The 140,584-nt window shown below is 46.6% G+C and overlaps 4 protein-coding genes and 2 long non-coding RNA genes across 14 annotated transcripts; 4 read left to right on the top strand and 2 right to left on the bottom strand.

The window, feature by feature from the left end:
- Positions 1–12,883: 12,883 nt before the first annotated feature.
- Positions 12,884–36,592, top strand: DLK2 (delta like non-canonical Notch ligand 2). The gene is made up of 7 exons (XM_045009884.1): positions 12,884–12,972; positions 14,514–14,655; positions 22,609–22,710; positions 24,961–25,024; positions 30,831–30,961; positions 32,146–32,290; positions 32,922–36,592. Exons 2-7 carry the CDS (start codon positions 14,574–14,576, stop codon positions 33,697–33,699), a joined length of 1,302 nt encoding a protein of 433 aa, XP_044865819.1. The 5' UTR covers positions 12,884–12,972; positions 14,514–14,573; the 3' UTR covers positions 33,700–36,592.
- Positions 36,593–36,596: 4 nt separating this feature from the next.
- On the bottom strand, positions 36,597–60,594 carry ABCC10 (ATP binding cassette subfamily C member 10). Of its 3 annotated transcripts, none has more exons than XM_045009880.1 (22): positions 60,355–60,594; positions 55,804–56,000; positions 51,796–53,176; positions 50,738–50,965; positions 50,203–50,359; positions 49,156–49,295; positions 48,980–49,059; positions 48,644–48,815; positions 47,515–47,613; positions 47,068–47,257; positions 46,529–46,606; positions 45,597–45,788; positions 44,908–45,043; positions 44,246–44,441; positions 43,386–43,729; positions 43,038–43,207; positions 41,930–42,090; positions 41,232–41,485; positions 40,719–40,864; positions 40,110–40,207; positions 39,722–39,834; positions 36,597–37,113 (listed from the first exon to the last, which is right to left on the bottom strand). In XM_045009880.1, exons 2-22 carry the CDS (start codon positions 55,962–55,964, stop codon positions 36,978–36,980), a joined length of 4,632 nt encoding a protein of 1,543 aa, XP_044865815.1. In that variant the 5' UTR covers positions 55,965–56,000; positions 60,355–60,594; the 3' UTR covers positions 36,597–36,977. The 3 variants fall into 3 exon arrangements, with proteins under 3 accessions (XP_044865815.1, XP_044865814.1, XP_044865816.1); XM_045009879.1 differs by lacking the exon at positions 60,355–60,594 and adding an exon at positions 60,027–60,162 and having other exon boundaries at positions 36,598–37,113; XM_045009881.1 differs by lacking the exons at positions 51,796–53,176; positions 60,355–60,594 and having other exon boundaries at positions 36,603–37,113; positions 55,804–55,934.
- Positions 60,595–65,007: 4,413 nt separating this feature from the next.
- On the top strand, positions 65,008–101,048 carry ZNF318 (zinc finger protein 318). Of its 4 annotated transcripts, XM_045008970.1 has the most exons (12): positions 65,008–65,119; positions 65,203–65,263; positions 65,604–65,766; positions 74,181–74,332; positions 82,430–83,057; positions 84,959–86,371; positions 89,987–90,086; positions 91,288–91,574; positions 93,993–94,196; positions 94,662–94,761; positions 95,912–96,030; positions 96,491–101,048. In XM_045008970.1, the coding sequence occupies exons 3-12, from the start codon at positions 65,635–65,637 to the stop codon at positions 100,040–100,042; spliced, it is 6,687 nt and encodes a 2,228-aa protein (XP_044864905.1). In that variant the 5' UTR covers positions 65,008–65,119; positions 65,203–65,263; positions 65,604–65,634; the 3' UTR covers positions 100,043–101,048. The 4 variants fall into 4 exon arrangements, with proteins under 4 accessions (XP_044864905.1, XP_044864903.1, XP_044864904.1 ...); XM_045008968.1 differs by having other exon boundaries at positions 65,076–65,263; XM_045008969.1 differs by lacking the exon at positions 65,008–65,119 and having other exon boundaries at positions 65,149–65,766.
- On the bottom strand, positions 65,048–68,384 carry LOC123365932. The gene is made up of 3 exons (XR_006577833.1): positions 67,962–68,384; positions 66,781–66,883; positions 65,048–65,155 (listed from the first exon to the last, which is right to left on the bottom strand). It is a non-coding gene; the product is annotated as an uncharacterized LOC123365932 (long non-coding RNA).
- Positions 101,049–106,842: 5,794 nt separating the features above from the next.
- Positions 106,843–112,581, top strand: LOC123365931. Its single transcript, XR_006577832.1, has 2 exons — positions 106,843–111,852; positions 112,239–112,581. It is a non-coding gene; the product is annotated as an uncharacterized LOC123365931 (long non-coding RNA).
- Positions 112,582–118,979: 6,398 nt separating this feature from the next.
- Positions 118,980–139,328, top strand: FAM98A (family with sequence similarity 98 member A). Of its 4 annotated transcripts, none has more exons than XM_045011378.1 (9): positions 118,980–119,196; positions 119,538–119,643; positions 122,343–122,491; positions 124,825–124,959; positions 127,778–127,962; positions 130,952–131,032; positions 131,889–132,005; positions 136,000–136,167; positions 137,363–139,328. In XM_045011378.1, exons 2-9 carry the CDS (start codon positions 119,591–119,593, stop codon positions 138,125–138,127), a joined length of 1,653 nt encoding a protein of 550 aa, XP_044867313.1. In that variant the 5' UTR covers positions 118,980–119,196; positions 119,538–119,590; the 3' UTR covers positions 138,128–139,328. The 4 variants fall into 4 exon arrangements, with proteins under 4 accessions (XP_044867313.1, XP_044867312.1, XP_044867310.1 ...); XM_045011377.1 differs by having other exon boundaries at positions 118,980–119,234; XM_045011375.1 differs by lacking the exon at positions 118,980–119,196 and adding an exon at positions 119,276–119,325.
- Positions 139,329–140,584: the final 1,256 nt, after the last annotated feature.

Below are 140,584 nucleotides of genomic sequence, written 5' to 3'. Positions count from 1 at the left end.
CTACCCATTATTTTCTCCTTCTTGGCTCTCCTATCCCTGTGTTCTACAAGGTGGGCAGCAGGTTCACCCCTGCACTGGGAGCTGAGGTGTGAGATGCTGTGGGTGCATTATGTTATGTTACATTATATTCATTTATATAACACTGTTAGTACCAAAGCGCTGCTCCCTGCTGGAGCCAGTTGCTCACTAAAGCTCCTGAAGTTCAATTAACAAGCACCAGGTAATCTAACACTGGACTCCCAATAATCCCTTTATTTTAAGGGGCCTCTCTCTGGCTGATGCAAAAGTCCCCGGCAAATGACCCTGGAAATACATTTGAGATTCTCTTAAATACCAGCTGAATTTATGACCCTCAATGAAGAGCAGGAAAGAATCTCTTCAAAATACTTTCCAAGAGGCAGCACTTTATATAGACCACTGTAACAGTATAAAAGAGACCCCTGGAGGGGCAGGTGCCACCCTATGGAGAGATGAATCCCCCTATTTAGTAAAGCATTTACAACTTTGCCTGGTGATGGAGTGGATGTCAGGAGGCTGAGAAGTATTGTCTCCCCACCAGAGGGAGGCAGTGCAGGCTTAGGCCGCTCAGGTTCACAGTCACCCCATGTCAAGCTGGTGAGACAGCCTGGCATCTGACTGGCTGTGCCCCACCAGGGAAGCCTGAAATAAGAGACTGACTCACTGGCCTCCGGCTTTCCTCTGTATGAAGCAAGGGATGGAGCCTCCCTGTAGAGATGTTCTCTCCTCTCCTTCCCTGGGACATCACAGGCATGCAGACGGCACTCAGGAAACACTCTATCCCCCCTCCTGCACGCCTGCTCATTCTGGGGCAGCCTTGGCAGGCTCTGGAGGGGATTTCTGGCTAGTCCTCAGGTGAAAGGCTGGGGCCTCAGTGGGAGAGGAATTCTCATGGGAGGGTCCAAAACAGGAATTGTGAACAAAACCTTAGCAACATAGGAAATGCACTCTGGGGTAGGCAGGTGCAAAGGGATCCTGGGGCATCCAGGCACAACAGGATCCTTCCTTAAAGCGGGACACCCAGATACAATGGAGTCCCAGGAACAACAAGAACAGCCAAGCACTTCGACCCTGGAACAGCCTGAGCCAACTACATCCTGCCAAGGCACAATGGGACAGCCAACCACACCCCGCCAGCATGTGCACCTACTGGATCAATACAACTCACCAATAAAACTGCTGCTACCAACACTGAGCAGTATAATTCAACTCATTTTCCTATATGGGAGCAAAGTCTGCAGCCCAGCTTTAACAGCCAACCACATTCATGAAGATAAAACCCTCAAAGAACCCCTACATGTTGAGTTTTGCAAATACTCTTTGCACCTAGCAACTCCAGCAATAATGGCTCCAGCAAAAATGGGTTGATTCCCATTCCTAATTAGTACTTGTATTCTGGTAGGGCCCAAAGGCACCAGTCAGGATTAGATCCCAATTGTGCTGGGCATACAAGTAGGCCCAGTTCCTTATCTCAAAGAGCGTACAATTCAATTCAAGACAGGACTCCACAAGGGGGTGTAACACATGATCAGTGGGATTGGGGAAGGAAGGATGAGGATAACAATGATAAAAACATGTAGTTACGATAGATTGCCATTAGGACAGCTAGATAGACTCAAGTAATTTAAACATACATATATAAGTATATAGATATATTATAAAATATAAATACACAGAAATCGTTGCATCCAACGAAGTGGGTATTCACCCACGAAAGCTCATGCTCCAATATGTCTGTTAGTCTATAAGGTGCTACAGGACTCTTTGCTGCTTTTACAGAAATCAAATAGATCTCAATGGCCCCTCATCATCATTCACGTGACAAATCCCCAAAAAATATGGCCTCCTTGCAAATCAAGCACCACCCAGGTCAGCCACTGACAAGACATTTCTGGTGGTCTAAATGTATATTCAGCTTATGTCCATTACTGGCAATCTTATCATGCCACTGATGTTTTTGGTCCTCATGTGATCGTCGACCATATGTAGCCCTTGGTACACATGCTTTGGAATTCATTGGTTTTCCATTCTAATAATATGTCCACACCCAGAAATGGAACTAGTGCTTATGAAGGTGGCTGCAGGATTCAGCTTTGAACATCCTCATTTCTGATCTTGCCCTGCCAATTGATATGGAGCAGCTGATGAAGATGACAAGAACTGAAAATGTCAATCCGGTGTTCTTCAACCTTCCTTAGCAGTACATTTCAATTCCGTACAATATCACAATTCTCACTGATCCTGACTGGCCATCTAACTAGCCAGAAAGAAAAGAACATAGCGGACCTGATCATCTCTTGCCCTTCACCTTGTGCAGTTATCTACCCTGGTGCAGACTCTAGGAATATAGACTCATATTAGATTTGGGCGAACTATAGTTTTAAATTGAGTTGGGGTACTAGCACGAGCAATAGGCCCAAATCATGGAACCAAAAAGAATGAGATTATGAGAAAGAAGAGTTCTGTTAAACTTGTAGTGACCCTTCAAAATACCAGACCTTGTCTATACTATAGGTTACTTCGGTATAATTTATGTTGCTCAGGGATGTAAATAATCCACACCCTTGAGTGATGTAAATTATATTGATCTAAACCAGAGTTTCTCAAAGAGGGGTCGCCGCTTGTGTAGGGAAAGCCCCTGGCAGGCCGGGCAGGTGTGTTTACCTGCCCCGTCCGCAGGTCCAGCCGATCACGGCTCCCACTGGCCGCGGAGCACTGCTCTGGGCCAATGGGAGCTGCCGGAAGTGGCAGCCAGTAAGTCCCTCAGCTCGCGATGCTTCCAGCAGCTCCCATTGGCCCAGAGCAGCAATCCGCGGCCAGTGGGAGCCACGATCGTCCGGACCCACGGACGGATGGGGCAGGTAAACACACCAGGCCGGCCCGCCAGGGGCTTTCCCTACACAAGCGGCGACCCCTCTTTGAGAAACCCTGATCTAAGCACTGGTGAAGACAGCACTAAGTCAGCAGGAGAGCTCCCACTAACATAGCTACTGCCTCTCGCAGAGGCAGGAGTTATTAAGCTGATGGGAGAGCTTTCTTCTGTCGGCTTAGAGCAGGGGTGGCCAACCTGTGGCTCCAGAGCCACATGTGGCTCTTCAGAAGTTAATATGCGGCTCCTTGTAAAGGTACCAACTCTGGGGCTGGAGCTACAGGTGGCAACTTTCCAATGTGCTGGGAGGGGGGTGGAGCTCACTGCTCAACCCCTGGTTCTGCTACAGGCCCTGCCTCCACTCCACCTCTTCCTGCCCCCTCCCCTGAGCCTGCCATGCCCTTACTCCTCTCCCTCCCCCCCAGAGCCTCCTGCATGCCACAAAACAGCTGAGTGGGAGGTGCAGGGAGGAAGGGGGAAGGCGCTGATCGGCGTGGCTGCCGGTGGGTGGGAGACGCTGGGAGCGGGGTTGGGGAGCTGATGGGGGGCTGCTGACATATTACTGTGGCTCTTTGGCAATGTACATTGGTAAATTCTGGCTCCTTTTCAGGCTCAGGTTGGCCACCTCTGGCTTAGAGCATCTCCACCACAAGCACTACAGTGGCACAGCTGCATCGGTACAGCTGTAAGAGCCGTAGTGCAGATGTAGCCCCAGTGTTATTTTATTTAAGGTTTGGGCTAAAGTAATAGAACTAAAACACAGATAATTGGGTACACAATGCAGTAAATAATTGGCTATATAAGAAACTCCTTTAGCTGGCCTTAGCTAAGGTCCAATGATTAGCAATGACATCATTTGTTTGTTAAAGGGTATAAAAAACTAAACTCTTAAAGAGTTCATTGCTAATACCTGCCTGACAAGTTGGAGCTGACCAATGTGGGTCTGAGCACCCCTGGCATTAGCACATTTGTAAATATCTTGATCAAATACTTACAAGTGGTTTTATTACTGTCTGGATACAATAAACTACTTATTATTTAGGCTTTTTACACATGTTTAGAGCACTTGTATAAATACCATTTGACCTTTGGATTTAATAAAGGAATTTATGGTTTACTTAGTGTGGTGGTGATACTCTGTATCAATAATAATGATTCCAACATTATGGTGACCCAGGAGGGACAGACAGCACTAATTTCAGTTGTTCTAAGCCCCTAGGTTGAAGGGGTAGTGACCTATCTTCTGGGGCCAGTATAGAATTCTCTCCTAAAAAGAAATTCAGTACCATAAGGGGAATAGTGGGAAGTACTTTGGATACCTGTGTAAAAGACAGCTTGGCAGACCATGGCAGTGGGCCATTGAATGCTATAAATAAATTCCTGGCAAATCACGGCAGAGGTCCGTTGAGTGCCACTGAAATTTTAAAGAGTAAGACTCATGGACGATTGTAGTAATTGTAGCTAAACAGTAAATTCAAAAAAACACAAAGATAAGCTCAGTGCCGAGTCACTTCGGAAGATAAGTACATGATTTTTAAATTATTATTATTTAAGGAAAAGAGTGAGGAATTAAAGGGAGTGTTTATACAGACATCAAAAAGTTTGCAATGTGCTGGAGGGATTAAGCAAGTTGGTGTAGTAAAAGAACTGGAACCAACATTAGTAAAATGGGGAGAGTGCTTGGTTTGATAATGAAACCCAGATATTTTATGGCAGTATAACTCCCTGCAGTCATGCCTGGTGAAATTTAGTAAAATCAAACAAATTATGCAACGGTAGTAACAACCACCACCACTATGCTTCTCCCACCCCAAGCCTTTATAGCCATTCTGAAGGAAATGGACCCTTCCCACTGAATGCCTCTGTAAATAATCAATTATAAATGACTGCTACAGGCAGAGACACAAGCTGACTTGAATCATTTTACTAAAAGAGGGGTTTCCATTTGCGCTTGATTGCTTCTGAGTGTACAAGTAGGGAAGGATATCTGGGTACAATTGTGTAAAAAAGTAATAATTGGAGCAACGTAAGGGGTATTGAGCAAAAATGTTTACAAGAAATACACATACACTTGTGTAATTATGCAAAGTTTTAAAAACCTAAACGAACACTCCTTGCTTGTCAAACCCTGTTTTGTACACGTTAAATGAATGGGCTTTTAAAAGATTTCAGTACAAATCCCTTTGAATCTTTCATTCAAAGTTGCAAAACTGACACTTATCACCAAACACAGGTAGCTGGTGTTATTTGGCTTTGTTATTTAGCATTTAACCCTTTGGGTACCTCAGTGCTTTTATAAAGTTCAAGCTCTTTCTAAATAAGGACTAGAGGACATGGTCATGACTGTGGCACAGGTGGCCAGAACCAGAATAGCGGGGAGAGACCCTGATCCATTTTCAGTAATAAAACATCAGCTAAAATACCTGCAGGAAAAGAATGAAAAATCATAGGACACGGTGCACTTCGAGCAGTGGGGTGGGGGTAGCACAAGAGAAGCAATGTTAGGAACGCTGAGCCTTAAGGAGGCTCTGAGTAATCAGACAGTTACTTTGATAGAGGTAACTCTGTAAGAACACAACCCACAGTTCCACTTCATACGAAAAGTGATATGGCTAATGAGACTTTCAGGCAAATAAAGGATGGGGGTCAAAATATGGAAGGAATGTGCCTTCCCACAGAATATGCTGCATATACCAGAAAAGGTGTAAAAGAAATGTAAATACGACACGTTATTTAATTAAAATAATATAAAAGCTCCAAAGGGGAGCCAGAGTCTGTTGTGTTTTCTTTTTCAGAGGGCTGTATGCTTTGACAGCAGAAACCAACCCAGCATCAAGGAACATCAGTGAATATAAGAAATTGAGCTTAACCATTAAAAATCCTATCCTATCCATTTTTTTTTCATCTGTGATGTAAAGTAAATGTTATGAATGGAGTGAAAAACGTGTGGTGGTGTTTTGTGAATGGAAAAAGAATAATTGTATTAAAACAAAAAAATAATATTTTTGGTCAATTGTATTAGAAAATGTAAAAAGAGAAATGTCCTAGATTGGAAACAGGTCCAAATAATGTCTTAGGGTTAAATCTATTAAAGACATATCGTATAAAAATGTTCAGTTTATTAACGTAGCAGTGTTATTGAAGTTCACTAATTTGCATTCACTGGAGTTTGGTCAAAAATGGTTTAAAAACTATTAAAAGGACTTTTAAAATGCATAAACCTGCCAAGGTGGGCAGCAATGAAACCAGAGAGGACTTAATAGAAATGCATGGAAGCTGAACTGTTTGGGACTGGTCTGTTGCTCTGAACCCAAGCTGACATATAGAGGCACTGTGGGAACATGACCAAGCATTTTAACAGAAACTAACAGCAGAAGTACTGGATTTATTACATAAGCAAGTGTTTTAGCAAGAATTAGCATCTAGAGAATTGCATTGCATTTTTAAAAATCAACAAAGCAAAGCACTGATTGAGAAAGAGATTAAGTGTTTTATATGCATGATGTTGTAAATGATTTTTTTTAAATGTGTAAGATAAAATTAATTTGCTATCATGAAAGGTAAAAAGCAAAAGTACTGTAATGACACATCTAGTATATGGTACATATATGCTGTGAAATCATCCTTAAGTGTCAGAGAAAAGTTAAAAATTTGGTACAAGGGAATACTAATTGATACAGGGTAAGAAATTAACAAGCCTTGGTCAGAGTGTTACCAGTGAAGTACTGGAAAGTGCTGCAACCCATATGGTGTAGAAGGAATTTGTTTTCCTTTCTCACATACTGCTGCAGACAATGACAAGGTCTGGACAGCCCCAGACTTGTACTGCTGTTTGCACCTGGGGGGCACTTACACGTGCAGGTGTAATGTCTTACAAACAGAGTTGCCAGCATGTAGGTTCACTATCAGGGAACAGTCTCCAAATTCCACAGTATGGTTGAGACACTGGGAAGCTGATGAAGTAAGAACTGCCTATGCTGGGAATTAAAGAGACAAGGGGGTGAGGTAATATCTGGGACTATGCTTGGAGAATGGCAAATAATGTGTGATGACTGGAAACGACCACTTCCTGTATGGAACCAGAGAACGTTATTTTAATTGGCCTAAGTTCTGTTTCACACCTGAACTTCCCATGGCAATAAATGGAAATCAAATATTTTGTACTAGTTTTTCATAATGTAATTGAAATAAAAGCAAAGTTAAAATTGCTGAAAGGTGCTTTAAAGGCAGAGCAATCTTATAATGTGGGATTATATCCATGGTGAAGATTATCGTTAGAAGTTTTGGTAATGATCAATATTATTGTGGTGATTGGTTCTATATTGCAGAATTTAGCAGTTGTATTAACATTTTGCAAAATTGCAGAAGTCTGTTTGAAATTATTAATGTCATAAAACCCACATTAGTGCATAGGGTTTAAGGAATATAGGCCCCCATTAGGTTTGGGTGAACTATAGTTTTAAATTGAGTGGATATTAGCTTGCAAAATAGGCCCAAATCATGGAGCCAGAAAGAATGAAATCATGAGAAAGAAGAGTTGTTGTGTTAAACTTTTAGTAACCCTTCAGCATACCAGTATTTTCTTATTTAAGGTTTGGGCTAAACTAATAAAAATCAAACACAGTTAATTGAGTATAAGGTGCAGTAAATAATTGGCTATAAAAGAAATTACTTCATCTGGCCTTAGCTAAAATCCGATAATTGGCAATGGCATCACTTGTTTGTTAAAGGGTATAAAAAGGTAAACTCTTAACAAGTGCATTGCTAATACTGGCCTGACCAAGCTGGAGCTGACCAATCTAGGTCTGAACATCCCTGGCTTTAAACCATTTGTAAGTATCTTGATCAAATGTTTTGTTACTGTTTGGATGTAATAAATTGCTTATTATTTAGACTTTTTAGGCATGTTTAGAGCACTTATCTAAATAGCATTTAGCCTTTGGATTGAATAAAGGAATTTATGGATAACTGAGTGTGGTGGTGATACCCTGCATAAATAATCTCTGCAAGAGAGTGAGTGCAAAACCTTATCAGATCCAAAGAGTTGCCTTTTACACCTACTCTGCGCTGGTGTGCATCACTCCACAAGGTGTGGGGTAACAGAAAACAAGGCCTTTGGTAACCATGTGAGCTGGTTACCATCCCCCTCATCCTACCTCCCCCACTCCCTTTGCTTGCTGGTTACACTCACTTGTTCTATCTTGCCTTTAATGAGGCTGGGATCTTGCAATGAGTTCTGCATAGTTGGACCCCTCCACCTCCACAGATCCCTGTTGGAGACAATAGGACACAGTGGTCTACCCCCAGAAGTCCAGTTGCAGTACTTGTTAGTTCTTCAGCGAAGGGATTGTGTCTTACTATATGTTTGTACAGTCCCAGCACAACAGGGATCTGATTTCAGATGGGGTTCTGGGTGCTACTACAATACAAACAGTAAACATTAAAATAAGAACTATATGTGGCATCCTGCCACTGAATAAAGAACACAGGGCACTGACAAATGGTTCCAAGGTATTAAACTTCAACTACAGGGTGAAGCCCTGTCCTGGGCAGAGGCTGGAGGGATTGTGTCTGCCTCAGACAGAGCCTCCAGGGGTTCTGAATCTGTAACTTTTTGTGAAAACTTGTTTCGCTTGTCCTGCTAATAAAGTGTTTAAATGAGTTCAAAGTACACAGGGGTTCTCCTGGGGTTGCCAACCCATCAGGATTGTCCTGCAGTCTTCGGGAATTAAATATTAGTCTTTAATTAACAGTCATGTGATGAAACCTCCAGGAATACATCCAACCAAAATCGGCAACCCTAGTTCTCACCTGTGTGTACAGGGAGGTGGCTGAGGTCTAGGTATGATGATGGGACTTGCCTGTCTGCATACCCAAAGGGGGCTTCGCCTATAGATGGGGCAGAGCAGTCACTGTGGGTGTGCAAAGGTAGGGGAGGCTGTCTCCTGTGTATGTTTGTGTAGAAGGGGGATGTCTCACCTAACTGTGTGAATGGGGAACAGGGGCCAGCCTCACCTGTGTGTGCAGGAAGACTGGGTGCTTTCCCTGCATGTACAGGGAGAGGGAGGTCTTGTGTGTGGTGGGAGGAGTGCTGTTTACCTTTTGTAATTTTTATTCTGTAATGTGGGCCATCCATACCCTCAGCCCTGCACAGACTCAGGGGTTGCCCTGATCCTTGTCTGTTAGACAAGGGTATCTGGCTACCGAGGCTCTTGAGCAGGGGTTCTCAAACTGGGGGTTGGGGCCCCTCAAGGGGCTGTGAGGTTATTACATGGAGGGTTGTGAGCTGTCACCCTCCACCTCAAACGCTGCTTTGTCTCCAGCATTTATAATGGTGTTAAATACATAAAAAATATTTTTAATTTATAAGGGGGGTTGCACTCAAAGGCTTGCTATGTGAAAGGGGTCACCAGTATGAAAGTTTGAGAGCCACTGCTCTTGAGGAACCAGCGGTTGTGTGAATTTTTCTCCATGCCCAGCTCACTCGCTCCTCCAGCTTGGAAGAGATGTTTCTTATGAAATCTGTAATGCTGCTTTCCCTGTGGAGCCCTGGTTGTTTATAGGGACAGGTCCAGGCAGGCCAAGAAGGAATTACCTTTCCTTAGGACACACTTGGCGTGTGGCTGAGTGTGCTGCTTCCCTATTCCTCAAGAGTTCTTGAGGCTAAGGAGCCAGTCAGTCTGGAATCAGCTTCCTGCCTTACTATCCTGCCCCCAGAGGCCTGGGCACCCCTAGAGCTTTGGCTGGAAATGATGGGCTCCTCCTTATTGCTCACAGTGTCTGTTCTGAGCCCTTCTAAGGAGAGACTGCAGTTGGAGGAAGAGAGCTTGTCAACTAATAGGTATATCTCCATTTTATATTTATCTCATAGAAGTGGAAGGGATCCTGAAAGGTCATTTTGTCCAGCCCCCTGCCTTCACTAGCAGGATCAAGTACTGATTTTGTCCCAAATCCCTAAGTGGCCCCCTTAAAGCTTGAACTCACAACCCTGGGTTTAGCAGGTCAACGCTCAAACCACTGAGCTATCCCTCTCCCCTCCCCAAAAAAATTAAAAGGAAGCACACCAGTATCTTGTGCTCTTTAGAATATCAGGGGTGGAAGGTACCATCTAGTCCAACCCTCTGCTTAAAGCAGGATCAATCCCCAGACAGATTTTTGACCCAGATCCCTAAATGGCCCCCTCAAGGATTGAGCTCACAACCCAATGCTCAAACCACTGAGCTATCCTTCTCCCTGACACTACGGGGGGTGGGAGGGAGGTGCCTGTTTTTTTTACTGGAAAAATCTACTGACCAGACAACAAAATTCTGGTTCCTGTGGGCAGGGGAGGCAGGGAGGCACCAGGTCATCATCCATACCAGCCTCTACTTAGTCAGGGCTGCCGCCTACCTCTATCAGCTGCAGCTCCCAGCCCCTGCTCCACAGATGAGTCCCTCCTGAGCCAGGCAGTGGGGTGGGGACGAGCAGAGAGCAAGAGGGGGGAAGAGGAGCAAATGGGGGCAGGGCCTTGAGGGAAGGGGTGGGCCATCAGAGGAAAAAGGCAAGGTGGGGTGTGGGAGGTTCTGGCACTCCTACTGGAGTGTGTGGCTTTTTAAATATTACAAAGTTGGCAACCCTAGGTACACCAGCCCTTGTAGAAGATAGCTGGAAGCATAGTCTGTGTACCACAAGCTCAGACGCCATAAACACTAGACTTGGAGGAGGATTAATTGCTAGGGCCTCTGGCAGGAAGAAGAGTGTGCAAATACCCTGAGTACCAGCCTAGAAATTACAATAAAAGCTAAACACAGGAGCCCCTAGCCCAGCCACTGCCTGTGAGACTCCTCCTTCCTGGCATGACCTGAGTAGTCCATCCCTTGAGGGCAGCTAACCCCGCTCCCTAGTGGTGTCGGTAGGGCTTCTTACACACTGTTGCCCACCCACAGTGATTGCCTCCTGTCTCCTGCTGGCGGGCTGCTCCCTACTGCTACCAACTCTCCTGAGTAACACAATGTAGGGCCCTTGCTGGAGCCAATCTTACCAGGTGAAAGCCCCCTCCGGTCAGTCAGCTGTCTTCCCCACTTGACCCTCTCCTGGGGAAGAGCAGCAGGTCAGGGCTGCTGCAGGACGCAAGCAAAACTCTACCCCAGCAAGGAGGGAGCAGAAATAGCCCAGCAGCTCAGGGGGGCTCCGCTTCCTCCTCCTTCCCAGGCCTGGCATTGCTGAGGTGGAGAGGGGAGCATCAGATTGACCCATTATTCACAGGATGGAGAGTGAAGAGCCCACAGTGCTGTCCCCTACCCCAGGCATGAGAATGGGGAGTGGGGACCGGGACCCTGCTGCAGCTGCCTCCCAGGCCTGGGAGAGGCAGGGCTGCCCAGAGGATTCAGGGGGCCTGGGGCAGAGTGGGGAAGCTGCAGTGCTTGTACTCACCCGGCAGCAGTCCGGGTCTTGGGCAGCATTTTGGTGGCAGGGGGCCCTTCAGTGCTGCCGAAGAAGTGGAGCAACTGAAGGGCCCCCCGCTGCCAAAATGCTGCTGAAGACCCGGAGCGACTGAAGGGGCCCCCTGCCACCAAAATGCCACCACAGACCTGGACCACTGCCGGGCCAGGGTTCACGGGGCCCCTGTGGAGGCTGAGGCAAATTGCTCCACTTACCCCCCCACACTCTGGGCAGCCTTGGAGAAAGGGGAGGAAGAGCCCTGGAGCTACAGGAGGAGCCAAGGTGGGACTGGGGGGATAAACTTTGGGCTGGGGAATGGACAGAAGTGGGGTGAGGGAAATGTTGGGGTTTGGGGGGAAGCTGGAAGCCCTGCACCACCAGGCAGCCTGCAGCCTGGGCCCAAATCACCATAGTCTGTATCTTTGGGAGTGTGGCAACATGAACCATGTCTCTCACGCACACTGGGGGTGGCTCAGAAATCAAAACACAGAGTAAAAACCCACAGTATAATCTTTAAAACAATTTCATGATTTTTTGCAGTTGGATTTGTGATTTTTGAACATTTGGGGTGAGCAATACCACTTTACTTCCCAGTAAGCTCCCAGGCTGCTGCCTATAAACCTCTACCTTGCACCTGGAGCCTAACCCTTTGGGCCCACAAGATTCCCTTTTCTTTTTTTGTTCACTCTTCCCTCTCCTGGCTAGAGTGGATCTGGGGCCCTGTCCCTCCCCAAATGACCTATGACCCAATCCTTTCACTCCAGCTCATTCTAGCAAGGGTTGAGGCTACCCAGTATTGAGCATGCAAGTTTGTTCATAGGAACCGCCATCTGGGGCCCAGTTAGTTTTCATCCTAGAGCCCCTTGTGCCAGCCAAGCTACAGCATGGAGTCCAGAGAGCAGATGTAACCCCCCAGAAGGAATAACCCCAGCACAGGAGACCCCTATGTCTGGTGCAGGGCTGACAAGAGGCAGGGCACAGTTAGGTCAAAGGAGGGAGGATTGGCTACAGCTTGAACAGATCTTCACTTTTGGTGATTCTACACCCCTGCAAAGCCCTGTGGGGTACAACTTACTCACCATTGGCCCAAACAATTTCTGAATATAGGAATTGCATGTTGCCTCTCCTCCATTCAGATGCTGGCACCTATGCAACTGCATGGATAGATTTGCCCAAGTCCAGCATCCTGTCTCTGACTGTGACCAGTACCTCATGTTTCTGGGGAAGGTACAAGAATCCCTCATGAATGATTATGGAATAACTTGCTGTAACAGGGTTCACAACCCACCCCTCTGCCTGGGACCTGCTGGCTGCCCCCTATAAGGCTCAGAGGCACTTCAGGGTTGTGCAACACCCCTATATGTCATCATTAATCTCCCCAGGGCAGCTCCAGTCCCTTCCCTGATTGATTTCTCCCTAGCTGCCCCCAGTACCTTCTAGCTCCCTCCCGGCCTTTATAGCCCTTGGCTTGTCAGGCCAGCAGGTGTTGCCAATACTCAGGCCAGCATCAGGCCTTTTCCATCAGCCCCAGTCTGTTTCCCCTGAATGGGCAGGGGGTAATTAGGTCCTTTTTGCACCAGCACCCTGCTACTCCTGCCTATATAGACTGCTTCTTCCTAATGACTCTGAGCTAGAGAGTGGCCTATAAGCCCAGGAGCTGGAGGGTTTGTATCCCTCCTGGAACTATTTTTTTTAAATCTTTATCATTACTCCAGTTGTTCTCATTATCCATGTAAATGTCCAATCCTTTTCTGAGTTCCACTGAGCTTATTGTCCTGATATCTTGTGGCAGTGAGTTCCAGGGGTTATAGACTCATAAGCTTTAATGCCATAAGGGACCATCATGATCATCTAGTCTGACTTACAGCATGTTGCAGGCTACAGAACTTCACCCACTCACTCTTGTAATAGACCCCAATAGGTTATTTATGTTCTGTGTGAAAAAGGGTTAGCTAAGCTTTTATTAATGTTAAATGTACTGCCTTTCCATTTAATTGGAATGTCCCCGCCCTTGTTCTTGTATGGCACAAGAGAGTAAATAGAAGTGCCATCTGGCAGGGCCAAAAGTGATGTGAAGTCCCATGAACTAATGAGTCTGGTGCTGAGTCTAGGCAGTGGCAACAGGGACTTCAAGGTCAGAGAGAATCTGGCACTGGGTTTGAACAACATCCCCAAGGACTTTGGGATACAGAAAATGTAGCATTAGGTGGCCCGGGGGTGTTAGCACAGCAGAGAATGCAGAGCTAAGCCAAGGGGTGTCCCAGCCCAGTTCCTCTTATGCCAGTGTGCATCCCACAAACCCACCACTGCTAATGGCATTAGTTGCCTCTTTGCTTGTCCTCAGTGGCAGCCTCAGCAGAGAGACCAAAGGACTGACAGGGCTTTGGAGACTGAACTCCATTTGTACCGATGGAGGACAACCACCAGAGCAGGCTGAGGAAGTGTGGGCAGCATGAGGGAGTTTAGGCCTTTCCCATTCTTCCTCTTCCCAGGATCTGCTCCAGGTCCCAACCACATTTGTCTGGTGTGTGCATAGTTGTATTTCAACACAGCCACTCTCCACAGGGTGACAGATCATTGAAATGGTGAAAATTACCCAGGAAGAGCCAGAAGCTGTTTCACCTTTGCCCTTAACCCTCTCTCTGCCACCCCCACCTCCCCTATACACACACACACACACGCACACATCTCTGCTGCCCATGGAAGCTATTTCTAAGCAATCCCGGGCATCTGGGGAATGAGGCTCTGAACAAATATTGGAGCGTGCGCGTGCACGCACACACACACACACAGACACGTGCTGCTGCTGCTGCTGCAGAGTCAAATATAGACCTTGAGGAAGGGGGAACAATGGCAGGGGGTTGAGTTACATTGCCGCAGGGCCAGCAGGCTGCGGGTGTTTGTTGTGGGCCAGGGTGGAATGGGAAAAGCGAGGGGGAGGGAGAGAACATTTGTTTTAATATATAACCCCCCTCCCGGTGCTGTGCTATGCTGTGCAGCATGTGTGTGTGTGAGTGACCTGGAGTGAGAGCCAAGCTATGGGATGTTAAATTGAGTTGGCAGCTCAGTGGCTTTTACAGTCTCTCTCCAGCTGGTTTCCGCTGCTCCCCTGTCTCCTGGCCTGGAGGGATTAGAGGGGGCAGGAAGGGGTGATTTTCACTGGGCTTCTGCACAGAAAAGTGTTTCTCTCTTTGCTTTGGGGAAGGTTTCCCCAGTGGAGGGGAAGCCGCAGCATCACCTGTTCCCTCAGCCCAGCTTCCGCCTCATGCCCGTGATGTCCAGCTGCCTCCAAGGAACAGGCTCCAGACAGCAAAAGAAAGGGAAGCAGGTCCAGCTGGTTTTGACAGGTAATTTTTCTGGCTGAATGTGAGTGGTGACAGCACTTTGGAAGAGTGGCCTGGGAGGGGCTGTGTAGCTGGCACGCACCAAGGGAGTGAAGCACGAATGCAGCAGGGTGACAGGTCACCCCATTCCAACCCCAGGTTCCCACTTTGTGGGATTTCCTTGAACAGGGGAAAATCTCTGATCAGATTCTTATGGCTAGAAAAAAATCCTTCCTAATTCTGACCCAGCAGCTGTTCAACGCAAGAAGCTGCTGGGGATGGTGTAGCAGTGATCAGAGGAGAGCAGAACAGGATCTAAGCCTGCAGTAGGGGGCAGGAATCCCAATTTCCAATCTCAGGGGCTGCAGAAAGAGTTGTCTTTCCTGACGAGGTCTCAAAGAGCTGGACATTGTTATAGCAAGTCCTAGACCTAGAATTCATCAGGGGCAGGTTGAGAGCCCTCCACTCCTGGGGAAGGTTCATTCTGAGCCCCTAGTGCTAGACAAGAAGCTGCAGGTGTTTCCCCACTCCTTTTCCCCCTCTGTCTCCTTCCCCCACTTTCTTTACCTCCCTTCTCCCCATCTCTTACTCTCTGTAAGAATAACATAAGGACCATGGTTAAAAAGTGAAAGGAAAAGTCACATTTGTTTAAATTCACCCATTTTGTCCTCTCTCAGATATTGAAATGATCTGTTCCCTACCCTACTGCTCATGAGTTTATTTCTCCAGTGACCAAGTGTTACCTCATGTACCCAGATGGCACTCGCTCAGTGCCACAGCTCTCACCCTTGAGAGGAACAGAATGGAAAACCCTGGGTCCTGTACTACTTGCCTCAATCTAACCCCATCTCCCCCTCTTAAAACCCTGGTGAGTTGTATGCACATGCACACACTGATCTTAACATGGAGTGCTTCTCATTATAAGGGTACACACACATTCACTCTGTCACAGCAGACATACACAATAACACCACCACGGCTACACAAATACACAGCACATACACTCAATCCACCAGCACACACAATGGCACCGGCACTCAGTGGTCCTTATCACTCAAACTAAGAAAAATACAGTATAATTGTATGGGACCCTGTTCCCTTAGCGGCCTTGCAATGCCCAGCAGTTAGTTCAAGGGCAATATCACAATAAGAACGTGTGAGAGCAGGTGAGGACGGGGAACAGGGAGAGATGTGAAGGCTGAGTAATAGCAAGCACCTGCTACACCAGGGTAGAGTCCGAGGAAGCTGGTGCAGGCAATACTGTTTGAAGGATGAGGAGTGAGGGAGGTGAGCAGCCTAAGCCCCATAACAAAGGTGCTAACAGTGCAAGGTGCTGCCTGGCTTGGCAGAGCAGAGGGAGCAAGTGGGCATATTGGGCAATGGTCAAAGAAGACTGGACACCAGGGGAGTTCTTCCTGTTCTTTTAGCAGCACCAGCCAGGGAGGGGGAGCTCTCCTTCTGCTTTTAGCAGAGGAAGGGAAGATGTGCTCTCCTCCTCACTGCTCCCCTTTACTGTAACGCCTGGTATCAAGAGAGGTAGAGTCATAGTTGTAGACTGTGTTGGGACACGAAGGGCCTTGAAGAACAGTGCCTCCCATGACTAGGTCTCCTAGGCATTATGATAATACGACTACTACTACAAAGATGAGGCTAGTGACTTTGTAGAAGATGGAAAACCAGTGAAGGTCTCCCAGATGGAGCTGGAGCAGTTCTGTTCCATGCACATCTGAGCAGAAGGCTGAAGCATCCTAAAGAGACTGAGGTTTGGATCTGAGGGGCCTCTGGAGACCATGGAAATGGATGCTCATACACCTGACTTGTGAAGGGAGTGATTCAGCAAAGAAGGTCTAGAAGATAGACTGAGGTGCAAAGGTTTGCTCAGAGACTAGGGGAACTTAGGGCCAAGAGGAGAAAAGAGACCCGTGAGAAGGGAGGTGGTTGAATTGCGGCTACAGCTGAGAGTCCTTCTCCATCCAAGAGGGAGGGTGTCTGTCTTGTTGATATTTGAGTGGAGCAAGTTAAGAGCCAGGTGTCACTGTGTGTGACAAAACGGGAGGGAGGTGCAATAGTTGAGGTAAGTGAAATGATATGCTCAAATTGGAAGGGGTGGACAGACACATGAGGCACAGTTATAGAGACAGGCAAGATCCCAGGTAGGGAGGGAGCAGAGACACAAGCCTGAAGCCCAAGGGGGATGTGTAGCCCATGTCAAATGCTACACTGAGGTCTAGTGTGAGGGAGCTCTAGACGGCAGAGGGGAGGAGGAGAGTGCTTTCAGTGCTCTGGAGTTCAAATTTAAATGGACCAAGGATGCTGTGGGCAGTCAGGGTGTTGCAGAGATGATTTTTTACAGTATTTTGCTTTGAAGAGTACATTTGATCTGGGGCCACATTTGACAGCACTGGGGTCAAAAGTTAATTTCTTGAGGAGAGCTGCAGCTATGAGTGTTGTAGGGATAGAGCTGCCAAGAAATGAATGGATGATCTTAGTGGGCAGGTTGTGGAGCAGACTGGTTATACTGAAGAGTGAAACTTGCCAGGGCCTTTGGATGTTACCCAGTGATAGACAGGGAGGTCCCTTCCTGGGTGGGAGAGAGGCCTTGCAGAGGACTAGCTGTTCTGTCTAGGTCTGGTCAGGGCCGCCCAGAGGATTCAGGAGGCCTGGGGCAAAGCAGGGGAACTGCAGCGCTTGTACTCACCCAGCGGCGGTCCGGGTCTTTGGCGGCATTTCGGCGGCAGGGGCCCTTCAGTCGCTCTGCGTCTTTGGCAGAACTGAAGGGCCCCCCGCCGATGAAATGCCGCCGAAGATCCAGACCGCCACCGGGCCAGGGCTCATGGGGCCCCTGCGGGGCCTGGGGCAAATTGCCCCACTTGCTCCCCCCTGGGTGGCCCTGGGTCTGGTGAAGAAAGCTTTGGGGCACCATCACCGCTCCAGGTGACCTCTTAAGGGCTTAGAGCTTATCCATGTAATGGAAGGTTCTGGAGGAGCAAGGAAACAGAGTTTTTAGAGAGGCAAGTTGGTTTGGAGATGCAGACAGAACAATCAGATGCTCCCCAGGGGTCCTTGTCACACATAAAGATCCTTGTTATACACGCACACACAGACACAAGCAATCAGCTGACTGAAGATGGGGCTGACACACCAGTAAGCTTCCTGGAGATCCTTGCAGTCTTGAGTGGGCGGGGAAGAAGGTGGTTACTGGAGATCAATCAGTGGCTTGTGGATGGTATGAAGAGGAGGGCTGGGATTCACAGAGCATTCAGATTTCTTTTCTGATGGGAGGTGACTGTCAGAATTACTCCATCTCTACTTTAAGCATTGGGCTATCCCTTGGGGTGAAAACTGGCAGAGCTTGTAGGGCAACCTTTAAACTAGACAGGAAGGGGTTGAAGGAGGAGCTTTCACTTAACTCAGATAATTTAGTATGTACTTCCAATATAAACATCAAAATAAAGATGGAGACATTTTTCAAGAGATGATTAATAATGGGGGGAATAAGCACTGATGTATGAAAATGTAGGTAGAAAAAAGCAGCAAATGTGAGCAATAAGAATTGATCAAGGCAGGCCTAGATAATGCAGTGATTAAAATGTGGCATCTTTGTGTGATTGGTTCACACAAGGACTCCCAATGTTGCTCCCATTGCTGGAGCCACACTGGTGCTAGTGCCACTGGGAGAAGTTGGAGAGAAATGCTAGAGAAGCCAAGTCTCTGCTGTGTTATGGGAGTCTCTCACCCCATTCTCCATGTGGATCTGAAGCCGCTTGCAGTCCTTGGTTTTCATCCTCCATTCTCAGCAGGAAGTCTGGGTTGGTGTCTCTGCTGGTCAGAGTCTCCATGAAGCAGATTGAGGCTGGCTGCCAAGCAATATATGGGTAGTTAAAATCTCCATGACTACTGACCAGCATCCTGTAACATGGGGTAACCCAAGAGTTGGCCTAAGAGTTTCTCCTTGTTTCACATCTGTTTCTCCAGCCCTTGGGGCTGGTTCCTGGCACCCAGTGGTTTCTCCTTCCTTGGCTTTTCATTCCTTGTATCCTTCCCCACCAGATGTCATTCACCCGCTTGCTCTCCTCACTTCTTATGGGTCTGTAGCACCCCATCAGTGGGAAGGGGTTGTCTATTCAGCCCCCTACCCCCTTTCAGTGTTCCCTGGGCAGACCCTAGGGGGCTGCAGTGCCATTCCACATCACAGGGGGATCCTCTCCCCTGGATTGGGACAGAGCGAGGGGGCTCTGGCTCTGTAACAGGGCACTCTCCTTCCTCCTCCTCTCCCCTGCTCCTGCTTTGCAGGGGTGTGTAGCTGCCCCCCACCCCCTAGGTGAGCAAGCACAGGGACAAAAACCTTGGGGCAGATTCTGCGGGGGAGGCCGGAGGGGGAAGATCTCCTGGGAGGGGGCAGGGAGGCGTCAACCCAGCTCTCGGCTCAGGCAGAGGCGGCTTCCCCGCTGCCATCTGGGCTGGAGCAGGTGAGAGGTGAGTGGGGCAGGGCAGGGGGCTGCCTGCGGCTGGGGGCTCTGGGTTTCCTGGCTCCCGCTCGCCGTCGGGCTGCGGGAGGCGGCATGTCCCGGCCCGGGGAGGGCGCAGGGATGTGCAGCCACACGCAGCCCCTGGCAGCCGGCCTGAGCGCACGGCAGCGGCGGGAGGAGCAGCCGGAGCGGGGAGCCTCGCAGCAGCTCCGCAGCCCTGCGCCTCCCGAACCCCCCGCAGCCGGGCCGGGCATGGCAGCCCCCTTCCGCCGCTCTCCGCGTTAGACCCCGGGAGCCAAAGGAGCCGCTGCGATCGCCGAGGTGAGGAGGCGGGAGGCGGGCAGGACCGGCGGGGGGGAGCTCAGGGGGCGGCCTGCGGGCTGGGGAAGGAGTAGGGGGCGCTGGGCTGGGTGGGGGGCCGCGAGGGGAGGGAGGATCCGGCTGCCTGCGGGGGGCAGGAGCCGGCAGGAGCCGGCAGAGGTGCTGCCCCACCGCACAGCTGGAGTCCAGGCTCTCGGTGCCCAGCGGCCTTTGCTGGGGGCAGGCGCCCCCTGCAGGGCCGGGCGCCTGGGGAGGGGGATGTGGCTGAGGTGAGGCGGGGGCAGCACGTGTCTGCAGTAAGCGAGCCCCCTGCGGCTGGCCCGGGGGCAGGAATGGAGGCGTCTGCAGGGGTCCCGGAGACCTGGCCCCCCAGGTCCCTCTCTTCTCGGTCCCAACCCGCGGGGCAGGGCCGTTCTGGGCTGGGGGTCAGGCTGGATGCAGAGATCCCACGTGAGTGCACAGGAGTCAGGTCTGGCAGTGCCCCCCCCCGAACACTGAACCTCGAGGGGTGCACCCCAAGGGACAGCACCCCCTGCACACACCATCCTGACAGGTGGAGATCGGGCTCTGGCCTCAAGGAGCCAGAATGTGGAGCTAGAACAGGGGTTCTCAGACTTTTGAACTGGTGACCCCTTTCACATAGCAAGCCTCTTATACATTACAAATACTTTTTGTATATATTTAACACCATTATAAATGCTGGAGGCAAAGCGGGGTTTGGGCTGGAGGCTGACAGCTTGTGACCCCCTGAGGGATCATGACCCCCAGTTTGAGAACCCCTGAGCTAGAACAATATCAGGGTGTGCCAGAGAGAGATTCAGGGGCATCCCCTCCAACAGCATCTGGGGGCAGAGGATAATCCTCCCACTTTGCTCTGAGGTGGTTGCTTTTCTCAGCTGATCCACTTTGTGCTCTGTCTTCATTTACAGCTAGTTTAGTTTAACTCCCTCTCCCAAAAAAGAGAGAGATGTAGGGAGTCATCGCCTCCCCCCCGTGTGACACTCACTTTGAGGGCAAACTGGTGTGTCCGTGAAGTCAATGCTAAGGAAGCAGAGAGGTCAGGAGGGCAGCTCTAGGTGAGGAGCAGAACTTAGAGGTGTGAGCCATAGCACCTGGAAACCCTAGCCATGGAGCTGTGATCCAGTAACCCTCAGCCACCAATTCACCCAGCACCCACTGATCTGGTAGCCCACAGAATCCCTACTCAGCAAGCCTAATCCATACATGAGTATTGAAAGGAGAAAGTTCCCTCAGTTCATGAGAGTGACCCAGGGCTTGAAATAAAGACCTAGCCCCAGTAAAAATACTGCTCATAGCACCTATGCATTGTTAGAACGCTTTATGTTTATTTAGAGCCTTTAATCCCAAAGTGCCACAGGATTCTTTGCTGCTTTTAATCCCAAAGGATCCCACAGTCTTTCCTGCTGCTTCCCCACTAGTGCTGGAAGGTGCTGCCTGAGTTGCAGGTACAGTGTTGGGAATGATGTCCACGATTTGATGGCATTGTCTGAGATGATGCGTCAAACTGGGAGACTTCATGAGAAATCTAAGGGAAAATGACCTTTTCAATGACATTTGGTATGAAGCGCAGCTCCTAACGGCCCCAGAGGAGCATGCTGCCAACTGTTCAACCATAATCCCTAAATTATTTTGTAAGATTCACAGGAATCACTTCACCCTCGCCTGAAACGCAGCAGCTGTTCAACAGCTCACACCAACACTACACAGCACTTTAGGACAGGAAGTGAAGGAGAATCCTGTGCCCAAATGTAACTGCAGGGGGAATTCAGGGAGGTAGAATGTAATTATCTGTGGTGGAATTTGGTCAGGCTAATCAGAAGTGCCATGGGACTTGTAATGACCACAGGTGGTTAGAATCTTGGTTCTGCAACTCATTTGAATGATGCGTCTAGCAGCATCGTACCTCTAAGACAACAGGACAGGCCAGTCTCAGACCAATCCCCTTCTGAGGTACCAGTGTCACTTCCTGAAGAGTCTGTCTGCTGCCTGAATCCTAGGAAGTCTCCCATCCAAGTGTTAGCTAAGCCCAGCACTGCATTGCTTGCAAGCCACCCTTAAGGTAGAACAGCCCCTGTCCTTCCCAGCCACATGTTTGGGTAGAATCCCTCCATATGCTTATCATTCTCCTAGGAAAATTGCCTGACTCTTCTGATCTGGTTATATTTCTGTCCCTATTGTGTCCCTACATTTGCCTGCCCATAACAGTCCCAATTTGCCCCAGAAAGCTATGAAGGAATAAGGCCTTTTTGGGAAGTAGTAGTGCTGCTCCAGGAAGGCAAGCAGTGGATGGAAAATAAATGGACTCAGAAACATTGGTGCTACCAGTGGCTCTGCAGGAAGGCAGGAGAAACAGGAAAGAAAGAACTACGGTTAATTAAGAAGGGAATCTTTGCTTTTGCTTCTTTAAGATTTAACCCCAAATCTAGGAGCCTTTACCCCACTCCCATGTCCTGCAGATGTTGCTTCTGGCAGTACTGATCACCTGCCAGAGTTGGAGGGATTTATTTTCCTCCCTCCCCCTTTTGAGTCTGGCAGAGACAGAAGCAATTTCCCCGCTTAGCCATCAGCTTTATTAGGTTTGCTAGCTGCAGCTCAGAGCCTAGTGAGAGGACATAAAGTCACCAGCTCTACATCTGAGTGCAATTGGCTGCACTGATTACAGAGGCAGTGAGGACTGAGAAGCAACCTCTTCAGCACAGCCTGAGCTGCACCTCAGAGAGTGTCACCCATCCATTCAGACTGCAGTTAAGATGCATTGGTAGAGTCATGTGGGTGATCTCAGTATTGAATAAAAATGGAGATGGTTCCCCTATGCTGGGGAAGTGGGGTTGCTTGCGGGGAAGGCTGAGATATATGGATGGGCTCCAGTTTAATATCCTTAGTCATTATATACAGTACTCCAATATAATTCTGCTTTATACATTTAAAGGAGGCTGTTTGGACCATGGAGCTCTGGTTGTCCCCAGGAGAGGAGGGAGCCCAGAAGGACCTGGTGGAGAGATGTAGTGAGAATGTGACAAGTGGACAATCCTTCTAAAAATGCATGTGAACTCAGAACTCACAGAAATAGGATGATGGGGAGAAAGGGATGTGTGAAGCAAACCCAACAAGGCTGCAGGAGGGTGGGTGTAGGGTTTTTCTGACTGTGCTCTTTATGTCTCTGTAGGTGTTCATCTCGGTGGGGCCACATTGACCATGCTTAGAAGTTTCTGTCTTCAGCTCATGTCCTTGGTTTGGATCCTCTTGGCCCATCACCATCTTGCCCAAGGTGAGACTCAGTAGACATGTGTCTTTCTCCTGTGTCCATCCTTCCAAACCCACCTTGGTGCTGCTAAGTCTCCTCACATCACTGCTATCCAGCAAAAGGAAGCTGATCTGACAGATGAGGGCAGAGGTTCTGCTTAGCCAGTAGGCATACTGTGCATGACTGGCTGCAGCCAGAAAGGCTCATTGCTCTGCTTTCCAAGAGTGTCATATCAGTGCAATGCTAGGCAATACCCAAGGGGACAGAGGGTAGGACTCCCTTGGGCTGCATATGGAGCTCACTCACTTTCTGTAAAAATGGCTGGATTATAGTAATGGACACAACAGTTCCAAGAGGCAGGGAAAGGCAGGAGGAGTGCAGAAGGCCAGCTTGGATCCTGAATTTGCCCCAGTTAAGTGGTGAAGCCACAAAGCACCCACCATTGCAGAGTGCTTATAGACATGAAACGAGATAGTACTCAGCCACAGGCTGAACTGGCCCCGCATGCTGCTCCAGATTAGCCATGGCACGTTATGGGAGTTTCTAGTCCTGGTCTGGGCCAGAGGGAGTCAGCCTCCCACTTGCAGCGAAGGCCGTTAAGATGGAGTGAGGAGAACATGCCATCCCCTCTGACTTCCCGTGTTCCATGTGCTGTAGCTCAGAGAAAGTCTCTTTTGCTGGCAGCCTGATATAAGATCTGCTGATGGGACTCGAGATCCAGCACCAGCCAAGGGGAGATGGACTCAATCAGCTACCGGTCCTCAATCTCCAAGACAGGGCTGAAGGAGGCTCAGTCCCTGAGATAAAGAGGTCCAATTTCCTAACGTTTGCTTCTGCTCTCCCATTTCTACCCCATGCGGGTCTCTCTTCCTGCTCTTTGTCTGACTCCAGTCCATGTTTCAGGTGTGCAGTGACACCTGCTGGACAGGGGGCAGGATGAGAAGCTGTTTGCTTTGTTCGTGTCCCTGGCTCTCAAAGTCTAAGAGTAACCATGATGGGGAGTGGAGCTCCCCCAGCTTGTTCCAGCCCCAAAACGATGTGGGACTGAGAGCTCTGGACTCAGTCTAATGGCCACTCCTAAGCCCTGCAAAGCCACCATGTCTCAGTGATAATCAGTAAACAGGAAAGAGAGAGCAGGTGGCCGGAGGCAGAGAGCAAGTAACAGGAGGGAAGAAGGCTGGAGATGAGACACCTGACTGAAGAAAGGAGGCCAGTGGTGGGGAGGAGGAGCAGCAGGGCCAGGCCATAGCTCAGTTACAGCCTTTGGGGCCTTTAAATAAATAAACAGAACTTGACACCTGTCAGGTTATAATGCGGCCCCATGCTCGCCTTCCTCTCTGCAGCAGAGTGAGGGATTGTCACTCACAGCTTGGCCTTGGCAGAGCCTCGCAGCATAGCACTCTGAAAGCATCTGCAACCCTAGGGATAGAGGCCAACTTCTTGGGGAAACTTGGCTTTTCAGAAGGACCTGGTGGAGAGATGTAGTGAGAATGTGACAAGTGGACAATCCTTCTAAAAATGCACAAATGTTTAGAATCTTTAGAATATAAGGAATCCTTCTCAAGGCCCTTAAGCCCCTCAGATTTCTGCTCGGAAGCTAGTCCTATACTTTACTATCATTATTATTTATTTTATTATAGTATAGTAGCACCCAGAGGCCCCAATAGGATTGGGCCCTATTGGGCTGGGTGCTGTAAACCAACAAGTAATACACATTCTCTCCAGAATAGTCACAGTCTTAGGAAAGTGCCACAGACAGAGTGAAGGACAGGATCCCAATACATAATTTTCTAGCATATTGTTAGTTTTCTAAACAAAGATGCAGTGTTTCAGCCACCTACCCTCGGTGTCTTGTCACAGCCCTAGATTGTGAGCTCTCTGGGGCAGGGATTGTCTTGTTTATACAGCTCCTAATTCTTGACTGGGGTCCCAAAATGCTGTTGTCATACAAGTACTAACTGTTTCTGTGCACCTGCTCCTCACTGTCTGATCCTTCCCTGTGCAGATGGTCTCTTGTAAAGCCCTCACACCCAGTGGGGTAGCTATGACATAATGAGGGGCAGAGATAAATGGAGGAGGGGGAAGTGAGCATTTACAAGATAAAAGGGGTCTATGGCCCCAGGGCCCTCACTGTGGATAGATCTGACCTAATAGGGGCCCTTGGTATGAGCAGTTCTGGAACCCTGGGGCTTGCATGCACTGGTTTATGTTAGCAAGTGCTTGCTTTTCTGACCTCCTTGTGCACTAACTCCCACACTCTGTCCTGTCCTGCAGGTGATGACTGCAGTGAGCGCTGTAACTTGGCCCACGGCTCCTGTGACCAGGACGGCAAGTGCAGGTATGGTGGTTGGAATTCTGGTGTGGGTGCATTTAAACTTTAACCATTCCTGGGACAGCTGATCTCTTGCTCCACGCACTGTTTCCCTGGGACACCCAAACCCTTTCCTAAGTCAAGGAATGCCAAGGGGCTCATCCTACTCAACCAGGGCCAGCCCACAACATTTTGGCACCTGAGACGGGGAGCGCAAATGACGCCCCCATACCCCCTCGCTTGGGCCAAAACTTTGAAAGGTCTCAATTCTGCCTTCTTCCTCTTCTACTTCTCTCGTGGTACTGCTCTGCTACCTGCCCCAATAAAGGAGAACTAACACTTAAAATGTTTGAACAAGGCATTTTAAGTTAACACTTAACTTTCAAACGCTTGAACAGCAAATTTAACTTTTCTTGTCTGCATAGTAAACAGTGGCATTTTTATCTGTTTGAATAATCAAAGTGGTGCTTTCTGTGCCTTCTTGGTTGCAAAGATTTGAACTGCTTCCTGAAGGTCCACAGTCTGGACCAGCTCATGCTCTATTGAGATGGTTGCAAGGCTGACCAACTTCTCCTGTGTCACTCTGGAGCATAGATGTGTTTTTATTAACTTTAGCTTGGAGAAACTGTGTTCCCCATGGACAACTGTTACAGGAAATGTTAGAAGTATGCACAGAGCAACAAAAGCATTTGGAAAGAGGGTAGTAATCTTATTTGTGTACATATATTCCAGAACAGCCTTTGGAGTTGATCCTGCTGAAATGTATCTTGAAAGGGCTTTCAGTTCATCACCTAAATCACTCGCATCAATATTGCACATGTCATCATGTGTCAACACTGTCTCTAGTGCCCTGCATTGCTGGTGTAGGTCTTCTTCAGGTATAGTGAGGAGTTTTGAAATATCATACAACATCCCAAATAAACTGCTGTGTTCCTTGAGCCGCATGAAACGTTCTTCAACTGACTGTATTGCACAATCTAGCACCTGGTTAAATAATTCAACTTTGAATTGTTGTTTGGGGTCTCTTATGGGATTATCCCGTGCCTCATAATCAAAATGTCTTCTTCTTCAGTGACTCTTGTATTCTTGAATGGGTGGGAAAATAGCTTCAGTGTGAAGTGCCTCTGCCAACTTCTGTGCACGCTTCAGAACGTTTTGAAATCCCTCATCTGACCGGTAAGACTGTAGGTATGACTTTGCTTTGTCCAGTTGTTCCATTGCTCCAGGTATATCAAGGTCAACACCTTGGAGTCTCTTGCTTACAACATTTATTTCAAACAGTATGTCATGCCACAACACTAAGCCACACAGAAATGTGAAATTATGTATATTTCTGGTGATTCCATTTCCTTCTGCCACTGTTTTCCCACTAACAGCCCCTGTCATAGCATTATCCTCCATAATGGCAACCATGGCATCATCTATCTTCCCAATTCAGTGTTTGATAGGCTTTATCGCCTCCACTCGACTTTCCCATTGTGTGGCATTCAGTGGATTCAGTGTCAGAGAGGATGTTCCCAGATGTTGCTTCAAAATTTTCCATTGATGAGTTGATGCAGAGAAAAATACATAGATGCTTTGAATTACATTAAAAAATTCAGCAGCCTCACTAGAAGGTGATGCTGCATTACTGACCACCAAGTTCAATGAATGAGAACTGCATGGGACAAAAAAAGCTCGAGGGTTTAACTCTCAGATCCATGTCTGCACTCCTCTGTTCTTTCCTCTCATGTTGGCACCATTATCGTAGCCCTGACCTCTCATGTCAGCTATCGCAATTCCCGTATCTTCCAGCTTTTTAAGAAGCACATTTGTCATACCAACTCCTGTAGTATCATCAATGTCAATTCTAGAAAATGCTCTCTGACAGTCACCATTGCAGGGACATTTTCACTAGGTTCTGCTGTTGTTACAAAACACACCATTAAAGTCATTTGTTCCATATGGCTGATGTCAGGTGTGCAGTCCAGAATAACAGAGTAATATCTTGCTGACTTCAGATCTGCCACAATCTTTTGTTTGACTTTTGTTGCCAGTAACTGTATGATCTCATTTTGAATTGTTTTTCCAAGGTAGTGGTGTGTGTACATTTTTTGGGTGGTGACTCTTCTTAGATGCTCCTGAAGTACAGCATCAAACTCAGCCATCAGCTCCACAGTTTTAAGGAAGTTTCCATTGTTTGGCACATACAGCTGATCTGAAGTGCCACACAGTGCTAGATTTTGGGTAGCAAGCATTCTCTCAATGGCAATTTCAGAACATTTTGCCAGTAAAGAGGCTCTGATGCAATCTTCTCTTGATGCTGATCATCTATGGTGGCCTTTAACCTTAGTCTCATCTCAAGCTCTTTCCAGCTATGGAATGCTCTCTCGTGATTTGCTGCCTTCTCATGGCATGCCAGATTTCTAGCCAGATTTTTCCAGTCCTTTGTTCCTGTAGAACCCAATGTGGCTGGATCATTAAACTGGAAGAGTTTGCAACAAAAACAGTATGCAGCATTCTGGGTTTTTGAGTACATAAGCCATGGCCTCTCCACTTTGTCACCATTGGGGATTTCATGCCAGTAATGTGTTGGATGGAAATGTCTATTTTCATTGTCTTTGGGGAACATGAAGTTTTTTATTTGCTGTGGCCCATGCAGTACAGGCAAGTCTCTCAGGCTACTGCTCAACTCATCCAAATCTCAGTCCCCAGGCTCCAAGAGTCACATACTCCAGCCAGTTGGATGGACCACCCTCCTGGTGGGAAAGTGTGGTCCCTCTGTCCATTCTCTGTTGTGGGCTTTGCTTCAGTGCCTTTAGATCCCACCTGAAGCCAACAAACTTGCACAGTTCTGCAGAGGCAAAGTGGTCTCTACAATCTCAACAACAGTCTGATAGGCAGTACAACAATGTGTGAGACACTAGGGATCCTCAGGGCTTAGATATTATGATGATTGGTATCCTAGACAGAGAGAATAATAGCCATCCAGACAGCAGGAAAAGTTAATTGTAAGCTGCTTTAGACTCTGAGCTCTTTGGGGCAGGGACTGTCTTCCTGTGTATGTGCAATGTGGGTACTTGCAGAACACACAACTTACATGATAACAAAAGGCCACAGTAGCTTTGACACCCACAACAGAAAGAGCACCGTTGGCTAGAATCCTGGCATAGGGTTCAGTTATAACAGTGTCATCAGACCCATACTCTGTCTGTGCTACTTGTTGCAGGTGGGAATGGGGGAACCCACTATGGCCCAGTTCTGTAGTGATGGCTTCTAAGACAGTGATGTGGCTAGTTCGAGGTGCAAGGGGTGGCAAGGTCAAGTCAAGGATGCTGTGCTAGTCAGGATGGTGGTCTTGCTGCCTGTTATTGAGGTAGATACAGAGGTGTTGACTACTGCTTCCCTTTTCAGGTCACCACTTGTTCTCTGAACCTTCCTGCAGCTTGGCAGCCTCTTCTCCCCATCATCTGGTCTCAGGGAGACTGTCTGGCTAGCGTGTGCTTCTCTGTCTGGACTTTCATTGCCCAGATGCGGAGAATCTTAGAGCTCCTGCCATCTTGCTGGAGTCCATTGGGATTGTAGGCGCTGCATTGAGTTTGTGAGGTTTAATTCTGTGATACATTTTGAGTCCGATTTGTATATCTTCCCTGCTCTGTCACCTCAGCTCAGTTCTACTTTCATCCAGTGCTCTCTTTCTCAGACACGTAATCTCTTCTTTCCCCGCTGGGGAGTCGGGCACTGTCCAATCAGGGAACACTTACAATTAGTGCCCACTGTCCTCTTAGGTCTAGAATACTGCTGTGTACTGCAGTGACTGGTTTCTCCATCACACTCTTATGGTGAGCTTGTAGAATAAGGTGATACTATACATGGAGCCCATCTGGAATACTGTGCATGGCTTCACATCTGGATTATTGTGCAGTGCTTTGAGTCCCACAATTCAGGAAGCGTGATGGGGTGTTCATCCCACATGTGCTGGGCAAGGGTTAATATGGGCCTGAGAGACCAATTAACCTGCCTGCTCAGACCTGGAGGGTAGGCCAGGCCTAGTTAGCGATAAAGCCCAGCTTGAGGAAGAGCAGGGCTTGTTTCTATAAAGACCTGGGTGAACCAGTTAGGGAGGAGAGACCCCAAGGAGAGGAGGTAGAAAGTTTCCACTCTAGGAAACAGTTTGATAGGAGGCTGAGGAGCAGGGCAGGCAGGCAGTCTGGCTGGCTACTGCAGGAGGGAGCTGGAAGCCTGACTGGAGACAGGGACCCTGAGGAGTTATAGCCTTCTTGAACCCCTGAGGGAGGGAAGGAACATGCTGCCCACTGGACAGTGGGTTGTCCAAGGCACAGGAGCCTGACAAGGTATGGAGACAGTCTGTAGGTGATGAAGCACTCTTGTGAGGAAGAGGCAGTCAGCTGAGGGCTGAAGATTTGGTAATGTTGATCTTTCTTTTGTCCTTTGGGAAAGGACTCTCTGGCCCTGGGAAGGGCAGGAATTTGCAAATTGGTCTGGCCAGAGGGAAAGGACAATTTTATGGCTGGAGTAGGCCAAAGGACAGTAGGGGGAAACTGAGGCAAAGGTTGCTGCAGCACCAGAGCCAGAGAGGCGGGGGGGTGTTGAGCTGGCAGCTTTGTTGCAGGAAGGATATGGACAAATTAGATTAGTACAAAGAAGGCAACAAAATGTACAAAGCTACGAGGCCCTGGGGGGAATTCTGCGTCCCTGACGGTGCCTGCTACCTGCCCTTTAGCTTGGCTGAAAGGGTACAGGCATTTTCTTTCTGTCTAATTTGATACTTGGATACAGAGCAGATTACTGGGAGGAGGACAATGTGGACTAGCAATTGAAATTAAGGCTGTTAGCAAATGTCTGGGTTCTGTTACCCACTTTGCCACCCTATGTAGCCTTGTAGGGTAAATCCCTTTTCTTCTCTGCCTCAATTCCCACATCTGTAAAGTGCAGATAATATTTATCTCCATCCCTTGGGAGGAATAAGGCATTAAATGTTGGGAAAGGGCTTTGATGCTGAAGAATGTGAAAGCGTGTGCTGAATGCTGCTATTCCAGCTTTATGGGAGAAACTTTATGCAATAGCAGCATTTGACATGTACATACAAAATGCTACTGCAGCCATGTTACCAGACCAGGCATATGTTTATGCCACAGTCATGGGTGTGATTGCAGCTCAGTAGACATACTAGAACTAGCTTGAGTCCTGGAGGAGAGTCGCTGCGGCATCATGGGCTAGCTGCAGAGGAATTACCCATGGTTCCAGGAATACTTATACTGCCTGCACTGCCCCAGCTTCACTGCTTCTGGTACCCAAGCTGGCTACAATAAAGCTTGCTTGGGTACCTCTACACCAGCTGCAGTTACACCTCATGATAGAGTGTGGACATGCCCAGGTTCTGTCATCTTTGCCTCCTCCCTTGGCTTTGATGCAGGGCCGGCTCTGGGCCGATTCCCCCGAATCAGGCCCCGTGCCTCAGAGGGCCCTTCACTCGCTCCGGGTCTTTGGTGGCGGGTCCTTCAGTGCCACCGAAGACCCGGAGCGAGTGAAGGACCCGCCGCCGAAGACTCAAAATGCCGCCCGATTCGAAGATGTGGGGCTTGTACTAATCGGGCCCCGCACTTCCTAAAGCCAGCCCTGCCTTGATGGGCTCCCCAGAAGCAGCAATTTTCTGCCTCCTGGGGCGCTTTGAGAGAAGACTTTCCAAGCACCACACACACTTATAGCAAGCGCAGGACGGTGTGTGAAGATAAGTTTATGTAAGCCATTACATAATCCAGTTCTTGTCTATATTGTGCTGCCATTGGGGAGGCTGCTGTGCTTGGACTGACCTTCCTGTATCCTCTTGCAGGTGTGACCCAGGCTGGGAAGGAAAGTACTGCGAGCAGTGTGTGCTGATGCCGGGCTGTCTCCATGGTACATGCCATCAGCCTTGGCAATGCATCTGTCACAATGGCTGGGCTGGCAAGTTCTGTGACAAAGGTAGGTTTCACCAGCTGGACAGGAATCAGTTTGCTTCAGCAAAGGGTTCAGTGACAGGTAACTTGTTTACAATAAAGATCTCCGGGTGGGGAAAATGTGGTGTGGGGAGGGTCCAACTGCCCTGCAAAGAGAGGGAGGGGAATGTGGAGGGCACAGGGATTAGAGGCATCAGGTGTCAATCCAGCTGCCTGAGTGTGTATCCCCATGAGATTGAATTTTTCACTCTTTCATGATTAGGGCAGCAGCCCAGCACGCATCCCCTAAATTAAAGGATGATGCAGCTGTTTAGGTGACCAGCTGTTTCTCATTATGATGCTTGCATTGGGGGCTGGGGTTTTCTTTCTATCAGAGATTTGGCCCATCCCTTTTCCTTTCTACAGAAGGTGGTCAGGCTGCTGGGCTCTGATCCCTGTTTGCAGGGCCTGTGATGCTGTGATATCGATGGGCCTGAGGCAGTGGCATTAGTGATATTCACTGGCTTTCCCTCACTGTTGGGACTACTGACAATGCTTTCTATTTCCATCCGCACTTTTTGCCTTTGGCAACCAGCTGGGTGGGATCCACTCACTCTGTCAACTTCAAATGGAAGTGAGTGACGAAGCAGCTTCATGGCATAGCTAATCTGCCCTCCAGTGAGGGGTCTCGGGGGTCTGCTTTTCAGGCTGGAGGGTGTTCAGAATGCAGCATGTGGTTATTCTATGGCACTCAGAGCCACAGGGCAGCTAAGGGCCTTCCCTTCTCTGCAGCTTGCTTTCCCTGCCATATAGAACAATGTAAAAGTGCTTTGAGAGCTGCAGCTGAAGAGTTCTAGACTTTAAGGCCAGATGAGACCACCAGCTCATCTAAACTGACTGATCCCTCTATACCACAGGCCATTAAACCCTACTCAGCCACTCCCACTCCAAGCCCATCCATCAGAACTAGACCAAAGTTTTACAGCCCTCAGAAGGCTAAACTACTGTGTGCCACAGGCAGAGAAGAGGAGGGACCGAGGTGCTCCAAAGCCTGAGGCAATGGCAGGGAACTGATTGAGTTGTACCCCAGTGAGTTCTGTGTAAAAGCCATGCTGCTGGGGCTGAGGGAAGCTGCAGCTCATGATTCATCTTTTCCCTTTGGGGTGGGGTTGACAGTTCTTGCTGGCACCAGCTCAGCTCACCAAATGCCTCCTCTTTCTCTCTCTTCAGATGTACACATCTGTGAACATGAGCTCCCCTGCCAGAACGGGGCCGAGTGTGTCTACGACGGGGACGGGGAGTATTCCTGCCTGTGTCCTGAGGGCTTCCACGGGAAGGACTGTGAGCGGAAGACAGGGCCATGTGAGAAGGCAGGGTGAGAGTGAGCGGCAGGGCAGGCAGAGATTACATAAGGCATTAGCTCAACTCCTACTCTACCAATCAATAGCCCAGCTTGGATCATTAGCTGTGGATTTCCATGTTTATGGCATCAAGCCAAAACCTTCCTAGTCTTTAGGGGAACTTTGGTTTAGCTGACTGTAATGGTAGTTCCCTCGGCAGATGGAGTCTGAGCTGTAATCAGAGCAGATTCTAGTCACTCATGGTTAACGCTGATCCTGCCTCTGCTTTGCACTCAGGGAAACTTACTGGGAGTCAACCTTCCTCTTTGTAAGGTTTGGCTTTAGGCTTTTCCTGATGTGGGATTGGCCAGTGACTCAGCCACACTCTCTAGAAGGGTGGGAGGTAGTTGTGCTCCAGGTGTGTCTGTGCATGTCCATAGGGACAACTTTGGGGGCCTTTCTCCCCTCTGTGCAGCAGGGACCCAAACACCAGCTCTGTCCTCTCCCCCGTTTGTGGGTGGAATTCCCCCTTGTGCAGAGAGCAAGCACAGGGCCTATGCACCACTTAAGCCCATGAGTGCATTTCACCCTGAGAATCCAAGTCTATCTGTGCCCAGAGCCATGTCCTATCCAGGCCTGTGATCAGTCCCTGCTTTCTGCCTGCAGGTTTCCATGCAGGAATGGTGGCCAGTGCCAGGACGAGAACGGCTTTGCTAGGAACTTCACCTGCAGGTGCCTGGCTGGCTTTGTTGGTGCCCTCTGTGAGAATGATGTAGATGACTGCCTGATGCGTCCCTGTGCCAACGGTGCCACCTGCCATGATGGTATCAACCGCTTTTCCTGCCAGTGCCAGGTGGGCTTCGAAGGCCGTTTCTGCACCATCAACATTGACGACTGTGCCAGCCGCCCGTGCAAAAATGGGGCAAAGTGTTATGATCGCATCAATGATTTTGACTGCTTGTGTCCCGACGGTTTTACTGGCAAAATGTGTGAGGTCTCCACTCCGGAACCGACCTGGGTCACCATCTACCTTCCTGCTAACAGGGAGAACAACGGTGCTGTGAAAAGCACAACCAGCGAGAATCTCTGGGTTACGCAGCCCGAGCCAGTCAGGACTGTGGTTACTGGGAGGCGAGTTGCCAACCACAGTGAGAAAGCCAGTGGGGGAGGGCTATTGAAAATTTCTGTGAAAGAGGTGGTGACCCAGCGGGACGCTGGGCTCAGTGAGTCCCAGCTGGTGACCGTGCTGGTGTTTGGGATACTCACAGCTGCGCTGGTCCTGGTGACCATACTGTTAATGCTGCGGAACCGGCAGAGAGGGCGTCGGAGGTCAAACTGGTGCCAAAGCCCCTCACAGGCTGCAAGGAAGCTCCAGGAACAAGAATGTCAAGTGGGCATGTTAAATACAGTCATGGTAGAGCCCAGGAAGACAACAGAACTGTGAGGACTCTGGCACTCTCAGAGTGGGGCCCTGCCAGGCAGTCATGCCAATGAACCCTTCAAACTGTGCCCTGGGAGTCATTCTGGTTGGGTATCTCGAAAGTGCTAAAGGTCTTTGGTGCAACCTGGTCTGTGATTCAGTGGGGAGGGGGTTTCCACAGGGCAGCGAATTCGTATTTGAAAACAGAACTCTCAAACAGGGTGTGACCAGCCTGTCCTGGATCTAATCCATCTCCATCAACCAGGTGTACCTAGGAGTCCAAAGCAAGGGCTGAGTCAGAACAGCTCACTACTGGAAGTGGCAGCACACTGACTTTTTCAGCTAGCACCAGAAGACATTGGTACCATCTTGTACTAAGCCATGCTAGAAATGAGACTGATCGTGCCAGAGCAGAAGAGGGCACAACCCTCTGAGAAACTCAAACTTTGCCCGGCCCCTGGATGCTGGGTAATTCCTAGTGCTGCCACTAATACCATCTTTGGCCTGTTGTTCACACTGGGGCTAGGGCTGCTGGAGCTGTTGTGCTCTGCGTCTGCCCTTCTGTAGTGCTGTGGGGTTCCCAGCTCTCTCTGGTGGCTATGGTTTGTCTGTTTCAAACTGCACAGCCGCAAGGAGTGAGCAAACAGGCTCCCTCCATACCCTTGTGGTGCTGTGAGCGGTTGGGAGAGACTCCAGAGGTGGCTCAAGAGCCCATCTTGCCCTTTTCTACCTGATATCATGTCCCTTCTTGTGAGAATGTTTTGTACCTTGCTGCTGCTGATCCATGTGTCTTTTCCCCCTTTTACCAAACCATTTGAGCTGGTTTGGGTGTGTTCTAATAGTCATTCAAAAAGCTCCTTCCCCACCCTAGCACATGCTTCCACTTCCCCGCTCGCTGTGGGGGACAGCCAGAGCCAGATGTGTTATAAACACAAAGCCAGCTCCCCTCCAGTGTTGTGGAGGACTGGGCTGGCCCCTACCACAGCCCCTTGCAGGTGGAATTGAATATGGAGGAGGCTGGAAGTGAGCTCTGGTTGGTTTGGTAGTAGTCCAGGTCCCAGTTCCTGGCTGCCTCCCCCAGGCACAGAGCTGGGAGTAACCTAAAACCAGCCATTGTAGCACTTTTCAATACAAAATGGGGGCGAAGCTCTCTCTAGGTCTAGGGGATGCAGGGGCAGATTAAAGTTTCGGATAGCCCTGGGGAACAGAAAGGTGGCCCTACCTGCTCAGCAGCCATGGTGCACCTTTCAGTAGCAAACACACCCATCCTCATCCCTAAGACACAGTAGAGGGAATGGGACATTTAACCATGAATCTAGGTCATCTCCTGGCTGGTCCAGTCCAATCACTGTTGACAGAGCATTCACCCCCTCCCGGCCAGGGACAGCACAGGGCTAGACACCATGCCACTAACAAGGGTGAGAAAGTTTCCCTCTTTCTCACCACTGCCCCACAGCCTTGCTATGTTGTATTCAGGCAGGGTCCGCAGAGGCCATGCCACAGCCAAGGTAAAGGAGCTAGAGCCCCAGGTGCAAGGGAGGGCTCTTGCCTGGGAATGAGGCAGAACAGGCAAAGGGGCTGGAGGGAGAGGAGATTAGGGCTTTACCAGGAAGATTATTTTTTTTAATACACTGATGGATGATGTAACTTTATCAAATAAAATACCAGAACCAGCATGGAGCCTAACAAGCCCACGAGCAGAGCCCTTTGCCGGTGGTGGTCTTTCTTCTGCCCTGGTCCAAGTCCACCCTAAATCTTTGCCAGAGGAGCTGCCCCATAACCCCTCTAATACCTGATTCTCGTGCTGTACCCCAGAGAGACCTCTAACCCATGGGGCCTGCTAGGGGCTCCTCAATCCTATCACCCCAAAGACAAAAAGGCAGTGTTACAATTTGGGCTACAGCTCAGTGAGCAGAGAGCGACCAGGGCACCCTGCAGGGATGCAGCTGGGTCCTGCAGCATCAGCCTGCCTGTGTCTCAGGTCAGCCTGGAGGAGGGTTTGCTTCTGCTACAGGCATCCTCAGTGCTGGAGAGAGGGGCTGGGCTGTGTGGTAATGGCAGAGTCCCCAAACTGCACACTAGGAGGGAGCGAGATGGGTCATGAATGTGTCTAGCCTGACTGTGGGCAGTGGGCGGGGAAATGGGGAGAGATCCCAGGCCAAAGGATGGAGGAAAACCCCTACTCATGGGGAGGTAGGAAGGGGAGGTTCAGCTTAAATAGGCCAATGTGATGGTGTGGGAGACATGGATTCAAAACCCAGCTCTGCTGCTCCCTCATTCCCTGCCCATGCCCCAGATCCCCAGGCTGGCAGGCTCCACCCTGCAATGTGAGATACCCAGGCTTCAGGCTTCATTACAGGGGCCTCTCTCTATGGCCAAGCTGGAATCAGAGCAGTGCTGAGGAGCTCTGAGGAAAAGATTTCTCCAGCCTCCTGAACCAGAAGGTTGTGAAACTGAGGGAGGAGGGATGAGCTCTCCTTTGGAATAGTGCCACCTAGATTAACTTCGGAGGCCTTTAAACACCTGAAGGATGTATTGTCCCCCAGCAGCCATAACAAGTAGAACATGCAATACTGACACCATCTCTGGGCACTAGCGTATTTGTACATACAAGGGGCCAGATCCTGTCTCTAACCCAATGCCCACTATTCAGTCCAGTGAGGCTGTGCCATAAGGAAACCACAGCTCAGGGGAGGAGGTATCTGCAACCTGTGCTGGGCTCCCAGCATGCAGACGGGCTTATTCCAGCAGGAGATGTAGTGACAGAGAAACCATGACGTGTGTGTGTCAGAGAGAGAGAGAGAGAAAGTCTTCTGACTGGGAGAGGGACTGTGAGGAGGCCTGATTCTGGGGAAAGGGGAGCAGTGATGAGGGCCAGGGCCAGAGGAGAAACAGAGCTTAACAAGGACATTTGCTCTTTATTTTAAATTACAAGTCCTTGAATGGGAGTCACCTGACAGTAGAGAATAAACCCTCATTACACCAAAGGGGATGCTGCCCCAAGCCAGGAGCATGTTTCTTCATCCTAGGACTCTTGATCCAGACCTATAAGTTTTGGTCCAACCCCATCATGGCTCAGGGGACTGCACCTGAAACAAGGTCCAGGCTGAGCAGGACCCAAACCAAGAACCAGTGTCACCCTTTTGTCCTTTGTGCAGGCTAGTGCATCCCCTATGGCAGCTCCTGGCCCAGCAGGAAGTAGGTGCCTGCACCCTCGAGCTGTTGGGGTCCAGTGGAGATGGGGATTGCAGGTGTGCAGCCAGGAGGTGCTCGTCACTGGTCTCAGTCTCTTAGCAGGGAAGTCATTGCTGCCCACTGGTCAAGAGTCGCTGAAACAAGGAGTCTTCCCTCTTGCTGAGGACAGCAGGTGAATCCAGCTCTGCCACCTTCCCTGCATGCATCACTAGCACACGGTCTGAGTCCAGGATGGTGTTCAGCCTGGTGAGAGCAAACACAGCAACATGCATATGTGTGTGTGGGGGTGTGTCTTGGTCTGTGCAGGGAGAGAGACACCAAATATCGCTCCCCCATTCATTAGCATAGAAGCCTGAGACGCCCTCATAGGCACCAATTTCTACAGAGCCCTTCATCACAGTTGCTGGGGGAGCACTTATATACACAGGGATCACTCCTTCAGCACTAAAATGCAGCCATCTCTGGGGAGGAATCTGGGAGCTGTTTAACAGGAACGCTACACAACAACTTTCAAGACAGAGTGAGAACCCAGGAAGACAGCATTTCTAATAGGTGAGAGCAAGGAGGCTGGGAGTCAGAACACCTGGGTCACCTGACTGGCTTTTCCACCAACTGGCTTTGTGAACTTGGGTGAATTATTTTGCCAGTCTGAGCCTCAGTTTCCCTATTTGTAAAATGGGGATAATGATACCCATTGCCTCCCGGGGGGCTGGGAGCCTAAATTCATTCCTGTCTAAAGCACACAGAGATACAGTGGGAGGATGTAGTATTATTAATGGTATTATAAACTGCATGGGACTGTGTGATGTCACTGCACTGGAATTGGATCAGAACTGACATTAATAACCCAACTCTTACAGAAAGTACTAGTGGATCTTCATATGGACCCCAGGTGGTCAGGATCTCGGTTTCCCATCTCCCCCAAAAGACAGAACCAGAGCAGCCCATGGTGCCAGGCTGGGGCACAAGAGTCAGTCCTGATGGAGTGAAAAGTACCAACTACTGATTCTCTTGCAGAACCGGATTTCCCTAAAGGTCTCCCATCCAAGTAATGACTCAACCACATAAATAAGAACAAACATACTTGGTCAGAGCAATGGTCCATCTAGCCCAAAATCCTGCCCTCAAATAGTGACCAATGTCAGGTACTTCAGAGGGAATGTCCAGAACAGGGCAATTATCAAGTGATCCATCCCGTCGTCCACTCCCAGCTTCTGGCAGTCAGAGGTTTAGGAACACCCAGAGAATGGGGATGCATCTCTGACCATCTTGGCTAATAGCCACTGATGGACCTATCATCCATGAACTTCCCTAATTCTTTTTTGAACCCAGTTATAATTTTGGCCTTCACAATATCCCCTGGCAAGGAGTTCCACAAGCTTGACTGTGCCTTGTGTGAGGAAGTACTTCCTTTTATTTGTTTTAAACCTGCTGCCTATTAATTTCATTGGGTGACGCCTGACTCTTGTGCTACGTGAAGGGGTTAAATAACGCTTCCTTATTCACTTTCTCCACCCCATTCCTGATTTTATGGACTTCTGTCATAACCCCCCCCTTGTTGTCTCTTTTCCAAGTTGAACAGTCCCCGTCTTTTTTAATCTCTCCTCAGATGGAAGCTGCTTAATACCCTTAATTATTTTTGTTGCCCTTTTCAGTACCTGTTCCAATTCTAATGTATCTTTTCTGAGATGGGATAACCAGAACTGAACACAGTATTCAAGATGATATTAGTCTACAGCCTGAGGTGGCCTGGCTGGAGGATGCTCTTCCTATCCACCAGTCCCTTCTTTCCCTTGGAGCTTTTTAACCTAGTGGTACTGGCCCACATCAGGGGAGCGAGGGCATCCCTGGCCCAGAGGTGGCAGTGCAGTCTCTCATCCTCTGGCTGTCCTGCAGTGCCCTCTACTGGGCAAGACCAGCTGTATTTCATGTTCCGCACCCTCTCCACTTCTCCGTGATGGCAGGGAGCTTTCAGGCTCTCAGTTTTCTATATTCTCAACCCCTTTTCACCCTCTGAGGCTGCAATACCCCTGTTCCACTTGGCAGGAAAGTCAGGGGCTCCCTAAGTCCCTATCAGACAGCTTCCAGCAATACATAGAATATGCTGGGTTTTCACCTGGCACCTACCAAAGAGAAGACTTTGCTATTGGGCAGTATCTGGATGCTCCTGGAGACTGGCAGCAGTCAGGTGGACTAGGGCCCAGGGGCAGGGGCTGAAGGGGGATGCTAAATACCTGCTTCACTCCAGAGCAACAAAAGGAAACAGTCAAGTTTGCACTTGAAAAATCTTGTCATGCTGATTTCACGGCTCAACTCACATATGGGGCTGAATATCAAGGTGGGGGCAAACACGATGCTGAGACTGTGGGCGTGGCGAGTGGGTAATGACGGCACTGTGGGCGTGGCCAGTGAGTAATGCTGGGGCTGTATGTGTGGCTAGTGGGGGAAGACTGGCGCTGTGGTGAGGTGAGTTTAAGAGCAGAGGTCTGTCCCTTTCTCCATATGGCTTTTCGAAGGCTCACAGGGTATGTTTACACTGCCTCTGGCAGCCAGCCTCCCAGCCAAGGTCCAGAGACTTGTACTAGCAGGGCTCATGTTAGCGCTCTAAAAAATAGCTGTGCAGATGGTGCTTCAATGTTACGGTTTGGGCTGGAGCTCAGGGTCTCACACGACCCCACCTGCCTCCTCCCAGCTCTAAAACCTGAGCTCTAGACCAAGCTGCAACAGCTACACAGCTATTTTGAGAGCACTAGTGTGAGCCCCTCTAGCACAAATCTGTGGACAGGGCTGGAAGGCTCACTCCCCAATGCAGAGGAGACATGCACTTGGTGTGAGAGGAAGCCGGCTGTACCTGTGAGCAATCGTGAGCACAGTTTTGTCAGCAAAGCGCTGGCGGATGGTCTGCTGTAGCAGCTGATCGGTCTTCTGATCCACACTGGCTGTGGCCTCATCGATGCACAGCACCTGCCAGTGACACAGTGACAAAGTAAAGGGTATCCCAACACCATGGGAGGAGATCTCTGTTCCCAGCCCAGAGATACACCTAAGAGGGTAGCATAACTCAGCTCACAGCCCTGATTCCATACACATCAGACTGTCCATTTACTCACTAGGGCTTCCTGACACAGACTCCCTTCCTGCCCTTCCACCCCCACAATCAGGAACAGGCACCCCCTCTCCGAACAAGTAACTTCCCTGCTTTGAGCAGGGAGAATCCAGGTGGAGTTAGCAGCACTCACCTTGGCCTGGGTCAGGAGGGCTCTTGCCAGACACATGAGCTGCCTCTGTCCCACCGACAGACTCTTCCCTCTCTCCCCCAGCTCACAGTCCAGTCCACCTGCAAGGAGGCAAGAACAGCACTCACCCAGCAAGGCTTTGGTTAGAGCCCCTGCACAGCATGCCTGGGCCAGGAGCTTCCAGCTGGTACTCAAGACCTCATCTCTGCTCAGCCCCAGTCCAAAGCCTTGGGATTTTAGACTCGGACAGAAGCAAGATTTGTCACTAACAGTGTGTGTGTGTCCTCTGCTAGGATCACAGAGGCTGCTGTGTGAGACTTGGAAGCCCCTATCCCTCCCCCACACTGGATCCCATTGGGGCTTGGCCTCCCTTAGTCAGATCCTGCCAGAGCCTTGCCTACCACCCCCACCAGATACCTAAACTGCTCATGTCCTTCCACTGGACCTTACAGGATTCTGCTTGGGCATCACATGACAATCCCATTGGACCCGACTGGGGCCTTGCCTCCCCATACCAGACCTTGCTGCACCTAGGCCCTTGACTACCACCTCCAACCCACTGGCTCTGGCCACTGCCAGAGCCTCCTCATCTCCTGCAGGCATTGGACTCACCCATCTGAGTAATCACCGCCTGTAGGTGGCACTGCTCCAGCACCTGGTATAGGTCAGAGTCTGTATGTCGCCCCAGGGGGTCCAAGTTCTCCCGGATTGTCCCACTAAACAAAAATGGGTCCTGGGGGATTATGGCCAGTTTGGATCTGCAGGGAGAGGAGAGATGAAGGCTTAGCAGGTGGGAACCAGGCTGGCCCTGACTCTCCTTGGCCGGTCTCAGCCATGGGCACTGTAAACAGGGCATGTCTGAGACACATCAGGGACCAGGCAGGGCTCTTCTCAGCCTGAGAGTCTCGGCACACACAACCAGGGCAGGAGGGGCTCAGGAACATTTCAGCAACTGACAGGAACTGCCACAAGCAGCCAAAAGTGGCCAGAAAGGATCTCCACTAACCAGCCCCCTCAGTATCTCTTTGCTGACAGCCATTAGAACCAGAGTCTTGTCTCTGGTGTAAGGGCTCTTGGCTGGACCCTAAATGCCATTTGCTCCTCCTCCTGCTCTGCCCACCCTACCTCAGACTCTCCAAGCCCACCGATCGGCTGTCGACATTGTCCAGGAGGATCCGTCCCCCCCTCAGCTCCACCATGCGGAAGAGTGCCAAGAAGATGGTAGATTTGCCAGATCCAGTGCGCCCCACAATCCCCACTTTCTCTCCAGGGTAGATGATGAAGGTCACCCCATCCAGAGCATTGGGCAGTCCTGGCCGATATGTCAGAACCACCTGCTGGAACTCCACGTGGCCCCGGCTCGGCCAGTCAGAGGCAACCTCAAAGGAAGAAGATGATGAGACCAAAGTGTGACCAGGATCAACTACCAGCCCTGCCCCACTTGCCACCTGTCCCTTTACCTGGCTTCTCAGTTCCTGACCATCCCTGACTCTAAGCCTCTTCTGCATCTCTCAATCGCACACCAGCCCTGCTCCACCCACCCTGCCCTTCTCCCTCTGCACGAGAAGACCTTGGGGGTGGGGAAAATGGGGGGCTGGTATTAGGAAAGGGCAATTGCCCTGGGCAGTTCCTGTAGATCAGCCCAGCAGTCCTCAGCGCCCACTCATTAGATCGCTGTAATCATCTCCAGCCACTGGCACATCAGGGCCCTGTGGGACACCTGAGCAGATGGGAAGAACGCACAGACAGGAGAGACAGTGCAAAGCACAGATCCATGAGATGGGATGCAGGCCAGAACTGGAGGGCTAAGTGAGAAGTTTTACCTGGACCAGCTGCTCCTGGGGCTCTATGGGGATGTCTGTGGAGTACTCCTCTGCTCGCTCCACACTCACCATCATGGTCTCTGTCTGTGTGAAGCTGGAGATGAGGCCTGACAGCAGGTTTGTGACAGACAGGGCATACGAGAGGGCCAGGCCTACAAGACCTGAGATGATAAGAGAGCACAGCAGGCATGTGAAGGAGTAGCAAAAGCTGGGGACACAGCTCCAGCCAGGGTGGACTGAGGGGGACAAGGAAGGAGCCAAAGCTCCAGGGGAAGGTTATAAGATGGCAACCCAGCTCTGGGGTAGGGAGACTGAGGGGGAGGAGAAGAGGCTGAGGATCTACCTCCTGGGCAGGTGGATGGACCTGCAGCTCTGGGACAGGGAACAGGATGGCCTGAAACCAAGTGTTTTGGGCTCTGTATTGGATCCTGGCTAAGGACTGGCCAGATATGCTGGAAGAATGACTGTGGTGAGAAAACTACTTTGAACAAGAAACTCAAGTTTGTTAAGTTAGGTTTTAGTCTTAGAAGCATATTTTTACTTTTGTTTGTTTGTAACCATTTCTATCCCAATTCCTTCTACTTAGTATCATACTGGGGGCCATGAATCAGTGTTCGTGTCACACTCCCCATCAGTACCCGGCCCGGGCAAGCTAATGATCTGACCTGTGGACCAAATTCGGTGATGAATCCAGGTCACGTGCCACCTGAGGCACGTTGTGCATACACGAGGAAGGCTTAAATACCTGTTCTTTGTTAATAAACCTAATCTTGTTTTATTACACAACCCTTTCAGTGCAGTGTTTCCAACTGACGACTAAAATCCTCAGTCAACCAAACAGGCTGGTGCTGTCTCTTTAAAGAAGCAGAAAACTCAGTCAGGTTTTGTGAGTGCTACACTGAGAGGGGCTGAGCACTGCAGAGGAGATGGCTTTGGGGAGACTCGGGACTGCAAGGAGTAACCAGGCTGAGGTCACTGTGCTGCGAGCAGGCTGGTGGTATCAGGATTCTGAGCCAAAGCTGCACAGCACAGAAGCACCCAGGGTTACTGGGCAGGCAGTGACAACCCCTTACTGGTCTGGGTGACCCTCCAAAGTTCCAGAGCACACCTGGATTTCCCAGTTGCCTCTGGTGCTGGATGATGGCGATTCCTGCTATAGCTGTAACCACAGCAACTCCAATCATCTGTAGGCGGATGTCCAGCCACTGCATGGCGGTGTTACTGGCGAAGAGGCAGCGCTGGTTCTGCTCCAGTCGCAGCTGATTCTCTGCCTCAAATCTGGGCCGGGCACAATGCAGTAGTTAATATCAGGATCAGCCCCAGGGCCCACTGCCATTCATCTGTCACCCCAGCCAGCCCCAGGGCCAGATTCTCTAGGTAACTTCTCCCTTACAAGAGTGAAAGCCCCAAGTTCTCCAGGTGCTGGCACCCTCCCCATCCGAGGAGCAGCCCTCACCTGTCTGTGGCCCGGGTGGCTCGGATAATGCTCAGCCCTGTCAGGGTCTCTGAGAAGTGGGTGTAGATGGGGGACAGGGTGAGGCTGTAGAGGCGCTTGAGCTCACGGGAGGTGCGCCGGTAATAGCGCTGGATGGAGAAGTAGAGGGCAGCCAGCGGCAGCAAGATCAGGCCAATCCAGGGCAGCCCATAGGTTATCATCACCAGCATGCCCAGCAGCCCAAAGACATTGGCCAGGAAGATGTTGAGGATGAAGGGCAGGCTGTCGTCCACACAGTACAGGTCCGAAGAGAAGCGGTTCAGGATCCGGCCCATCGGCGTAATGTCAAAAAAGGTCACCGTGGCCTGGCAACATGGGAACCAGAGTGGTAAGAGCCACACTGGGCTGGGACAGCCTTGGAGAGGGAGCAGTGCCCCTGGAGCTATAGCTTGGCTGGCGGGTGGCCCAGCAAGCAGCCATCATTCAGAATGCCTGGAGAGAGGCAGGACTGAACATGGAGCAGGAAGGAATTTCCAGCCTGCAGTGGCCCGGCAGACCCAGACTCCAAACCCCTCTCCTCCCCAGTGTGGAGGTGCCCTGCTGGAATGGGCATCCCCAATCCCCAGCAGCAGCACACATCTCACAAGGCACAGCCAGTCACCTTCACAATGGGGTGGCTTCAAGGTACCTCTGGTTGTGGAGAGTTGAGAGGCAGGCATAATGATTGCAGCCAAGGGGTGGGCAATCTGTTCACCTCCCTGGCTGAGCAGGTCAGCACTCCAGTGAGACGGTTTGTGACTATCTCTGTTCCCCCTGCCCCCATTTCTCTCCTTGAGCTGAGCTCCTGGGATCTCTCCCTACCACACCCTTACGACTGTTACCTTCATCACTCTCTGGAGCAGCCGGCTGTGAATGACAGTGGCAGCGCGGATGGTGCCGTAGGCGAAGAGGAAGGCCCGCAGGATGGTGAAGACTGAGTTGGCCCCAGCAATGCCGCCATACACCATCAGGTAGAAGTTCACATCCAGTGTGCTATTGGGATGGACTGGAGCTGTGCCCAACACCTGGACGCGGGAGCTGGGAGAGAGAAGGAGACAGAATGTGTTTCAGCCACAGTGCGCACTATGCCAAGGCTGACACCTAGAGCCCCTGAGACAGCAAACACAAGGGCCAGGATGGGGGAGAAGCCAAGGGTCCTTATTCCCGAGATGGGCTACCAGCTTCTTCCTGCTTTTCACCAGCCATGGCAAGCTGTGGCAGACCGATCTCTACAATTCCAAATGCAGGCTCTCTCCACCCTCAAGAGCCTTGTGCCGCCAGGGGGTCTCCCATCTGCCTCAGACAGCAAATCCAGCAGCACCTCTTCACTACCCCTTTTTGTCCCTATCTAGCTCTCACAACCATACTGGTTCTGTGTAATGGGGGGCGTTTAGCCAGCTTCTATTCACAGCAAGAGGCCTTTGCAAAAGGGGCACTAAGGAGCAACTTTGGGGATCATTGCTCCCCCCACAGCCAGACCACGCCAGCTCCTGAGCCCACTTACACAAGCCCCGCAAAGGAGAAGAGCAGCAGCTGTGGGGAAGGGACAGAAGCTGACAGGGGCCTCATGGAGATGTTTGCCGTCTGGGGCAGGTTGGAGATCCAGTGTGACAGCCACCAAACTGAGACGTTCCCGGATGCTGCAGAGATACACAAGAGTCAGTGCAGGGTGGGGGTTAGACTCTGCTTTAGCCAACATGGGGGAGAAGAGCAGGAAGTGGAGCTGAGCTGGGGCTGCCCTGAGGAACTGTCCTTACCACCTCACTACCCATCCTAATCTATACCCTGCTGTCAATACATTCGCCACTGTGGTTACTTGAGCAGTAGAGATGACAGACAGCATCCATAGGAGCCAGGTATAGCAGGCCCCTGGGGAAAAACAATCTTCTATGGAGACACCAACCCACACCCCAGTGTCTCCCAGGGTAGCAGGGGCACAAATTAGGACACAATGTCTTGCCCTCACTTTGGCTAAGGGCTCTGGACAAACCCTTCAACTTGACGGACAGGAAAGTGCTGAAGGGGCCCCGGCTGGAAGGTTAGGAGTATTGGGCCTTCCCCCTGCAGGGGCTATGGAGAGAGAGTAAACCCAGTCTGCCACCCCCAGGGGACCCTCACATATCTGGGGAGCATAGCAAGGGAGCCAGAATGGAGAATGGCTCAAACAGAGAGTGGAGCGAGCTGCTGCCTTACCTTGCATCAGGAGCAGGGAGAAGAGGATGGACAATGCTAGGCAGCTGCCCACTGCCAGCCAATATGCCCTATACACCTGAAAAGCTACTGCCCCTTCTTTCTTTTCTTCCTCCCGCTGGAGGAGGCAGGTAGCTTGGCCCAGTTCCTCTGCCTCTATCTCCATGTCCTCCTTCTGGCCTTGCTCAGCAGGGACTGGGGGGAAAAGGCACAGGTCAGTGCAGCACCAGTAGGACCAGCTCCTCACTGTAAACAGGGCAGGCCTATGCCAAGGGGAAGGCTTTGCCATATTCTTAGGAGGCTTTCTAAGGTTTGTCCCCTCTTCCTTCCCTGTGCAACAGAGTTCATGCCAGCTGCACCCTGTTCTACAGGCATCTATCAGGAAGTTCTGCAGCAGGTGGGAGTGCAGATCAGCATACTGCTTCCTGGCCAGTATCCGATGGCCCCATTACCCCAAGCATAGAAAATAGCCCTGGCCCGCTGTGCGAGGTGTGGGAATGGGGGTTCTTTTCCAAGCCCTACAGCTATCAATTTAATTACCCCCATTTCAGCTCATAACTGCAGATGTGATTGCTGCTAAGGAGCCAGGAGGACTCAGAGAAACCTGTGGATTCAGACCTTTTCCACATATATTATATGCTCTATGTCTGCCACGAAAAGGAGGCAAGGCCTAGTCAGCAGATCAAGCACAGGGCTGTGAACCAGGAGTCTACTAATCCCAACTCAGTCTGTGATGTTAGGCAAGTCACTTCCTCTGTCTCCCTCAGTTTCCCTTGGCAGCTTTCCTGCTCGACCCTGTCCCATTAGTGCAGTTTTCTTGAACTCCTGCTTGGACATCAAATAGTGGCAGTAGGCAGTTCCGCATGGATGTTTATCCTGAGCCACAGTGACCCCACCCACCCTCACCAATGCCCCTCAAACTGCCCTATATTGACCTTTATTCTGCCTCCTCTTATTCTTCTCATTGACCTTGGGGGTGGCTTCCACCAGTGGCAGGATTTCAGATGGCGTACCTAGAAAGAGAGAGACCATGAGTGCTTTATACACTACAGAGATCCTAGAGACCATGTGCCAGCTGTGGAAGTTCAGCTAGCTATTTGGTACAAGATGGCCCAATTTACTTCTGCCTCTGCCCTCCTATTCCTTCATTCAGCACCCACAACCCTACAACCACTGCTCCACAGCTTCCTGTCCCTGCATTGTGTCTTACTCCAAGGCCCCTCTCTTCAGAGTCAGTCTGCTTTATCCATACTCCTATATATTCACCATGTCCCAGTTCTCCCAGCTTATCCAGTGTTCCTCTTCCCCAGGGCTCCCACTAATTTACCCCAGCCTCTTTGCAGCTGTCTGCTTTGATCCTCTATGGCCATTTTCCATCTGAACTCACAGCCCATCCGTCTGTCTGATAAGGCTGGGTCAGAGTTCTTAGCCCTCTGGTACACAGACTGAAACAAAAGCCGGTGTGCCACTGTACCTATCTTGACTATTCTGCCATTGTCCATGAGCAGCAAGGTGTCAGCCTTCTCTAAAAACTCCGTCCTGTGTGTGCAGAGAATCCTGGTCTTGTGTTTGAGAACTCCCAGAATACATTTCTGCATAAGGTGATTGGCTACATCAGCATCAACAGCTGCCAGTGGATCATCAAGAAGATAAATCTCCTTCTCCTGAGGAAGAAGAGACAGTGATACATTTCCCAGTTCCAGCTTTCCCCAGCAGGTGGTGTTGTAGAGAATGGTGCAAGGGCATTGGCTTGGGGCAGCTCCCAGCTCCTTTAGCCCCAGCCTGCATGAACAGGAAGAGCTGGAGGATGTGCAGCAGGAGCTCTGGCTGTTGGGTGCTTCCAGCTTCTCTAGCCCAGCCTTGGCTCTTGGACAACGCACCTGCAGCAACTGGCCCTCTGTAGTGTCACTCTCCTACTTACCTGATAAACGGCTCTAGCAAGAGCGATTCGAGCCTTCTGTCCCCCACTAAGGGTCACTCCATTCTCACCCACCTCCGTCTGGTCACCTGCTGGTAAGATCTAGAAGTGAAACACACAAGATAATCCATTAAAAAAGTTGCTTCACAGAGGCAGCATAACATAGGGGATGCAGAACCAGGACTCCTGAGTTCTATTCCTGGCTCTGACACTAACTCACTATGAGACTTTGGCCAAGACACAAGTGGCCTGATTTTCAGAAACTCTGAGCACCCACAACTCCCACTAAAATCAAAGGAAGCTGCCAGTGCTCAGCATCATGGAAAAAATCAGACCATACGCTTCCTTGAGTTTCTGCTTCCCTGTCTGTGCAATGGAAGGACAATAATCCCTCCCTCCCGGGTATAGTAGGAGGGTTCATCAGCTAATGTGTCTATTGTGCTTCCTGGATGGGATGTGGGGATTACTGACTGGAGAAGGGTGAGGGCTTGAATCAACCTAGATGAGCAATTCTTTCCTTACAGCTCTCTTTAGGGTTGAGGTGTGGAGCATCATCAGACCTGCTGAGAGATTTGTTACTGCCTCCTCTCCCAAAAGGAGTCTGCCCTGAAGTTCCTTGGGACATCTGGGGCTGCTGCCTTGATACTACCAGCAGTCCCACATGGAGGACACAAATTCAGGCCTCTTCTCATCCTGCATGGCCCCACCAGATCCTGGGGAAGGGCTTTCTGCGCCAACAAAGCATTGGCTTCTGATAGTTTCCCTGTAGCCAGAACCTGACTACTTATTAATGGGAGTACTCAGGCAGCCTCGAACAACCTCTCCCTTCCCTGGGATTCAGAGCCTTCTGCTCCTCAGGACAAGTCTTAGAGGAAACAGTACAAAGTGTTGCCAAACCAACCTCACACATGCGCCTCAGCCCAAGGGAAGGGAAGTGACTCAATGGCAGGTACCAGTAATGAAAATGAACAAACAGTTAGGTTGCGTGAGACACATGGCACATTTGGCTTAGGAAGGAGGGAGAGGCTGGGGAAATAGGTTCTGTGCCCTGATGGAGAAGTTAAGGTTCAGGCTGAGATTCAGGGCAGGGCACAGGGAAGCCGGTAGGATGTTTTCATCACAGGGCACTCACATTCAGATCATCGGAAAGTGCACAGGCCTCAAGCACCTCCTGGTAGAGCCTGGCATCGTAGTCCCTCCCAAAGAGGATATTCTCACGGACAGTGGTAAACTGGATCCAAGGCTCCTGGGTGGCCAGGCCGAATCCTCGCTCCAGATCCCAGACATACACTTGCCCACCAAGTCTGCAAACACCGCAGAGCCAGGTAGGGGAGAGAGGCAGAAAAGGAAAGGAGAAGAAATAACATGGGGAGAGTGTGCCTGGTAAATGGGTCTAGCCCATGGAAAATCCCTGGTAGCAGAGGTGCTGGGAGGTGGGACAAGGGGAGAGGTGTCTTTGGCTATTTACCTGTTGAGTTCTCCAGTGATTGCTGCAAGCAGAGAGCTCTTCCCACAGCCAACCTTCCCAACAACTCCCACCAGCGCCCCCTGCAGAGGGAAACAAGCAGCAGCAGATTCATTGCATTAACACTTGGCCCCTCTGGTGATGGCTCCCTCTTCCATATTCCCTGCACCCCCACTCACCTTGGCCACTGCCAGGTCCTGAATGAAGATCTGCAGAGTCCCTCCAGACAGGTGCTGCCTGGTGCTCTCCTCCCTGGGCGGTGACCAGGAGAAGGTGGAGTGATGCATTTCCAGTGCAGAGGATGGGTCTGTGGGGCCATCTGACAAAAGAAAAGCAGCACAGCCACTGCATTAATCCTCAAGGGTCAGAAAGTGCAGGGGAGACACTAAGCTGGGCTCAGCCACTCCTGCAGTAGGTTTCCGAGAGAAGACAGCCCAGACAATCTCAGATGCTGGTAGCACCATCAGCTCCACTCCCAAACAGAGTAGGCAAGGATAAGAAACAGTTCTGACACACTCCCCACAGCTGTACAAGGCCACTGTGTGACACTGAGACACTTCCCTGTCGTAACCTCACCTTAAAATCTTTCCTTCTTTCTCTCTTCCACCTGTCTCTGAATCCCTGTAGAAAGCAAGTGGAGACCCAGTGACTCCCATGGAGTCATTCCAAGAACAAACTGGACTCCCGATGTCTGAAGGTGGAAGGAACAGCAGGGAGCTGGCAACAGGGATGGGGGGAAGAAGGGAAATATGGAGAAGGGAGTGCAGAGGTTTCACCCAGTCTGCCAACCAAAGCCAACGGGGCTGATGGCTTCAGTGTCAAGGGAGATTTTGGAGAAATGAGCAAGCATCCTTTGCTTTGGGAATATACAAAGGCAGGAATCAGCAGGCATAGGCATGGTCTGTTTGGTGCTGGTGGAGAGTAATGCTATTGCCCTGTCCTCTGCTGGGGACATTTCCACAGGTCCATGGTGTGCACTCACCTCAGACTGACTGAAGGGAGTACAGCTCACTGCTCAGCATCCTAGGGAGTTCAGAGGAGGTGGAGCAGTTACCTAACTGCACTAGGGCCAGTGGGCCCATTTCCTATAGACTTGTTCCCTGTGCACCCCAAGCACCTTCTATGTTCAGACTTCTCCGTTCTTCTCTTCCCACCCACACATGGAAATTCCACCCAAAAGCCTACAGTACCCATTCCTGCTTGTGTCCCATCTCCTGTCTCCATACCAGTGGTGTAATAAGCATGCAGGTCCTGGTCAGAGAGCTCAAGGAAACGCTGGATGCGATCCAGGGACACTTTGGCATCCAAGATTCCATTCAACACCCAGGGGAAGTTATTGAGGGGAAGAATCAGCATCCCAACAAGCGCCAAGGCTGTAAATACCTGTGCCAGAGAGGGAGACAATAAAGAATTGGGGGATAGTGACCCTTTGGCACCCCCCCCTACACACACACAGAAGAGTTTCACAGATTAGAGACCATCATGGAAAGGGGGAAGACAGAATGGACAGATGTCCTTGCATCTGTGGGAAGGTCATGGCTCACAGAAGGGTACTGAGCTCTATTCTCAGGGTGGCTACAGCTGCACTCAGCATGGTGGGCTGAGCTCTGTCCCCAGGAGAGATTCCAGAGGAATGCAACCCTGTGCAGGAGAGGTGTCCCACTGTCATTCTGCTTAGGATGGTTCTGAAAACTCTCTTCCCACCTCACACATCAGTCTGAGCAGAGCAATGGGGTTGCACAGGTCTCCCCTGACATTCACCTTGGTGGCAGTGAGTTGGTGCCCCAGCAGGACATAGGTAATGAAGATGACAATGGAGACGACTACTGGCAGTGCTGCCCACAGGTACACGCACACAGCATCCAGGTACTTGATGGCTCGCAGCTTCTGCAGCTCCTTGGCTCGGCAGGCATTTATCCGGGCACCGAAGTGCTGCTCCCAGGTGTAAAACTTGATCACTCGCATGCCACACAGGAACTCTGTCATCAGCTGTGGGCAGAGAGGCAAGCAGAACAGAACAGTCCCACAGTCATATCACACTAGATGCTAGCCACACAGATCTGACAGAGAGGAGAAAAATGATGGAGAAACAAGGGGCCAGGACTAGGACATGTCTACATGTGGCAGGGGCAGCAGTCAGGAGCTCTGACCCCTCTTCCCTGATGCTACGCCTTCCCATTTGAGCTCTGTGGTGTTCAGTAAAAAACTAAACACTCAGTATTTAATGTCTGAACAAAACAATTGGCTCCCCACAGAAGAGTCATCCCGCAAAACAGTCCTGACTTATCTAGAGAAGACCACCGTGCATACTGGGGGAAATATACAATTAGATACAACTTCCTTCAGGAACATATTGTAAAAGCTCCTACGGATTTGCTGTGTGTCTGGGAGTGAGACTTAAGTTTCTATGCTTCCAAAATATGGGTTGAGAGTTGCCAAAAGGATTGGAGGGGCTGGAGAGAGCTCTGTCACCATTGTTGATGGTAAGTTAAAACATTACCATAAAATCCTATCACACTGGAGCCCAGGACACTTTGATAGTAATCCCCCGAGGGAAGAGACAGTGCTGGAGATGCTCACATGGCAGAAGCGAGAAAGTGGATGACACTGACTCTGAGCATGCCAAATCAGAAAGGCACAAAACCACCATACAAAGGTGGATGCATGCACTTTGAACCAGCAGTGGGCAGGGGTCTGAGGATTAAAAGGCATCAGCGGGAAGATGTGATGGGAGTGTCTCAAGGGAACAGACCATGGGTTTCACAGTTCTAAGAATGATCAGGAAGAAAATGCAGCAATGAACCCAAAGGCTGCCTCACCTTAACTCGTGTGTCTTTGTGCTTCAGCATCTCCTTGTTGTTCTCCATGATACGGTTTGCTATGACCTTGTTGACAGGCACAAGCAGCAGAGCCAGGGCTAGGCCTCCCAGGAAGGCCACCCCCACCTGCTGGTAGAGGAGGTAGAGGGTGATGGCAAACTGGAAAGGGAGACTCCACACCTCATGGAAGCTGACGCAGAAGTTGACCAGCCGATCGGTGTCTGTGCTCATGAAGTTGACAATCTCGCCCATGGTGAAGCCAGCCAGACTGCTGCCACTAACCCGCAGGGCCTTGCGATAGATGGCAGAGATGACTGCCGCACGCACCGTCAGCATCACCTTGTTCACCTCATAGCTGAACTGGTTCCGCAAGAGAGCACCCAGGAAGGAGCCAGCAAAGAGGCTGAGGGCATACAGCACCCCATGGCTCAGAGGCTCCTGGTGCGACTCCATGAAGCTAACCAGCAGGTTCAGGAGCAGGGGACCTGAGAAGCCCAACAGGCTGCCAGCCAGTCTGAGGAGCCCTAGGGAGTAGTAGCGGAGCCCAAAGGCTGCATGCAGCACTGCGAAGAGTTGCACAGCCTTCTGGGCATCACAGGGGCTTCCTGAAGATGAGGAGGCATCTCCACTCCCATCACTTTTGGTGACAATTGGGCTAGTGGAAGACATTGTATCTTCCTCCTCTTGGCTGAGAGCTGCCTTTTCCTGCCAGCAGGAGTAGAAATGATCACGGACCCTGGCAGCCTGGAGCCGTCGAGGTAGCAGATAGACGTCCTGTGGCCGATTCAGCATCCACTGATAGCCACGCTTCATAAGAGGGTTCATCCAAGCATAAGAGAAGCGTGAGAGCCAGCTTTCACCATCCTCTGCCACTCCCTGCCAGTTAGGCACTGGGATCCCTGGCTCCGTGACGAGAGGTTCACGCTGCCAGGAGTCATTGATGGAGCAAAAAACTTGCCTGCTGGCAACAGGAGTAATATACCCGATCACATAGATAAGTAGAGAGGCCAACTGCAGGCAGAGGATGGAGAATCTGAAGATGTGAGCAGAGTGGAGGTGGGGCCAGGTCACCCCATTCTGGCAGTACCATACCAGTGTGATGATAAGGGCAGGGACAGGGAAGAGGGCTAGGAGCACCATGGCTGCAGGGCCACGGGAGGAGCCATATGTGGACCTGTAAAGCATGAGGAGTGTCAGGCTATGAGTGAGCCATGCCAGCAGGGCAATGCCACTTGCCAGCACTACCAGATACAAAGTACCCAACTCCTGCTGAGTGATGGCTGCTGAGATTATATCAAGGATGGAGAGGCCAGTGAGTATGAAGGAGGCAGCAATTCTGCATTTCCAGCCAGGTCTGTGGGAAGCCCCTGGGACAGGAGATCTAGTGGAGAGAAAAGTGGTGAAAGCTTCAGAGTGGAGCCAGCTACCATTCCATCACCTGTGACTCACTCCTCCCCTTCCTCCCACTTTTCTTCCCACCACTACCCAGTCACCCCTAGTTCTCACTCATATAGAGGATGACAGGCTCTGTGTCCCATTCAGAGCTTTTTAGGAAGATAAAAATTACCACACCTGATCAGATCATGTGTCAATATACTCTGGTATCTTGTCTCTGACAGGGGCCAATAGCACATACCTCAAAGAAAGATGCAAGAAATCCCACAGTTGACAATTATGGAATAATCTTCCCATGAGGAAATTTCTTCGTAACCTGTGATACTTGGTGGTTGAATTAGGTCCTGAACCAGGACGGTTTAAATCCCTGCTAAAAATATATTTTTATCCTCTCTAATATAACTCTGGATGTTCATATTCTTCATATGAATGTCTGATTCTTTTTTGATTCCTCCTAAACTTTTGACCTCAGTGTCTTGTGGCAAAGAGTTCCACTGGCTAATTACCCAATGCATAACAATTTCCTCATCGGTAATATATTTATGGCCTGTCAATTTCATTGCCCATTCTCTTGTTTGTGAATTATGAGAAGGAATAAATAGGAAACCCTGATATAATTTCTGTACACCATTTATTACTTTGTAATAAATGCCACCTTGTATTTATATCCTCTCTCAATGCCACCTTGTATTTATATCCTCTCTAACCGAAATAATTTCAATCTTTTCAATCTCTTTTCATACAGAAGTTTTTTTAGGTCTCTAATCATTCTGATCAGTAGTCTCTGAACTCCCTTTCTACTAAATCTTTTTTGAGATATAGCGACCCCAGCTATATACAGTACTTCCAGGTGAGGAAACTGATTGGTGTAATGACATTATAATATTTTTCTCTACTCAGTCCCTTATATAGAACTAAGTATGTGTTTAACTATCTGTCACTGCAAATTGAGCAGATGTTTTCACTGAGCTGTCCACAATGATTAACAGGTCTTTCTCGAGAGGTTACAGTTAATTTAGAACCCAGCAGCATGTAGGACTTTTCTTGTTTTAAAAAATAATACCACCTAAGGGGCTGGAGGGAGGGAGATACAGAGAATATATGTTCTTGGCTAAGAAATGATTCAGGAGGGATATGATAATCACCTTCAATTATGAAAGGAGCATGAGGAATTGTTTAGGGTGGTACGTAAGGTATAACTACTAGGAGGAAGGAGAAAAGAAGTACAATAGGCTAGCTATGGTGTATAATGTAACAAAACACAACCACAGGATAAATATAACTTTTTCAAAAGGGAATATGTCAGCTGAATATCAGGAAATATTAGGGACGATTAGGCTTGGGCATCATCTCCCCAAGGGAAATGGTGGAGTCTCCATTGGTTGGAATATCTGAAACTGAGCTGGACAAAACCCTGGGGAATAAACTATAGGCTAGATTCTACACTGGACCTGGGGGATAGGGATGGACTAAACCAGGGATCTCAAACTCAAATCACCACAAGGGCCACATGAGGACTAGTACATTGGCCAGAGGCCTGCATCACTGAAATCTTTTCATACAACAATACAAAAGTATAGTCAAAAATGAAAAAAATGAAGAGTAAAATAGTATGCTATTAAATGTCAATGTATTCACTTTTTAAAAACTCTAATGCAAAGCGGGGTTTTAATAAAATATAAACACCTGTAACTATTCCTTATGTGGTCAGTAACACTGATGATGATCTACACCAGGGGTCTCAAACACGCAGCCCACGGGCCATTTCCTGCGGCCCGCCATAGGTGCCGACTCTCTCCTGCACTGTGTAACCCTTTCCATCCCCCCCCAGCCACTGTGCAAAGTCGAGAGGGAAACTGAGGCTCACCTAGGAATTATAAAAATGTTACAGAAAATTTCCACTTTGTCACAGACACTGTCCAGTATCCCAACGGAGAGACTCCTGGGCAATGGGGGACGACGACCTCTAGGTGCCCAGCACCCCTAACAGAGAGACCCCGGGCGATGAGGGATGGTGCCCAGTGCCCCTAACAAGTCTATCACAGGGGTTTCAAACATGTGGCCCCGCCCCTACCTTGCCTCTTCCTACCCCTTCTCGCCCCCATTCCAACCCCTTCCCCAAAGTCACCGGTCCAACTCCACCCCCCTGCCCCTATTCCAACCCCTTCCCCAAATCCCCTCCTCTGCCCCACCTCTTCTCTGCCTCCTCTCCTGAGCGTGCGGCTTCCTCACTCCCTTCTGGAAAGTCCTAAGCGCTGGGAGTCCTAAGGTGGGAAGCACTGGGAGGTAGGTGGAGGAGTGGGGACGCAGCGCGCTGGAGGTGGGGGGTAAAGGGGAGCTTGGCTGCCAGCGAAGTCAGCACCTATGGCAGGCCGCAGGACTAACTCAACCCGCAGGCCACGTGTTTGAGACCCCTGGACTAAACAGGACCTAATAGTGCTTTTCACTCTGCATATGCTCCAGCACGCCTCCCAAAAGGGAGTAAACACGAGACTGTGAATGTTTCCTGCAGGCAGCTGCTATGTGGCACAGAGAGAAATGATTTCCACCATTCAGGAGCCTTTTCCCACATTCTTCTTTACAGTGAAGAGGAGACACAGATGGCTACCGTACCTTGGAGTGCCGAGGTAGCAGGCGCTTACTAATGCAAGGATTGTGTGAGGGACAACATTCAAAATCAGCTGGTTGAAGCAGTGACCAACACTACCATGGACCCACACAGGAAGTGGGTCTTCCGGACTGGTACCACACAGATCAGCCAAGATCTCTTCCATCTTCTCTTAGAAGCCAAGAGTAACAGCCAGGAGTTCCTAGGGAAGAAAACAGGAAAGAGAATGAGTTAGGTGTACAACTAAATCAAACACAGCTTGAGATAGGAAAGGAAGATTCCTCCTTTATTAATAATAAACTCCTTGCCACACTGCAGGTCTCTTGTTATCAGGATCTCAAACAATTTTACAACATTTATGACACTTTTCTGCCTTCCCTTTATCCCCGTGAAGTAGGTAAGCCACACACAGGATTAACTCCAACCATGACTATAGCCAGATGAAATTTTTCATGTGAAACTTTTTTTTGCTGAAAATTGTGGATTCAGGTTGATGGAAATCTAGGGAGGTGGTGGAATCTCCATCCTTAGACGTTGTTAAGGCCCAGCTTGACAAAGCCCTGGCTGGGATGATTTAGTTGGGGTTGGTCCTACTTTGAGCAGGGGGTTGGACTAGATGATCTCCTGAGGTCTCTTCCAACTCTATCTTCTATGATTCTTTGAAATATCTAATGAATTTGTGTCAAATTGTTTTGGTTGAAATCCTCCCCCCGTCAAATCCACAAAAGATCAAAACATTGTTGACATTTTTTAAATAAAACATTTTGATGTTTCAATTCAAAACAACTTTTTGTTTCTAAATTCACTTCAATTTTATAAAAAATATTGAAAACAAAACATTTTGTTTGACCCGAAATGACATTTTTTCCCAACTTTTTGGTTCACTAAAAATTAGATGTTTTTGTTTTGGGTCAACCCACAACAATTCCCTCTCCTCTCGATTTTTTGGAACAGCCAATGAACTGAAAAGTCAGTTATTTGTACAACTCTCCCAATAACCGCTATGTGACTGTCTCTGGAGTGGAAAACAGCAGTTCTTTAACAGTGCACAGCAATATTATACAATACTTTAGAACAGGAAGCAGAAGAGAATCCTATTCCAATTGAAACTGCCAAGGGAATTTAAAGATTACCTACAAAGGAAAAAAAGATTGAACTTGTGCTCGTTTTTTGCCTCTTAATGATATGTACAGGGGCCTGGAAATGTTTCATTATGAAAAGGGTTCTTTTACATTAGCAATTCAGGTCCTGTCCATCATGATACAGTTTACAAGCCGAGAACTAGTGAAACATGACAACATGACATTACAACAGTTAAAACAGTGAAAGCTGCAGTAATTGAGAGGGAAAGGGCATTTTAGTCATTGTTTTAAACATTTTTTTTTGTTAGTGCCTATTTAAAAAGGTATGGATTGGATGAATGGACTGTAAGATGGATAGAAAGCTAGCTAGATTGTCAGTCTAAACGGGTAGTGATCAACGGCCCAATGTCTAGCTGGCAGTTAGTATCAAGTGGAGTGCCCCAGGGGTCGGTCCTGGGGCCAGTTTTTCTTTCAACATCTTTATTAATGATCTGGATCAGGAGTGGGCAAACTTTTTGGCCCGAGGGCCACATCAGGGTTTCGAAACTGTATGGAGGGCTGGGTAGGGAAGCCTGTGCCTCCCCAAACAGCCTGGCCCCTGCCCCCTATCTGCCCCCTCCCAATTCCCACCTCCTGACTGCCCCCTCAGAATCCCTGCCCCATCCAAACCCCCTGCTCCTTATCCCCAACTGCCCCATCCTGGGACACCCCGCCCCTAACTTCCCCCCCCGGGACCCCACCCCCATCTCCCAGTCCCCTGACTGCCCCAACCCTATCCACAACCCCGTCCCCTAACAGGCCCCCTGGGACTCCACGCCTATGCAAACCCCCCCGTTCCCTGTCCCCTGACTGCCGCCCCCAGAACCTCTGCCCCATCCAACCGCCCCCTGCTCCCTGACTGCTGCCCAGGACCCACTGCGCCTTATCCAACCACCCTGCTCCCCACCCCCTTACCAGGACTGGCGGACGTGCTGTCTGGCCGCAGCCAGCCACACCGCCGTGCTGCCTGGCAGGATCTCACAGCTCCGCCACCCGGAGCACTGGCGGTGCAGCAAGCTGAGGCTGCCCAGGAGTGGGGACAGCAGGGGAGGGCCTGGGGGCTAGCCTCCCCAGCTGGGAGCTCAGGGGCCAGACAGGATGGTCCCATAGGCCGTAGTTTGCTCACCTCTGATCTGGATGATGGGATGGATTGCACCCTCAGCAAGTTCGCAGATGACACTAAGCTGGGGGGGGAGAGGTAGATACGCTGGAGGGTAGGGATAGGGTCCATACTGACCTAGACAAATTGGGAGATTGGGCCAAAAGAAATCTGATGTGGTTCAACAAGGATAAGTGCAGAGTCCTGCACCTACGATGAAAAAATCCCATGCACCGCTACAGGCTGGGGACCAACTGCAGAAAATGACCTGAGGATTATAGTGGATGAGAAGCTGGATATGAGTCAGCAGTGTGCCCTTACTGTCAAGAAGGCTTATGGGCATATTGGGCTGCATTAGTAGGAACATTGCCAGCAGATCAAGGGAAGTGATTATTCCCCTTTATCTGGCACTGGTGAGGCCACACCTGGAGTACTGCATCCAGTTTTGGGCCCCCCCACTATGGAAAAGATGTAAGCAAATTGGAGAGAGTCCAGCGGAGGGCAATGAAAATGATCAGGGGGCTGGGGCACATGACTTATGAGGAGATGCTGAGGGAACTGGGCTTATTTAGTCTGCAGAAGAGAAGAGTGAGGGGGAATTTGATAGAAGCCTTCAGCTACCTGAAGGGGGGTTCCAAAGAGGATGGAGTTCGGCTGTTCTCAGTGATGGCAAATGACAGAACAAGGAACAATGGTCTCAATTTGCAGTGGGGGAGGTCTAAGTTGGATATTAGGTAACACGGTTTCACTAGAAGAGTGGTGAAAGCACTGGAATGGGTTACCTAGGGAGGTGGTGGAATCCCCATCCTTAGAGGTTTTTAAGGCCCGGCTTGACAAAACCCTGGCTGGGATAATTTAGTTGAGGATTGGTCCTGCTTTGAGCGGGAGGGTTAGACTAGATGACCTCCTGAGGTCTCTTCCAACCCTAATGGTCTATGATTCTATGATTTAACATCAATGACTAATTAAAATTTTGTAGACTTTGAGCTGTCCCCAGCAAACAAGTGAAAACTAGACTAAGGCTATGTCTACACGACAGCCTAAGTCGGCAAAACTTATGTCGCTCAGGGGTGTGAATATTCCATCCCCGAGTGACATAAGTTTTGCCGACATAGGCTGTATGTAGTGTGCACAGTGCTATGTCGTAGGGAGAGAAGCTCTCCTGACAACATAGTTTCTGCCACTTTTGGAGGTGGGGTTTTTATGCCACTAGGAGAGCTCTCTCTTGTTGGTATAGAGCAGGGGTCGGCAACTTTTCAGAAGTGGTGTGCCGAGTCTTCATTTATTCACTCTCATTTAAGGTTTTGCGTGCCAGTAATACATTTCAATGTTTTTAGAAGGTCTTTATCTATAATATATAACTAAACTATTGTTGTATGTAAAGTAAATAAGGTTTTTAAAATGTTTAAGAAGCTTCATTTAAAATTAAATTAAAATGCAGAGGCCCCTGGACCTGAGTGCCACTGAAAATTGGCACGCGTGCCATAGGTTGCCTACCCCTGGTATAGAGCATCTTCACTACATGTACTGCCAGCTGCGCCACTGCAGCGCTGTAAGTGTAGACATGCCCTTAATGTGCCTGAAGATATGTCTGCACTACAAGCGCTGCAGTGGCAAAATAAGTGCTGCAGTAGTGTAAACACTTGCGATAGCGACAGAAAGGGTTTTTCCATTGTTGTAGTAAATTTGTCCCCGAGAGGCAGCAACTAGGTCGACAGAAGATTTATTCCAGCAACCTAGTGGTGTCTACACCAGAACTTAGGCTGTCTTAACCACATCCCTCAGGGGTGTGAATTGTTCACACCTCTGAGGGACATACAACATCCGCATTGGGCCAAACCATTGGTCCATCTAGCCCAGCATCCTATCTTCCCACACTTGCCAGTGCCAGATGCTTCAGAGGGAATGAAAAGAACAGGGCAATTACTGAGTGATCCATCCCCTGTTGTCCAGTCCCACTTTCTGGCAGCCAGAGGTTTCGGGACAGCTGGAGCACAGCGTTACATACCTGACCACTGGCTAACAGTCACTGGTGGCGCTAATCTAGTTATACTTTTGGCCTTCACAACACCCCCTGGCTGTTTGGGGCGGATGTGGCCAAGGCAGCGGGCCCAGCCCGGCTCTGGGAGCGGCCAAAGGGGGCCCGCGGCCCCGGCTGAGGCTCACACGGCCGCCCGGCCCGATGCCCGGAGAGGGCAGGGTCTCCCGGCCCACCCGCCAGGGGCAGGCAGTGACGTCAAGGCCGGGGCCGCCCACGCCACCCGCCAGGGCCTCGGGTGATGTCATTGGCTGCCTCCCCCTGAGCGGGCGTCCTTTGACCCCTGCCCCCGCGGTACCTGAGCGCGTCCTCGTCTCCGCTCCTTCGCTGGGCTCGCGAGGACGAGCCCGCACCCATTTCCTCGTGGCCGCGCTCCCTGCCGCCGGGAGGCCGCACTGCTGCCGGGCCGGCCTGGCGACGGCGAGCCAAGAAGGACAAACCCGGGCCTGGGCTCAGCGTCAGCGTCAATCCCAAGCCGCTCCGGTGCCAGCCCTGCTTTACCCGGCCCGGAGCGCGCCTACCCGGGCTGGGCGGTGGCTCCGCCAGGAAACGGCCTGAAGGCTCCCAAGGGAGATGTTGTGACGGGGCCGGCCCGGGGGCCTCTGGGCTGAGCGAGCGGCAGCCCCGCGGCGGGGCGGGCAGGAGGGGAAAGCGCCCGTCCATGAGCCCTGCACAGGGGAATGTCAGACACCCCCCTTCCCTCCCCCGTCTCCGAGGGTGGGCAGGTGCCGATCACTGATCGTACCGCGGGGCTTGTCTCTGCTGGTTGCATGTGGGTGACCTTTTAAACCCCATGTTTTTTGTCAGCTCCTGTTTAAGTAAATGATAGAAGAGAAAAGGTCTAATTTGTTATGGGCAGGAGGGGAGAGGGTTAATGGTCATTTTCGAATTAGTCCTTTTTGAGACCAGGACGAACCTCGGCCCCGGCCCTGCAGTGAGATGGGGTCAAGCAGATCTCTATGCTGGTGCAGAGACCTCTGGAGTTCAGCTGGTCTTTGTGCAGGTGTAAGGTCCACCCACAGGGATCTGATTTCCCAATGGGTACCATAGCCAAGGGTGCCATTCAGAAGATAAACCTCCAGCATTGCAAAGTAATTGTGTACGTTATTCATCAGTTAAGTAAATCTATGCCTGCTACCATAAAGTTGATGGAGAGACACTACAGAGACAGTCAAATCAATAAGGCAAATAATGAACAATACAAAATAGAGAGTAATAGAATTTGGGACTCTTGACACACAAAACAATAACCCCAAGGAATATACAGTTTGCAGATGACAGTAGAATGGAAGGAGTTGCAAACACTAGGTTAGAGAAATATAATACAGCAGGGGGAACAGAGATAAAAGAGAGGTAGAAAATACTTAAATAAATTGAGTTTTAGAACATGTAGCTAGTACATCAGGGGAAGGGTAACACATGGGAAGGAGAAACCTGGAAAGTAGGAATGGCTGAAAGAGATGTATGGGTGACTAAACAACAAATTAGGCATGGCCTTGCAAAGTGACATAGCAACTAAGCAGTTTTGGGCTGCATGCAGAGTGTGGTATCCTGGAATAGAGAGTTCACAATCTTGCTCTAATTAGCTCCATTGCAACTGCTTCTGGAATATTGTGTGCCATTTTGGGTACCTCATTACCAGAAAAAAGACAAATTGGAGGGAGATCAGAGAAATGCAACAAAACACATTGTGGGCCAAGTTATGAGGAAAGAGTAAAATATGGGCAGCTTAATGAATCTGAATTCTTTAAATATGTGCCTAACTAGTACACTAAGTACATGTACAAATACTATGCAGCCTTCCTTCCCCTCCCACCCCCTAGAAAAAAACACCTAGAAATCAGACCAGTGTCCAGGAAGAACAATATTTTTTCCCAAATCCCATTAGTTCCCTCACAGGTTTCCCAGACATCCCTCCTGCTCCCCTCATCTTGGTTCTCAACATCTGGCTCTACAGGGTCATGTTCATACACAGTCACCTGTTGTCAGATTTGTAGATTTTAAGGCCAGAAGAGACCATGAGGATAATTTATATCAATCACCACTATATTGAGCCCAGGGCCTAAATTCTCAGAAATTATTTCCTGGAGCCCCCCATACCCCTCCCCCCATTCGGGGCTCTGGATTTTAGCTGTAGGGTGGGGTTCTTGGGGCTTTAGCCCTGCTTAGGGGGGTACTGGGGCTTGGGGCTTCTTCCCTGCGGGATGCACTGGGGCTTGGGGCTTCCACTGTGTGGGATGCATTGGGGCTCAAGGCTTCAGCCCTGCGGGAGGCGCCCCAGGGCTTGGGGCTTCTGCACCATGGGGAAAACCAGGACTCAGGCTTTCAGCCCTGCAGGAGGTGCTTGTATCACTTGTATTTGACTAAAGCATGTATAATGTGAGGCAACCAACATCATGAAATACAAGGTCACCCCCACAGTATGAGAACTCTGGCTGGTGGAGAAGAAGGGAACTGTGGTTTGCAGAACTGAAGTCATGAGCACACCCCTTTACCAAGGTCTCTCTGACCCCTGACTCTGCCAGAGTTAACTTCAGGGCCAGACAGGCTACCCCTTCCAATTCTGTACAAAGTGGTAATTCTATCATCAGATGCAAGCAGCTCCTTGTAGATAGCAAGTATCTTTTCAACTCCCAGCCAGTACAGACCCACACAGTGAAGAGTCCTCTGTGCTTGCGAGAATAAGTCTCAATGTTATCAGTGGGGTACTGGGGAAACAAAATGCCAGCAGCATTCCTGTCTGGGAAAACAAAACAATCAGGCTGAGGGAGTGTGAGATAGAAGAGGCAGAAGTAAAAGCTGTGAGGCCAAAGCACCTTATCTTAGACTCCTTGAAAGAGAGAGGGGGAGAGAAAGGAGAGTCGAAGCAGCTGGCACTCACCAAAGGTCTTTTGCAGGCTTTAGTGGGATGGGGAATGACTGAAGCCCCAGGATGGCTACTGAGTGCCCCCAGATAGGCTGTGCTCACTGCCAAGACTCCTACTTGAGCCCGTTTGGTATTTGGACTCCTTTCACTTTGCACTTTGTTCCTCTCTTATCTTGTTTTTGCCATGCTGTGCAAGATGAGAAGAAAATGTGTATAGGATCAAGGTTTCTCTATTAAGTTTCCATTAGGTACTCCTGCTGTCCCCTTCTCCAGAAGAGGTAGTACCTCTTACCCACCATTGGCGTCTTGTGCTATTCTCTTCATATCAGAACACTGGCTTCCAGCTGGAATTACTGGTAGATTGAGTGAACTGGGTCCTGCCCTTCCTCAGACAGAGGGACCCAAAGGGCATGAATACTGTACTGTAAATAGGGACAAAGGGAAAGAACTGGCTCTGTGTAGGCCATGACTGTGAGCCTCTATTGCACTCACTAGCCCTCTATCAATGTTAAGTATTATTACTAAGGGGCAAGAAAAAGGTTTATTTGCTATTCCATTCTGGTCCGCCTGATTGCATAAAGCAATTATTGGTATATCTATATGCTTGTCCCATTCTTCTGCCCATGTATCCTGGCTCCTCCCAGGCCTAAATGTAAAACTTACCTGCATGTAGGAGTCAGAAGGTACCTGTATCATGCATGTATTGCCAGCCATTGATTCTCTACACAGTGTGTGTGTGTTTGGTGGGTTCTTTCTTGCCTCTACCATACTGTTTACAGGGCTATGAAGAAAGATTATCTTAACTTTAATAAGTAAGCCAGCTTCCATGTAGAAGACATGATGGGATTTCTGCTGTTGATTTATGTGCTCTATCGTCAAGGTAGGTACAACTGAGGAAATGTTGTGATACAAAAGGTATCTCAAGCACACAAATATGAAACATCTGAGCTTGGATCTTCCCATGAATAAAACATTAGAGCTCTTCATTGTGCTGAAATCTTACTTAAGTTCAAATGCAGAAGCTTCTCATAGCTTTATAAGGCAACAAGAGAAGGTCTTAGATATCCAGAACAAAGCATGCCTTTATGTTCCTCAAACTACTCTCCCCAGATTTTTTCAAACAGACCTTATAGCATCTCTTGTCTCCTTCTACTGCCCCTGTAATGCCCTTCATTCTGCCTACTCTTCTCTCCTGATCTCTCCTTTTGGACCTACTTCCTCAGGAGTGAATAAGAAGCAGTTTTCAGGGACCACTGATCCTTCTTTATTCCAGCCAGTGTTGTCTACCCACTCACACGATTATATATATATATATAAAAAAAACTAACAAAGCAAACCAGGAAAAGAACCAAAAAAACACCAGAGTCCAACATAACTGATCTGAATGTATTGGTGTCCCAAGTCTGTACCCTCTGAAGTCAATGGCAAAACTCACATTGACTTAAATGGGAGCAGGGTCTCATTACTAAATAATGCTTTTTTTCCATCTGCTGGTAATATTATCATGGCTTGTTTTCATTTTCTGTTATGTTTCTGTCTGATTTAGGCTCTGAGCAACTTGGAGCAGGGGCTTATGCCATATTCACCTATAAAAAAAACATGCACACCATTTATAAATAACACACCCTACATTTATCATAGAATCCTAATACTAGAAATGGAGAAAAAATTAGGACTAGTTTCTCCCCCACAGGGCTTAGTGCAAGATTGTTCCCAACCGTCTATTCTCCAGGGCTTTGACCAATCAAGATTAAAATGTCCCAAATGATGACACTTCTCCTATTTTTGTTGAGAATTTATTTTTGGACTGATTACAGAGTGCCCACAGCAGGGCTTGTGCACTGGGAGGTGACAGGTAGGTATTGAATTCGAACAGGAGGAGGCAGACCCAGATAAGGCTCAAACCCAGAAATATCAGCATTTTCACCATCATCCACAAATACTCTTAAAATAACTATTTGGCTGCAGTTTTGTTCTCCCAGCTGAGGCTTTACTATCAGTTGAACTGTCCTAGAATTCTGTGATGTCACAATTGGGGGAGGTTTGAACATTCCCTCGCTGTCTCAGTCTGGAATATTTTCTTGACCTGTTTACTTCTGGATCTGAAGATACAGAATATACATTTCTCTCTGCTCTCCATGGAAAAAAATAATGCCAAATTCTGGAGACGGGATAACCTCCAACACATCTCATATGGGTGAATGCACACACAGCTGCAAACATTCAACTCTGCCTAGGAAGAAAGAAAAGAAATCACATTTGCTCTTATTAATATTCCAGGGATTAGAGATACTGGGGCCTGCTGTATGCTGGACTCTTGTCTTTTCTCAGACTTATGAAGGTAAAACAAATTTAAAAATAATGATTTTACATGTTTCCTAGTCTTTATGCTTGTCACTTAACAGCTTCTCAGCCAAACCCTATTCCTGATGCCTGTTCTTATTTACTTTTTAAATTCTCTCTAATTTCTGCTAGCTAATTCCCTTTCATGTTACTCTCTCCCCTCCTCTTTCCTAAAAGTGCTTTCTTCTGCCACTTTCTCCCTTCTGTTTCTTCATTCGAGGCTTCTTGTATCAGGCCCTGGGCATCTGGCTACGGTCTGGGAGAAATAAGAGTGAAAAGACCCCTTATTTCCAAACACTTCCATCTACATCTGATTGGTTAAAATCTCTTTCTTCAAGCATCAGCTAGTTGGAAGTTCCTCAGCCCAAAATGAGCCTCAGGGTTCCAAAGGACAGTTTCAAGTCCCAACTATTAGTACAGAAGACTGAGTGGCAGCCCTTTTGTCCTGTGAAAGCCTGGAGCATCAGTGATGGGACTTGTTCAAAAACCTCTGCAAAGCAGGTAAGGAACTTGGTTGAGTATTTCAGTCATATGACAAATTAGGGCCTTATCCTGTGAAGTGCTGAACATCCACATTTTGCTCTGCACCCAAAAGGACTGAACCCTGATGGCCTTATTTTTAGAACTGCTGAGCACCCACAAATCCCATTGAAGTTAAAGGATGTTCAGCTCCTTTGGAAAAAGGGTCAGTTGTGTGTGTTCTAGAGATGGAAATATAGTGCAGTACAGAATGAGTTTCTTAACTGAAAATGTAAAGAGCTGCCCAGTAGGATAATAGGACACTATAACATTAGATTGTAATGCTTCTTGAAGATGATTTTTTTTACTCTAGACTGTTTCAGACCCATGTAATCTCTAGAATCTGCATCCTTTTTATTTGCCTTTGAGCAGTTCTGTCATCTGAACAGAGAAAGAAGTTTTTATCTTTATTCTTATTTTTCATTTGTATTTTTTTAACATATTATTTATTATTTTTATTATTGTTATGTTGAGGAGCCCATGGATCAGGTCACTATTATGCAAGGCATTGTATACACACTAAACAAAAACATAATAGCAATGGCACCTGGATAGCTTCTGCTTCCAGGTGCCACTTACTACAAAATAGGAAATCACCAGGACCCGCTCTTCTGTCTAGAGGAACAGAGAGAGAAAACATTTTGGTGTTCTGGGTTTCTGTGCAGCATTTATATGCCACAGTAATGAATGTTATTTAAAAGCCTGAGAGAGAAGGCTTTCCTAGGTTTTTTATATTGGTTGCTTTAATGTGACTATCTTAAGGGTAAAATGACTACAGGAAAAAAGAAACAAATTTGTCTTTTTTAAACCAAAGATTCGGGGATGGTCTGAGGAAAGCAAGGGGATGGAACAAATATTCAGGCAGCTGGAAACCAAAAAAGGAAATTTCTCTCCATCACTGGAGTCTGTTTTTGAAGTTTGTGGCTCACATCTTTCCTTGATTTTCAGACATGAAAATGTTTTTCATTAAAATTAATAAATAAAGTATATTTGTACCTGTTACATTGTCCTGGTTGCATATATTAAGTGCTGTAGAGGTTTCATAGTATTGTCGCAGAGCAGTACTCAGTGCATTGCTGAGTTTGAAAGATTCTGAGCTCTACAGAAATAATTAGTTAGAAATGATTTACCTGCTCATTTTCCTTATTAATTAGTTCTATTGTGTTGTATACTTAATTTCAGTTAGGATCAGAGTCCTGTTATGTTGGGCACTGTACAAATACATGCAATTTAATCAAAGAAAAGTCACAACAAGTGAATGGTAATAAACTTTGAGAGAGAAGTGGGTAGGGTGGAGAAGGGTAACAGAAATAAATTCACATGATTATTCAGACTGCTGTGTGTTGGGCATGCTTTGATGGTTTACACATTTAAGCGTATTTGCTGAATTAGTATAGCAGTGCACTCATTCAGAAACAGTTTAAAGGTGTGGCAAGTTGGATGTAGTGTGCTATATTAAGACTCAGTTTACCCCCTCTGCACATGTGCCTTGTTAAGGTGCTAGGGGACCAATAAGCCTGAAAACCTTTCTACAGCTACTGTTGTCTGATTCAAGTGTGCTCTGGGGCATGCAATCCCAGAAGTGGGCAAAATTTGAGCTGAGCTTGTAAATACCTACAACCCTGCAAATCTGCAGATCATGTCTGCAGAGCAGATGTGAATACAAATTTTGTATCCACACAGGGCTCTACAAATACCATCCCTCAGAGCCCAACCTGTTAATAACCAAAGACTAAACCTATCTGAACTCCTAATCAACAAAGAAGGGCATGGATTTAGAAAGTGGGGATTTCCACTGCAACATTAACTTGTCTGCTTTGACACAGGAAAATATTATTTGTCACACTAGATCACGACAGCAGTCCCTCAGTCCAATGTCCTGTCTCTGAGAGTGACCAGTTTTTACCACATGCTTCCAAAGAAGCTGCAAAAAAGCCTGGACACGTATGGAATAATCTCCTCATAAAGGGAGTTTCTTCCTGACTCGGCTGTATAGTGATTGGCTTACACTTTGAGACAGGAGACTTGATATGCTTTCCAAAGATTTACAAAACTCTCTCTAAGGTAGCGGCCGGGAAGCATTCCCAAATCCCAATCCCCAACTAGCTTTGTTTGAATCCCGTTAATCTCTTGGCCTCAACGCTATCTTTGGGCCCGGCATTCCACGGGTTAATTACATGTCAATATATTTGCTTCCAGCACGTCTACATTTGCTGTCCTCCCCGGTTCGTGGCACGTGTGCCTCTGTTCCTGTAGCACGAGAGGGGGAGACGGAGCCAGCCGCCTCCTCTCGACTGGTCGTTGTTAGGGAAGCCAGCGGTCGCCTCCCTGCACGGGAGCTCCCCGGCCGGGCGCTGTTCGAGGAGGGGCAGCTCGGCTTCTGGGCAGCTCCCGGCCTCGCCCCGCTCTGTCCCGATTTCACTCCAACCGGCCCGCTGCCCCCGAGCCCCCTGTCCCGGCCGGCTGGCAGCCGCTGCCGCGCGCAGGCCTGCAGGGGGCGCTGCAGGGCAGGATGCCGCCAGTCCCGGGGGAGGCGGGGGGCAGAGGCGCTACCAGCTGGGGGCTCCCGCCTGCATGAGGTCATGTGACCGGGGCTCTGCCGGCGCCATTTTGTTCGGGCGTCTGAGCGCGCCCCCTCTCTCCGCGTGACGGCGGTGGTGTCGGGAACGCGCACGCAAGGGGCCCAGGCGGGCAGAGGAGGAGGACAGCGCCGGGAAACTGAACTGCGAGGCCGCCCGCCCGTCCGGCCGGCCCCCTGCACCGCCGCCGCCATGTACCGCTCGAGCAGCGGCCGCTCCGGCCCGCCGCCCTCCTCCCACCGCTCCAAGGAGAGCAGCTCGTCGGGGTCCCGCAGCTCCCGCTCGGGTACCTCGGGGTCCGGGCCGGGCCCAGGCCGCGGCCGCCCCCCCTCCTCAGCTTCGCCGCCTCCCCCGTCCCGCCGCCACCGCTCCCCGTCCGGCCACCGCGCAGCCTCTCGCCGCTCCCCGTCCCCGCACCGCAGCAAGAGGCTGCCCTCCCCGCCCGGGGGAGCGGGGCCCGGGAGGAGCCGGGGCCGACGCGGGGGCGAGCATGGAGACAGCAGCAGTAGCCGGGTAATTAGCCCCCAGGAAAACCCTCGGCCAGGCCCCGGGTAATTACCCGCTCCGCCCCCTCCCCAGGCTGGGCGATTGCCCTGCGGATCGGACAGTCTGTGCTGTCCTCGCTCTGCCTGCCTCACGCTATGTACTTGTCCCCGCTCCTTGGCCATCACACCACGGCACCCTTCCCTCCTACTGGCGCAAGGACACCCCGTCCTGTATGTTTCTTACCTGTCCCACCGTGCAGGGACAGCCGCAGCCAAGAAACTACTCCGGAATGCCCCGTGTCCCTCATCTGATTTCTCCCAAATGACCCCGTTTGATTTCCCCTCAGTAATACTGATTGTTCTGCTCCCCTGAAGTCTTTCTGATTCTTCCATGAAATAATCCGTTCAGAATCTGATACCTCTTTCCACAGAACAATATTTTTCCTGACTGATGGAGTGTAAGAAAATATACCATGGGGATCAATCCTGTGTTTTTAGAGAAGTGGACATGGTGGTCTAGTCAGTGAGTTGGGACACTGGAATGGGTGTAGAGAACTGGCTCTTGTTTCAGATTCTGCCACTGACCCATAGTGTTACCATTGACAAATCATGTAATTTCCTTGAGCCTCAGGTACTCCATCTGTATGTAGAGTAAGGATAATAATTCTTACCTACTTTTGAGAGCTACAAATGAAACGCAGTTTGTGTTATTTACTAGGGGTCTTTCATTTCTAATGTCTAATGATTTCTGCTTTCATCATTTATCCCTATCCCATGTAATGCCCCTTTGATTTAGTCCCTTCAGGCTTTTATTCCTCTTCAGAGTTATAGCAGGCCAGAAACCTTAGCCATTTCAGCTAAGAATCAAAGATCAACTGATCCTTTAGCTAAGCAAAGGCTCCTATGGGTAAAATAGAATATTTAACTAATGGGATTAGTTTGACCATTTAACAGAATCTTGTGCTTATAGATAATTTATATGTGCAGAATGCAGAGACCTTTCTAAATCAAATGTCTAATAAACATTAAGTTTAAATTCTTCATGTTGATATAGAGAGCCAGTTACAGGTTCATCAGATTCATTCTCTGACAGTTGTTTAATATGTTTTTAAAACTTCTCATCTCAGCCTAAGCAAAATATTCAGATTTGTGCATGTAAAACTCTGTTTTTAAAATTCTATTTCAGATGTGAATATCTTTACTGTTTGGTACTGTGACTCTATAAGGAGTATTCTATATAGTAAATACTAGATTATCTGTGAATATTCGTTGTAGTAAGAAAGAGGTTTTGCCTTGAACTGTCTGAGAGTTTCTCAACATGGAGAATTATTCTAGAATAGCTATTCCTGATTAACTCCATGTGTGGATGCCCTTATTTGGGAATAAGTGCCTTTTTCCATATTAACTTTATCCACTGGATTTGACAGCAGTCCAGTGGATTAAGATAATTTGGAAAAAAGCACTCTTATTCCAAAATAAGAGCATCCACACATGTAGTTAATCAAGAATACTTAATCCATTTTAAATTCATACCCTACCTTACTCCAGATTTTCTTGTGTAGATAAGCACTTAGTTAATAATATACTTGCAGAAGAGATTCCCAAATGATTGTAGCCTAGCACCAGCTCTGCTAGTAAAGTTAATAATTGCTTTTGTTGTTCTGAGTGCTTTAAAATCCACATGCTTACTCAGTTTGTCTTTACACTTGCTATGTGGCATGAGGGTGCTGGGTAGTGTTAATGCTCCAATTTGGGGGTCATTAAGGGGTTTATGAGGTATAGCCTTCTCCCCCCAACTGATCTTAGTTGCTCAGCATTTTGCTCATAGCACCCGCTGCCCCTTTGGAGAAACAATACTGAAAAAAGGTATTGACCTTAGATTTTTGGATCTAGAGATTGGCAAACTGTAAACCCAAAGGAATTGAAATGTGCATTTGCAGCTAGAGTAGGGTTCTATTGAAGTAAGAGGATTTCTGGGCAAGCTATTGCCACAGTAACTGAGTGGCTTAAGACAATATGCTGTGGTTACTGACCCAGAGCTACACCTGTGCACTGAGTTTGAGCCCTACGCTTGATAGTTTTCATAGAATTGTGCACATTCCTTGCTCTCTGACTGCATTCTGCAGAGGATCATTTTGGAAGTTTTGCGTGAGACCAAAGCTTCTGGTTTAAGAGTGATATTTTTTCAAAGTGCTCTAAAATTCACATGCATGCTCTCATTTAAATTTAGGAGTGTTCTCAAGAAAATTAGCATTGTTCAAACAGAAAAAAGATGAAAGACAGGATAATGTGATCATGCTTCCTGAACAATGGAACTTTGAGTGTGATCAGAGGAACGCAAGTCACTGGGTCATTTGGTCAAGGCTTTTTCCTAATACAGAGCCCCCCTAAAATGAGCTGTTCATAAAGTTTTCAGATCCTTATAACTTGTTGGTGCAGACCAAGGAAATAAGGGGGGATTATAGCATTGAGGGGGAATGTGGGGAGGTTGTTGGAGCAGTGTGGGAATGTAGAGATTGAGAGGGGGTGTTAGCAGGGAGATGTGAGGATGGGTGAGAGGGGCTTGTGGCTGCAATGAGGAGAGGCTGGGTTATGGGGAGGGGAATAAATGGCGAAGGGAGAGGGGTTGGGGAGGCTGAGAGGGGAGCATTGGGATGAGTGGCAAGTGGAATTGGGGGATTAGGATAGTGGAGCAGTTTGAGCCATTCTCCTCCCTTATCCCCCCCCATGTGTAAGCCAAGATCGGGGGCCCTTCCCCTTTGGGGGGTAAACCCCTCTTCCCGCCCTCATGTGAGCTGGGATCTGGGGGCCTTCCCCTTGGGGGGTGGATCTGAGCCCCTCTTCCCTCTGTGAGCCTAAAGGCTGAGGAAGACAGGGTGGGTAGTGATCGATCTATCGGGGATTGATTTATCATGTCTAGTGTAGATGCGATAAATCGGTCCCCGATTGCTCTGCCGTTGACTCCAGAACTCTGCCACTGCCAAGAGGCGGAAGCGGAGTCAATGGGGGAGCGGCTGCAGTCGACCCCATGCTGTAAGGATGCGAGGGAAGACCATCTAAGATACGTGGACTTCAGCTACGGAAGTTGCATATCTCGTCTCGATCTCCACCCCCCGCCCCCTCCCCCGCGTGTAGACCAGGGCTAAGTCTGTTCCATACACCGCCCCCTCCCCCTCCGCTTGCTAAATGTTGTCCCCCATCACCCTTGCCCTGAGGATTCCTCAGACATTGCCTTCACTTACCCCTCATTAAGCCCTGGAGACCACTATCATCTATGCTACCAGACCATTGAGAATCCCCATGCGTAGAAGATGCCCTTGTACATGTTTACTGACACCCTACAAAACTCATTGCTGAAATCAGGTGTGTTTCATCCTTCCAAGTATACAGCCACCTCTCATTGTATCATAATAACAGCTCTGCTACACTGCTCCAACAGATCTCTCCATCATTCAGTACAACTACACATAATGCAGTGAAGGCAGTTGGAGTGCATGCATAAATGCTGGAATTCAAATGTGTGCTACATAACAGAAACAGTGGCATATTCTCTTAGAACTTCCTCGTATCTGCTTATTATGGCATCTCCCTTACTGAACCATTCCCAGTGGGTGTTTCTAGCTCTCAGGGTCAGAGTTAAGGTAGTGTTGTGCGGGTGGCATATACCTTAACATTTTTATGTCCTGATTTTCTGATGTTTGTTTAGTCATCACTCTCCATCTTCTGGAATGCCTCACTGGGCAGCCGTAACTCTGTGTTAATTAAGTTATTGGGTATTTAGTATTCTAGGGGGAAGTCTACAAAGATAGCTCACTCAGACCGTGCCTACTTAAATACACTGAGATTTTGATTTTTTTTTTTAACTCTAGCACAACTGTCCTAGTGGTAACAATGTGGGGAATGCTAATGTACATGAGGCAGTTGTGGCCATTGGCACTTCTAACACTGTCATGTTTATACCTGCTCTAAGTAGGGTTAGACAACAAGGAAGGTGTTGAAAATGCCAGTAGATAAAGAAGCTTTGTTTTCACTAAGGTTCACATTGGTACTGCTCTGATAGAGCTGCACTAGCAACATGTGGAAATTTCTGCTGAGAAACCCTACTGCAGGGGCTGCTCAGCCATGGGGATAGGAAGGTGGTTGTGCCCTTCAATAGCAATCCTTCAGCCATTCAATTTGTTGATGGGCTTTGGAAGATCTTCCTGCCCGCTCTTCAGATAGAATAGTGATTGCAATCCAGGGCTTTGTTTGGAATGTGGTCTTCAAGGCTCCATCAAAATAATAGGGGGCTTGTTGTGGAGATGGAAATAGTATTGTTTCTTACAAAACGATACAGAACGGGTACAGTGTTTGTGTCTGATTTCAGCCCCGGGCAGCAGAGCTCGGGCTTCAGTTTGAGCTGTGGACAGTGGGGCTTGGGCTTCAGCATGTCTCTTAGCTTGCGGGGCCCCTGCTTGCTTCCCACTAATGCCGGCCCAGCACTTGTGACTCCGTAAACCCGTCCTGTGACATCCCACCCCCCCCCCCCCCCCCCCCCCCCCCCCCCCCCCCCCCCCCCCCCCGGGTTCTCACTCCTAGGTTGAGAAACACTGATATAGTATATAGAACAGTGTAAACAGGTCATTTTCTGTATGAAATTTTAAGTTTGTACTGACTTCACTAGTGCTTTTTAATGTAGTCTGCTGTAAAGCTAGGCAAATATCTAGATGAGCTGATGTACCTCCCGGGGAATGCGTACCCCTGGTTGAGAAATACTGATGTAGCGCATTCATTTACTACTGAGTCAAATAGCAGAGCCCCTTTTGGAACACTTTCTAGTTTTGGTAATGGGCTTTGTCACTGTCATTGACCCAGGCTCTCGTTATGCCAAGAGGACCTGCCCAGTAAGTATATTGGCTATAGGTGCACAAAAATTCCTTGGCACTGCTGGGTACACAATTCATGCAGTTGGTTGTCCCCAACAAAGAGGGGAGCACAACAGCAACTTTGGGATTTCTTGAACAACTTCTTTTTCCTCTTCTTCCTCTCTGTTGTTCTACCTCCAGAAGTGCAGTTCTTTAAAGGTATTTTCAAGTTTAAAAGTTCCTGTGGAGCTAGTGTAAATACAGAGTGCTTGTTAGTTGCATGTAGGGTGAGAAGGAACTACACTCAGTCCCTTTCTTTTTTTTAAGTTGCATAGCAATTTTATATAAATGGAGAAGAGGTATGATTAATTTATTTCTTTCGATCCCCGCCCCCAAGTCTAATATGAGGAGGTGGACAGACTTAGCTGCCTGCCTGGTGGTTACGGGGACAGTCCTGTGCTGGGCTTTCATTCTCTCTTCAATTGCAGAGACGTTCTCCAAGCCTCCGTTCCGAGTCTTCACTGGAGCAGAGTTTGCGGATCACTGTTGGTAATGACCGGTATTGCATTGACACACCAGAGCGAAGGAGGCTTCCTGATCGACTGGGCTCACCAGTTGATAACCTCAGTGACATGGACAGGTATGGTTCTCTGCAGACTGGGATCCCATAGAGTGAGACAGTGGCTTGGCTCTAGTTTAAACCAAGACTTCTAAGGCTTAGCTCCCCAGGTTCTTTAAGCAATTTTTGTTGAATGCTCTACTTGCTTGAGCCATAGAAAGGCCCATATAACAGCCCTAGAGTAAAGTGGGTGTTCTATCTGGGGAAAAGCTGTTGCAGTGACTGGAAGCTGTATGGCGTGGGCATCAAGATGTAAAAGCAGCCTTTAGGAATTGGGCAAGAGGCCATGCTTTGTTGCTAGGACATTGAGAAGGAGAGTGTCTCACACAGGACAAAAATTCAGTGAAGTGCTAGGATTCCAAAAGTCCCACTGATGGGACTTGGAGACAAGTACACTTAGTTAAGAGGTTTCCTGGGTGTGACAGATACTACTGTGAGGATCATGGTATAAATGTAGATAGACATCTATAGTTTAAAAGTGTCTATTACAGAAAAGCAAGTGAAACTGGTTAGTGGAAATAAAGAACTAATATTCAAAGCTTGAATCCTCTTTTCCCCACTGACATTGTTATCTGCTTTGACATAGTAACACACTAGTCAGAGTTGGGAAAAGACTTTATATAGAGTCTGTGTCCCTCATAATCATCATCACTGCAGCCAGTTGTGTCTTCAGGTGAGGGGTTAAGCAGCAGGTCCAGAGGAGGCACTGAAACATACTGTTTTCATGCAGATACCCCAACAGTAGTAGCCCAAAGGAGGGGAACTGAGCAGAATTCTTTCATTATGTTTCCTATCTCTAGAAGCATATCAGCTCTTTAAGGTTATTAACTTCCAGCAGCTGCAGTAAATCAAATTAGGGTTTAGTTGGTAATACTATCATTTTTAAGCCTTCTGCTCAATTTTCTTGTAATCAGTGTTTCATCTGTAAATCCCCTTTGCAGGGTACTAGTTTTCCAGCCCAAACTGGTGCACATACACAGGGGATAGCAGCATGTACTGGAGGTGGAGGAAAATGATACAAAAGAGAATTATGAGCATAGCCCACAACTTTAAGCTTGTCTTTATTTGTCTGTTGGGGATTCCCCACTGCTTCCTTTTCTCCAGTAGGTGTATATATATCATGTTTTGTGGTCATGCTGTAAGGTTAGAAGTGGCCTAGTTTATTTTAATGTAAAAGTGAAAATGCCCTGCTGGGAGGGACCGTTACCTCCCTCAGACAAATTAACAGCTTTCACTTTGACTCCCTGATAAAGCTTTGTTACTCATTTGAAATGGTAAAAGAAGTAATGAGGAACATGGGGCTAAAAAAGTATGAAAAGCAACAGCTAAACCAGACTCAGAAGAGTAGGAGAAAGGGAGATAATATAAACTTACATTCTTATTTGAATGCTTGCCCATATCTATCCACTGTTGGCGTACATGCACCGCATGTACTCCAGTTCAGATTCTTTTGGTCAGCAGTCTCTGGGCTGCATCTGTGCCCTGAGGGTCCTCATGCCTCCCACATCCCAGCTGAGGGCATAAAGGGCACAGTGACCCCAGCTGTATCATAGATATCCTCCCCCCAGCTACGAGTCAGAGTCAGAACTTGTAGTGTCCAAATTTCTTGGTTACTGTGTGGTCTACACATTGTATTGTAAATAGTTTGGTACTTAGCAGTTAGTTACTTGAATTAGCTTTAGGAGAAAGTAAAGTCAGTAAAAGATACCATTATTCAAGACCTATTCATTAAGTGGGGTCATCCATAGACCTCTTTGCTACTAACGGAAAACAAGAAGTGCCACAAGATCTGCTCCAGAGATGGGCAGAGTCAGAGTCTGATGCATTCCTGATCCCTTGGCCCTCGGGCTTAATTAATGTTTACTCTAATATTTCATTGATTCCAAGAACTCTCAGAGAAACTCAGGCAGGACTCGCATGTTGATCATGATAGCATCAGCATGGCTGAGGCAGCTCTGGCTCTCAGACATGATGAATCTCTCCGTTCAACCTCCAGTCCAGTTGAACCTGATGTGATATCCCAAAGATGAGGATAGATTCTTCATCCAAATCCACCTTCCTGGCACCTCACAGCCTGAATGCTGGCTGGTTAACATCAGTGGAAAGGACCTGTATCTCTTAAGTACAAAACATCCTTATCCATAGTAGAAAGGACTCCGACACTTACTTACACAGCCAAGTGGAAAAGATTCACTGTATGATCAGCAGCATCAGTTGACTCCGTTTAGCACCTGCCATACTGGAATACCTTCTGTGCTTAAAGAACTCTGGGCTATCTGAGTTCTCTGAGGGGCCGGGCCACCTGGCAGCCGTCTCAGCTTTCCACCATCCAATTCAGGGATAATTCTGTATTTTTACATCCCACAGTAGCAAGGTTCCTGAAAGACCTTGTGGAAGTACATCTTCTAGTCTGAAAGCTTTCCCCTTGTTGGGATTTCAACATTGTACAGATAGGTTTAAAGGGTCCACTTTCTGAACATTCTGCCTACATGTTCTGTGTTCAATTTATCCATCAAAACAGCCTTTTTCATATTAGTAACATCTGCCAGAAGTGTAGAGGAAATACAAGCTTTTATGGCAAAACCAAAATACATGGTTTTTTTTCATAAAGACAGTAATTTTGAGACCTCACCCAAAATTCTTGCCAAAGGTACTCTGTAAATTCCATGTCAACCACATAATACATCTGCCTATTTTCTTTTCAAAGCCAATTCCAGCAAAGGGAATGCTAAACTTTACACCCTAGATATTTGTAGAGCACTTTCCTATTGGAATAGAACTCAGAGCTGTGAAATTAACCTGAAGAGGAGCGGGTGGGAAGAGAGGGACAAAAAGAATCTGGGGCAGTTGGACCACACTCCCCGAGGGTGAGAAGCCCCGGGTGTCTTCTCCCGGGGAGGCAAGGGACGGGGGCAACACTCCAGGAGCCTGTGGGGCAGCTGAGCTCCCGGCAGGGACCTGCTAGTGAAGCTGAGAGACCAGCTCCCAACACTGCCCCTCTTGGGTCAGTGGAGGCGCTCCTGGTGAGAGGACACACCACCGACCTAAGGAGGCTAGTGTGGACATGCACCACTGCAGTAATTACTGCGGTGGCTGTAAGTCGACCTAATATAGGTCTACTTAAGTTTCTAGAGTAGACATACCCTAAATCATTTGGGGAATCCCCTTACCCTCAGATTATTTGTAGTTTAGGGAGATAGAGTAAAAGATCAGACCATATCCATACAGAGACTTTCTAGCTGGATTTCTTCAATCATTAAGTTGTGCTATGAAGTAACCAACTTAGATCCACCATTGAGTGTTACAGCCCACTCCACTAGAGCTCAGGTAGCTTCTTTAGCTTCTTTGAGAAATGTTCAGTATAAGAGATACATAGGGGAGCTACCTGGGGTTCACCATTACTCTGTGGTAGAAGCATCAAGATCTGATCCCGATTTTGGTAGGGTTGTCTTATAATCATTGTTTAGGTAGGCTCCTAGCACCCACCTACTGTGATCTAGGTCAGGGGTTCTCAACCTTTTTCTTTCTGAGGCCCCCCCAACATGCTATAAAAACTCTGCATCTGTGCCACGACAACTGTTTTCTGCATATAAAAGCCAGGGCCATCATTAGGGGGTAGCAAGCCGGGCAATTGCCTGAGGCCCCATGCCACAGGGGCCCCTGTGAAGCTAAGTTGCTTAGGCTTCTGCTTGTCAGACCCCCTGAAACCTGCTCACGGCCCCCCAGGGGGCCCCAGTCTCCTGGTTGAAAACCACAGATCTAGGTCACTGCTAGTGAGTCACCAACAGTGGAATATATATGGATAAACACTCAAACATAAGAATGGCCATACTGGGTCGGACCAATGGTCCATTTAGCCTAATATCCTGTCTTCTGATAGTGGTTGGTGCCAGGTACTTCAAAGGGAATTAACAGAACAGAATAGTTATCGAATGATCCACTCCCTGTTGTCCAGTCCCAGCTTCTGGTGTCCCAGAAGCATGGGATTGTGTCTCTGACCATCTTGGCTAATAGCCATAGATGAACCTAATTCTTTTTTGAAACCAGTTATACTTTTGACCTTCACAACATCCCCTGGTAATGAGTTCCACAGGTTGACTGTGCATTGTGTAAAGAAGTACTTCCTTACGTTTGTTTTAAAGGTGTTGCCTATTAATTTAATTGCATGACCCTTGGCTTCTGTGGTATGTGAAGGGATAAATAACACTTATTCACTTTTGTCACACTATTCATGATTTTATAGAAGCTGTTCCATACCCCTAGTCATTGTTGCCCTTCTCTGGACTTTTTCCACTTCTAATGTATCTTTTTTGAGATGGGTTGACCAGAGTTCCATACCGTACTCATAGTATGAGCATACCATAGATTTATATTGTGGCATTAAGATATTTTCTGTCTTATTATCTATCCCTTTCCTAATGGTTCCTAACTTTCTGTTAGCTTTTTTGACTACCATTGCACATTGAGCAGATGTTCTTGGAGAACTGTCCACAATGACTCCAAGATCTCTTTCATGAATGGTAACATCTAATTTAGACTCCATCACTTTATTTGTATGGCTGAGATTGTTTTCCAGCGTGCATTACTTCACATTTATCAACACTGATATTCATCTGCAATTTTGGTTGCTGAGTCACCCAGTTTTTTTAGATCACTTTGTAACTTTTCACATTCAGCTTTGAATTTAACTATCTTGAGTAATTTTGTATTGTTGGCAAACTTTTCCATTTAATTGTGAACCCCTTTTTCCAGATCATGTATGAATATGTTGAACAGCACAGGTCCCTAGGGGGCATTGCTATTTACCTATCTCCACTGTGAAAATTGACCATTTATTTCTGCCCTTTGTTTCCTATCTTTAAGCCAGTTACCAGTCCATGAGAAGACCTTTCCTTTTATCCCATGACTGCTTGCTTTGCTTAAGAACCTTTGGTGAGGGACCCTGTCAAAGACAAAGAAACTGTTACTTATCTTACAGTAGCTGTGGCTATTTGAGATGCATTGCCCACAAATATTCCATGAGCCGTCGTCGTCCTCACTACTGGGGAATCCTGTAATCCCTGGATTCTCTATTGGTGAAGGAACAGAGAGATGGTTGGGGTTGTCTCACCCTTTATGCCCTCCTGGTAAGAGGCTTGTGGATACTCAGGGCACAGGTGCAGTCCCAATGGAAACTGCTGGCCAAGTGTGTGGGGTGTAGGCACACCCACAATGGAATGTATATGGACAGCATATTTTGAAGAACCACAGTTACTGTAGGATAAGCAATCGTTTCATATGTCCCCAGCCCCTGTACACTGGTGTGTTATATCCTTTGCTGTCTGGTGTGACTGTCTTTTAAATCCGTGTTTCTTTGCTGTCCAGAATGTGTTTTTGGTGCCTTTTCTGGTTATACTCATAACACAATTTCAACTCCTTCCCCTCTGAGATATCATTAAATGTTCCCCTTAAGTTGGCTGCTATAATCAGAGTTCATAAGGATTGTTGATTGCCACTTGGCTAGTGAGAGTGATATAGTTAATTGCAGAAAAAAATCAGCAGAAGGTGTTTGGTAATGCGCATCAGTTACTCCCCATGACGTTTTCATGCATTTTTTCTGGGTGTAGTCAGATCTCAGGAATAGGAGGGGGTGGTACTGAAAAGGTGTTTCCTGAAAGTGAAGGATAAGTTAGTCAGCTGTGCCCTGTAGTGGTGAAAGTACCAGCTTTTATGTGTGTGCAAGTTATTTTTAGTTACTGTGGTATAAATAATTTTGGTGCTTATTTTGTGTATGTTGCCAGAAGCCAAAGCTAGAAACAACTGATCATGTAGTCAACTTGGGTGCGTTTTACTTTAGGATACAGTAGAACCTTGTTAATTCCTACTTCCACCTTAACTCTGATCCAAAGAAAGCACTAATGAACTTTTTCGGATTATATCCATCACTAAATTTGTATGTCTCTGACTATGTAAAGCATCCAGTCAGTGACATATGAAGTGTGTTGAGAATTGTCTTGTGGCTCAGAGTTGAATTACTGGCATGAGGAAGACGAATTTTCACATATCAGTATTGTTATTAGCAATGTATAAACTGTAAAAGGAATAGCATACTTATGCAGACTACATTATCTCATCATTTCCAGTCATTTTAATGCTTAGGATTTTTAATGGTAATTATTTGTTTGATATCTTTAGAGATGGAAATATATTTATTGTAATTCTGATTCTTTGAAGATGTCTTTTGGCAAGAATCACATGCATTCACCCATCCTTTCTCAGATTTCTGGAGTTTTTTAAATAGGAGATGATATGCTTGGGGTTTCATCCTCTAGACAATCATATATCCATTGTCCATCTCTTATGTGGCATGTTGATTATTTGAGGGATATTTTTCCCTATTCTTTTTGTTTCATTAGAGGCTTACAGGGCACTTTTGTTTCCTGCTGTTGAAAGGAACTAGCTAGAATGTTTGGGTACCTGAGGTTGAACCATGCTCAGTATGGCAGACCCCTCAAGCTACCCTACATGTGCTTCAGAGGGTTGAAAATATTGAGAGACAGGGGAATTTCCCATGACTTCAGTGCATGTAATGTATGAGAATCCTACAAGATGAATTCTTCAGAGAAGCAAAATTACAGGGCAAGTAAATTCCCAAATAAGTTAGCTGCCTTTTAATATTTTTATTTAAAAACTACCCAATACATGAGACTTTTAGAGCTACCTCTCCTGAAAGTTTGAACTGTTAAGTCTTTTATAGGAGAGGGATCCAAAGCAGTTAGACACCAGCCCTAAATTTCTCAGTAAGGGGTCACATATAAGTCTTGCATAAAAAAAAAATACTCTAGAACTTAGGCTAACATCAGTATTTGTTTTCATGCTCAAAAGGGATTTAAATAATAATTGAAACCTGAACACAACCTTAATGCCACTGAAGAAATAGTTTACTACTGACCCCTCCATATTATAGAAGACTATTCTTACATGCAGTTCTTGTGAGGAAGTTCTGGATTACCCAAACCCTTGTTCCAGTTTCATTTTGCTTCCAGCATTCTTGCCAAAATATCATAATTTCACTGTGTCAAATACTGATCTATAAAGTAAGCTGTAATTAGCAGTGTTTTACAAGAAGTCCAGTACAGGCATCAGTTTTATGTACTGTGAAAATGTGCCATCTTCCCAGTAAGAAGAAAATGGGGAAATCAGGGAAAAGCTTAACAGGTGCTTACTAGATGGAAGAGATGGAGATACATCCAGCAGTTGCTGGTTGCAAAATGGCCACTTCAGGACTGCAGCTGCTTGGCTCTGTTAAAGGCTGATCCCGGAATGGCATACTGGGGGAAAAACATTCTTAAAGAGGGCATCCCTGCACTGGGGAGTGTTAGTAGGGAGCAGTCACCAAAGAAGGTGCTGATTTGGTGTTGTACTAACCATCAGCATATCATACATAATATATACTCTTTCCATCTAAACTGAGGCTAGAACAAAGGAGTGATTTTCTTACATGTACAGACTTCACTGCTTTGGTGTCCTCTTGAAGTCTGAAGAGGTTCCAAAGCATCTTTTCTGGTACACTAGAAATGTGTTCACTGATAACTCATGCACAAAAACTGGCTGGAATTCATGGCTCTCAGATCCTCTGCTAGTGTAAATCTGCCTAGCTGATTTTAAACCAGTTGAAGATCTGGCCACGTGTGCAATGCAAAGCTAAATAAGCCTGAATAATTCCTATGTAACACAACCAGAGTACCTAGTAGAGCAGAGGGAGGAGTCTTTTGTGGCCTGAAACTTAGTAGTAATGCAATTTAGAAACCATGTATGTAGGCTTTTTCCCTCACAAAACTGAAGTATTCTATTGATCAGTTCCCTATATTAAATCTTGGCTGTCCTCCTGCAGTTTGTTTGTGTTTGTTTGGACTTCTGTATTTGAGAGTGATCCCATAGGAGGGGGTGAAGTACCATATGTATATAATACTGATGGACCTCTTCCCTGCTTCTGAGGTGCTGCTTTTCACTTATGCCATGAATTCAATGCTGCCGTTTGAAAACAATATGAAGTCTTGCTACTGTAGAGTAAGAGATTGAAAAACTTTTCCTCTGACTCACTGACCTAGATTTAACTCCATGTGCCTCTCCTACCAGGGATGACATGGCTGATGGTCCAATATTTACCAGAGGCCTCCCATGCCCTCGAGGCCTTGAACGATATCCCTCTCATGAAGATCCATCTTCCAGTCCCTATATAATGAGGCATGATGAGGACTACCGCAACAGAGATGTATTTCTCCACCGGTCAGACTACAGTCCACACTATGGTCATCGTGAAGAACTGCCAAGGGGGCCTGACAGAGATAGTGATAAACTCAGGAAATCCTCCTACCCACCAAGGCCAGAGGAGAGAGGGCGAGAAGCAAAGCGCCCTCGGTACGACAAGGATGAGAAGATACATGGCATGAGTGGGGATCATCATGGTTTCACATTAGGAACACGGAATTATCGCAGACGGAGCCGTGGCCGAAGCCAAAGCCCATCATATCTGGGTGAAGAGTTCCGGGAGCTTGACCGTGCCAGGAGGAAAAGAGAAGAGGAAGAACGGAGCAGAAACTTGAACCATGATCTGTCTGGCAGTGGATACATGATCCCTGGCTTGACTAGCACACTGCAGTCTTCTGAGACTCGGTACTTATACAGACCTGATGAAGCGCCATCTATGCCCAAAAAATCTATCCTGAAGAAACGAGTGGAGGTGGAAATGGAGTCCCCGATGCAGGTTTGACCCTCAACTATTTCTCTACTTCTCAAAACAGTCACTTTGCACCCCACTGTATTAATTTGATCTTCAGTCCTCCTGCCTTTTCCTTTCTCTGATAGAACAAGTTCCTTAATTCAGTCTGTCCTATTGGTGCGTCTCTTGCAGGTTGCCCTCCCTGTCCTGGAGTTTGATCCAGTACAGTTAATTACAGAAGCTGCAATTGCTCTCTGTACCTTAGGACCACTTGTGGCTACTTCCCCTAGTTTCTTATGTCTCAGGGCATCAGAGCTCTGTGTCCTCCTTTTAAACATCTTCATTTATGTGCAGGGTGGAACTCTACCAAGGATTTTCCAGAGAAGTGAGAGCTATGTGGGGAAATCTTGTGCTTTAGTGCCATCTAGTGGGGTCACTGTCATAGCCTGCATAGGTCCAGAATTAAGATATACTCCCTCCCCTGCCCCTTAAACAGTCACACATGAGCTGAAATTTTAAAGAAGGTCCCCACAGTTAAATAAGTGTTAAGTCAGGAGATGCGAAAGGCCAAGTAGCGGTAACATTAACTCAGCCAAGATGCACATATTATATATTTTATGGTACAGTATACATGTCATAACTTAAACAAATATACTAAACCTGTATATTTAGAGAGGAAAAGGAGGAATAAAAGATGGTACATGTGTTTAATGTGACTAGGTTAATGTGTCGGAACCTGAATCTTTGCATTGCCTGTTTTTTTGTGTGTTGAATTTTGCGTTGTGTTAAAGCTATGATAGCTGGGTGAATGGGTATACAATCAGGAATAAATGGTGCATCCGCATCTGGGTTGGAGGGTGGAACTTTGCAGATATTCAGCAGTTCATGGTAGTGCCACACAATAGTTAGGGCAGTTAAAAAGACTCTTGCACGCAAGTAGAATTTAGGGAGGCAGAATGAAATGCTCTGGCTGCAATTTAGCCAGGGCATGGGGATCAGTGCAAAGTTTTACAGAAAGTGCTATAGTATCTTTAGTAACAAAAGCAAGTCAGTATATTGGTTGAGTGGCACCTCCAGCTACAGTGCCCCTAGAACTCTTCACTAAGTCATTTCCAATCTAACATTTTGACATGGATTGTTAGATTAGATTAGAAATGGCTCAGTGAAGAGAGCCACCTACTGAGTATCAGTATTACTTTTTACAAAATCTTGCATTTTTAATTGGTCTCCCATTCAAGTACTGATCAGGCTCAACCATGTTTGTTATGAGAAATAAGATGACGTAGTTCAGTCACCAATTAAGGCTAGCAATACAAGCTCATTGGTATGCATTTAGCATTATTGTGATAAAAGGGATATTTGGCATTGCCTCAGGTTTCAGTACATCACTTCAATCAAAATCTCATATTGATCTGCTTTGGTTTTGTAGTGGTGGTGTTTGTAGTAGAGGATACTCTGAAAGTGAAGGGTCTCTGCTAGATATATTAGAAGAAGGCTTATTCAAGGGAGAATGAGTTACATGCATACCCTGTATATAAGTGATTGAAAATAGCCCCAATCCACACAGTCTTACCTGTATTTGAGATTGATCTATTTAGATACATGATTAAAAACTGTGGCATAGCTCTCTATCTCATAGAAGTTCACAGAAGAAAACTGCAATTTGTGAGGCTGCTGAGAACTTGTGATAAAATGCTAGAATGTGTGTTCTCTTAAGCACCCATGAAAACATCTTTGTGACTTCCCAAGTAACTACATGATCTGTTTTATAATACTTTCTTTCTTTCCTTTGTTCCCTTTCCATGGTTTGTTGCTCTCATGTGTTGTATTTTCTAAACTTTTGATTGTAAACTCTTCAGGTGAAGTGACCATGCCTTTTTTATTTGTACTTTGAGATGCTTATCCCCCTTTTGGGGTGCTGTAATAAACATTCTTTTCTTTTTCAGCTTGAGGGCTTTCCAAGCAGCTCTCCATCCAGCAAAGATCTCCCTCTTCTTTCAAGTCATTCATCTTTGTCCCAGAGCAGCAGCAGCACTCCTTTTGCCTCTGAAGTGGAGAACTTTCTCAAACGGTTTAACACAGACTCTGTGGAGTCGGTAAACAAGGAGTTGCATGATGGTGTATATGAGTGGAGTTCACTTCCTGGGCTTCCCAATGACAACTTTACATTTGAAAAGAAGTTTGGAAACTTCTTAAGTCACAAGGAGAAGTTGGAACCAAAATCAGAGCCTGCAGACCGTCATACTGACTTCCTGCTCCCTCATGAGAGGGCCAGTCAGGATGGCAGTGGCTTCTCCCGCATTCTAGGCATGATGGCTGATTCTGCTAGTGCTCAAGAAAAGAGAAGGCGCAGCTTTCCTGACATTGAGGATGAAGAAAAATTTCTTTATGGTGATGAGGATGAAGACTCAAAAACAGAATCGTCCTCTGTTCAAAAGCCCCCAGTGAGTTGTGGGAGTGAAGTTACAAACCAGAAAGTCAGTCCCCCTCCTTCTCCTGCTGTAAAACTAGATTCTCTGGAAGAGTCCAACACAGAATATGCAAAGATTCATGACTTGCTCAAAACCATTGGGCTTGACATTGGGGTGGCTGAAATCGGCAAACTGGCTGTCCGCACACAGGAACGCCTCCATGGCAAAAAGCTGGCATCTCATTCTCCTGATCGTCGCTCTTCAGATGCCCGCAGACTGGAATCCTGGGAGTTGCGCCGCAGCCGGAGTGACACTCGTTCTCCAGAGTCAAGCCAGCAGCGCTCTGCATCACCTCCTGGCTCTTTCCAGCCATCCAAAGAGACATCCTCTCTCCAGAAATCAGAATACTCTCAGAGCAAAGCTGTGGGTCAGGAGATACCTGCTTGCCCACCAGAACAGTCTGTTCCTTCTGTGTCTCTAATCCCTTCTGCGCCGCCTGCTCCTGCCAGTTTGCCCCCTACCTCTGTTTCCCAATACCGGATTCCAAACTATCCACAATTCACTGCAGCTCAGATGCCGCAAAACTATCCACCTCCCACAATGGCCCCTCATAGCTATGATGCATATGGGCACTATATGGCTTATGCAGCCTCTGGCTGGCCCATGTACCCCCCTCCCCAGCAGCCTAACCCTACACTGGCAGAGGCTCATGGGCTTCTCACAATGGCAGTGCCAGCAAATCCCACACGCCCAAACCTACGGGTGATTGAGACAGTTTCCATGGGCAAAGATTCCTCAAATATCAAGAGAGGTGACTCTGTGCTCATGCAAATCCCCATCACCACTACCACTTACTCCAGAATGCCCCTTCGACTTGCCACACGCCCACTCAAAAGTACCACGGAAAAGATCTCTGATGAAAAAAATCGGGCAGCTCAAAAGCAGAAGGTGAGTGTATTATTTGGAATTATAAATATTTGGCTAAACCACTTAAATTTAGAATCATAACTTGTATCTGTGTGTTTTTCAATCCCTTTTGACGCAGCAAGGTTTCTTGGTTTGATTGCTAGTTGCTGCTGATGCTCTGATGAAATAATTGGCTTTTCATCTTCAAGGCATGTTTTTCTGTGTGCTTGCAGTTTAATAATATTTACACTGAATTCACTTAAGCTGCAACAAGTCATATGCTCTTGGGCTGTTGCTGAGCAGTTTGGGAGGGAGATGCAAAGCTGATCATCTGCAGCCAGCTAAGAAATGGCTGAGGAATACATGAAGACCACTGTGTTATGCTTAAAACATTACAGGAGCTTGGAGTATTGACAGTAGTAGGTGGGTTTTTGTTTGTTTGTTTTTTTTAAAACAGGTGAGTTTTTTATGTATCAGCAGGAAAGATAGTTAGAGAAAAGACTTTTCTGGTGAGATAGGGAACTGTTGAGCCTTTGAAGGTAAACAAGCTTTTCTGATTGTATTTTAAAAAAAATAAAATAAAAAATGTAGTGATACCACATGCTGGATGCATTAGAAATTCTTAAATAGGTATTAAAGGACCAGATTGAACATCACATTTTCAAAAAAATTTTTTTGCTACATTTGTTTCAAGTACACCTCTACCCCACTATAACATGGTTGTGGGGAGCCAAAAATCCCTGCCACGTTGTAGCTGAAACCTCGTTATATCGGGGTAGGGGCGGCAGGGCTCAGGCGGTGATTTAAAGAGCTCTGGGCTCCAGCCACTGTGGGGAGCCCCAGGCCCTTTAAATCGCCGGTGGAGCCCCGCTGTTGCAGCCCCGGGGTAGCGGTGGCAGGGCTCCAGCAGGATTTAAAGGGCCCGGGGCTCACCGCAGCAGCCGGATCCCCGGACCCTTTAAAGTGCTGCCGGAGCCCCGCTGCTACCGCACTGTACGTGAACCCGTGTTATATCGGGTCGCGTTATAGTGGGGTAGAGTTGTAACTCCAAAGGTTCTAAGAAGTAGAGGAGATTATAGGGAAAAAATACTGTTCTTCGCTTTTTAAATTTACTTAGTGCATTTGACAGCATTTTTTATATAGTTAATTTCACAATATCTTTTCTATAGTCAGATTGCCTGTTTGTGTGGGCCTTTCACATAGGATCAAGGATTGAAATATGTTTTTAAAATAGCCTTACAATCATATTTTCCTGTGTTTATGCTATAGACTTCTGCCAGCATAGTTATATATTGTAAAGAGGTGTGATCCCTTGCTGACATAGCTGTACTGGCAGAAGCCCCTATGTTGATGCAGTTATAGTGGCAAAACTATGCTTTTACCAGCTTGTTGGGACAGGGTCTTAGTGTACTGGAATAAAGCACAGCTTTGGTGGTATGGCTGCATCCACAGTAGGAGTTCTTTGCCAGCATAAAGTACTGATATTCCTACTGATAAAGCACTCCTAGAATAAAAGTAGCATACAACTTTGATTGTTAGAGGGACCTGAAAATACTTCACTCTTAAAATTTGACTGGTTCTCAAACTGATGATAACCTTTCAGCACTTTGTGGTTGCAACAAGGTTAAGACTTCTTAATGTTAACTTGTATCCCATTTTGTTTTTGTATGGGAGGGACCAGTGATGAACTCTTGGAGAGTCCTTGGATGCTGCCAGATTCTCCTAGGTAACAAAACCTAGTGGGTCTGTTAAAAAAACAAAGCTGGAGGGGATGAGGGGAAGCTGAAACAAAACTTACAATTTCATTGTAAATGTTTTCCATAGAGCAGGAACATTGTAAATAGGTTTCCATTTAGAAAAAATTGAAAATAGGTGCTATGAATTCCCCAGTCCCCATCTCTAGCTGTGTTATACAAGAAGCTGACAGCATCCAGGAACTCAACAGATGGGGGTTGTGCATCAAAACAGAGAGCATTACAAACTGTTTGGTAGCACTGAAACAAAAACTAAATTGTTAAAGTCAAGGAGGGTGTAAGTCAGGGGTCTCAAACTCAAATGACCAGGAGGGCCACATGAGGATTAGTACATTGGCCCGAGGGCAGCATTACTGACACCTCCCCCCCGCCGCCCTCGGCCCTGCCCCCCACTCCACCCCTTCCCTGCCCCCATTCCAACCCCTTCCCCAAAATCCCCACCCCAACTCTGCCCCCTCCATGCCCCCAGGGGTTGCAGGAGGGGTGTGGGGTGTGGCAGGGGCTCAGGGCAGGGAGTTGGGGTGCAGGAGCGGTGCATCGGGGTTCAGGGCAGTGGGTTGGGATGTGGGGTGCAGGAGGGATGAGGGGTGCAACAGGGGCCTCAGGGCAGTGGGTTGGGGTTCAGAGCATCTGCAGGGTGCGGTAGGCGGCTCAGGGAAGGGGGTTAGGGTACAGGGTGCAGCAGGGGGCTCAGGGAAGGGGGTCAGGATGCAGGGTATGGCAGGGGGTTGGAGTGTGGCAGGGGGCTTAGGGCAGTGGGTTGGGGTGCAGGAGGGGTGTGGCAGGGGGTCGGGGTGCAGGGTGCGGCAAGGGGCTCAGGGCAGGGGGTTCAAAAGCAGGAGGAGTTCGAGGGGCAGGCTCTGGCCCGGTGTGCACTGCTCCGGGAAGCGGCTGAAACGTGGGGGAGCAAGGGCACAGGGGTATGTGTGTTGCTGTTGCTTCAGTCACTGCCCCCAGCATCTCCCATTGGCCGGCCAGAAACGGGGAACTGCAACCAATGGGAGCTTCTGGAGGTGGTGCCTGAAGCAACATCAACACACACCCCTGCGCCTCTCCTTTCCCAGGTTCTGTCTGCTTCCCGGAGCGGTGCGGGGGTAGGGCGGGCAGGCAGGGAGCCTGCCCTGCCACTGGGCGTCAGGCCGGAGCCGTTCTAGGTAAACACTGGGGGAAGGCTGTGAGGAGCTCTCGGGCTGCAGAAAATAACCACGCGAGCCGCGTGTTTGAGACCCCTGGTGTATGGTGAAAGCTAGACATAGGGCTAGGTAGTCAGTTTTTCATTTGTTTTCATTGAAGTGTGCATGCTGTGAAGATATAGCGTAGGATTTTCAAAAGGGCTCTAACTTGGACTAACTGCACTCAGTGAAATCAGCAGACCAACACCTGAGTGCTTTTGAAAATCCCGGTCATACTGTAAAAAGAGTTTGTAAACTAATGGATTTGGTTTATTCTCTGCCAAAAGGCCATATTCTACAAATGGATGTCATTGGCTTGCAGTGGATTAGCATGAGCCTTGTACTCTCTCCCATAACTTACTGGTGATTGAATTATTTAAAAAGTTAAACTAGATTTTCTGAGAGTAACTGCATTTACCAGTGCAGTAGCAGCAACAAGAGTTAATGCATTTCAGGTCTAGATACAGTGGTGACTTTTTTTTCTCTTGGGTTTTCGTTGGATTGAAAAATTGACACAGATACAAAAAGTAACCTAAAAATGCTAAAAAAGGAGTGGATTTGTTTATTATATTAAAATGTTAACAACAAAAGATTTTGAGAACAGTGATTAGAATAAGTGACTGACATCCAATGAACTGCACAGGGGTCCTAGTAATCACTTTTGCAGTATTGTTTTATCTGTGCTGGAAGGAGATGGGAGTTTCATGCCCTTCTCTTCCCAATCTTTTTAGGTCATAGAAGAGAGAGAGAAACTGAAGAATGACAGAGAAGCAAGGCAGAAGAAGCTCTATTATCTCAAGACTGAATTAGATAGGCTACGTAAACAACAAGGTACATAATGCTTCTTCTCTTCCTTCCCTTTTCTCCCAGGATGTGCTCCAAAGGCCCTATGTCGTAGTACAACTCAGAATAAGTACAGATCAAACATAATAGTCTAGAATATGAGTACAGATCAGAATAATAGTCTAGAATGAGATTTAATTTTTTCCCACTCCAGGCACCCCAGAATTTTTTTAGAAAGCAGTGACTGTAACTGCATTACCATCATGTGTGTAGGAAAATGAAGCAGCCATTCTGTAACCAGCAGTTGCTTACACTGCCTTTGGAATTGGAATCTTTGTACTGACCCAAAGTGTGTAGGCCAGGACTTGTGCCCAACTTTCTGAAATGTGCCACTGAGCAACTTGACAAATTAAGTTTACTTCACTCTGTACGTTGCAGTGTGTTAATGTAGCAGAAATGGGGCCTGTCAATTTGCCATTCACTTACTTGTTTTTAGTAAATCTAATCTGGAGAGAGGATAAATTCCTCTTTGGGGAGGCAGAATAGTTGAGGTAATGTCTTTTATTGGACCGGTTTCCGCTGGTGGAAGGTACACGTTTTTGGCTACACAGAGCTCTTCTTCAGGTCTGGGGAAGGAAATCAGTGTCTGAGCTAAATACGATTACAATCTATCCTAACCTGTATTTAGTGCAGACACTCTGATTTCCTTCCTCAGACCTGAAGAAGAGTTCTGTGTAGCTTGAAAGCTAGTACTTCCACCAATAGAAGTTGGTCCAGTAAAGATACTACCTTTCTATCGTGTCTCTCCCATATCCTGGAACCAACATGGATACAACAACAGTGCAAGCAATCTTTTAACAGAGTCAAACATATTTTGGGGTAATTTCAAACTTTTGTTTAACCAACAAAAGTTTGAATTGTTTCTTCACCCCAGGAAAAAGGGTCCTTCAGGATAGAGTTTGAGATCCATTTGTGGAGCAATGCAAGGAAAGCCAAGGACTGCTTGTTTGGTCACACAGTAAGAGGGAAATTTAAGTTTCTCTCTTGGGGTGTGAGCTATCTCCATTGTGCCTATTTCCCAAGAGCAGAGCTTCATCCTTCTTTCCTTTCTGGTCGAAATCTCTAACGTAGATATTTCCTAGGTATTTTATAAATTTAACAGTTAGTTATCTGACTGGAATAATTGTACATGTTTTAACATGATTTTCCTCTTGCGCTTCCTACTCCTCTACCTCCTCGTTTGGCTCAGGGGAGATGCTGCGGAAGAAAAGGCGGGAGAAGGATGGGCACAAAGACCCTTTATTAGCAGAGGTGAACCGGCTGCAAGAAAACATTATGAAGGAGATTTCTGAGCTGCACAAGCAGTCTGATGCAGCAGAGAAAAAGCAGTCTGAGCTTGACAAGGTAGCTCAGATCCTGGGGATAAACATTTTTGAAAAACCCCGGAAACCATCCATGGAAACTAAAGAATCCGCCGAAAAAAACAGCAAGTCAGAGAATGCAAAAGGTCTGGAGAAAACGCCCTTCTCCAATAAGGTAAAATCTTAGACTTGGGTGATAAATGATTTCCTTTCTTTGAGAAGAGGGCTCTGGGGAGGCGTCTGTTCCCAGCCACTCACTAGGAGATCAGGGCAAGACTTATTAAGCTAACATTTGTATATGACATTATCGGTGCACACATACATACATACCTGTTCACTTTTGGGGAATGCCACCACTCTTCATATGGGCTCTCTACATTTAAAGGGGTAACAGTAACCCCAGAATAGATTACATACATTCCAGGGTACAGTCCTAAAACTTTTATGTAGGTCACATGTACAGTAGCCTCTGAAGGGTGGGTATATATGTTTGGGAGATGTATGAACCTACTTTCTGAATGGGTAACTTATATATTTGGAGGGGAGATAGTATTCACCATACATTTTTTGTTTTGTTTTGTTTTTTGTTTTGTAGGTGTGACCATATTGTGTATTTTGCAAAGGGGTTGGTGGGGGTGCGACAGTTCAGACTATGGAGCGTTCCACTCTTATTACTTTGTCTTATGTTGTTTGTACTCTGTATACTCATAGTCAACTGATTTCCTTTTAATGGTTGCTCATTCTAACTTGGAAAATTCTACACCCTCACCAGGAACAGCTGGTATATTCTTAAAGGCACATGGAATACTGGGGTTAATTTCTTAGATTCACCTAGGCGTTCCGATCGGTAACTTTTTAATAAAAAGAAAAAGAGAAAAATTGGTTGTGGCCTTTTCTAATATGACATGAAGATTCTGAACATTTTTCTTGGCCTTGGGCAGGGCTGAAACAAACTCTCCATGGCATGAGTGTATCTGTCTCTGTGGCAATACTTTACAATCCATCTGTCTGCTGAGACTGGATAGTCAGTGTGTGGTGGTACAAACTCTCTTCAAATATGGAAGGTGAAAACATAAAACTAGTGGTAAAGAAGTGAAGCACCAATTTTGCAGTATTGCCTGTTAAACAAGAGGCCCTAATAAGGTGGTTCTCCTGCATGGGCTTTTTTCCTTTACGGTTTCTGTTGGTATTGAAGAGAGATCCTGTGATCTGCATGCTGCTCACTTTCTGTTACAGCGAAGAAGCATAAAAGGAGGTGAGAAGCGACGGCCATCTGTCATTGGGTCAATATGATCATTCCAAAGGGATGTGACTTATTGGGGTCTTTCCCTGCCATACACACAATGCTGTATTGGACCACAAATATGAGAGCGTATATAAAATGAACAGCATAAGCAATCCCACTTCTTAGATATCATGGATACACTTTCTTGCTCTTTTGACAGATCACGTGTTGGCCTCTACATTCTCCGGATGAGAGAATGCTATGTTCACTCTGTTCCTGAGCAGTCAGTAGTTACGGAAGTAGCCACTGGGTGTGTAGATCTCTTCCGGCTCCATTATCAAAGAACTTCAAGTAGGGATCACTAATGAGAAGATACGGAGTGGTCATATAATTGGATTTGTTTGGCACTGGGAACTGAATAACTTGGAGATGGTGCAACAGATCCATGCTTTGTGCCAGCTCAATTACCTTAAAATGTTAATTTTTGAGGCAATTGCACAGATTAGAAATGGTCATATGATGCTGTTTCACCCAAATTCTGTATTTACCAAATGGCAGTATCTACAGGTCTTTGTCTAAGCCAACAAGGCTGACTCAATCTTATGTCCCTCTTTGGTATTGTTTGATTTTTTTTTTTTCACTCTCAGATTTTGACCTGTACCTCAGATTCCTGATTTAAGATACTAATTTTGTTTTCTTTTAAAAATGGTGGGGTTCTTCTGCTGTATGACTTAGGCCTTTACAAGTCAGCGTCCATCAGCATAGACTTCAAGTGCGTAAAGTGCTAGCGTCTGTTCCAGGATGTATCTAAGCACGAGACACACGTTGTATCACATAAACTTGGGTAAAAGAGGCTTCTTTCTGGCTCCTTAAAAACCATGAGCCTGTTGGAAAATACAAGGCACTTGTTTAGCTTTGCAGGGTGTTATTCTTTGCCTGTTAAATAGTTTTGAGTTAACTGATTCAGGTTATTTTTACAATAACCACAGTATGGCAGTAGAGAGTTTTTTAGATATTCCTGGCAATGTTTAGCTGGTTCTCTAACTGGCACCAATCGGGTACATACACTTACCCCATGAAGTGGGGAGGATGCTTGCCCTGGGGATATTTGCTCATTTGGTTCCTTGATTACATACCTACTATCTCGCCATTACATCTGGGAATCTTATTGGAAGCTCTTCATTGGCCACACAGCACCTGAGTCTGCAGTGCCAGCTCACTGAAACGGTGGACTTAGCCTGAGCGTTGACTAGCAGGTGATATATATTTTTTGTGTGTGTATGGTCTCTGCTGGAGGCAGGTTTTGAGTTCCAACACACCATGTGTCCTTCTGTGTCTTAAGGAAATGTTTCCTTGTGTTCCATTTAGGAGTCAAAAACAACAAATGAAAAGTCCAGAGGTAAAAGTCCCAAGCCTACAGAATCCTCTTCTCAGTCGTCCAAGCATCCTTTCCAGTTGGCCAATATTTATGAATATTATGATGCAGGGAACCACTGGTGCAAAGACTGCAATACCATCTGTGGGACCATGTTTGATTTTTTTACACATATGCACAATAAGAAACACAGACAGGTATGTGTCAAGCCTCCTTCATTAAGTAGATTTCATGTTATAAGGAATTACATGCTGAAGTATCAGTCACAAAATTACCCTTTGCAAGAGAGCCTGAAGTGATATTGAACTCGAGCAATTGCCTAATGTAATTTGCTTAATGTAAAGCTTCAGTAGTTTGTGTAATTTTTTTATTAGCGTAAATGGGGCTTTTGTATCTAGTTCACTAGGGCACCAGTTTTTAAAGTTTGCATTTCAAATGCCACCTACTTGATCTGATTTATGTTACCTTTTCACAGGTTATTTTCTTTATAACAAATCACAAAGAGGGAAGGGAAAGGGGAATAGAACATAGTTCTTGTACATATTTGTATTCTGATTTTGGTTCTCACTGTATTAAAGTGATGTAAAAGGAAAAAACAAGAGGTGTATTTGACTTGTTAGTGTGATGAATGAGTTTGTATGCCTCTGTCACTATGCAAATAGACCCTGGATCCTTACAACAGACCTTGGGCTTCGAAGACCCAGAGTGAGACCAAACAAGACTTCGTAAAACGCATCGATAAGATAACGGTTCCTGCCAAAGGTAACATTACTTCCTTTTCTCCTACATATGATCTTGATCTGCCCCCCCAGCAGGTTCCAGCTGCTCTGGAAGAGGAAGTCCAAAGGTTTTGATTGTGATTCTAGATTGTGTGTAAAATCTTGGTATGTATAGGAGGAGTATGGTAACCGTTCCAAGTTAGGTGGGAATGTTTCATTCCCCGATTATTCAAGTTTAGAAGAGCATGGCGTGAGAGTGTAGGAAAACATAAGCTGTTTTTAACATTTGACTTTTGTGGTGGTTGCTTCTTCAAAGCATTAGGTAGTTTGTTTCCTTCTCTCCGGATGTTCTGAGATGATCTGCTGCTGAAGCATTGGGAGTAAGAAAAAGGTTGCAAAATTTAGTGTTTTGGAGGACTTTAGTATTTCAGCTGCTCTGAAGCCTGTAACTTTCCTTTATATATTTGCTTTGGTCCTGGGAAGTGCCCCTTAGAGGCCTCGGATGTAAACTTGTTGGGTTTGAGTGACAGAGAACAGGAAAGGATTTATGGTGAATTGGGAAGGTATAATTGGATAAAAAAATCCTACTGCACACAAGTGATGTACATAACAGTCCTGCTAGGAATTGATTTACTATCTTGTATATAATTGTCTCAATCTGGTGTTTTGGAAAATGGCACTGGAGGAAGGATCTGCTGTATGTTAGGTTACAGTAGGTCATTTCCTGTGAGCACAAAGACTCAATGAATTAAGCTTTATTGAGAAAGTTGCCTTTTTTCCCAGGCATGCATGCATTGTGGATTTTGAGTGCTTTCCTTTAAAAGGCTTTAAAGTTTTAGGTGGTGATTAGTATTTGAATGGACTTCGTGTTGGAGACGAGAAAGCAGATAAAAAGCTCAAGAACTAGCAGTTTGATATTTTAAGAAATAGTAGTGGATGAAGGAAAGAATTGAAAATCATTCTCCCAGCCATGATGCTGAAGATAGGGTGTGTTAAATCTAAGGAGTATTTCTGGTAGTGCAAGTTCCCATACTGGAAGTGTAAAGAATAGTTTGTCCAATTCCAAGAGCATGAATAGGAACGTTGCTGGAGGTTCTACATCACCGGTACCTGTCATGGATTTTTTGTGTAGCTTTTATTAAGGATAGGCATTTTCTTCTGTTTTATTTCTCTATTTTCTTTTGCCTTTTCAGGCTCAGAGTTTCTGATTCCCATCACTGGATATTATTGCCAGCTCTGTCATGAATTTTTCGGAGATCAAATCTCAGGAGAGCAACATGTGAAAAGTCATCCCCACAATGAGAAATATAAGGTTGGTACCTGGTGTGCCAGCAGTGAGCCATTCCTTGATTAGCCTCTGATTCTCTCTCTTTTCCTTCCCTTTGCCTCAGTTCCTTCTCTTTGAAATACTTGCCTCGTGGTTGAGTAGTGTGACCATTTACTACTTAACAAATTAAACACACTCAGAGCAAGAAATAGGATTTACGAGCTTATATAGAGGCTCGTTCTTCTGTGTGGTATTGAAGTCAGGCTTTAATCCCAGTGTTGACTTTCAAACAGTTTAGTAGAATATAGGATTTAATTGTAATGTTTTCTTAGCATTGAGTTGCAGAATTCTGGGTGTGAAACCCTTATTTCCTGTTTTCTTGGCAGGAAGATCTCTATTCTCCTAATAATGTTGAATTGGCAAATCTAACAAGTCAGAACTGTTCTAGAGCAAAGTTTTATTTCTTTAGTAACAGCTGCTAAGATTGTGCCATTTCTTTTCACAGAAACATGTGGATGAGAATCCACTCTATGAAGAGAGGAGAAACCTGGACCGTCAGGCTGGGTTGGCTGTGGTCCTGGAAACAGAGCGCAGGCGGCAGAATGAGATGAAACGGAAACTGGGAGAAAAGCAAAAAGAGGAGAAAGATGAGAAGAAGGCAAAAGTGGCAAAAAAAGAGGAAACGAAGAGCACTCCAGAGCTGGGAGAAGGGGTTAGTGAAACCGGTAGTACTCAGGCCAAAATGGATACTGCTGGGCGGAAACTTGGTATTAAGCTTAAATTGAAGAAGGAAGAGAAGAAGGAAGAAAAGAAGGAAGAGAAGAAGGAGGACTCAAAGAAGGAAGAGAAGAAGGAGGACTCAAAAAAGGAAGAGAAGAAGGAGGACTCAAAAAAGGAATCACCAACTCAATCTTCCTTTGGAAAGTTCAGCTGGAAAAAGAATGAGCGAGAGGATAAAAATCAAGGAGCAGTTGCAGCTCCCCCAAAGGAGGAGAGTGTTGAAGGAAGTAAAGATAAGGAGGAGGGCAAGTCTCAGTCTGGGAAACCCCATGCCAAGCCCATTGAAATTAAACTCTCTGGGAAGACCGTTATACCACACACTAGCCCCTGGACTCCAGTCGCTTCCACTTCAACACAAGCAAAAATTCGACCCAATCTGCCAGTCCCTACCATGATTTTCAGGAAGTCTGCAACTGCAACAGTAAGCAAGCCAGCACCTTTGAACACTTTTTTGTCTATAAAATCCTCTGGTGCTACCACCAAACCACTACCTGTGGTGAAAGAATCCAATGCAGATGTTCTGCTGCCTCCAGATATAATCTCAAAAGCGTTTGGGGGAGAGGAGGTAATTTTGAAAGGGACACAGGAGGATATGAAGGTTCCAGAGAAGAATGAATCATCTGAGAAGCCACCTCCCCCTCCACCCTCAATTCCACCCCCAGCTAAACAGACAGCAGTCATCCCAGCGGATGAAGTGGCACCAGGGGTATCTGAGAGTGACCAGGAAATGCTGGCAATGCCAGTGCGCCCCCCTCCACCACCACCTTCTACTGCTTTCAGTGACCAGGCTAAAAAAATAGAGAAACGGAACTCTTGTCTGGCCACAGCAAATGCTAAAGACCTCTATGATATCTTCTACAGTAGTGGTGGAAAGAATTCATCTGATAGCAAACTTGCAAGTTCCCCAGTTCCAAATGGAGAAAATTTTAACGTAGCAAAAACAGAGAGAAGCACAGATATGCCAGCAAACTCTAAACCAAGTAGCAGTCCATCTTCCATGAAAGAAACTTTTCAAAATATAGCTACTTACTCAGAGGTTAGTCAGGTCCATTCAGATGAGGGGGCCTCAGAACCTGAGAAAATAGAAGTCCAGGAGACTTCAACACCCTATACAGAAAAGAGCACTGAAATCCCAAACAGGGTTCGGGGGGAGATGAGCTATGAATCCCAAAATATTCTTGGATTAGATTTTCAAGCTAAATCCAAAGAGGAGGAAATCACACAGTCTAAAGATCAAGCTTCAGTTCCCTGGGAGACTGAGGTAGAAATGGAAACTATTGATCAGGCAGAAATTAGTAAGAAAACACCAGAGCCTCAGATACCGGAAGTGTCAGTCACACAATTGTCAGAAATTAAAACTGTCACTCATGTCAAGAAATCTATAGAAATGAGAGAGATGGGTAGAACAAGTGGAGAACAAGAGGTCTGCAAGGAATCCCAAGATCCACAAATAATTGAGGTCCAAGGGAACAGAGAGGAGAGAGACATTATTGTGGATACCAAAACAGATGTATCTAATACTTCTGAAAAAGATATAGAGATGGAAGACTCAGAGTTAACAGGAGCTCAGTTTGAACTTAGTCTCAGACACCCAGCGAGCCAGTTACGTGAAAGACACAATAAAATCCACAAGGTGGGGGAGAACTTTTTCTCTGTTAAACTGGGAAGTAGTGACAGCTGTAAAACTAATACAGAAATTGACAGCCCAGACTTGCCATACGTTCAGGGTGAATTGGTTCCTGAACGACTAGACACATCAAGTAAAGTTAGTGAGGAAAAAGTTTCAGTAGCGATAGTGATAGAACATGATGCATCCTTACGATGTGTAAAACTGGAAAATGTAGACTTGGAAAGGTCTCAGTCAGCAGTCGTTGATGAAACCCTCCAGATTTCAGAGATCCAAAGTAAGGTTTCAGAATTGACAGCAAAATGCCCAAGTGAATTGGACTCCTCCCAAACTCGTAATAAAAACGAACAGGTCATCTTGGTTAGTTCTCAGTCACAAAGTAGTCAGGAACTACCGTGTACTCAAACAGTAGATAATCCAGAAACAAACAATGGTTCTAATGAAGTCAACGTCCCTGTCACTTGTCTCACCAACATAGAAATGAAAAATAGCATATTAGTGGTACAAGAAGAACTCAGGCATGAACGTTCAAGCTGTGTGACATTAGACAGCCACCACCAGGAGCAGGGTGTCACAGAGCTAGTCAGCGCCTGCACTGCAAACACTGTTGACCCCAATTCCAGCCTAGAATTAATGTATGATGTTGAAAATAATACATTGAGAGGCCCTGAATCAGATATAAAGTTAGGGGATTTTACTGCAGAGAAAGATGCATTAGAAATAGGAGGTGTTGACTTTTCTAGTGCTCAGTCTGATATGGTTCAAGAGCCACTAGATGCTCTACCAGCAGACTTCAGTATGGGTCGTCTTGGAGGAGGGACCCTTACACACACAGAAATCAACCAAGAGGTCTTAAGTACCTCAGCAGCTAATGACTTTGACCTAAACACCACTTACTCAGAATTTAGCTTTGAACAATCAGAAACTCTCACTCTAAATTTTAATATGGAAAATGAGAAAGATTCCTTAAAGCCAGAAGATGTGAAACCTAGTGACACTCCCATCCTGAAAGGAGAGTTGGAGTTAGAAAGCATTGATTTCAGTTTGGGGGACATTGAAGTGGAACGTGAACATCTTGGTATCCTAACAGCAGGAATTCTAAATGAGGATACTGAAGATCTCCCCAAATTAGAAACCATTGCATCCATTGGGCTGGAGCCCAGCAAAACCAGTGAACTGAGCATTGAGCAACCAGTGGATGAACCAGAAATTATTGATTTTGTTGCATTAACGTCTGGTGATCAAGAAGACAAATTTTGCACCCTGATCTCTGAATCAGCTGTCCCACACCTTGAGTCACGCTTATCAAATAGTGACACTACAGAAGTGGGCATGCCGGTTCTAGAAATACAGGGCATTCCTCCAATCTCTGAGATTCTTCTGCAAGTGGAGGAGAGCAAAGATAGCACAGCAGACATTGCCGAAATGCCATCATTGAGCTGTGATGGAGACAGTGTGGAAAACCAGGCTGCTGGATGCATTGAAACTGTCCTCCCAGAGCTCAAGGAAACACCTGCAAAGGAGGGTGACTCAGGGGACAATGGATTGTGCATTGTTCAGAGCAAGACAAAAACTGCTGACAGTAGTTTGGAAACTAACAAGCTAGCTTCAGTAACTGCTGAAAGCTCAGCAGAGAGCCCAGTGGGTTGAAATGGACCCAGCCAGTCTCAATATTTGAGGAGCCAGTGCTGGGATTTTGTTATGTATATTCTTTGTTTCAGTTTAATATGGGAGTATTTTGCATCCTACAGTAGATACTGACTAAAGCTTACACTTGTTTTACCAAAAACCAGACACACACTTTATTCTGTACATACCGGATTGTGCAAAGTGTTTTTCTTGTGAAATTTCACCAATTTCTTTTCTGTACTCTGCCATTAAAATAGAATCTCATAATGTGTGATTTGGTTGTTTTTGTTTATTTTTTGTCTTTTATTCTTTACCATTTTTGGATGGTTTCCAGTTCACACGTTTCCATCAGTAACATTCCATGACTAGCCTGTGAGACAAGCTCAAGAAAACCCATTCAGAACTTAAGGAAACGGACACTCTTGCAGAAGAATTAAAACTAAAAGTTTATTTAAAATGTAATGCATGATTTTGATTGCGTCCATTGTTTGAAATACAGAAAGTGTGAATAGAGTTGACTTTGTTTCATGTCCTGTGGTTTGTAATTACTGTTGTATTACACCTGTACTTAAATGGTCTCATACTGTATTGTATAAACACATGCGGATACCACCTCACTAAGCAAGGGAGAAAATCTGTCAACTCACTTTTGAAGAAGAAGACTAATCGGTAAGGCTCTGTGGCCTGACACCTGGACCAGACATTTTGAGGTCACTTACATGATTTGAAATGGCCTTTCTTTCATTGTATTGTGATCCAGTAACTATTTGTGTTAAATCATTTAGCAGCTGCCCTGCTCTGAAGAACCAGAAGATCTGAACCCTGGTCTCAGGAATTGGACTCGCTCGGTGTGTCACAGCCGCATACATGCCCACCCTGAATTGTCCCTGAGCAATTAAACTTGTAGTGTGATGGTTTTCATTTGTACAGTTTGTCAAAGATTAAAGCGTTAAAATGTTTGCTTGCATAAATCTAACGTTTTTTATTTGTTAAATCATTTAAAATAAACTTATGGTGATCAAAAATATATTTTTCTAAATTGTCATTATTTTATTTCAAATGAGTATTTCATTTTAGCCAGTTTTGAAATTCTGCACAGGTGATAAGAGACACAGATATGACAGCTGTAGAGAAGTAAGTTCTTTGAGTGATTGCTCATCTGTATTCCACAATAGGTGTGTGTGCTCACTATGTGCACTGGTGCTGGAAATTTTTGCCCTAGCAGTACCTGTAGGGGAGTGGCCTAGCGACCCCTGGAGTGGCGCCTCCACAGCGCGATATAAGGGGTGCTGCACGCTCCCCCCACCCTCAGTTCCTTGCCGCCAGTGAAGGTGCTTCGGAACTGCTCTGCTCCAGCTTTGCTGTAGCTCGTCCCCAAAACTTCTTGTTTGTTCAATGTATGGTACCTGGAATTAGTTACTTGTTTAGTTATTTTAGTTTAGCTAGGGCATGCCCCGGGTTTTAAGTTGTGCGACACTTGTAGGCAAAGTGAGTGATCTGCATATGGACTGTTTACACTGTTTGGGGAAAACCCATCTCGGTGATCGCTGCAAGATTTGCAAGTTGTTTAAGCCTTGGACCAAGAGAGAATGGGACATCAGGCTCCAGGCTATTCTGATGGAGTCGGCCCTGACCTCGGCTCCAGTGCGCCGCTCCGAGTCGGCACCAGACACCCCAGTGTCAGTACATGGCGACCCTTCAGCTCCATTGACTAGTCAGCACCGCTCCCCGTCCACGGGGGACGCCAAGAAGGGTAGGAAGAGGCCTTCTTCGCTGCGACACTGGAGTAAACCCAGGACAGAGGCTAGACCCAGGTTGGGCAGTCCTTGATCCCCACCGACCTCTAGGTTTCCGACTCAAGTTGAGCAGAGTAGCCCGGCCCATTTGGAGCAGGCCTCCCCGGATGTATGGATGCCCTACACACTGGAGGCCCTGCAGGAGTCCTGGGATGTTATGTCAGCCCCGCGCTCTAGAGGCAGGCCGCCACTGGGATCTCCGCAGTCGCCCCCGGCTTGGTACCGGTCTTGGTCGAGGGAAGGTTCCCGACGCTGTTCGCCACCCAACATACGTTCAGGGCAAAGTCTACGTGGATCGCCCTCAATGCCCACCAGGCTGTCTGGTTGGGTTCTGTCTGACCGAGACTCTTGGCTCCACTCCGCCTCGAGGAGCAAACACTGAAGGGACCGAGGCAGATGACGCCAAAGGTCCTTGTCTTGGAGGGGCTATTGCAGCTGGTCACAGCACGAACTTCGACATCGTTCCTCCTCCATCGTCCTGCTCCAGGACCTCGCCACGGCACTGCTTCCTCAGCCCCAGGTGCCGATCACCAGCGTCTCGCTGTCGTGAGTCCACCCACTGGAGCCGATCGTGGAACAGCTATTACTGACGGTACTGGTCCTCCATGTCGGGATTGCAGTCCCATGGTCGGCATCACTCCCGGCGCCGCTGCTCCTCCCGGTCCAGGGACCGTCGCAGGTCGTAAGTCAGCCCAACCTCCCTTCGTAGTTGTCCATCAATGAGCCAGGCCAAACAGCCGGCTCCTCCAGTGCCACAGTAGGTGCAGTGGCACTGGGTTGCATGTCCGGCCCAATGGTACCAGTGGACACCGTGGCCCCTGGTGGGGGCTCCCTCTGTGGCTGGAGCATCAGAAGGACCATCGGCCTCTCTCTCCAGACCTCCAAGGAAGGAGTTGGTGGGACGTACATCCTCGGCACTGTGCCCAGAGACCAACCAGGTGGTGGACCCTCTGGTGTGCCGGTGGACACACAAAGTACCGTGCCGGCCTCCTCACCCTCCCCGGATGAGGCAATTATGGCCCCTCCTCCCTCTGTCCCACAGGAGGACTTTAGGGCCCACCGAGAGCTCTTAAAAAGGGTGGCATCAAGTCTCCACCTCCAAACAGAGGAGATGGAGGAGCCCTCGGACTCCCTGTTTAATGTACTGTCCTCCTTGGCACCAGGCAGGGTGGCCTTGCCTCTCCATGAAGGGGTGGTGAAAATTTCAAATGTCCTGTGGCAAACCCCGGCCTCATTGGCCCCCATCTCTAAGAGAGAGGAATGCAAGTATTTTGTACCCGCCAAGGGGCATGAATACTTATTCACCCACCCTGCTTCTAACTCCCTGGTGGTCGAGTTGGTCAACCACAGGGAATGGCAGGGCCAGCCAACCAGCCCCTACCCCAAAAAATAAAGATTCAAGGAGGCTGCACTCATTTGGAAGAAAAATTCATCCTCGAGCTTCCAGTTACGGGTGGTGAACCACCAGGCTTTCCTGGGCCGGTATGAGTTCAATCTGTGGGGCTCCCTCCTCAACTTTGAGGACTCCCTCCAGGAGCACGACACGAAGGAGTTCAAAGCGCTGGTGGAGGAGGGCACAGCGGCTGCCAGGGCAACCCTGCAGGCAGCTTCGGATGCAGCAGACACAGCCATGCGGACCATGGCCTCTGCGGTGTCCATGAGAAGGGCATCGTGGCTCCTGCTCTCTGGGCTGTCTAGCGAGGCCCAGATCTCCCTGCAGGACCTCCCGTTTGACAACAAAGCTCTGTTTGCAGAACAAACGGATACAAAGCTGCATGGTCTGAAAGACTCTCACACGACTCTCCAGACTCTGGGTCTCTATGTTCAGGCTCCGGCTAAACCTAAGTTCAAGCCGCAGCAGACTCCCGCTCAGGCCATCCAGTCAAAATACAAGACTGCTTATAAGAAGTCGTGGGACTATAAGAGGTGCCCACAGAGGCAGTCTCGGCCTGCCCCCCAGCCTGGGTCCTCCAAGGGCAAGCAAGCAGGGAAAAGGCGGTTTTGATGGGACGCCCAGGAGCGCCCTGCCAGTTCTCATCAGGGATCCACCCTCAATAAAGCTTCCCTTCTCCAATTGGTTGTGCGCTTTCCTCCTGGAGTGGTTGCAGCTGACCTTAGACCAATGGGTCCTCCACACCATCTCCGAGGCCTACACTCTCCAGTTTACTTCCTCCCTGCCCAACCACCTCCCACCCCTGTCCCTCCTGGGGGACCCCTCGCATGAGGTTCTGCTCGAGCAGGAGGTGGGGCGGCTCATCGGCCTAGGAGCAGTGCAAGCGGTACTGGGGGAGTTCAAAGGCAAGGGGTACTACTCCCACTATTTCCTTATCCCGAAGGCCAAAGGGAGACTCAGGCCCATCTTGGACCTTCAAGGCTGAACCAGTATATGGTGAAGCTCAAGTTCTGCATGGTCTTCCTGGCCTCCATCATCCCCTCCCTGTATCTGCAGGGCGCGTACTTCCACATTCATATATTTGAGGGGCACAAACTCTTCCTCCGTTTCATGGTGGGGCAGAAACACTACCAATTTATGGTTCTCCCGTTTGGCCTGTCCACTAGCCCCAGGGTATTCATGAAGTATATGTCAGTGATAGTGGCCTACCTCAGGGACTGGGGGGATCCAGATCTTCCCCTATCTGGACAGCTGGTTGGTCAAGGGTAGCTCCTGATCGCAGGTGCAGGATCATGTGGTGCTCCTTCTGTCCACGTGCACCACTTTGGGCCTGTTGGTAAACACCACCAAGTCCACATTAGTCCCGGCATAGAGTTTATCGGGGTGGTCCTGGATGCCTCGTCGGCTAGAGCCTCCTTCCCACTGGACAGGTTCAAGACCCCGAAGGGGCTCATCAACACGGTCACAAGGTTTCCGGTGATGACAGCCAGAGCGTGCCTCCAGTTCTTGGGTCACATGTCGGCGTGCACGTATATGGTCCATCACGCCAGACTCAGGATGAAGCTCCTCCAGCTCTGGTTGGCCTCGGAGTTCTCCCAGGCCAGGAACAGGATGCACAAAGTCCTCACGGTGCCTGAGCCAGTGATCACCTCCCTACGGTGGTGGTCCTCCCCGAGAAACATGCTCCAAGGGGGCCCATTCAGGGGCAGGGCCCGGTCCCTGGAACTGGTATGCAACGCGTCAGACCTGGGCTGGGGGGCTCATGTGGAGAACGTTCAGACCCAAGGTCTGTGGTTGGCTCAGGATCTGACCCTCATAAACGTCAAGGAGCTCAGGCTGGTATGGCTGGCGTGCATGGCCTTCCGCTCGCACCTGGAGGGCTGGGTGGTCAGGGGCCTCACAGACAATACGGCCTGAATGTTTTACATCAACAGGCAAGGTGGGACCCAATCCTCTGCCACGAAACCCTCAGGCTATGGGGTTTTTGTATAGCCCATGACATCTGCCTATAGGCCTTCTATCTGCCAGGTGCCCAGAACGCGCGGGCGGATTGCTTGAGCAGGGACTTCTCTCAGCATGAGTGGTCTCTCCACCCAGAGGTGGTGCACAGACTTTTCCAAGTGTGGGGAACTCCCCAGGTGGACCTGTTCATGACTCGGCAGAATTGTCACTGTCCCCGGTTCTGCTCCGTCCGGGGGAAGGGGGCTGGGATGGGGCACTATCTCCTGTATCTTCCTCCTGTCCTGGTCAAGCCAGTTTCTCTGTGCCTTTCCCCCATTCCTGCTGATTGGCAAGGTCCTGGAAAACAGAAAGACGGACAAGACCCAGGTCCTTCTGATTGCCCCGGCCTGGCCCAGGCAGCATTGGTATGGGACCCTCATAGGCCTGGCAGTCGCTCCACCATGGCTGTTGCTGTCCCGCACGGACTTGCTCTCCCAGGACTAGGGTCACCTCCACCCCAACCTAGCAGCACTCCACCTCATGGCGTAGCTGCTCAGTGGTTAGGTAAGGAGGAAAGGATGTGCTCGGAAGGGGTCCAGCACTTCCTCCTAGAAAGCAGGCGGCCCTCCACACGCCAAGCCTACTTGGCAAAGTGGTCTCGGTTTTCCAGATGAGCGGACGAGCGGGGCGTTTACCCGGTGGCTGCCCTGATCCAGCTTATTCTGGACTACGTCCTTCACCTTAGAGCCCAGGGCCTGGTGCCATCATCAGTCAAGGTGCACCTGGCGGCCTTATCAGCCTTCCATCCACCGGTGCAGGGCCACACGGTATTCTCCCATGCTATGACTGGCTGATTCCCTAAGGGTTGGATTGTCTCTTCCCGTATGTTAGGCCCCAGTCCCACTGTGGGACCTAAACCTGGTGTTGGCCTGTCTCACGGGGCCCCCGTTTGAGCTGGTAGCCACGTGCTCCTGGTCACACCTCTCGTGGAAGGTGGCTTTCCTGATTGCGATCACGTCGGCTAGGTGGGTCTTGGAACTCAGGGCCCTGACCTCCAAGCCCCAGTACACGGTGTTTCATAAAGATACGGTCCAGCTCCACCCACACCCTTCGTTCCATCCGAAGGTGGTGTCTGCCTTTCACATGGGTCAGGACATTTTTCTTCGGGTCCTCTGCCCTAAGTCCCATGCGTCCAGTGAGGCGCGCCGCCTCTACATGCTGGATATTCGACGGGCTCTGGCTTTTTACCTGGAGTGAACTAAGCTGTTCAGAAAGTCCTTGCAACTGTTCATCGCCTCAGCCAAGTGCACGAAAGGTCGGCCGATTTCCACTTAGTGGTTCTCCAACTGGATCACCTCGTGCATCCGTACCTGTTATGACCTGGCAGAAATCCCTCTGCCATCAATTGTGAAGGTGCACTCGACTAGGGCGCAGGCCTCGTCAGCTGCCTTTTTGGTCCATGTCCCCATTCAGGACATTTGTAGGGCTGCCACGTGGTCTTCAGTTCATACGTTCACCTCGCATTTTGCGATTGTCTCTCAGACCAGGGAGGACGCCGGGTTCGGCAGGGCCGTTCTCGGTCCCGAGAGTTTGTGAACTCCTTCCCACCTCCAACAGATATAGCTTGGAATCATCTATTGTGGAATACACATGAGCAATCGCTCAAAGAAGAAAAGAAACCTTTTCTGTAACTGATGTTCTTCAAGATGTGTTGCTCATGTCTGTTCTACATCCTGCCCTCCTTCCCCTCTGTTGGAGTTGTCTGGCAAGAAGGAACTGAGGGTGAGGGGAGCGCGCAGCGTCCCTTATACCGCACCATGGAGGTGCCATTCCAGGGGTCGCTAGGGCACTTCCCTATGGGTACTGCTAGGGGAAAAACTTCCAGCACCGGTGCACATGGCTTGCACACACACACCTGTTGTGGAATAGACATGAGCAACACATCTTGAAGAACACCAATTATGGAAAATGTAACTGTCTTATCTCCACCACTTAGCCTGACCTGTAAAGGCCTGATCTAATTCCTATTGAAATCAGCGGAAAGACTCCAGTTGACTTCAGTGGGATATTGATCAAGTTCTGAATTATGCAAGGTTAGCAGGAAGGAGCAGCGACTTACTATTTCATATTTTTTGTTTTACTCCACACCAACCTGTAACTCTTTATTCCTAAAGGTGGACTTACAAAGTTAAAAATGAACTGGTGCCCATTTTGCTTTTTTTAAAAAATGCATGTAGAAGTGTGAATTTGTTTCAGAAGTTTTTGCTTTATTTTTTATGAGAGAAATTTAGGTCCCATCTAGGCTGAAAAACTGGAGAGCTAGTGTAAATGGTGACGACATAAGAAGCAGCAAGATAGTGAAAATTAAGCTGTTAGGGGAAAGGATTTTTAGTCAGACTTCCTAAAACTATTTTTTATTGGCACTTAAGCAGTTACCATTTTGAATACAGGAAGCCTTTGTTAGTCATCACCCTCTCCTCCTCAATTAAAATGTTATATCTGTTGTAATTGCTCATTTTCCACTTCACAAAATGCCTCCCAACACAAAACCAAAGAAGACAATATTATGCATTCCTGCTATTATTAAGACACAAGCTGGGGCAGAGGGAGAGAGACTGTTCAAGTTGTTTTCCTACATCATAGAGGAGATACCCTTTCAGAGTTCTGTTTGAGTTCTGTGCTTTTCTCTTGGGATTCAGTCTCCCTTCTGTATTAGCTACTGATCCTCCACTGATACATCCTCTGAATTTAACTGATTGCAAATGTCAGTTGATGTTATTTTTCCTCCTTTCTTTGTACCAGTTTCTTCAGAGAAGTATCCTATTCCCTGGTATATTTTTTTTGAAATCTCCAGTGGGAAGGAGAAATCCATTTTCTTGCCAGCTTTGTATGGAGTTCAGAGTTTGTCTGCGGTACTGGGGGTAGGGTGGGGTGAGGATTAGCTTCAGAATATTAATGATGACTTTGAACATAATGAGGGTGAAGTTTACTTTCCACTTTTCTGGGGGCTTAGCCTTCACTCTTCTGGGTCAAAAACACTCTGTTGGAGTTCAGTGGCACTTTTTGGTTACTGCCCTAGTCCAGAGGTTTTCGAAGTCTGTCATCATATGGATCACTAAAGTATGAGAATTTAATGAACAATTTCCCACTCCATACATCCCCGTTCCGCACCACAATATCCCTGTTGCAAGTAGTGTACTTGATGAATTAGTAAATGCCAAACTACATTTTTTTAGAAGTAATTTGAATCCTGTCTTCCTTTTTCTTTTCATTTCCTTTCTCCCCAGCTGCTTCTACAAGCATCAGTGTTCTGTAGTGAGGAGCCTGTTTGCCTGTAGAAGACACTGTAAATAAGCAGCTAGCACAAGCTGAAAGCAAGAACCCTTTGTAAGCCTTAATTTGAGAACTGCTGCCACAATATTTTTCTCCAGAAGTTGAAACCTGATTTAAACTACACGTGAAATGAATTTTTTTTCTTACTATACTCCCTAGCAAATATTCATCCCAGAGCGTGGCACAACTGACCGTTTTTGTTCAGTGTGCCTGGATTGGAATAGCAGGGTGTTAGGATTGAGGTGAACTGACAGACATTGGGATAAGTAGCAGTGGGAGAGCAGGAGGTGTTCAAGAGTAGAATGAGGGTATGTTGGTGGATATGTGGGGGGCGGCAGGGAGTTTGTATGGGTCCCTTCACTTTTGTGAAATGACATAAGTTTTTGTTTTTTTTGCTGTGGTTTACAGATAAATATATTTTATGGGTTACCTACTGTACTGGTCTCTGCTTGTAGGGCTCTAGTGCTCTGACTTGGAAGTTCTAGGCTGACTTTGGATTCTTGACTCTAGAATTTCAGGAGTAGGGTTTAGCTTGAGAGGGGTTTTGTTTGTGGTGACTGAGTGGTGCCATACTTGGTTACCTCTCTTCCCTGAGATGGCTGTCTGAACATTTTATATGAAGTAGGAAGTTACCTTTCATTTCATCTTAGAAAGTTCTTGGTTCTATTCATCTGCTGATAAGGTGGAATAAGTAAAGCTCTCTGGAGTGAATAATACTGAATACACAAGCTTCTTGTAAATTCAAAGAGCACTGTTTGAATGATACAAGAAGCTGCATGTTTCGTTGTGCTATACTGGAGTGCAGCAGAAATGAAGAGCCCTTCTCGCAGTGAATTTAGAACAAGTTTACTGCAAGATCGATGGGGCCTTACTAAGCTGCAATGTAACAAGGGAATTCCATGTGAAACCTGCTGGCTTTATTCCTAGCGCTTATCAATGAGCCTAGTATTGGACATCTATAACATCTAGCAATGCATGTGGGAAGAGGTAACCCCTTTCAAATAATCTGAAATGACTTGGATTATATAGTTAAATTAAGTTTGACTTTCTTGATATAACACAATACAAGAGGACAAACCAGTATATCTCTTCTAAGGATAAATCTTGTGTCTAACCTCTTGCAGTTCTTTGAAAGGGTTAACTAAATAATGACAAAATTATTTAAACTTTTAAAAAGCTATTGAAAAAAACCATCTTCAGACGTGAATTCTTCCTGACCACATTTGTGTTTAAGGGATAAAGGTAGGTAGAGAGCTGAGACGTAAGGTTTTGGTATAGATTAAAAATAGTTAGGGGTTAAGCAAAAAGAGGGAATAGTTGTCTGGTTTTCAGCATGGAAAGGGCTTAAAGGAAACCTCACAGATAAGTTCTAGGACTGGTGTTTAATATATTAATTATTTGGAAATTAAGGGTGAATAGAGAGGTGGCAAAATATGCCAGTGAGGTACTAGTTAGGTTCCTCAAGCCTAAGGAGTGTTGAGGAACTTCAGAAGTATCAATCCAAGCCAGATAATCTGGCAACCCATGAAATGCTATGTAGACCAGTGCAACATAAGGCATGTTAAAAGAAACAATTTAAACTTCTCATATACACCAAGTTCTGAATTAATGATAACCTTACCAAAAAAACTAGGTGTATTTTAGCAAATATGTATACTTAGCACATCATAAATAATTTAGTGTTTTGCCCTGGGGAGAGAAAAGGCAAAAGAAAGAAGCATGGAATAGGTACTAGTCCAGCACTTATCGCACTGCTGCAATGGTGTCCAACGTTTTCATCTTGAGGGCCAAACATGTTTCAAAAAGGTGAAGGCTAAAACCAGTACTCTGAGGCACAATCTTTGTCATGTGCCACCCTCTTTGCACTACTCAGATAGCAGAAAGGCGGCAGAAACCACCCATGAGAACCCAGCAGCCCGAGAGATGACATAGCTCCCTTCTGGGCCTCATGTTGAATTCCAGCTATCTCCATTGTGGCTCATAGCTGGCACAAGTTAGAGCAGCCCTCAAGCTGCTGTAACCTGCACTAGAGCTGCAGCACAGAATCCAGAAGCCATATTTGGTGGCTGGTTCAGTCCCCACCTCCACCCATCTCTCCTCAGCTGCCCGGGTGCTTTTGTGGGAGATGGGTGCTGTCCTGTGCTAGGCACTCCCCTAGACTCAGATAGAGCTACTCAAGCTCCTCTACTGCTCTTGGAAGTCCCGTAGTCATCAGGGAAACAGGTAATGGAGCAGCCAGATTTGTTTTCTTCCTCTGGGATGCAGCAGGTAGCTAGTGGGGAGCTGCTGAGTAGCGGTAGCAAGGAAAACATGCATCAGAGCTGCTTCAGGGGAAGTGATGGGAAGTAGTCACCCTAACCTACTCCCTTTAGTGATGGGCTGATTCAAGACACTTCAGATTGAAAGTTGCACACCGTAGCTCAGAGAACACATTTTTAGGTCTTTTAAATGCAAATTTTCTCAAAGCAGCTCCCTTTGAGAGCCATGGAGTAGACACAGTGCACTGGAAGTCACTTAGATACTATGATGAGTGTGGTATAAAAACCTGAACAGAACAAAATACACAGTCATGCAGTAATAGAATAAGATGTTTATCTCTATCTCATAATAGAGCCTATGGCAAAACTGTATTGCAGCTGTTACCTAAATAGATGGTGCTGGTGTCATCTTGATATCTCTGTTGGTTCTGGTTATCTAAACTCAAATGGGGAAGAGCAGAAATTGAAAGGCAAAGTGATTGGCGAGGATTCCCATGGGAGGAGAGCTGAGGTATAGGTGACTAGGACTGTTTAATTTGGAGAATAAAAGGAGATAGATACTCTCCCGCCAATTCATTTATACTTAAGTGTTCTTATTGCCATTTTCCACTATACAAGAACTGTTCCCTTAAGTAATTGAATAGCAACATTTAAAATTGATTTTAATATTTATACATTGTATAATTAACCTGTGGAGCTTGCTGCCACAGAGTATTATTTTATCAAATCTCTTTGCAAACGCCAAACGTGTTCTTGATTGCATCCGTAGTCACATCATCTAGGAGAAAATTACAAAGGTCAGTCTGTATGCTTCGTGACATAAACTGGTCCACTGAGGTCAGGAAGGAATCCCACACCCCATCTGCTATAGTATTTTATAGTTTGGTGTGTTATGTGGGGATTACATCTTCCTTGGAAGCATCACACATTGGCCACTTGGAAACAGGATACAGGACTAGACAACTGGTCTATTCTAATATAACAATTCTTTATAAGAGCTAGATGTTGTTATTGTGTTCTTAGGTACAAAATGACCCCCTACAGCTCCTGTCGCTGCTGATCCCCATTCCAGATCCCCGGAAGGACACAAGGGACTATATCCTGTCTCAGGTTTGTAAAGTGACCCGAGGGTTAGCATTCCAGATTAAGTAGCATAAGGGATGAGTCCAGAGATTCTTATTTTCCCTAGTGACACTTATCCCAGTGGTCACCCAGTTGCCTGTTTACTGACGTTAGCACAATCCATGATTGTGTCTAGATCAATTTGTTCAGCTGTTTTCATTCTGCCCTGAGCCCACCTGCCTTTTTCCAAATGGCATCAAGAGAACTGTATGCCAGATGGTTTTGATGTGGCTGGGAAGAAAAGTAAAGGGCGCCACAGGGTTGTGACTGGTATAGACTTAAGTACTCAGCACACAGGTCTGGGCTGACAACCCAGTTTGCACTTCTCTGGCTTTTCCCCTTTCCCCTTCCAAGCTTTTGGTTAATTTCCACAGGAGTGATACAAATGTTATCTGGAGCTGTTTGACTGCTGGAATCCTACTCTGAGAAGGTGGGTATAGAATTGCATGCTTTATACAGTTCCTTTTCTGATTTTCCCTTTCTCTCTGATGAGAGTGCACATTGGGGCACAAGGTCTCAGGCTGGCTTAAAGTATTGCTGTAAAAACGGAGCCTATTAATCAGCACTGAGGCTTTTACCCCCAAGTCTTCAGATGTGCTGTCCATGACCTACTTGTGTGTATGTTTGTTCTTTTGATGGCACCCTAGAATGGTGTGTATATGTGGACACTGCTCTTTCCGCTATTAAGTAATATATTAAACAGTTAATGTGAAATGACTCTGGACCTTGTGTGCTGTTTATTAAATCCTATTTTCAGTGAAGGGTTTTTAATTTTTTTTTATTTCATGCAGGTTATTTTATAGGAATATTAAAAACTGTGTCTGTTTTAGGGACTGGAGGATGCAAAAGCTGCCTCATTCCTATTGCCTCCCAGCACCTTTGCTTGTGTGCTGAACAGAAATTGACAATGGTGTGTATGTGTTCTGTGGAACGACTGGTGGTGGCAGGGGGCAGGGTATTTTAAATTCTTACCTTTCTACACTTCTTGGGTATTTTCCATGCAGCATGAAACTGACAACTACTCTTAAATGCCTTTGTAAGTTGCCTCTTTTATGTGCTCAAAGCAAGAGGTTATTACTTCACCTGCTTCTGAGGGGGATGCTGCTGCTTTCCACCAAGAAAAATGTCTTGTAATGAAAGCATCATAATCTGTGGCTGGCAAGCACATAAAAGAACAGAAACAAACCCAGGGAGAGGAGTTTTTTATTAAGTAGATTTATCATAGGTGTTAATTATCCCAGAAAATATTGCATAGGAGCTTGCCTTGTATCATGTGTATATATAATGCAAGTTGGGCTAGTCCTGCTGAGAGAAGAAATAGCTGATCTCACTTGCCTTTGCTGCATGGGAGAAATTATACATCTTATTAACAGTCCCAACTCCCCTGCAAACTGACAATCTGAGTTTATGCTACTACCAGAAGGAATAGTGTTGTAGGGCAATGGATGTTACTTAAGAGGGTAAGAGCTGTAGGACAAAAACCAAATTGTAGTTGTAAACCAGGCAGATACTGTAGAAATAACCGTGGCTAATCCCATACCAATGCTATAGGCTCAAAGGACAGATTAGAAATAGTATCTGTGCTGCCGCATCCTTGTGCTCATAGACTGAAACAGCATGCTGCTACCACCCAGTCATCGAAACAATTGAACAGCAGTAACCAAAGAAATCTCAAAGCAGACACCCAAATTAGTATTTGGACTATAGGGGTCAGCTCAGTTCTTGGAGATGTTTTGCTGGCACCAGTTAGACCAATAGAGAGACTTTCTATCAGTTCACTAACCTTGGATCCTTTATAGAAGCCAAACCTTCCTTCTCCAGGCCAAACAGATACGTGAACTAAATGATTATACGTTTGGGTGTGTTTAAACTTGTGTAAATGGTGAGCGTGGTATAGCAGGAAAAGGAACTCCCAACAGTAAGAACTGAGTCTCCCCTACTTTTTCATATTCACTCTTAATTGCTTTTCCTACTGCAGTACCTCCTGTCTCCTCAACATATGAGTTACCCCTATTTCCAGCTGTGTACATTACATCCCCTTTGTCTTTATTCTACATACTGTATAGGGCTGAATCTCAATTCTCAGACATATGAAGTGTCCCAATCCAGCTCGAGTAAGGGAATTTGATGTTTTACTGGTAAAGGGAAATATAATGAATTATACTGACAGGAAGTACCACCTCTCACTGGTACAGAGCTTATGGCTAAAGATTATTTCCAGATCCCTGTGTTTCAAAGGCCATCCGGTCATGTTCAGATGCCTCTCTCCATCCATAGGCCTATCCTACAGTTTTCATATAACTTTAAACTGCTTTAGAAACAAATATAGTTAAATTGGTAAAACCTCCTATTGTGAACACAGCTATAACAGTGCTTGTATTGGTATAGGTCAGTGTTTCTCAGCTGGTGGGTTTCAAAAGGCAATCGGGGATTGTGAGGCACTGAAAATTTTATTACAAATCTAAAGCAAAGAAAATAACTGGGATTACAAAAGCCTTCAAAGTGTGTGAGATCATATATAGTAGTTTGTATTATAGAGAGATATCATTATCAATGATACATTTATTACCGTTACTTTTACAGTACATGTAGGGAGATCAAAAAAAATTTGACTTTGAATAATGGGCCATCAACCTAAAAAAGCTGAGAAACGCAGGCAAAGCTTATTTCCCTAGGAATGCAACTGCATTGAGATAAGCCCTAAATTTCTGTTCTTTACTGTTATAAGACCAAATTCTGGCCCTACTGAAATCAATGGCAATACTCCCATTGACTCCTGTGGGACAAGGCTTTGGTCCATGAAGATCAGACAGAAGGTGAAGCAATCATTGAAAAATGTTTATCCTTGGGCCTGACAAACCATTGTCGACCTCAGCTGTCCAAAACTCACTGAAGTGTAAGGGCATGTCCAAATGAAGATGTAGTGCATGGCAAGCCAAGGTGTAAATCTACAGCAGGCTAGTCCAACATGCACTAACAGACCATGTGGACCATGCACTAGAACAGAGGTGGGCAAACTATGGCCCATGGGCCACATCCAGCCCGCAGGATCCTCCTGCCCAGCCCCTGAGCTCCGGCCCAGGAGACTAGCTCCCGGCCCCTCCCCTATTGTTCCCCCTCCCCCGCAGCCTCAGCTTGCTCCGCCGCCGGCGCAGTGCTCTGGGCAGCAGGGCTTCAAGCTTCTGGGTCAGCGCAGCTGCAGAGCTCAGCCTGACCCAGTGCTCTGTGCTGCGCGGTGGCGTGGCTGGCGCTAGCTGGACAGTGCGGCTGTAGTGCTACCAGCCACCGGTGCTCTAGGAAGCACGGTAAGGGGGCAGGGAGCGGGAGGCAGAGGAGGTTGGATAGAGTGCAGGGGAGTTTGGGGGGGATGGTCAGGGAGCAGGGGTGTGGATAGGGGTGGTCAAAGGATGGGGAACAGGGGTTGAATGGAGGCAGGAGTCCCCAGAAGGCAGTCAGGAATGAGAGGAGGGGTTAGATGGGGGGCCAATCAGGGGCTGGGGTTCCGGAGGCAGACAGGGAGAAGGGGTGGTTGTATGGGGCAGGGGTCCCTGGGGGGCAGTCAGGAAGGAGAGGGGGTTGGATGGGGTGGCAGGGGGCAGTCAGGGGACAGGGAGAAGGGATAGTTGGATGGGGCAGGGGTCCTGGGGGGGCCGTCAGGAATGAGAGATGGGGTTGGATGGGATGAGGGGGGCAGGGGTTCCGGGAGCAGTCAGGGGATGGGGGCGTGGGGGGGTGGATGGGGCAGGGGTCCTGGGGCGGGGCCACCAGGGAACACGGCGGGTTGGATGGGGCAGGAGTCCTGGGAAGGGGAGGCAGTCCACGACCCCCTCCCCTAACTGGCCCTCCATACAATTTCCAAAACCTGATGTGGCCCGCAAGCCAAAAAGTTTGCCCGCCCCTGCACTAGAAGTTCTGAAGTGTGCTTTCACATACAAACAGCAATATGTCAAAGTGTGTACTACAGAACTTTTAGCGCATGGTAGCTGGATCCACATGGCTAGTTAATGCACATCAGGCTAGTGTGCTGTAAGTCTCCATGTTGCCAAGCCCAGAATCTAAGAGGCAGGACTGTGGCTACTGAGCCTACCACAACAGAGGCAAAGTACTTAGGCCCAGATCTGCAAAGGTATTTGGGCTCCTAACTTAGCGAACATAATGCAAGAACTCTATTAACCAAATATATGCTTTCCAATTCTGTTTCTATAAGGAGCCTGGCCAAGTGCCCTGCCCCACAGTTAATTACTCTATAGGTACCTCACTTGTGTGTTTCTAAATCTGTCCTTTTCAGGTATGTCGTGTGTGTGTGTGTGTGTGTGTATATATATATATATAATTTTTTTTTTTGAGTAGTTAAGCTTGGGATGTGAAATGTCCTCTAGGCATGGAAAAATAGCAGCAGGTAAACTTGGGGACTTGCACATCTACACTGGAAAAATTACAGTTAAAACAATGCCCTGCAAATGATCATTCCTATAATCAGCCAATCAGCTCTTGAGAAAGGGAGGCACAGCATCCTCACAACACATCCACAACCCCAAATAGCTGGCTACACCACAGTTCAGGGTAATTTAGCTCTTCAGTAACCTAAGCTCTAAGTGAATTCTCATCTGCTTAGCTTAGTTTCACAGAAGACATCTTTCTTTCCTGCTTCCCTCTTTAGTGCTGCATCTGAAAGGGACTGGATGAGCTCAAGATCACTTGTTTGTATTAGGCCACAAGAGCACCTGCCTTGGTAGGGCTGAGCTCGTCTCAGTAACTTCACCTGCAGAGCAGACTAGGTGGAACTTGGCTCTATGCACTATTCTCCCAAGCTCATCACTGTTCCAGACACACCACCCCCCATGCAGGCCCAAAGCAGCTAATGTACAGTAAGGTTTTTTATTGCAAAATAACAAACACTGATCATTTTTATTACAAGAAATAGGAATAACAGTCTCTTTCTGTGGACCAGTCAGTCTGCAGATCCTGAAAACCACCAAATACAATAGAGAGAAAACATGTCATTTATTCATGCACATGTACCACAGTACCAGCTTCACACTATGGCTTCGCTTTTTACCACCTAACAGTGTCGTCTCCTCCACAAGCCACCCTTTCGGGATTCATGAACTCTCTGCAGGACCCTGGGTGCCTGTCCTGTGGCAACACACAGCCTAGCAGTACCAGAACCAGCAGAGGGAATTCTTCTCTCCCCTACAGGTCCTTACTCCTTTATGCTTCCTCCTTCTCTTTCTATACCTTTATGCACATACATAGCTTCCTCTTTGAGGATGTTGGCAGGAATCACTCAGAACCTGCTCATCTCACAAGATTTATCTTGACTAAAAAATAAGGTTGTGTTAGAACATGACCTTGAAAAATGACGTTAACACAGTGTTAAACTGTTTGTCTCCATTTGCACTGGTTGCAGAGTTCTGTTAAACAACAGCAGTGTAATTTGCTATAGGGCAAGGGCACTTTCCCTTGGTTTGGGGTCCCCCTACTTTTTATAGGTCTATATACTATTACATCTTCCATTTTTTGATCCCCAGACTCCAGGATACCATGTAACCACCTATAACACTCTATATGCTGGCACGTTTGTCCCCTCCCCACAGAATTTTTCTGAAATGACACCTCCTGTTCAATATCTTAGTCAAGTTAACTAATATGATGTTCAACGGGGCTTTGCAACTACTGTAGGCAGGGACTAATCCAGTTTAACATTGTGTTAATGGGCTTGACTCTTCAAGATTCTTCACTCCCTCTTCCTGGCAAAGGAGCAGTCTCTAACCTCCACACACACCTGCCACCATCCTCATGGGGAAACATGATTGATTTGCATAAATCTACATAGAATGGAACTCTAGGGTCTCCCTCCTTTTCCTCTATCTCCAACCCCCACTCCCCACCATCTTAAATTCATCACACAAGCCTGCAACTGCATTTCATTACAAACATCCTGCCTCCATTTTATGAGTCTGAGAAGGGCCACTTCACTGTTTGATCTAAAAAATCTGGAGAGTCTCTTTAACTCTGGGATGAGGAGCAGGGGGGCTGGCAGTGTTGGGAGCTAGAAAAGTTGCAGGAGGAAACTGCTTGTTAGCCAGCCAGCTCCCATTCCTTTAGTAGGGAGCACTGCCTACTGAGGTGTTGAGAAGCCCAGCAGCCCCTCAGCAGAGACAGAGACTCTGACTGGCAGCAGGTCTTCCCCTGGAGGCAGGCCTAAAGGCCCCTTCCCAAGCCTTGTGGGAGGGACCACTGGACCCAGGAACCCACTGAATGTGGGGGACAAGTAATGAATAACAGGGTCTGGACTGAAGGTCATGGGTTCAAAACTAGGGCTCCAGAGGGGAACACTGAGCAGAGTACCCCAGACAGTGCCCACTGCTCCTCAAAGCTGTCCAGGGAGTCAGCGGCCACTGCCCAGAGGAACTCTGCCTGGATGTCTGAGACCAGGAAGGAGCAGAAATAGGCCCCACAGTTGCAGACCATGCTCCTCCTGGTGTTGAAGATGGCCATTCTGGCCAGGGCAAGGAGGAGGTTCATGACTTTGTGGGGACGCAGACAGGGTGTGAGACTATAAACAGGTGTGGGGAAAAGTGCAGCCAGAACCTTAACGGGAGGGTCTGGAGGAGCCGGGATAAAGACTGCAACCCGGTGCATTCGAGATAAGCATGTGCCAGGTTCTCCCTCACACTGCAAAAGGGGATGGCCGGGGGGGGGGGGGGGGGAATGTGGAAGGCACCGGACGGTCACAGCACTGGATTCTGCAGCAGCCTGACTCAGAGCTGGCCCACTAGAGGGGCTGCGGATGCAGATCCACAGGGCTGGACGTTGTTCCGCCCCCACGTCCTCTTTTCTGGGGCAGCAGGATGCAGTCGGCGTTGGGAGCCGGCGCTGCAGGCGGAGCCACGCGCGTTCTTTCCAACCTGGGTTATTAATTAATGCACGCTTAGCCATGACGAAACGCGCGGATTTGGAATCCAACGGCCGCTGGGCTCCAACTAGCGCTTTGCATGATGGGACTTGTAGTCCTAGGACAAGCACCCGCCCGCGTAGGAGACCTAGGCCGCTATCTGGTGAAATTTGTCCCTTTTCCCGCTCCATATCCTTTCGTTTCTTTAATTTTGCTGTCTCCAGGCGGCCAGAACCCTCCACATTCCAACGTGGGTTCCACAGGAGGGGGTCCTTCGTGTCAGGGCTTCCAGACACTGCCTGAAAAAAACAATTTTTCTTCAAGGGGCCGTTACTGCTATTAAAACAAAAAATCGGAAATTAAAAAAAATCACCAGTCGCGCTGAAAGAGAAACAGAGAGTAGCGGAGACGTTAAAAGAACACAAGGCGGTGATGTGAGTTAGGCACCGCGTAGGGCAGCTCTCGGAGCCGGGTGAGAGGTCAGGCCGGGGGCCTGCTCCCCTTCCCCCCCCCCCGCTCTGACATGCCAACCCGGCAGTCGGCTTGGTAGCTGCTTGCGCAGAGTGCGTCGGGGGAGCCCCGTGCGGCGGGGGAGGGGGCGGGGAGCTGACGGGGTGACCCCCGGCCTGGGCAGGAGCGATAGCGGGGGCGTGGCTGAGGAGCCCCCGGGCCCGGGGCTGCAGCTGAGCGGGGTGAGGTGGCCTCGCCCCGGGCCCGGGGCTGTAGCCGGGGAAGGGGCTGGCGCGCTGGTGACTGACTCTGCTTTGCTGCGCAGGTGCCCGCTTTGTCCCTCGCAAGGAAACAGGCCGGTGGGTGCCAGGGCAGAGGATGGAGTTCGAGCTCATGGAGAGCGACATCCTGGAGTCGTTGGAGGATCTAGGGTAGGTGGCCTTCCCCGGCCTACACACGTGGGACCGGCTGCCCCCTCTCTGCGCTCGAGCGGGGGGAGGGGGATCCGCATCTGGTGGGTGACTTGACAGTTTTTGTGAGGGGGGTTGAGGCTGAAAACTCCTTGTGCTCGTGTTTCCATGTTAGCTCCGGGTGGCCAGTGTGACACTCGCCTATTGTTCCCTCTTCCATAGGCACGTGTGAGGGGCTCCGCTAGTGGCAGAGGGAGAGGTGGGGTTTAGGGATTCAACTTCTTCAACGGAAAATCGTTGTTCTAGACGAAACCTGACTTTACAGGTTTTGAAATGTCCGAGAAGCAGGCCTAAAAGAGCTTTCTTTCTGCGGGAGAATTTTTCTGCTGTAGTACAGCATGTCTGTTGTGTTCTCAGGCTTAGTGGTCAGGGCCATGGTGTTCTGTCTGTTGATGGTACTTATTTGAATTCCACGAGTGCAGTATCTGAGGGATGGTCTACACTGGGAACTTGCATTGTAATCGCTACATCTCTCAGGGGTGTGAAAAATTGACATGTGTGAGAGACATAGGTATACTGACCTAACCCCGATGTAAAATTCTTCCATCAATCTAGCTACCACCTCTAGGCCAGCTGGATTGCCCACGGAGATGGGAGAACCCCTCCCATCTGCGTAAGTAGTGTCTACACTGAAACATTACAAGGAGCTGCTGCAGTGTTTTGAGTCATCACTTATCGTTGCAGCATCATTGGGTGGTGAGGGAGTACTATTATACCCATTTTACAGATGGGGAACTGAGGCCTAGATAGACTGAGGCCCAAGGTCATACAGGAAGTCTGTGGCAGAGGAGGGAATTGAACATTGGTTTCCCAAGACCCAGGCTCGTGCCCTGACCTGTGGAGAATCCTTCCTTTCTAGTTGAATTTTTAACAAAGGATGCCTTATTACAAATTGTTCATTAGGCACTGAAGTTAAATAGATGTTGTTAAAAACAAATGAACCAAACAGCTTAAAAAAGTTAAATATCTGGTTAAAATTCCCTTCTGCTTTAAGTTACTCAGCTTTCATTCCCTTGAGTCTTGTGATGTCATCACTTAATTAGTTCTTTGATCAACATATGCTTTCATGCTAACAGGGGAGGGAGAAGCAGGAGTAAAACCTTCCCTTCAGAGAAGGGAGGAAAACAAATGTGTAGGCTCTATATATTATGAAGAAGAATAAAAGGGGACAAGCCAATTTTTCCTTTTTCAGGTCATCTTTATAGCACGCTGGGCCAAATTCTTTATTCAGGGAGTACATTGATTTAACTTTCAATATCAATAGGAGGTTACACAGATGTAACGGAGGGCAGAATTTGGCCCAGCGTGTTGAGCCATCTAAACTAAACAAAATTGCTGTCAAACATGGATTACAAGAGGCTGCAGCAGCAGAAGTACAGCAACCAGAGCAGGGACATTACTGGAGGGAAGAGGAGCAGAAATATGTGTGTTATGGAGCATGGGGAGGCAGAGATTGAAGTTTCAGTCAGCAACCCACAGATTGGATTGCTAGCTAAAGAGCTGCAGGAGTGGAGCCAGATTATGAGAGAGATGTTAGCTGGGATGGCATTTCTAGGGAAGGGGGAATTGCTAGGAGAATCAGAGAGTGGGCCTTTCACTTGATAAACTACTTAGGCCCTAATCCTGCAAAGATTTACTCGTGTGTGTAATTTTACACCCTGTGAGTAACAACCCAAATCTTTGCAGGATGAGAGCCCTCGTATGCTGGTTGAGACATCTGTCATCTTTGACATCTATCAAGAGTTGACTGCACCAGTTGTCAAAGTAGACTCAGTCATTTGAGGTTTTACTTCTTCAAGGTATCAGAGTAACTTCAATTGTTTTTGAGGTTTCTTTGATCCCTTTTCAGATGGGTATATTACATCAAAATAATCTAGCACCTTTTATATTTAGCAGAGTACAAACAGTAATCTGTGCCTTTACAGGGTTAGGGGAAATTGTTCTTCTTTTGTTGTCCAGAAAATGTGTCTTCTAAAAGCAGCAAATAACTAAAACATGTTGCATTTAGAGTTGAATAAGATTCAGCTTTGACATAGTGCATACAACTCCCATGGTAGAATTGTGCCTACTTATGCCAGGACTGAAATTGGCCCATAATTCTCCATACAGAGACAACTTTTCACCTTATTAATGTCCATTTTTAAGTTTTTATTCAACAGAAAATGATTCCTCCTTCATTACTTACATAACATCTATATCCAGTGTTTCTACTTTGCATTGTCTGGCAACCTAGTAAAAATATGAAAGTAAATGACATTTCGGCAATAAAAAAAAAGGAGGGGGGGGGGCAATAGAACAGTCAGGCACTAGTTACTCAGCATATTTTGAAGCAAATAATTCCAGAGAGGTACTTTAGAATTGCAGAAACAATAGATCAATAAACTAATATCTATGATAGAAGTTGCACTCCAAATTTTGGTAGCATTGCTCCAAATGAAAACATTTTGACTCCTGTCACATTTGTTTTACTCAAACATTTTTAATGTCCTGTTTCCTCATAGTTAAACTAATGAATTTTTGTGACATTTCCCTGTATCTTCAACACTTCAGATATAATGGTGATATTCCTTACATGTGCACATAGATGTTTAAAAAAAAATCTGTAGCAGAATTCAGTCACAATCTGATTAATAAATTGTGCTTTTAATTTTGCTTGCCAGTTACAAAGGTCCATTGTTAGAAGATGGAGCGCTGACTCAAGCAGTCTCTGGTGGAGCCAGTTCTCCTGAATTTACAAAACTCTGTGCTTGGCTGGTGTCTGAGTTAAGACTATACTGTAAACTAGAAGAAAATGTGCAAGCTACTAACAGTAAGTAACCACAGCTCTGAGAACAAAATTGTGCAGTTAATGCACTTTTATAGCTATGTGTTCTGTAGATTTGGGCTGCCAGTAGTTAAATCAATTGTACCGTAGAGTACTGTCTGCATCCTATCAGTTTTTGGATGTTTTCCACCTCATTTTTCAAGCTGACCCAATGTGCATCCAACAGAAGCTGAATTCGTTGTTGGGATGAACTTGCTACAAAAGTTATTTTTTTCCTTTTAACTGATTTTCAGAGATGAGTGTGTTCAGTTATTGAATACTTTCTTGTTTTTGGAGGAAACAAAGTTTTATTTATCAAAATTTCAAAATAACTTTTTTACAACTCTTTGAGGATCTGATGTATTTAAATTATATTTAAAATTCCACAGTGGATGCTCTAATAACTAGAGATTTGCCTCAATTTCCTATTTACTCTTTATTATCTTAAAGGGAAGACAAAGAATGAATTATGAAATGCTCTGTGGGGGAGGACTTGGAAATCTAAAATTTGTCATAATTTTTTAACTTTAATGGGGAAAAACTAAATAAAACTTTCAAGAACATTTTTAAAACAATTTTAAGTTTTTAATAAGCTCTAATTCTGGCATTCTTCAGACTTACTTTATGTATCAGAATCCATATTTTATCTTTAAAGGGTATTCAACAGAATTCTGAGTATTTGTGGAATTGTATACACTTTTTTGTTACAAGTAACACCTAACCCTAATATTTTTCTTTAATTTTTCAGTTACAGACTTTTCTGTATTTTCCATTTGTTTACTTTGTACAGTAATTTTCTCCGGTACAATTATTTTTCCCTTTTGTTAATGAAAGCATTTAACACTTCAACACACAAGACTTTTTTTTTAAAAAGGGAAATATAAAACCACACAGATTGGCAAATGGACTCTTAATGTAAAAAGAGAGTTTTAACTTGTAATCTACTCACTGTCCCTACATATCTTTTTGTTTCTCAGTGTCCTGTCTCTTTCCGTTCTTTTTCCCGCTGTTCCTTTTTTCAATATTTTCCCTATTTTCTTCCTCTCTTTAGTGTGTTCTTTCCAATAATTCTCTTCTCCCTATATTTTATTCATTTTACTGAGAATACATTACTAATAGAGGGAGTAAAAGATCTTGCATGTTATAAGGTTCCCACTTTAGGGGCTGAGTAAAAATAGAATTAAACTGGATCTTCATGCCTGTTCCTAAATTCTCAGGAGCTTGGGCAATATAAAGGTTTATATATTTGTAGTGCTAGTAAGTGGTATCCTAATTTTGTCTGGTTTGGGCTCATAATAATATTTTCAAGTTGATGTCCCTTTTTTAAATGCTCTAATTTTAAACTTTTTTTTTCTATTCACACTTTGTACTTTACTCAGCTTGGATGATGATAAGCTATCTTAGGCCTGGTCTACGCTAGGGGTGTAGGGATCGATCCAAGTTACACAACTTCAGCTAAGTGAATGACGTAGCTGAAGTCGACGTACTTAGATCGATTCACTGTGGTGAGTCGACTGCTGCCCCCCCCCCCCCATCAACTCTCCCTGCACCTCTCGCCAAGCTGGAGTACAGGAGTCGGTGGGAGAGCACTCGGGGATCGATTTATTGCATCTAGAATAGACATGATAAATCGATCCCCGCTGGATTGATTGCTGCCCAGCGATCCGGCTGGTAGTGAAGACATACCCTTGGTTTCACTCTAGTTCTTGGGCTCTAGCACAAGGAAACACATATTTTGTCAATCTAAATGTTGCACCTAAGCTACTTGATTGTCCCTCCTACTAAGAAAAAGTAAGTAGGTGAGGATCATAAATGTAAACTTAAAAGGGGTAGGCTTGTGGTACTCTTGACCTTTCTTATCCCGCAATTCCTAATTATTCACTAAGAGTACTTCAGCCAAAATCATCTAAATCTAAGATGCCTATTGCTCTAATATTTGTGTGACACTAAGATTCCACACAGATTCCAGATCGGGGTCTGTGATATCATTAGTTCCAACTTCTTTATATGGCTTTATATGGCTACTAAGTGAAAAGTTCCTAGACTGGGAAAGAAAGCAAATGGAAGCATAATGTGCAATCACTGAGGAACTACTTGTCCTCAGATCAGTCATGCTGAGTCCCAAGCTTTGAAAATCCAGAGGACATCTGTGGCTTTCACCCACAGCACTATTTTCATTTTGATACTCCTTTAGCATGAATAACTCTCTGCTGTAGCTACAAATTTTTTTTAACCAAATCACCGTGGTCTCCAAAGTCCTATAGTTCCTAATTAACTTATGATCACAAAATCAGGAAACTAAATATTTGAATTGATTAAACAAGTTGCTTTTTTTAAAGGTCCAAATGAAGCAGAAGAGTTCCAACTTGAAGTGAGTGGGCTACTGGGGGAAATGAACTGTCCATATGCATCACTAACATCGGGAGATGTGACAAAACGCCTTCTCAATCAGAAGAACTGCCTCCTGCTGCTCAGTAAGTGAAAGGGAACATTTTTACAGAGGCCTGCTAATGCAGATTCCCACTCCTGTTCATTTTTATGATTCTGAGACAGAATAGTGGTGGTATTGTTTTACTTTTTTCCCATAAAAGCAGTGAATAATTTTTCGGTAATTCTTAAGAATTTCACTTACATATTTTCTGTTACTTTTCAAAAGGAGGCCAAAATCCAAACAAAAGAATTGAAGGAGTCACATTACACTGCCAAGTCTTAAATTTTTTTACCAGCCACTTACTAGTCAGTATCTAGTAGAAAAGATTTGAGGGTGGGAGAGCACCTGTGAAGACCAGGGGCAATGACCTGGTGAAAAGCCTATTGCATTCCTCTCTACAAGATGCTGGGAAGAGGGAAGCACGTTGAGATTCCTGTCAGGGTAAAGACCTTGAACTTTGCTCAGAGGGTTCACTTTTTGTATCAGACTCTGACTGGTAGATATGTCATCAGTTTGAATCCTCTATCATGGCCTTCTACCTGACACTTGGGACAGGGTGCATAGGTGGTGGACGGTTAAGAACTTTCCCTCTTCTACACCCCTAAAACCTATCTCAAAGCCTGACTTTTGGGGAGAGGAGTAGCCTCAGTTTTTCTGTGTCAGCCTCCTCCATAAATAGCCCTTGTATCTTTTTCTGCTGTTTGGAAGCAGCAGAGTAAAGTGACAGTCTTAATTTCTACACATAGTATCCCCATTGTATTTTGGAACAGAAGAACTCTAAATTACTGTTGAGATTTCTAAGTGAAATTAAAGAGAAAATGTACCATTAAATATGTCTCGTTTTAATTCAAACTTTAAAAATTATGGGAATCACAAACTAGGGTTACATAATCAAATCTGACATTTAAACATAATGCTGAATTCTTGTACATAAGCAGACACTTCACAAGATTTTGTTTGTTTGTGGGGTTGTTGGGTTTTTTTGGGAGGGGGTGTAAATCCCTGACTTGCAATATGATGCCATCCCCCTGCTGTCTTCATGTGAAAAGCTTTGCAGAGTTCTCTACAGTCAGCTTCAGCATCAGTTCCTGCTTTCTTTACAGTGTCTCCATTGCCCCCAAGAATAGCTGCGATTGTTTTAACTGTTTCCCAGTTCCTAGCTCCCCAGTTCCTTGGATGATCTCCAATCCTGGTTCCCCTGCCAGTCTTTCATTTATACCTCTAGCTTTCCCACTTTTTGAACCAAGACTTTAGGGAGTCCTATCAACCTGGTTGTAAATCCATATGCTAGCCTCTTCTTGTTTTTTTTCCCCATGTTCCCGATCAACACTGCTCACTCTGCAAAGGCCTTGCAGGGGAAGAGCCATGCTCTGTTAGACATGCCGCGGTCCTGGCCCCCAGCCCCACTTGCCCCCCCCCCAGTGCTCTTCCCTGCGGGGGAAGGAGGCAGAAGCTTGGTCCTGTGACAGCCAAGCTTCTCCCTTCCCCCACTTCTTCCCCCAGCGTGCTGCTTTCCTGCCCCATCTCCTCTCCTTCCCTGCGCCGATCAGCTGATGGCCCTTGCGAGGGGGAGGGGGAAGAGTGGGAGTGTACTCGCTGCTCCGTAGAAGCAGAGAAGAGGTAGGGACGGGGCCTTGGGGAAGTGGGTGGAACAGAGCATATCCCTTCCAGCCCCCTGCCATGAGCTGCAGGGGGCTGGCAGCACCCCCACAAGCCGAGCAGCCTAGACCTCTTCCCTGACCCTGGAACCCCCACACACACCCAGCCTTCTGCCCTGCACCCCCCCCACACCTCCAGCCCTCTGCCGTGATCCCTGAACCCCCCCAGCCTTCTGCCCTGCACCCCAGCCCTCTGTCCTGACCCTTGAACCCCCCCACATCCAGCCCTCTTCCCTGCACCCCCCACATCTCCCAGCCCTCTGCCCTGACCCTTGAACCCCCCCACACCCCCAGCCCTCTGACCTGCACCGCCACACACCCCCAGCCCTCTGCCCTGACCCTTGAACCCCCACACACCCCCAGCCCTCTGCCCTGACCCCTGAACACCCCCCTCCCGCCCCCGGTCTGGGGTCCTGGCTGCCGACCCCTTGCCAGCTGGCGTCCCGGCCGCAGGCCCCGCTCAGCCCGTTGCCGGCCTAGGTGAACACAACCCCAGGCTGGCAGCGAGCTGAGCAGGCTGGCGGCGTAAGAACAGTATTTTAATTTAATTTTAAATGAAGCTTCTTAAACATTTTGAAAACCTTGTTTACTTTACATACAACAATAGTTTAGTTATATAATATAGACTTGTAGAAAGAGTCCATCTAAAAACGTTAAAATGTAGTACTGGCACACGAAACCTTAAATTAGAGTGAATAAATGAAGATTCGGCACGCCGCTTCTGAAAGGTTGCCAACCCCTGTGTTAGACGTATAATAAAATCTACTGGAGTAGGGCTTCTCAGCAGGACTGCCAGTTGCCACAGATGCCTCCACCTTAGAGCTTCCCCTTCTCGGTGGTCCCATCAGAACCACATACTCCTACCCAGTGATTGTTATAAATATGAGCTGTCTTTGGATTAAAAAATTAAAGTCCGAAATCTTTCTAAAATGTTCTGTTTGTGCCTTTATCACTTGTAAGTACACCTCTACCCCAGTATAACACAAATTCGGATATAACGCGGTAAAGTAGCACTCCGAGGGGGCGGGGCTGTGTGCTCCGGCGAATCAAAGCAAGTTCAATATAACGTGGTTTCACCTATAACGCGGTAAGATTCTTTGGCTCCCGAGGACAGCGTTACCTCGAGGTAGAGTTGTACTTTAATTCTTAGTAATTTTAAAATTGCATGTATCTTACTCCTGAAATCTAATTTTCTTACCCCAGCATACCTCATCTCAGAACTGGAAGCTGCCAGAATGCTCTGTGTGAATGCCCCTCCAAAAAAAGCACAAGAAGGAGGTGGTAGCGAGGTCTTTCAGGAGCTAAAAGGCATTTGTATTGCATTAGGCATGTCCAAGCCTCCAGCCAACATAACTATGTTCCAGTTCTTCAGTGGAATCGAAAAAAAAGTAAGATCCAAAGGAACAAAAGTACAATATTAGAGGAGTATTGCTTTCATTTAAATTAGCTCCATTGCCTCTTGTGAAACTTTTCTAGCATTGGGGGATTAATATGGTTTACAGAATGCGCTATGAGTCACAAAGAAATTGCAGATATTAAAGGGCTTCTTCATTGTTGAGACCTGAGGTCAGGGTTCTGTGTATCAGCCAAAGCCTTTGTGCAAATCTCATTACCATGAAGGATTCTGTATTCTTTATGCTGCTGTGGGTCTTTGAGTCATCACCTGCTGCTGGTGTTTCTCAGAACCACTGAACTTAGGTCTTGGCAGGTAAGTTCAGGAGAAACTTGTTTTTTATTACTACTTAGCTATATAAACAACTTTTTAAAGGGACCTATCATCTTGAAATCTAGTCAGTTAAAATTACTATCAAGTGAACACCTACCCTAGAGTTCCCTTGTCATTTCTTGTGACTTTAATTACATTTGCCTTATTTAAAAAAAAAAAAAAAAAGTGTGTTCTCACCCTGTTGCTCTTTGAAAGAGCAAAGGGAAAGCTGACCATCTGGGGGAAACAGTGAAACTGAATGTTTGGTCAAAAACACAAATTAAACTGGGGGGGAAAAAAAGGAAAATATTTGTTCTTTGTTATAGTAATACATTTTTGTTTAAAAAGCACTAACTTTGTTACATTATCTGTTCCTTAAAGTTTACATAATTACTGAGGTCTCAAAACCCCCTTTTAGAAGTCTTTTAGGAATTTCTACTTCAGCTGAGTCAAAGTTGCTAGAAAATGACTCCTTTAGAAGTCTTTTTAAATAGAATTTGTCTTTCCAAACTTGTTTTCTGGCAGTTGCCCTAATTTAGGAGGGGAAAGATAGTGTGGACTCAGGAGATCACAGTTCTGTTGCTGGCTTTGTCGTGGATTTGAGACGTCAGGAAAGTCAGTTTAAGATCCCTGTGCCTCCATTTTCCCATCTGTACAATGGAGAAAATGCTTTATCTCACATGGATGAACTCATTAACATTGGCAAAGTTTTTTCTGATGGAAGGTGCTCTATAGATAATTCTTTGTATTTATATCTGTATGATCAGAATCTTTTATGTAAAAATGACATACTAGAGTTCATACGTTTAAAAAATTTCATAATTAACTTCCCTTTCACTTTTTTGCTTGGTTCACAATAACAGGCAACACTAAGGATATTAAGCTTAAAAGGATACTGTTAAGTCAGTTTAGGCCCCAAAGTCGTCTTGTTGTGAAAACAGACTGAAAACCTAATGGAATGTTTCAGTGAATTTTTAAAAAACGTTAAGCAGAAACTTATTTTTCAGGGAATTTGCAGTGTTTGCAATCCAAACCTTGGTAGTATTTAGAAACCAAAATGTGAAGCTGATTAGATACTGACTATAAACAAAAGTGAAATGTAGTGGTCAACTTTCTTTGACAAAATCTGAATGAAAGACAAAAACTAAAATAGCATAAGGAGTGAAAAGTTTAGACTTGACTATACAGTGATAATAGTAACACATACAAGAAAACCTCTAGGTTCCTTTTCTTTGTAATATGCAAAGTTTAATCTGACAATGTAGCATCTGAAATAGAGCTGTATTTTCTCTTTTGTGCATTCCAAAGTCTCTACTGTTGGAAATCAGAGGTTACTGTAGCTGGCAATCTTGTTAATCATGCATATGACAAATATGCAGCTTGTTTAAATCAACTATTAGTTCTGCTGTTCTGGATATATTGGGTTTTTTGAACTACTAAGCAAAACAGATAGGAATTGACGATGTGTGTAGTAATAAGTAGCACTTACAGTCATAAAGAATGATTATGAAACAGACAGGTACCTAGACAGGTACCTATAAACTTAGAAATCTTTCAGTTGACATCCAGTTTTCCAGAAACTGCTTTGGAACAACATTTTGTAAATCAGAAAGATATTTACATGCAATTCTAGTGGTTGTAAAGGGCACGTTCTGGCACGGACAGAGATGGGTAGGAAAAGTTTTCTAAATTTATGAGAGAACCATGGTTGCATTTGCCACTATATTGAAAAGGTGAAAACAGCTTTCTTGAAATGGTTTGTACTTCACGAAATGTACAAATTACCATCTGGTAGGAAACCATATGCAAAATGTAAAACTTAACAAGAAAAACAGAGTTTGGATAAAGTATCGCTTCTTTCATGAAAGTGGCTTTATTTGGGGTGTGACTTGCAGAGTCACTGTTCACCTACAGTTCCCATTGATTTCAGTGGGAGCTGCAGGTATTCAGCACCTCTGGGGAAACCAGGCCTTACATTTTTGTAGGCCACTGAAGAGGGTATTTGCATGAATTCAGAGACATGACTTGCAATAATGGAAAGAGGCAGTTTCTTTGTGACTCATTGACCCACTTTTCCTCCAATCCAAATGTTTTATCCCATTTCTATACCTGTGTTCTTAGTAGTTTTGAGATGGGAAAGATGGTATAGCAGCTGCATACAAATCATTTGATCAGCATATCATTTAAATAATCATGTTGAGGAATTTCTTTTTTATTACAAAAGGGGCCCTTTTTAGATCCTCCTTCCATGAAGTCTTCATATAAAACATATTCTGGAATTGAGAAAGCTATGAAGTAATTGATATCTAGGATAGTTTCTGTGTTTAAAGGGAAATAGCTCTCATCAAATGTATGATTGTCCATTTTAATCACAGATGTTTCATATCTCTGAGGTCATAATGGAGTCTGATCTTTGTATGTATTTTCTCTACCTTTTATCTAAGATTACTATATTACTTGTAACAATAAGAGTTAAGAATTTTCAGACACAAATGTGATTGAGATGTGATTGGATCTTTATATAGCACAATGTATTTTGGACAGTCCTGTATGAAAACAAAGGGCCCCCCTGTGCTTCCTATATAATGCCCAGTCCCTCCCTCTCTAAATCTGATTTTTGAAAAACTGTGTTTATGGCCACTGTAGCATGTTCACAATATATTTTATTACAGCTAAAAGAAACCTTAGCAAAGGTTCCGCCTGGCCATGTTGGAAAACCTTTACTGAAAAAACCATTGGGACCAGCTCATTGGGTAAGGAACCAAGTGTGTAAGAGACTTTGTCTCCTGTGTCAGGTAGCATTACCAAATACTTTGTGGGTTTGGTTGGTTGGTTGGTTTGTTTGGTTTTAAATCAGTTATCTTGAGTACAGACTCCTGGCAAAAGATAGACAAGAATTCCCTTTAGCGCTAAATGTCTGCGTTTTTGCCCTAGCAGGGACCATTGCTTGCCACCCTGAGAAGCCATAATGTTTCCAGTGGTATCTTGTCTTCCTTTATGATTCATAATCAGAAAAAAAATCTTGTTGCTGCATGAGGCTGCCTTGTCTCTGTTGCATCATAGACTCTAATCAAGATCCTTATACAATATTTCAAACAATTATCCAAGTACTGTTTTTTATTCTTAGCACCACATCTCTTGTCTTAAAGACACTTATTTTAGTTTTGAGGAGCTGGGGACTTCAGACTCCCTAGCACTTGAGGGTATAAATCCTTGCATTTCTTTGAGTTTATACCTTGTTCATATTTTTCTCCTCCTTACTCGTTTGCTCTGGAAAATACTGGAGGAAGCAAACCAGCAGCTTGAAAAAAGTGCCGAGTTTCATACCTTGTGAACAACATTGAACACTGTGCCCATAGGAGACTGTACTTGGGCTGCCATGAAGAAGGTAGAGCTTTCATGGCCGTCAGGGAAGCAGTGTTAGCAGCTGGGGCTTGCATATGGGGCCCAATTCCATGACTGGAGAATATTTAATAGGTAGATAATTGTGTGCTAAAGTAAAATCTGTGTTTAATATCTGAATCTGTTTATACCATTGAGTCTATCATTTATTGTTGCAATTAGAAAATAATCTAGTGTGTGTGTCACACTCATGAATCTTCATTTCAGGAAAAAATTGAAGCAGTTAACCAAGCCATAGCCAACGAGTATGAAGTTCGGAGAAAACTGTTAGTGAAACGTTTGGATGTAACTGTGCAGTCGTTTGGCTGGTCAGATAGAGCAAAGGTACAAATTGCTTTCTATAAACATGCTGAACATGCAGATCACTTATGCTTTATATAAAATATCTTTTGAAAATGACATTTCTTGCACTTAATGGAAAACATCCCCTGATGTTATATTTTTGGTTTATGGACTTCTGAAGTTTACTACAGAGTAAATTGACTACAAAATTCTGTTTAAAACTGATTATTGTTATATGATTTTATAACTATGTATAGAGAGCAAAAAATAAAGTTAAATGGATAAATAGAAGAAAAAATACCAGGGATAAGAGGGGATTACTAATGTGACAGTGAATGAGAAATCTAACAATCTGCCATTAGAACCAAGGAAACCAAGATTAGAATCTCTTCTTTGCATTGTTTCTGAAGAATTATGTCAGTGAATCCGCCTTCTGACCACCTCTTTACTTAGTACCAAAGTCTGTGCTGTCCGCTGAAGCGCTGACTTTTCCCCAAAATCAAACTGCATCGGCAAGCCCAGATCCCTAGATAGATTATTGTTATGTAAGGCTGCCTTGCATGTTTCCATGCACTGCAATCTGCTCTGTCATCCTGGCTGTTAAATAATATTTTGGTATATATTTATGTTCTTAAATTATAATATGGAGCGTGATGTGTCTTCAACCCCTTCTGAAGTTAATTGGGTATGATCATTCTGGTTTCCAAACTAACTATTTGATCTTCCCTATGACAAAATTCCAAATATATTGATAGCAAAAATTGGGAATGATTATTTTAAACATAGCATGACAAGCATTATAAATCTGGCTTCTAAAATTATCACTGTTGTCTAAACAAGGTCCATAATGGTTTAGTTAGTTAGCACTACCACATAAATTAGGTGGCCATCAACGTAGGTGAGTTTCACAGCTAGATGATGTAGAGTCACATGTCCAGTATCTTTTGACTAAATAAGTTACTTAAAAATCAACAGCTTAAAAATAAATTGTTCTGTATTTATCTTCTCTCTGGCTTGGGATCCTCTACCGTCACACAGAGAGAGCTATAGGTGTCGCACAAGTAATGGAAGGGAGGGGGGGATACGTGAGGTTTCACTGACAAACTTGGAAGAGCTGTTTAATACTTTGAGTGTTTCAACAGAAACTGAAAGCGAGCAGTGAGTGTTGGATTGTGTTAAAAACACCTGGGGACTTGTCGCTGTGTTATGGTTTTGCAAAACCTGCCTTTTTTTCAAAAGAGTGTCTTGCGGGGGCTCCAAGGTTTGATCAGCTGTTCAAATGTAATTCAGGAAAAGCACAGTGGTGTTCTCTGTATTTTCTGTAGAAATTTATTGAAAGATCTGTTATGACCACAACAAGGGAGGACTAAGGACAATGTCTGGGCTGGGGAAATAGCTTGAACTGTGTGTGAGATTACAATTAAACTACGTAGGGAAAACCATGTGCACAGTATTTAAGCACTGGCAATATGTTATATTTAAAATTTATTTTCCTAGCAACTTTCAAAGATATGGTATTCATTTTAAAATATGAACTTTTTAAAAACTCCATTTAATAATTTCCTTAAGAAGCAAGGATTGCAGTAGTGGTAATGAATTGCTTAATTGTACAGATAAAAACTGAATAGATGTCACATTTGATGACAAATGACCTTGTTTTCTTAGCTGACTTATATTATGTCTTATGTATTTGAGATTTGTAAAGTTAAAGAAATAATTAGTGCAAGAATACTAAAATATTATGGCTGCTCTGTATATTGAATGTGTATTCACCTCAAGGTTAGCTTCATACAAGATTACAGGTGTTTGGATTGTAGGTCAAAAATGGAAAAACTTTGTACTGTACTCCTGTTCTTTTTCCCAAGCTATTCTGTTCTTTCTGTCTTTTTGCTTAGTGTCAGGTAATAAAGTAAGGGTGTCATTCAGTTTTGCTATCTTTATGTAAACATTTTACCTTTAGTTGCTAATGTAAAAGTGTAAAGTTGTTTGGTTTTCAAAAAGAATATTTTACAGTGCTTTGTTTGTCCCTGAGTAACCACTTTGATCTACCCACTACAGCTCTTATCATTCCTGTTTCCTGCCTTGAAGGGGAGCTATAGATGGGAAAACTAAAATTTGTTAAGTCACCTTAAAGATGTTAAAATATCAGGAGTTCAGCTAGGAGAACAGCCACTCCCATCCACCTGCCTTCTCCCAGTGTTGTCCTCCCCAGACGATCCACTGTTCAGTTACACCAACTATTCAGTTACACCCCGTTATTCCTTTGCTCCACACCTTTGTTATTTCCTCACTGTCCTTTATCCCCAGTTGCATCTCTGATCCTATTCAATTTGCGCTCAGTCTTGATGATACGCTAGTCAAAGCTAGATGCAGCTAACTTGTGGTTGTAGTGAGCATGTTACTGGGGGGGGGCTTGCCATAGGTACATTTGGGAAGGAGGTCAAGAGAGCAAGCTGTTAATGACAGAAAGCAATAGGGGAGGATGCAAATGAGAAAGTAATAAGCTGGTATTTTCTCCCAACTGAACTTCTGACTGCTCATCTTCAGAGTGACTTACCTTTATTTGCCTGTAATCTCTCTTCTTTAAGTAGTTTTTTAACTTTCATTACCTTGGTCAATTGTAGCTCCCCTCAAACACAGGAAACAGGAACCGCTGATGGCAGCGGAAGCAGCATGTGAACGAGAGTGGCTTCTTAGGAAAAAAACGAGGTAAAATATTCCTCTTTTAACTAAATGTTTAAAAAAATAAAGTTACAACCTTGAAAATTGGCATTGCAAGTTACAGGGAAAGCATTTTTCAAACAGATTCTGCAACTCTTCAAAATGTCCAGGTAAACTTACCAGCCCATGCACATCTACTTACTTGTAGACTATCAGAATTGATAAAAACATGAATATTTTACTAGCCTATCAAACAATTTACTCACACCAGGCAAGGAGAAATGTGAAAGGTTGTATCATATGTAGTAACCACCCACCCTTTCAAATGACACACTATTTAATTAGAACGATGTAAGGAAACTGGACAGTTATGAATTTCAGTAGATGACTTGAGGACGGTGCCCAGAAGACGTTTTTCGACCATTCAGAGGACCCATCATCAACTCATTGGTCTACTGACTCTTTCGTTCCTGCCCTCTTTGGAATATACCGAGTTTGTTACCCACGGAAACAGGAAACAGGATTATAGCAGCAGATGGGAAGAGTTAAATAGGTTCCTAATATTTAGTATAACAGGTGACATATTTAAGAAGTTGGCATGCAAAGCAGTAAATAGTGTTGGCTAATTTAAATAACAGTTAAAACTGAGATGTTAAACACAATAGCCACATATTATCCCAGTGTAATGAAATCTGATTATGGTTCAACAAACCATAACAGACCAACCCTAAAATAAATTATCGGTTTCCTTTTTATGACCTCCTACACATTGGTATTATGTAATTAGGTGCTTTACAGACAAATGAGACATCATCTCTGCTTCAGAGATCTTGCAGTGTACAGAGGTTTATGGCTAGCATAAAACTGACTTGAGGGATTTTTTTTTTTAAACATCGACTGTTTAGGAATTGTGCGTGTGCAAAAGGAAAAGATGTATACTATCCGAATCAATAACTTTCATTGGCGTTGTGTATTAATTAGCTGGAATTCTTTTTCTAACATAAGTAACTGATAATACTGACTGCCTACTCAAGACAAATACATAAATGCAGAATAACAAAATATCTTTCTGTCACTTTTAACCATTTTCAGCTGTAACAAGAAAATGTGTGCAAAGTAACGTTTTGGCAATCAGGTTAGAATTATCATACTCTTGTGACTAGAGTGAAAAAATAACTTGGCTCACACAGTTCTTGTTACAGTAATCCTTAAATTCAAATAAAATGGTTCTGAACCATTTTGATATTCCTCTTGTATTTTAATAACACATTTATTTTTATCTAGTTTGTTTATTGATCTGGATCTTTTGGCTAGACACTGTCACATACTGATTCCTTTAGCTAATTGAATCATTTGTTTTTTTTCCCTCCAACAGAGTCAAACAGAGAAACTGGCTAAAGTCTACCAACCCAAACGTGCCCTTTTAACTACCAAGTGCACTATTTCCATTGCTCACCTCTTGGCAGCTCGGCAAGATTTGTCAAAGATTATGAGGACAAGCAGTGGGTCTATCAGAGAAAAGACTGTGTGTGCCATTAATAAGGTGTGTCTTCAGTGTCTGCTCTGAGATGGCAAATGTAACTTCGTACCAGGCTGTGAACATTGTCATTTAATTTAAAATTTTTAAAAAAGATTTTTGTCCCAATGAGAGTGTGAGTGTTTTAAACACAATAATATTCTGTATTTTTCGTCAAAGTAAATGTAAACTGGAAAATATGTGATGAGAAATTTATCTTCTTACTGATGATCCTTATGCACCAAAGCAAAGTGCATAGTGTATTTTGAATTAGTTTGTAATTTTAGGAATTGTAACTTCTAATATTTAGGGTCAAATTCTGACACACACACACACACTGAATAATATCATACTCCACAAGCACCCCCTTTGCTTTCAGTGGGACTCATCCTGGTGCGTGATCCCCTATTCTGTGTGAGTAAGGGGTTCATAATATCTCCCTTAATCTCAATGTTACAGTTGCACTTCATAGTCAACCCACACAGGGAGTGAGAAAGCCGTGAGGAAGCTACTTGTATATTTGTGGTGTTATCATTTCACTATCAGGGTTGCAGGTGTTGATATTGCTCTGACGTCATTAACATCACATCTAGAATAAAGTGAATGCAATCATTTAATTGCACGGATTTTAATTAGACGGGGTATAAATCTGTTTGCAAAATCAGTGTTTTGCTATTTAGATTCTCGTATGAGTTCTGATTAGATTAAATTTATATAGTCAAGGTGCATATTTTTTTAAGATCAAGTGTTGCCGTGGAAAGAATATTGCATACATTAAGGAATTACACATGCTCCTCCAAATCCTTTTTTCCCCCTGAGAATTCAGGCTAATCAGACTGACTTGTACCCTGAACTTGAGTCTTATTAGCATTACATTATAGTGGATCGGTTCTTCGAAAGTTAACATGAAATGTCACCCACAAAGAACTAAAGAAAGTTTGTGTTTCAGTAGCACTCAGTGACTGCAGTCAGGATTGGGTTTTGTTGTACTGAACTGTGTACAAACAGTCCCTACCCCAAAAAACTTGTATCTTGTGCCTATTTAGACAACAGCAAGGAGGTATAGAAGCCAAAAGGAAAGAAGTGGGCAGACAAGGATAATAGTAATAAGAACAAGGTTGTATATACTATTCGCTAGGAACATAAGATTTGCCATACTGGATTAGACTGGTGATTGCATGATATTAGAACTCCTTAAATAATCTTTTTCTTACCTTTACAGGTATTAATGGGCAGAGTACCTGACAGAGGGGGCAGACCAAATGAAATCGAGCCTCCACCTCCTGAGATGCCACCATGGCAGAAAAGACAAGATGGTCCTCCACAGCAAAGTGGAGGCAGAGGAGGAAGAGGTGGCTATGAATCATCATATGGAGGAAGAGGTGGTTATGAACAAGGGGGTCATGACAGAGGAGGGCGAGGAGGTTATGATTCGTCGTATGGAGGACGAGGAGGTCACGAACAAGGGGGACATGAACGAGGAGGTCGAGGAGGAGGACGGGGTGGTTATGACCATGGAAACAGAGGGGGAGGAAGAGGAAACAAGCACCAAGGAGGCTGGACAGATGGCGGAGGAGGCGGCTATCAGGACAGCAATTACAGAGATAGCAACTACAGAGATGCAGGTTTTCAAACAGGTGGTTACCATGGTGGCGGTGGTGGCTACCAAGGAGGTGGCTATGGAGGCTATCAGTCGTCTTCATACACAGGAAGTGGATACCAGGGTGGTGGCGGCGGCAGCAGCGGCGGTTACCAGCAAGACAACAGATACCAAGACGGTGGGCACCATGGTGATCGAGGTGGTGGGCGTGGAGGAGGGAGAGGTGGCCGTGGAGGCCGCGGTGGCCGTGGAGGCCCAGGAGGAGGCTGGGGAGGCAGAGGTGGACAGAACTTTAATCAAGGTGGGCAGTTTGAGCAGCACTTCCAGCATGGAGGCTATCAGTATAATCAGTCTGGATTTGGACAAGGAAGACACTTTACTAGCTGAGGCTACTAAATCTTACACTTCAGCAGAGCTCAAGTAATAGAAACCTAGTTTCAGAGGCCTGATATAATGCTTCTTGAATTAGTACAAGACCATATGTGGCAGGCCAAGATCCTGTCTGGGTGAGAGGTCTTGCTTCAAGCAAACTGTAGGTTCCCATACAACTCTGATTTTGTTTTTGTTGTTTGACTGAAATAAATAAAATTGCCACTCTTCACTGGGATTAACCAAACCTTAAACCAATAGCTTAGCTTTTTAGATGGAATCCCTTTGATCAAATCATTTTGTTCTGAAATTATTACCCTCCTGTGTTTGCCTTCCATTCTGGGGGTATATATACTGACGCTAGCAATGCTTTTCTGGTCAGACTTGTAATACACACACACAGCATTGAAAATGCATTAAATTATCTTTTACATGTTCTGCATTTCTTTTTTTAAATATTCTTTAGGTGTATATGTTCCAAACACAGTTTTGAGTATTGCTTTTGATTTACTACCCTGTCACCTTAATCAAGAAAAGGTTTCTCACTCATGCTCTCACATACCTGCTTTCAAACTGCTTTCTAACTCATAGGTCTGTTGTATCTATTATATGAGCTCTACTGCAGATACCACATTCAGTAGCCTTATCTTCCACTAATTGAAAATTCTATCTCCTGCTCAACTCTGGAGATCTCACCTGCGGCCAGAATCTGCAAAGATCATTTTAAAACCAAGCTAAGTTGTGAACCGATAGTGTATGTAGGACTGTAGTTAAGTATAGCAATTCAAACTGACCTGCATCCATCCAAAACAAGTTGCTCCTCTTATAAACCTAATTTTTACTTGAAATCAGCTAGAAGGAACAGCAAACTGAAATCTGTTTTATGCACGAAATAATACCACTGGCTCAGCAAATTCCGGGCAATTTGTTTTGGGGGTTGCTTTTTTTTTTCTTTTTTTTTTTTTTTTAATTTTATTTTTTGAAGAAATGCACTACGGCCTGGAAAGACTAATTCCTGCCTGGAGGAAGCCCTTTTACTATTGCTGCAGAAAATGAAGCCTGGCTGAGTTTGATGTCTTGACATTTTTTTCCTTTACTGAAAGCCACATAATGCTTCTTGCTGGGATTTTGTGTACATGAACATTGTCAAGCTGTGAAAGAAAATGGCTGAAGGTGTGCTGTTGTATAAAAGGTGAGCAATAAAAGTATCTGTATGTTCTCCAGTTTGTTTGGTTTTCTTTAAATCATGGTAAGGTCTAAAAGAATTGTGCAGTAGCAGGAAATTTATAGAGTTCCTGGCCAGGTATTTTAAGCATGGGATGAGATGAATTCTGCATCTCTTGACATTTTCAAACCAAGACTGACAAGATGCCTTTCTGGAAGTCATGCTTTAGTCAGACACAAGTTATTGGACTTAATAGGGGGGTAACTGGCTGAAATTCTATAGCAGGGGTTGGCAACCTACGGCACGCTGCTGCCTGCTGCAGTCCCAGCCCCTCTCAGCGCCCCCCTCACCCACCGCTCTCCCCTGCGGGGGCAGGAGGCAGAAGCTTGGTCCTGCGGCAGCCAAGCTTGTTCCCCCCCCCCCCGGCTTCTTCCCCCAGCGTGCTGCTTTCCTGCCCCTCCTCCTCTCCTTCCCTGCGCCAATCAGCTGATGGCCTTTGCGAGGGGGAGGGGGGAGAGTGGCAGCGTGATCGCTGCTCCGTAGAGGAGGCAGAGAAGAGGTAGGGACGGGGCCTTGGGGAAGTGGATGGAACAGAGCATATCCCTTCCAGCCCCCTGCCATGAGCCGCTCAGGGCAGGGGGCTGGGAGCACCCCCATGAGTTGAGCACCCCAGCCCTTTACCCTGACCCTGGAACCCCCACACACACCCAGCCTTCTGCCCTGCACCCCCCACGCATCCCCCACACTCCCACTGCCCTCTGCCCTGACCCCTGAACCCCCCCCACAGCCTTCTGCCCTATACCCCCAGACTCCCACTGCCCTCTGCCCTGACCCTTGAACTCCCACCCCTGACCCCTGAACCCCCCTACACCCAGCCTTCTGCCCTACACCCCCCACAGCCTCCAGCCCTCTGTCATGACCCCTGAACCTCCCCCCACATCTCCAGCCTTCTGCCCTGAACCCCGACACCCCCACCCCCAGGTCTGGGGTCCTGGCTGCTGGCCCCTTGCCAGCCGGCGTCCCAGCCGCAGGCCCTCTCAGCCCGTTGCCGGCCTAGGTGAACACAACCCCAGGCTGGCAGCAAGCTGAGCAGGCTGGCGGCGTAAGAGCAGCATTTTAATTTCATTTTAAATGAAGCTTCTTAAACATTTTGAAAACCTTGTTTACTTTACATACTACAATAGTTTAGTTATATAATATAGACTTGTAGAAAGAGACCTTCTAAAAACATTAATGTATTACTGGCACGCGAAACCTTAAATTAGAGTGAATAAATGAAGACTCGGCACACCACTTCTGAAAGGCTGCCG

The sequence above is a fragment of the Mauremys mutica genome, chromosome 3 (assembly GCF_020497125.1).
Source record: "Mauremys mutica isolate MM-2020 ecotype Southern chromosome 3, ASM2049712v1, whole genome shotgun sequence".
Taxonomy (NCBI): Eukaryota; Metazoa; Chordata; order Testudines; family Geoemydidae; genus Mauremys; species Mauremys mutica.
This window is presented reverse-complemented; position numbering and strand designations above follow the sequence as displayed.

Excerpts from the sequence above, each read along its gene's own strand:
- DLK2 (XM_045009884.1), top strand. The coding sequence starts at position 14,574 with ATGCCCGTGATGTCCAGCTGCCTCCAAGGAACAGGCTCCAGACAGCAA. Across the intron at positions 14,656-22,608 it reads GGTCCAGCTGGTTTTGACAG|GTGTTCATCTCGGTGGGGCC; the intron begins GTAATTTTTCTG and ends ATGTCTCTGTAG. Across the intron at positions 22,711-24,960 it reads CCATCACCATCTTGCCCAAG|GTGATGACTGCAGTGAGCGC; the intron begins GTGAGACTCAGT and ends CCTGTCCTGCAG.
- ABCC10 (XM_045009880.1), bottom strand. The coding sequence starts at position 55,964 with ATGGAAGAGATCTTGGCTGATCTGTGTGGTACCAGTCCGGAAGACCCA. Across the intron at positions 41,486-41,929 it reads CCCAGGAGCAGCTGGTCCAG|GTTGCCTCTGACTGGCCGAG; the intron begins GTAAAACTTCTC and ends TCTTCCTTTGAG. Across the intron at positions 39,835-40,109 it reads CCCTCCTGACCCAGGCCAAG|GTGCTGTGCATCGATGAGGC; the intron begins GTGAGTGCTGCT and ends TGTCACTGGCAG.
- ZNF318 (XM_045008967.1), top strand. The coding sequence starts at position 68,556 with ATGTACCGCTCGAGCAGCGGCCGCTCCGGCCCGCCGCCCTCCTCCCAC. Across the intron at positions 91,575-93,992 it reads AAACGCCCTTCTCCAATAAG|GAGTCAAAAACAACAAATGA; the intron begins GTAAAATCTTAG and ends TGTTCCATTTAG. Across the intron at positions 94,197-94,661 it reads ACAATAAGAAACACAGACAG|ACCCTGGATCCTTACAACAG; the intron begins GTATGTGTCAAG and ends CTATGCAAATAG.
- FAM98A (XM_045011378.1), top strand. The coding sequence starts at position 119,591 with ATGGAGTTCGAGCTCATGGAGAGCGACATCCTGGAGTCGTTGGAGGAT. Across the intron at positions 122,492-124,824 it reads AAATGTGCAAGCTACTAACA|GTCCAAATGAAGCAGAAGAG; the intron begins GTAAGTAACCAC and ends CTTTTTTTAAAG. Across the intron at positions 127,963-130,951 it reads TCAGTGGAATCGAAAAAAAA|CTAAAAGAAACCTTAGCAAA; the intron begins GTAAGATCCAAA and ends ATTTTATTACAG.